We start from the raw sequence: 106,144 nt of genomic DNA on the forward strand, positions 1-106,144 counted from the left end.
TCCCCAGTCGGGGGTGTGCAGGAAGCAGCCGATCAGTGACAACTCTCTCATCATTGATGTCTCTCTCCCTCTCCTTTCCTCTCTCTGAAATCAATAAAGATATAATAAAATTTTTAAAAAATCAAGAAAAGATAGTTAAATTGTAAAGGAAGAAGTAACCGTCTATTCATGGATGAATCTCAGTTTCATTATGCTAAGTGAAAGAAATTATATAAAAGACTATATTCGGTATGATTCCACTTATATGACATTATGGAATAGGCCAAATTATAAACACAGAAAACAGAGCAGTATGTGCCTGGGGCTGAAGGTTGACTTCAAAAGGACGTGAGGGAGTTTGGGGGTGAAGGAACTGCTCTACCCCTTGATTGTGATGGTGGTAACATGATGGCGTGTTTGTCAAAACTCAAAGAACTGTGTAGTAAAATGGGTGAATTTTATGGCATATATGGCAAACCTCAATAAATCTGACTTTTATAAAAAGCAAAATAAGGAAAAGCACAATGTGAACTTGCAGAAAGAAGAAGTCAAGATGCAATTCAGCAGCAGAGAAGTTCAAGACAGCACAAAGCTAACCTGCCAAAAGTTGTCATCTCCCTCCAAAAAATTGTCATCCTTGTGGGTGAAGTTGTATCTTTGTAGACTATGGTGTTTCTTGGGAAGCTAGACTTAAGTTGGAGCTGGGGGAAGCAGGTTCCTCCTCTCACAGGGCCTTAGAGGAGTTGGAGAGCCTGAGTTATAGAAGATGATGTTTATGGTCACAGGCATTCCTGTTAGGGAGAGTAAGCTGCTCCTAAAACATAGAAAGTCAGGGGCTGAAATGGGTGGGTAAAGAAGGATAGCCTATGACATTCAGAAGTCACATTTAGTAGCCAGTTTAAAGTTTTTCTTTATTTCACTGTAGTTTTATTTTAATATCCCGAAGCCTTCAATAAAGTCTGGTTATATGTTGTGTCCTGGTCTTAATTATGCTTGGAAGAGTTGGAATAGGCCTGGGTCTACCCTTGCATTAAAGGAATGAAGCCCGACCGGGCATGGCTCAGCGGTTGAGCGTCAACCTAGGATCCAGGCAATCAGGGTTAGATTCCCGGTCAGGGCACATGCCCGGGTTTCGGGCTTGATCCCCAGTGGGGGGCGTGCCAGAGGCAGCTGATCAATGACTCTCTCATCATTGATGTTTCTATCTCTCTCTCTCCCTCTCCTTTCCTTTCTCTGAAATCAATAAAGATATATTTTTAAAAAAAAGGAGTGAAGAAAGAAGAGCAGCACTGAGGTAAAGGAAAATGTCTTTGATCTCAGTGTCCATTGTAGTCAGAACAGTGATTAACACATGAATGCCCAGTAAATGAATACTTAAATGAAAGCTTCTCTCCTCATTCTCAGTGTAACAACATAGTTTCAATGTATTTAAGGAAACTAGAAAACAATTTTTCCCCAAATTTTTATGCTGTATGTAAAATGTGGCATGATTCACATGAAATACTTAAATAAAACCATTTTCCTTTTTCTCCAGCATCTGTCTCACAAGCTTGGTTTTTGTAGCAGCAGGCAGCAGAACTTGGGTTCTAGTTACAGTTTTGGTGAGCCAGCCAGAAGCAAGTGGGAGCCCTTGGTAAGTCCCTGGACTTTGGAGGGGGTTCCCCAAGCTACCTGTGGCTGACCAACCCCGTGAGAGAATTTGGGAGTCCCGGGCAGCTGCTGAGCGATTTTATTCAGGGACTGTCCTTCACTCTCTGTCAGAGCTGGTCGCCTACTACATGCTGCTGGGGGAAAGGAAACTGGTTGTTGGTGGGCTGATGAGTGCAAACTGGGTAGAAGTCCCTGGTGTGTACGACCAGGAGCCCCTGCCCCAACATTTGGGATCCTTTTGATAAGGAATCTACAGTCATTTTAGATGAGCTCCCCTATTTTGAATTTTTGCTTGCCCAATTGGCTATGTCTTGCTTTAACTCCACCCACTATTTTCGTTCCACAGGAAAGTCCCATAAAGCTACGCTGAGCTCACAGTTCGGGGCCCAGAATTTGGAGACTGCCTCGTCTGGTGAAATAAAGGTATCACTTCACCTCCTCCGGTGTTTGATCTGAGTCTTTCCGTAACAAAGGAAGGGACACATTAGAAGAATCATTCCATATGCTGTGCTCAATGGACTGAATCAGCCCAACATGTTTGTCTTTCAAAACTGTCAAATGAGCCGTACAGGCTGGCTGTGACCTTGACTGAAACAGTGCTAACATCAGAGTCAGAGTTCAGTTAAGACAATGAGATGGAAAGGATGGTAGAGAAAGGATGATTACGGATTAGTTAAAGGTACAGAAGGAACGAGTATTCATTTAAGAGAAAACTGAGATTCCTGGCTCCCTAGATTGAAAGCTGCATGAAGTAAAGAGCTAGATGTCTCGCCCGGCCGGGAGTGGCTCAGCGGTTGAGCGTGGACCTGGGATCCAGGCGATCGGGGTTTGATTCCTGGTCAGGGCACATGCCCGGGTTGCGGGCTTGATCAATGACTCTCTCATCATTGATGTTTCTCTCTCTCTCCTTTCCTCTCTCTGAAGTCAATAAAGATATATTTAAAAAAAAAAAAGAACTAGATGTCTTGTTCACCATTGTATCCTTAGGGTCCAGCCCTATATCGCTAGAAGATCACAAGTTCTTGTGATACATTTGTTAAAAGTGGAAAAAAAAGAAAAAGGAAATAAAGAGAAAAAATATTCATTTATTTATGTATTTATTTGCACATCTTAATTGCAGTGTGAGTTAATTTTTTATTCTGCTGCAATACCAACATACCATAAGAAATAAAACCACAAGGCGGGTTCTTGAGTTTCATACGGCTCCAAATATCGAACACCAGGACAGGTCAAAAAGAAAAAGAAATTGAGTGAGTTCAAACCAAAAGCTTGAGTGTGAGGTAAGAACTAAGTACATCCAATGGGCACAAGGCTGCCAATGGCAGGGTGGGGCAAAAGAAGGAATCTGGCTATAGTAGCTCTTTTCCAAATCAGGCTCCTGAGAAGGAGTTATTGGTGAAGGAAAGAGAAATTGGACGGTATCTACATTAACTGTATCATTCCATCTTATAACCTAAGTTGCCGGGGTCCAGCCCCAGCGGTCCAGGGGTCCCCAAAAGTGTGGACAGCATCAGCAAAGAATGAAGGACATGCAGACAGCATTCAGAGCATCAGGACAATCAGCTTCTCCCTTTATTGCCTTGTTACAACTGTATTTATACTATTTGATTTTATTGCTGGTTAAACAACATAACATCATGCTTTGTTCCGGTTTCTGTCTTAGCCTTTCAGTTAATGAATATACCTTCTTATCTGACCTTTGCTAAAGAATTTATATCTGTTTAGCTATGTTAACTTTAGTCTTATCTATTGTTTATATTTCTATAGGCTATTCTACAGGTTAATCACTAGTTTGTTATTTATATTCTGAAGTTACTATTTTATTGCTCTACCATATAGCTAAAAGGAGAATAACTAAGCCAGCTTTTGTTATATAAAGGTTATGCAAGTCCTAAGTAAGAGTTATGTAGCTTGCGTGTGATTGTTTTTAGCTAAGATGATTGACTGCCTGTCTGGCAAGTAGCCTTAGTCTCTCCACTTACATTCCTTGCAGCAGTCAGTCCTCATAGTAATATTCTGTGTATGATAAGGGTCCAGGTATAGACTGAAATAATCTCTTTCCTAGACTGCTCTTCCTTGTGGGGATTCCCAGAGTTTTCCATTAATATAAACATCCCCCAGTAATACATTCCTTAGTGGGAACTCACTGGTGGACTCCCTGTGGATTGCCCTGTGCCAGCGAATCAGCAGGGGCCCCAACCCAGGCCTCTTCCCTGGTGGGAAGGTCCCCGGGGTAGTTGGCCTAACAAGTCCTAACTCTTCTTTTGACAGTCTGAGTCTAAGTTCCTTATAGGCACCACATGATATCTTTGTAATACTTGGGGCTTTTACTGAATCATTGTCTTTTCCAGTTCTATCCAACTCCCCTGCTAGGGAAAAGTTTCCAGGTAGGGCAAAACCCTTTCTGGTTAAGTGACTCGGGTAAGGACACAGAGCGTCAGGAAGGGAAACAAGCATAGAAAGAGGGATATGCCATACACCGAGTCCCATGGAGCATTTGCTGTGCAGATGTCTCCTCCTTGAAGGACTGTGTCAAGCAGCAAGGATGGAACTGCTTCCAGCACTAAGTGTATTAGAATTCTTTTTAGGAAAATAAAGGAAGGCCTGCTTCATAATTTATTTCTAGGAATATTCTTAGCTTTAGTGTAGTGAAGTAATATCAGATAACCTTAGGGGAAAAGCTGACTCAATAATAATAAATAAATAGAAGAGGTATGGAAAATAAATAGATAAGCTATCATTAAAATAAGGATATTTTGGAGCCAGACAAAATAGCCAGTTTGGGGAGAGTTAGCAGCCTCCAGGCTGAGTCTGCAAGATTTCTATGTAAATGGGAGGGAGGAGAATGTTGCTCTCCCAGTAAAGACCTGGCATTGGGTTGGGGAAGGACCCTGGTGCCTGAGTACCCTACCCTTCAGCTGGTCTGGGTAAACTAGGAGAAGTGGTAATACGAAACTCTGTCTGGATCTAATGCTGCAATAACTACTGGTATAACCTGTTCCACTAGTTGGGAACCCTGAAAAAGGGAAATTTGATATGTGGATTCTCTAATTAGAGTTTGTAACATCTAAGTGGGTTGATTTATACTTCTGTAGGATTCATAAACATCAACTTGGTGCCTTTTTCCCTTCATAAGTGTAACGGGAACCCAAGTTCTGCAGCCTGCCGCCACAAAAACCAAATTCGTGAGACAGATGCTGGTGGAAAAGAAAAAAGGTTTTATTCAAGTAGCAGTCACCTGAGGAGATGGGGGACTCTTGTCACAAAGCCTATCTCCACATCTCAGTGCAGGCAGAAGTTTTTATAAGGAGAGAGAGGTGAAGCATAACAAAGAAATCAAAGGGAGGGGGCTGAAAAGTTCTCTATGTGCAGCCAGCAGAGCCATTCCGATAAGGACCTGGAAACTGGTCAAGTCATGACCTGGTGTGCTTCACCCTGGTCTTCCTCATCCTGGTTCTACAAATAAGGGTCAGCAAATCTGGAACTGGGATGACTGAAGGTCGGAGTTTGCATCTTCTGAAGTTAGTTCCTAGGATTTGTATACAAACATGCTGTTTATCTACAATCTACATATTAGTCAGAGTCAGCGTTTACAGAAACAATGTCAAAAGAATGGTGGGATGGGTTACAATTCCCACTGTCAATTTTTCTTCCATTTCCATGGAAATTAAGGGACTGTAGACAAAATATTTGAGGAAACTAGAAAAATTTAGGATCCAGTCTAATTCATAGGTGAAAAATAAAACTTTACAATTAATTGAATCTACATCTGTTTAGGTATGTTAAAGTCTAATGTCTATAACTGCCTGTTACAGATTCTATTAAAACACAATCTTTGAACCATCTATTTAGAGCCTTTTAAGTAGAATTCTTCAGATGTAACTGCCGGAGCCAGCCGGCAGGCGAACGAGGACCTGATTGAGGGGGTGAGGATTAGAAAAGAAAGACTCAGAGAAAAGAATGGGATTGGGAGGGCTACAGCCAAGGCGGAGTTGAGCTGAGCTGAGCTGAGCCCCGAGTTTATTGTTTTACTCCTTTATATAGTACACCAAGCCACAATACCCAAAGCAGTGACCTTTACCTAGTTTCTGCTCTGCACGTACATTCTTGTTTATCGAGACAGGCTGTCTCCAAGGTAAGGTCCTAAATCTTTGTGTAAGGTTTCTACTTCCCTAAAGCAAAGGTTAATATGTAATCTTAACTAAGCTACAGGGGGTAGAGGTGCTAGCTCTGCCGACCCACCCTGCGGGTCAACGTGCCAGAGATTCCTCTCAAGGCAACGCTAGGGTCGGCGAGCCCCTGGTGTTTTTCCAGGGCAACACCCTACCAAGGAGGCAATTCATGAGGGGCAGCCAGCCGGCTCCCCACATCTCCCCCTTTCTTTTCTATACTAAAGAGTTAGGTTCTAAAGCTTTTGGGCGAGTGTGTAAATGGAGAGCATGCACTCCTACTTTTAGGATTTTAATATCTTTCATGAGTGTCCTTAATATGCAGGGTGTTATTAAAAAACCAAGGACAACTAGAGCAGCCAATCCGGCTACTCCGAGAATCCCGTGTTTCCAGTCTGTTGCTGAGAGGAACTGTCCCCTCATCCCATCAATCCAAGATTGGGCCATTTCGGCAAGTGAGGTGTCTAATTTAGGTGCTTCTCTTAAGGCCAGGATTTCTTGATGAAGTTGTATTAAGTCTAGAGAGACATTACCATCATGCCAGACCCCTGCTAAATGTTTTTGAACTCTGTCCCAAGGGTAGGAAGAGCTGTTGTATTCCTTGCGGGTCACGCAAATATGTTTAAAATCAGCATGACAGTCTAAGTCTAACCGCAACTTCAAGCTTTGTACTTCTCGCCCTATAATGGTAAGGGTGTCATAGAGTGCATTAAGTCTTTCTTCTACCTTTAAATCTATCGCTTCCTGGGTTCCTAGTGCCTGAGTAACATTGGCACTAAGTTGATTCACCTGATGCGCTGTTTGTATGCTTTGAGACAGCGACACGGCCGCGGTGACACTGGTCGCAATGACGGCCACCAGGGCTGCAATGCCTGCGATTAGGAGGCCAATAAATCGCTTGCTCCGCAGGAGGAGCTCGGTGGCCTCCTTGATTACCTGGAGACCTCTGTCATTATACCATTTTCCTGAGACATTTACAGGAATCATTACAAAGGTGGGTTGGTACATTACCATAAGTTGATAATTCAGAGACACATTATACACACAATTACTGAGGGTACAATTATTACATTGGATCTGCCAATATGAGGCGTCCCGAGTAATGTTCAGGGCGCCCACGAGTAGGGCATAGGGTGGCGGGACACAGGCCTGTACTTTACGGTACTGCCGTGTCAACCCCATAAGGACTGCTGTATTTCCCCGCTCGTCATCAGTTTGGATGTCTTCCCCCATGGCAGCAATGAGTCGCCACAGTTGAGTCTGAAATGGCCCCTGGTTTACTGACTAAAAGGACTCAGCAATTGCCTTCCATCTTTGGCCCGCAGCGGACCAATCATGGATCGGGGAAACCCCCGTAGTATTGATCAGTCTGCCAGAGTTCCCTCTGCAGTTCATCCAGTATGGTTGCTTAGTACAATTAGTCAAATCTGCCTCGCAGATAGGCACTCCTTCTGGAGGGGCAGTGGCGCTACCTGCAGCGTTGTCACAAGGATACCAAAGGTCCACGTACCAACGTGTCCAATTTGAAACTGACAAAGCCCAAGGCTGTTGACGGCCGTTAAAGGTATAGGTTCCTCTGAGGACTGGCAGCAGGGATTCAGCCTTAGTGGTGCCGATTTTAAAGCAGCCCGATATATCATTACTTTTGGAAAAGCAGATAGGCTGGTCCTTGGCATGTCCTCGATAGGTGAAGTCTGAGGCCTTTACTGGTTGAATATGAACACTGGAATGTCCTCCCACCACCCAGGTGTCGTTGGTGTAAATCACCACCTCCTCATGCTGCCAGGTTACAGGTTGCAGCAATGGAGGACTGGGCAGGTAGGCCCAGTGAACCGCCGCAGAGGCTCCAGGGGCGGCCGCGACCAGGGCTAACATAGCCAGAAACAACCGTTCAGGAGTGACCTCCATCCTTTGGTTCTGCACCATCCTCTTTGCCTGGTCGGTCAGTCGCGCGAGGGTCTCCGTCACCGAGTTCGAGGACGCTGGGTTCCGTCGAGGCGGGGCTCAGTCGTGTATGGAGAGGTTTCTCATCCGGTCCACAAGTGTCCTGGGACGCGTGTCGTACCAGCCTCTCCGGGAGCCACCTTGGCGCTTCGGCATCCTGCGGGAAAACACACACATGCCCTCGGCCCCAGATTAATACCGGATCCGGCCCATGCCAAGCCCCATCAAGGGGATCCTTCCATCTCACCAGAGCTTGGTGTTTAGATAAAATCGGCTGCCAAAGCCGCTGGGCTGCAGAGTGACCTTCAGCATCCAAAATTAAAAAATTAAGAATAAAAAGAGCATGATTTAACTGATTCTGTGGGGTTAGGGGGTACAGCTCCCCCTTTTTTATTTTGATTAACTGATTTTTGAGGGTGCTGTGCGCACGCTCGACTATGCCTTGACCCTGTGGGTTGTAGGGAATTCCAGTCTTGCTCTGAATTCCTAACTGGGCACAAAAAGTCTGAAACCGCCGACTGGTGTAACCTGGGCCATTATCAGTTTTAATTACCTTAGGTTGTCCTATAATGGCCATACAGCGTAAGCAGTGAGCAATAACTTGAGTACTAGATTCACCCGGCAAGGCCGAGGCTACTATAAAGCCTGAATATGTGTCTACTGTAACATGAACAAATTTTTGCCTACCAAAGCTAGGGATGTGAGTGACATCCATTTGCCATAGATGGTTGGGGAGCAGCCCTCGGGGGTTGACTCCATAATGAGGAACAGTAGTAAGAGCAGGACATGTGGGGCAGTCTTTTACTATTTGACGAGCCGCCTCCCTGGTAATTTTGAATTGTAGTCGGAGAGTATGTGCATTTTGGTGGTGCAGGGCATGGGATGCCTGGGCGGCGGGCACTCCGACGAAGTAAAGTCGGGTGGCTTCGTCCGCCCGTCTATTGCCTTCAGTTAAGGGCCCTGGTAAATTAGTGTGGGCGCGAACGTGCCCAAAATAGCAAGGGTGACTGCGATTTAAAATGGTCGTTTGTATGGCCAGAAATAATTGCTGCACAGTGGAGTTAGTGGTGCCAATAAAGGGCACGGTTTCAATACATGAGAGCCCTCGGACTACATAGTGACTGTCAGATATAACGTTTATAGGCCTGTGTGCAAAGTCAACAAGCACTCGACACACAGCAGCCAATTCCACCTCTTGGGCTGAAGAATAGGGGGTGGTCCATCTGACAACTTGTTGCTTATGCACATAGGCGGCGGTGCCCGATGAAGAGCCATCAGTAAACACTGTTTCAGCATCAGGCAAAGGCTGGTCTGTCACTATCTTGGGGAAAATAACAGAATGTCTGAGAAAAAACTGCAAAAGTTTATCTGGAGGGTAGTGATTGTCTACCTGTCCTGGAAATTCAACGAGAGCAATGCCCCAAGGTGTGCATTTCTGGAATAACCAGTTTCGATTTGCAGTCCCGGGCTTAGTGAGTTCCCTTTTTGCATCTTGGGCAGAGGCCAGGACTAGCTCCTTGTGGTGGCCCTGCAGGCGCAAGGCGGCCTCCAGCGGCTCTCTGTGGACAATTACGAGTAAAGTGTCCTATCTGGCCGCAAGAGAAGCAGTTTCCTGGGGGACCAGGGACCCGTTTCCCTTTTCCTTGCCCCTTACCATGCTGTTGTAAATATTGTTGCATGGTTTGCCCTCGTAGAGCGGCCGCGAGGGTCACCCCCGTGGTATAAGAGGGTCCAATGTCCTGACAAAGTCGAATATAATTATTTAGAGTTCCCTTTTGGTGATAGGGTCGCAGGGCCGCCTGACAAGCTGAGTTTGCGTTCTCAAATGCCAGCTGCCGCACTATAATAACACCGGCCTCTCCGTCCCCCAACAATTTTCCTGCTGTATCCAGCAGCCGAGATACAAAATCCTGATATAATTCATCTGCACCTTGCCTAATTTTTGTTAAATCCATAGTAATATTTTTGGTGGTGGGCAATTTTTTCCATGCCTTTTTGGCTGCAGCTGAGACTTGCGCATATGTCCCTATCCCATACTGGAGTTGAGTCGGTGTATCAGCAAAGGGGCCTTCCCCTAAAAGTTTTTGCAGATCTGAGGGTATATTATTGCGCAGGTTAAGGCGATGTACTTTCTCACACTGCTCTGTGTACTCAGATTTCCACAGTAAATAATTCCCTCCTGACAGACATGCTCTGGCCAATTGTTTCCAATCATTGGGGCACATAGTATATTCCGTGTCCAGAGCCTCTAGGATGGCCTCCGTGTAAGGTGCCGTGGGCCCGTATTGGGCACAGGCAAGCTTGAGTTCCTTCAATTTTTTAAAATCCATGGGCCCATAAACTCTGTTCGGGGGATTATTTCCCTGAGCGGGCTGTTCAAAAATTGGGTAGCATATGGATGCTTCTTCCTCAAACCCTTCTAAAGACTCGCCTTGCTGTCGTGCCTGAGCTAAGGTTAATTGGAGCGACGATTTGGGTGGAAGCTCCGTTTTTACCTTACCCCACCCGGGGTCGTTGATTTGACCCGGCCCTTTCTGTGCTAGGGCAAGCAGGGCACGCTCTCGGGGGTCTAGTATTTTAACCCCTGCCTGTCCAGCGTGCGGCAAGGCAGTCCTCGCTGCAGCAGCACCAAAACCCGTCCCAGGGTAACTAGGGGGGTCATCTGTACCCCCTCTCATCCCGCCAGAGCCTGGACCCTGCAAGAGATCTCTCATCTGTTGTAACAGATCCTGCATCTTGCTCTGTACCTCCTCCGCGGTGGCTGCGGAGGGGGTAGGGCCAGACCTTTTTGTGCACTCTTCAGAAAGAAAAGCAAACTCCCCATATCTCTCTCTCTCATACTCTGCAGCGGCTTCTTCAAGATCCCCCTCTTCCTTAGGGGTGAGTCTATCAGGCCGGCTATTGCCAACAAGAGGCCCCGGCTCAAGCGGGGGAACGGTGGCCACATCCTCAGAGTGCGGACCTTTCATAGAGTCAGCACGGGTTTCTGGGGGAGGATCCATACGGGTGTCTTCATGCCGAGGGTCAAGGCTATCCCTAACCAAGGTCCAAAGAGAAAACATTTCTACTGGCATCTTTTGGGGTCCATGGGCCTGAAAATATCCCTGCAAGCGTTCTCCTACCTTGTTCCAAGTTTCTAAACTCACTGTGCCCTCCTCAGGGAACCAGGGGTACACTTCCTCCACAAACTGCAAAAATGTACGCAGTTGCGAGGTACTAACCTTGGCGCCCCTAGAACGGAGCATTGTTTTTAAGACTTGTGCGAACAGCATTCTACTATTCTCCTGTCCCATGATTTCTTACTCCCGATATACTAACCGCCCTCCCTGCTACCCCTTCACTTACCCAGTAGCGTTGCGCGCGTTCCCCGAGCGGTGTCCTCTACCGTCGTCCCAGGTTTTCAGGTCCCTGTTCGGGCGCCACTTGCCGGAGCCAGCCGGCAGGCGAACGAGGACCTGATTGAGGGGGTGAGGATTAGAAAAGAAAGACTCAGAGAAAAGAATGGGATCGGGAGGGCTACAGCCAAGGCGGAGTTGAGCTGAGCTGAGCTGAGCCCCGAGTTTATTGTTTTACTCCTTTATATAGTACACCAAGCCACAATACCCAAAGCAGTGACCTTTACCTAGTTTCTGCTCTGCACGTACATTCTTGTTTATCGAGACAGGCTGTCTCCAAGGTAAGGTCCTAAATCTTTGTGTAAGGTTTCTACTTCCCTAAAGCAAAGGTTAATATGTAATCTTAACTAAGCTACAGGGGGTAGAGGTGCTAGCTCTGCCGACCCACCCTGCGGGTCAACGTGCCAGAGATTCCTCTCAAGGCAACGCTAGGGTCGGCGAGCCCCTGGTGTTTTTCCAGGGCAGCACCCTACCAAGGAGGCAATTCATGAGGGGCAGCCAGCCGGCTCCCCACATGTAACAACATGAACGGTTGCACATACCAGTCAGCTGAAGTGCAAACTAATAGAACTCTTTGATGGAACTGAGAACAAGCCACCCATTTCAAAACAGAAACAACAACATGTAAAGCAAAGACAAAGTTTAAACAAATGAGTACTCCCAAACTAAATCCTAGCAATAATATCCAAAATTAAAAACACAACAATTAAGACACCTCACAAGATGTAGGCAACAAAGAAAGCAAACAATACTCTAAAATCCAAATACCAGAACCAAAAGAGCACTCCAACCAAATCCCACACCAGGAAAGTGGGACTTTTCTTAGTTACTGAGCTGTGCCTACCACCATGTGGCACCTATTGATTCCTACAGAATCCCAAATGATTCAAAGTGTTACGGAAAGACTCAGATGGAACACTGGAGGAGGCGAAGTGATACCTTTATTTCACGCATGCGGACCCAGAGGAGGCAGTCTCCAACTTCTGGGCCCCGAACTGCGAGCTCAGCATAGCTTTATGGGACTTTCCCTTGGCGTGAAAATAGTGGGCGGAGTTACAGAAGCAGGACGTGTTGGGCTGGGCAAGCAAAAATTCAAAATGGGGGAGCTCATCTAAAGTGGCGGTAGATTCCTTATCACCTTAATGCTCTTGTACCGACTTAACCTCAGGAACCAACATTAGTTTGTGTCCACCTTGCTTATCACTTCTTCCAGTTAATTACTCCCTCACGCTTGCAAAAATTCTCCATTATTAAGGGTCATGCCTTTTGACCAGCTTTGTTCTCCCTCTCTAAACTCCTGTCATATACCCACCTTGTGGTTACACTTCATCATTCAATAAAGACATAGATGCTTAGCTCACAGCCCTCTCTACCAAGCGTGCCATCACCCTCAATGGATGACCTTCCAAAACTCTCTGACTTCCTCATCTCCGATGGCTTTCTTTTCACTGCTGCTACCCACTCACACGGCTACATCCTTGATCTTGTCATCATTTAAAACTGCCCATCTCCAAAATAGCAAATTTAAGTATTTTGTTCTAAAATCGTGTCCCCCTTTTCTGGAAGTGGGTAGGGTGTGGGTTGAGGTTTGGGGCTTATGCTAATGGTTGATGGAGAAGCAAAGATGATGCTAAAAAGGTGCAACACTTTACTACTTTATATGTATTGACTCTCACTCCCTTGCTTTCATGCTCTTTCACCTTTTCATCATACTTGAAAAAACTTTTTTGCCCTGGGCCATGTGGCTCAGTTGGTTGGGCATCATCCCATCCCATGTCTGTACCATGCACCAGAAGGTCACTGGTTCAATTTCAGGTTAGGACACATGCCCAGGTTGCAGGTTTGATCCCCAGTGGAGATATGCAGGAGGCAGCCAACTGATATTTCTCTTCCATATCAATGTTTCTCCCTCTCCCATCCTTGCTCTCTAAAATAAAAAACATATACATTTAAATTATTTTTAATTTAAAGATTTTTTTACTTACAGTTAACATTCAATAGTATATTTGTTTTGGGTGTACAGTATAGTGGTTAGACATTTATATAACTTATGCAGTGATTCCACCAATAAGTCTAGCACCCCCAAACACATGACATAGTTTTTACAATATTATTGACTATATTGCCTATGCTGTACTTTAAATCCCATGACTATTTTATTACTGCCAATTTATAAATCTTAATCCCTTCATCTTTTTCACCCAACCCCCAAACCCCTCTGCTGTCTGGCAACCATCACTATGTTCTCTGTATTTATGGGCTGTTTCTGTTTTGTTTCTTCATTTATGCCATTTTTTACATTTCATATATAAGTGAAATGATATGGTATTTGTCTTTCTCTGTCTGATTTATTTTATTTAGCATAATATCCTCTAGGTCCATCCATGTTGTTGCAAATGGTGAGATTCACTCTTTTTTATGGTTGAGTAATATTCTATTGTATATATATACCACTTTTTTTTTTTTTTTTAATCCTCACCAGAGGACATGCTTAGAGAGACAAAGGGAGAGAGGGAGAGGAAGATAAAGAAACATGTAAGAGAGAAACATTGATTGTTGCCTTTTATATGTGTCCAGACTAGGGATCAAATCCACAACCAGGCATGTGCCCTGACCAGGAGTAGAATTGGCAACCTTTTTGTGTATGGTACGATGCTCCAATCAACTGAGCCACTCCGGCCAGGCTGTGGACCACTTATTCTTTATCCAATTACTAATGATGGACCTTTTGAATACTTCCATATCTTGGCTATTGTAAATAATGCTCAATGAACATAGGGTTGCATATATCCTTTAGAATTAGTGTTTTGGACTTCCTTGGGTAATGCCCAGAAGTGGGATTGCTGGGTCATTTGGTAATTCTATTTTTAATTTTTGGAAAAACCTCTATAATGGATTCACCACTTTGCAAGCCTAACAATAGTGCACGAGGGCTCTCTTTTTCACATCCTCACCAACACTTTTCGTTTGTTGATTTTTTTAATGATAGCCATTCTGACAGGTGTAAGATGATATCTCATTGTGGTTTTAACTTGCATTTCTCTGATGATTAGTGAGGCTGAGCATCTTTTCACATGTTTGTTGCCCATCTATCTATATGTCCTCTTTGGAGAAATGTCTATTTAGGACCTCTGCCCCTTGTTTAATCAGATTGTCTTTTTGTTGTTAAGTTGTATAAGTTCCTTATAAATTTTGATATAGCCCCTTATCAGATGTATCATTGACAAATATCTTCCTCCATTTAATAGGTTGTCTTTTCAATTTGTTGATAGTTTCCTTTGCTGTACAAAAACTTTTTAGTTTGATACAGTCCCATTTGTTTATTTATTTTTTTCTTTTGTTTGCCTTGCCTGAGAAGATATATTCAAAAAGATGTTACTAAAAGCAATGTAGGAGAATTTACTACCTATGTTTTCTTCTAGGAGTTTTATAGTTTCATGTTTCACACTTTGGTTTCTAACCTATTGTGAGTTTATTCTTGTATATGGTATAAGAAAGTGGTCTAGTTTCACTTTTTTGTCCAGTTTACCCAACACCATTTATTAAAGAGACTGTCCTTACCCCATTGTATATTCTTGCCTTTTTTGTCATAGATTAATTGATCATATAGGTATGGGTTTATTTCTGGGATCTCCATTCTATTCCATTGACATCTGTGTCAGTTTTTATGTCAGTGCTATGCTTTTTTTGATTACTGAAGCACTGAAGTATAGTTTGATATTGGGTAGCATAAAACTTCAAACTTTGTTACTCTATGTCAAGATTGCCATGCTATTCTGGGTCTTTTATGATTTCATATACATTTTAGGATCATTTGTTTTAGTTCTGTGAAAAATGCTATTGGTTTTCATAGGGGTTGTATTGAATCTTTAGATTTTTTTTTTTGAGTAGTATAGACATTTTAACAATGTTAATTATTCTTATTCATGAACTTAGTTTATTCTTTCATTTATTTGCATCTCCTTCAATTTCTTTCTTTAATGTCATAATTTTTCAAGTACAGGTCTTTTACCTACTTAGTTAAAATTGTTACTGGGTATTTTATTTTTTTGATGCAATTGTAAATGGGATTGTTTTCTTAAAATTCACTTTCTGATAGTTCCTTATTGGTGTATCAAATGCAACCAATTTCCAAACATTTATTTTGTATCCAGCTAGTTTACTGAATTAATTAATCAGTTCTAGTAGTTTTTTGGTGGAGTCTTTAGTATTCTGTCTATATAGTATCATGTTAACTGCAAATACTACTTCATTTACAATTTGAATCTCTTATTTCTTTTTCTTGTCTGATTGCTGAAGCTAAGACTTCTAATACTATGTTGAATAGAGGTGGTGAAAGTGGACATCTTTGTCTTGTTCCTGATTATTTTTTTTAATCCTCACCTGAGGATACATATTTTTGAGGGGAGTGGGGCTTGTTTGTTTTTAGAGAGTGGGGAAGGGGGGAGAGAGAGAAAGAGAGAGAGAAAGAAAGAGGGAGAGAAGCATTGATGTGAGAGAGAAATGTTGATCTGTTGCCTCCCATATGTGCCCTGACTGGGGATCAAACCAGCAACTTGGGTATGTGCCCTGACTGGGAGTCAAATCTGCCACCTTTTGGTGTATAGCATGACACTTCAAGTAACTAAACCACACTGGCCAGGGCTTTTGTTCTTGGTTTTAAGGAAAACTATTTTAGCTATTCATTCTTGAGTATTATGTTAGCTGTGGATTTCTTGTATAGGGCCTTTATTATGTTGAGACATGTTTCCTCTATTTCCACTTTGCTAATAGTTTTTATCATAAATGGATGCTGGATTTTTTCAAGTGCTTTTGCTGAATCTATTGATAAGATCATTTTATTCATTTGTTGTATCATGTTCATTGATTTGCAGATATTGAACCAATCTTGCATCCCTGATAAACCCCACTTGATTATAATGGGTTATTACAAACCCCACTTTGTAATATATTGGTAAATTCAATTTGCTAATATTTTGTTGAGAATTTTTGCCTGTATGTTCATCAGGGATATTGGCCTATTACTTTCTATTTTTGTAATACTTTTGACTGGTTTTGTAATCACAGTAATGCTGGCCTTGTAAGATGAGCTTGGGAGGCTTCCTTCCTCTTCAGTTATTTTGGAATAGTTTGAGGATAGTAGGTGTTAGGGAAATTTTCTACCATGATTTCTTCAAACAAATTTTCTATCCCTTGCTCACTTTCTTCCCCTTCTAGTACCCTATGACACAAATACTGTTACGTCCACAGCTCCCTTAAACTGTCCTGTTTTTTGTTTTTGTTTTTTTTTTTAATTCTCACCTGAGGATATTTTTTCCATTTCTTTTCAGAGATAGTGGAAGGGAGAGAAAGAGGGAGAGGAGCATTGATATGAGAGACACATCGATTGGTTGGTTCCTGCATCCACCCCTACCAGAGCCAAGGATCTCACCTACAACCAAGGTATGTACCTTTGGCCAGAATCAAACTGAGGGACCTTCAGTCTGTGGGTTGACTTTTTAATCACTGAGCCAAACCAGCTAAGGCTAAACTGTCCTGTTTTTTAATTGGGTTTTTTTTTTGGATCTTTGATTGAGTGATTTTTTTTCTACCCTGTCTACTAATTCATTGATCTGATCCTCAACTTCCACTAATCTGCTGTTTATTTCTTCCAATGTATTGTTTATTTCTGCTATGTCATTCTTAATTTCCTGCATAGATACCATATCTTCCATTCTGTTGGGCATACTTATAATCATTAGTCTGAACTCTATATCTGATAGATTGCTTATCTCCATTGCATTTAGCTCTTCTTCTGGAGAATTCTCTTGTTCTTTCATTTGGGACTTGTTTTTTGCTCTGTTTTGTTTTGTTTTCTCCCCATTTTGGCTGCCTGTTTGGGTTTGTTTCTATGTATTAGGTAGATCTGCTAGGACTCTCAGTCTTTTTGGAGGGTCTCTGATGCAGGCCAATGTCAGAAGCTGTTTGTGACTGGCATTGAGTATCCTGTTTAGAACCATCAGCTATAGGCAGCTTGTGTCTCCCCTTGCTGTGGCTGGGTGCATTTGGAAAGGACCAAGATGCACACCAAGTCCTGCCTTTCCAAGCCCTGGTCCAGAAGCAGATCAGGCAGACTCAAAGCACCCAGAGAACCGCCTCTGCCTGCAGGCTGATTGATATTCTCAATCTCTTAATGAGCCTCAGACTGAAGACCACAGCAAGATATAAACTCCTGAGTGGGGTGAGAGGTTTTCCAATGGGTGGGTCAATTGCTCCCCCCCCCCCCCCAGCAAAAGCTGGATGGTAAAGGTCTGCCTGAGAAATATATCCTCTGTGGTATGGGGGAATGACTCAGCACAGGAATCCAGTTTACTACCCTCCAAGCTCTATCCCCAGAGCCTGAACCTCTCCATTTTCCTCACATAGCTCTAGTCCACTCTGCCCTCCCTCCGCCAGAGCCCAAGGTGAGTGTCTACACATGAAATTTTGTGAGTTGGCCCTTTGAGAGGGTGCCTGAATTTCAGCCATCTCTCCCTGGGGATAGAAACTCTGCTGCTTTGCACAACTTGATGTTATGTGGGCACCTTTCGCGGTTCTGATGCTCTGGGCTGGGGAGCCCAGCTTGGGGTTTAGGTCCCAGAATTCTCAGTGGGAATGCCCCACAGCTGAGATATTCTTCTGGATCTTTAGCTGCTGCCCATGGGATCCCAGCTAGCCCACTTACGCCCCCACACTTCCTACTAGTTTCTATGCTATCTCCACTTTACATCCTTAGTTATGAGGGTTCTCTCCAGCTAGTCTTCAGTTGATTATTCAGGATAGTTTTTCTATATTTTAGTTGTAATTCCAGTTTGGTCCCAGGAGAGTGTCAGTGTAGCTTCCAGTTAATCCACTGCCATCTTGGAATCCCCAGTGAGGTTGTTTATTTCTGATTTTTCTCATTTCTTGAGATAGTCCTGTATTGCTCTAAATTTTCCTTTTAGAACTGCTTTCACTGTGTCCCATAGATTTTGAGTTGTTGTGCTTTCATTATCATTTGTATCAAAATATCTATTAATTTTTTCCCTGATCTCACTGTTAACCCATTTATTGTTTAGTGGCATATTATTTAGCCTCCCTGTGTTTGTGTGATTTCAATTTTTTTCTTCTGATTGTTTTCTAGTTTCATACCATTGTGATCAGAGAAGAATCTTGGCATGATTTCAATCTCCTTAAGTTTATTGAGACTTCTTTTGTGGCCTAACATGTGGTCTGTTCTAGAAAATGTTCCATGTATAATTGAATAGAATGTATATACTGCTCTTTTGGGGTAAAATGTTCTAAAACTGTGAAGTACTTTAGCTTTTTCTTGTCTGGGGAGCTCTTTATCTGTCCTTTGATTCTAAATGATAGCTTTGCTGGGTAGAATAATCTTGGTTGTAGTTCCTTGCTTTTCATCACTTTGAGTATTTTGTGCCAATCCCTTCTGACCTGCAAAGTTTCTGTTGAGAAATTAGCTGACAGTCTTATAAAATCTCCAATGTAGGTAACTAACTGCTTTTTTCTTGCCTCTTTTAAGATTCTCTCTTTGTCTTTAAACTTTGATATTTTAATTATGTTGTGTCTTGGTATAGGCCTCTTTAAATTCATCTTATTTGGGACTCTTTGTTTCTTGGACTTGTATGTCTTTTTACTTCACAAGGTTAAGGAAGATTTCAGTCTGCCGCGGTCCAGCCACAGCGGGAGTCAGGGGTGCCGAAGGTGGGCAAGGCGTCGGTGCTGGGAGACAGCAGACTACACGACTCGGAGGTGGTGTGACACTGTTCCACTTTATTGAGAATCAACATAATATTTTATACTTTATTTTGGCTACGATTACATTTTTTCAGTTAGCAAGCAAGAAATATTATTCACAGGTTAAACAATACAAGTTTTGATTTCATCAGAACGAAATAATTTTGACTTTTATTTTTTAGAATAGAGGAGAAAGGAAAAATCAGTGACCTATAGAGTGATAGATGTGGCTTTGTTTGCAGCAGTAATATATTAGTTTGTGAGACAGATTTTTTATATAATATTTGCCTGTGGTTACTACTTCTTGTGGTTATATTTTAACTAGGGACCTATTCATAAGCTATTATATTCTTCTTGCCATTTTCTTAAAAGAAAAGAGTGCCTTTTGCCATAGCTATTGATTAACTGCTTAAGAATGCTTTTCTTTTGTTTCTTTGGGAGCGAGCGCCAGCGTGGCCGCTGCCTTGCCAAGCGTTTCATGAAGGGCAAGTTTTCATACTGAACATGCCTTCCGTTTACATTAATTATTCTGATACCGTTCTCATTGTAAGCACCTGTCTAAGGCTGAGGAGGGTCTGGTAGCCTTTCCATACTGTTAGCCCTTTTTAGGGGGATGCCACAATCTGCTGTTTATTCTATATGCTACCCAGGGTGGTCCTTGTGCAGTAGGCAAGAAGCGATGGCCTTTTTCCTGTCCTCGACTAATCCTGCAATCATAGGCGGGGGCACTTGAGTACAGGCGGCTGCGTGAGCTCAGCTTTCTCTAGTTCCTCCATAAATTCCTCACTGGGGGCGCCAGGGGGAGTTTCCCTAGCTTCTTCTAATAACTATTTGTTAAAGCATCCGGCACATGCGATAGTGACTGGACTGGGGGAAATCAGGATTTCTTCAGAAGTGAGAACATTGTTTACCATTCCCAGGTTAGTTATTGATTTATGGCCCAAAATCCCCCTCCAAGGAGGAGAAGGGATATTCCCATTAAGCCAGTTACTCCCACCCACATGCCACGTCCTCTCCTCAGAAGACGCCTTCCTTGAAGCTTCCTCTCCACGTCCGGATTTTGTCAGACGACATGGTTGGAAGAGGACACGGCATCAGTCATTTCTTCAAATTAGTTTTCTATTCTTTTCTGTCTTTTCTCTTCTGATAACCCTATGATGGGAATGTAGTTGCACTTGATGTCCCTGAGGGCCCTTAACCTATCCTCATTTTTTTCAGATTCTTTTTTTTTTTCTGATTGGGTGTTTTCTGCTACCTTATCTTCCAAATCACTGATTCAGTTCTCTGCTTCATCTAACCTACTGTTGATTACCTCTAATGTATTCTTCATCACAGTTCCTGTACTCTTAATTCCTGACTGATTTTGTTTTTTGTTTTCTATCTCCATTTTTATGTTTCCTATCTCTTTGTTGAAGTTCTCACTGAGATCATCTGTTCTTTCTCTAAGTTCATTGAGCAGCCTTATAACCAGTGTTTGAATTTTGTAGATTGCTTGTCTTGATTTTGTTTAGTTCTTTTTCTGGAATTTTGTTCTCTTCTTTTATTTGAGACTGTTTCTTTTTCTCCTCATTTGGCTGCCTCCCTGTGTTTGTTTCTATGTATTAGGTAGAACTGCTTCATCTCCTGGTCTTGGTAGTGTATCCTGGTTCAGTATCACAATCTCAGTTCACCTGAGCTGGATGCTCTGCCGGAGCCCGCCGGCAGAGTCGAATGGTCCTGAGGAAGGGGTGAGGATAAAGAAAAGACAGACACAAAAAAGATGGGATCGGGAGGGCTGCAGCTCGTGACAGCTGCCAGCCCCGAGTTTATTTTTCCAGCTCAATATATACAGGCACTGTTGATTTTGCTGAAGAGCATCCCGCCCCACATTCCTTCAAGACCATATGAATGCTCTTTCAGAGTAAAGACTCTGCCACCTGCATGAGCTCAGACCTTGGTAACTATCTTTATCTCAGCTTGTAATGGGAACTTTTGGGGAGGATTGAGTCCTTGGCTCCAGAGCCTCAGGCTATGTGGACCATGTCCAGACACGTCACAGGCTCCCAACATCGCTCCAAGTGTGGCTCTTATATGAGTTGTAGGTACCCTTCTGTTGTAGTTGAGCTTTGATTGTTATTGTCTGTGTTCAGTGGGTGGGACTGACTGTCAGACTAACTAGCAGTTAGGACTGGCTGCGATTATAGGGGATGAGCTGTTGGGTTGGGGATGATCTCACAGAGTGCTATAACAAGCCTCTGGTGCCTGCTTTGTCCGCACTTTGGGTGTGTTGTTTTTAGACCTAATTTGGTGGTTATCTCGTATGTTCTAAAGCTGGTCACTAGGTCCCTTGGTTCTGGGGCCTCTTGGGAGGGACTCCAATGCACACCCAGGTCAGCCACTGCCTATATTGGCTTGGGGCCACCACGTAGGAGCTACAAATCATCTGCTATTGGTAACTACCTGTGCTGGGCTTGGATGTGCTTGGGAGAAGATATTCTACAAACCAAGGCTGGCTGTCACTAGTGTCAGACTGTGGGTTGCTTAGCAAGAGGTACAGGGCACACCAAGGTCAGCTTCTGGGTTGTTTGGAGTTTGTGAGCCTTTCAGAGATTTTAGGGAAGTCCATAGCATGGGATGAGGCCATTGGCCTGTGAGTAACAGTCACTGAAAGAGGTTCTGGCCTATGCATGAGGTGTATTGGGCGTGTTTGATAGAAACTCAGATTTGGTATCTGCCGGAGCCTATAGGTTGGTTTGGGGTAGAGCTTAGCAAAGGACCTATGGTGCTTGTCTGTTAGCTCTGTGGGGGTAGAGCTCAACAAAGAAACAATGGTGCCTGCCAGCACTTTAGAGCTGCCCCTCCAGCCCTCACCCTGAAGCCAGACATTTCAGTTTCTATCTGTATGTCCCTGGTGCTTTTCATGTTGCTGTCCCAGCACTGGAGCTCAGAGAGAGTGAGCCCATCAGTTAGTAAGTCTCTATGTGGGACTTTTAAAAGGAATGCCTGGGATACCAGCAGCCTTTTGTCTCACCCAGATGGAAATCCTGCTGATTTTCATGCACAGATGTTGTGGAGACTCCTCTTCCAGGTGCTGGTGCTCCAGGCTGGGGAAACTAGTGTGGATCTAGGACTCCTTGCTCCTCAGGGGTGACCCCAATAGCCAAGATATTCATCTTGATTCTAACTGCCACATGTGGGTATGGGACCAGCCTGTTTCACATCTCAACCCTTCCTACCCATCTGGATGTGGCTTCTTTATATCTTTAATCATAGAAGTTGACTCTCAAGAGTAGTTGTTCTATAACTTAGTTGTAATTTTAATGTAGTTGTAGGAAGAGCCAAGCACAATGTTTACCTACACCATTTTTCTCATCATACTTTTAATATCTTAAATATTGTTGAAAGTTTCTATGTTTGGAGAATGTGTTCAGTAGTAGCTTTATTATCCCACTATCCTCCAGCTATGCCCCTATCTTTTCTTCAAGCTTTCTGATCAACCACTGTCACTACGGTTATTCAACTTCCTTGGGAGCTCCAGTCCACTGACATCCCTCCCCTTTTTCCAATCCATCAAATTTCTCCTTTTGGATTCCATGTTCTTTTATTTCAATAACATCCTTACCAATTATCCTAAACTTCCCTTGACACACTGGCACTTCCTCATCACAATTTGGCTAAACCCTAACCCTGAATGAAACCAACTGTATGCTTTTTCCATGAGCCCCCAAGCCTGCTAGAGAAAACTCAAACAATAGGTAAATTGTTGTCAGTATAGAGTCACCATCACCAGCCAGGATGGCTTTTTAACACAACTCAACAATCCTGCTACATTTCTCAGTTGATTTGCTTTTTTGCACTCTGTAGTGAAAACTTCAAACCCTCTCAGTCTCTTCAAATCTCTGATCCTCTTACCTTTGACCTTATTTGTAATAGACAACTTTGACCCGTCTCCCTCAGAGTAAATCCAAGCTTTTGTACACTACCTCATTCAGATGTTTGGTACAAAATCTACCACTTACCTACTTCTGCATCTACTCTTTCAGCTTTCCCTCTTACAGTTTCAGAGGAGGTACTCTTTCTGTCAGTCACAGCCAGCTTCTCTGTTTGTCCTCTCCAGAGCTTGGATCTCTTATTTCACCCTTTTTCTCTCTTGTATATTACTTAACTTCTCCCACTCATTTTAATTCTTCCCATCAAGCATAAATCATGTTCAGTTCTCTTCCATATAAAACCACAAAAATAAACAAACAAAAACAAAAAACAAAAGGGATATACAGTCTAGATCACGGTCCTTTTAAACTGCTCTCATTGAACTGTGCTACTCATCTGTAGAACACACATTTTAGTTTCAGTATTTATTCATTAGCACAGGTATTTGACTTATTTATGTTCTCCCAATAGTGTGTAAGCCACATGAGGGGAGATGCTGTGTGTATTTTTCTTGCCATGGTATCCCCAGGTGCCTAGATCCACAGCTCCTAGAACAGAGTTAACATTAAGTCAACAGTTATTTTTGTTGAATTCTTTCATTCATTCAACTCTTAATTTTCTACTAACCACAGGCACTGAATTAATCACCAGTGATCAAGAGTATATAGCCCTTGCCTTCAAAGAGCTCAAGTTCAGCGAGGAAAAGAGATTAAACACCCCAGTGGTTTCAATATAATGTGATATGTGCTATGAAAAGGCATACACATCACAGCAGCTTCTGCCTTAGCCATGGTGGGAGTAGGGAATGATGAAAGACAGGAAGAGGCAGTGGGAAAGGGTCCTGAGAAGAGTTGCCCATTGTACTGAGCCTTAAAAGCCAACTAGGAAACTGTTGCCCAGTGAGTGATGGGTAAGAGAGGAAATAGCTTGTACACTGGCCTGGTGCCAGAGCCTTTAATTGCAACATACCCTTAACTGCAAGTAGTTCAGCGAGTCTCCAGAGCATGTAAGGATGTGGACGGAGCTGAAAGATGAAGAGGTTTTGTATGCTCAGGAACCACTGAAGGTCTTTATACTTGGAAACACAACTGTACCTCTGAAGCTACTGTAATGCTGTATTTACATTGAGAAACTGTTTATACTGTGAGGATGGACTGAATGGTGGCTTAGAGAGTCTGGAGACAACCTTTGGGTTCTTTTTTCACTCGAATGTTTCCTTTGAAACTTTGGAGCAATACCAAATAAGTGAGGGAGGAAGGGTCAGACCAAGGCTTATCTAAGATGACTGCACTTCTTGTTACTGCCCTGTACAGTCTTAGAAACATTAACAGCCTTTGTGCAATTTTTACCCCAGCTTGTCTGTTTAAGACATGATGTTCCCTGTTTTTCTATTTTATAGAGAAACAATGTTCCAAGGAAAAACTAGGCATGTCCAGAACAGGAATGAAATGGCCTATTTAGGCACAGAGTCTACTTGATCCTTAACAAATCTAGTTCATCCTAACTAGAAACATTAGAATTGCTTCTCTCCAGGCCAGACAGTTAGATGTGTTCAGTTTGCAGTATTTAAAATTTTATTAAAATTTCATATGAGAGATAATGATGTTTCAGGTTAACAGATTAAAGGACCTAATTCAGTTCACCTGCTAATTCAGACTCCAAAATATATCCTTGCCTTGGCCTGGATTATTGGATTATTTATATATTATACTCCCCATCTTTATTTTTTGTTTTTGATTTGTAAACTGAATTGATCTTTGAATTGAAGGCTATAAGAAACTGTTCTATGTTTTGGTTGGGAAATGTAGAGAAACCAATAAAGGAGCTACCAGAGAAATGGGAGAAAAAATAGGGGAGCGTATTATTTCAGAAACCAAGTGCAGAAGGTGTTTCAAAGAGACTGATCAAATATTGCTGATAGATCCAGTAGACAGAGTACTGAGAAGTAACCCCTTGATTTAGAAATGTATAGGTCAAGGTGATCTTGATAAGTGCACTCTCAATGAAATGTAGAGGAGTTGGAAGGATCACCTTTGTGAGCATTAAAATCCTAAAGAATTATCATTGGATTAGGATTGGGGAGAGGAACAGTGAACCAGGAGCCAAAATCTTGAAGAAATGGGGGCATATAAAATTAGGACAAAACTTAGCTGTTGTAACAATGAAGTGGCTTAAAGAACAAACAAGTTTGTTTCTTTCTCAAATAACAGTCCCAATGTAAAATGTCTATGTTGGTGGGGTAGCTCCAATGCCTGGGGTCATTTAGGTACACAGGTTGTTTACAGGATTTGCTCTGTCAGCTCCCAAAGCATCATGATGGCCTCTGTAGAACAGCATCAATCAAGAAGTCTGCTGAGATGTCCTCTGCTTACCATTTACCATTTTCACTCCAACAGGTGTTATGTACTCCATTCCCTTTGGAGAATATCTCTCAAATTTTCAACTCCTTTCATGGGCCAGTTTCCGCAGTTCCTTATCCTGTCTACTATGTGAACTTTCCTGTTAAATTCAGCATGGTGAGGGGTGGGGGTGGGGATCGACAGAGGATAGGCTACAGACATATTAAAGGAAAAAATGAGAGAAGCAGATCTCTATCTCAAGGTAGGGCAGAGATGAAATGGGGCATTATGGGGCAAATTCTGCACTTGAGTCAGCAGTTTGGTTTTGAATGTTACTCCATCACTTCCTAGCTAGGATAATGAGCGAGTCGTTTCAGTTCAAAGGGTGTTACCTTAAGTGTGTGAAAATACCTACCACTTCAAGAGGGCATTATGAAGGTCAAGCATGAGAAATTACGTCGTAGGTTACTACATAAAAACAAATTCTCAATTTTTAGTCATTATCACTTATGTCTTGACTAGTTTATTTCTTTCTGCAGAGTTTAGTCTAGCAGTTCTCAAATTTGGTCAACAGACCCCTGGGGGTCACAGGATCCTTTCAGAGGGTCTGTGATGCCAAGACTATTTTCATAATAATACAAAGACTTTTTTAAAAAAATCTTGTATTGATGTCAGCACTTAGGATCAAAAGCAGTGGCAGGTAAAACTGCTAGAACTTAGCAAGAATCAAGGCTGTGCGCCCAGCCGGGCGTGGCTCAGTGGTTGAGCGTCGACCTAGGATCCAGGCGATCCGGGTTCAATTCCTGGTCAGGGCACATGCCCAGTTGCGGGCTCGATCAATGACTCTCTCATCATTGATGTTTCTATCTCTCTCTCTCCCTCTCCTTTCCTCTCTCTGAAATCAATAAAGATTTAAAAAAAAAAAAAAGAATCAAGGCTGTGGCACCAACTATAGTGATGATCACTGAATTATTCACCACTGTGTGTGCACACACACACACAGGTGCTCAGGCCAACTTTATTTTAATATGTTCTTGATGAATCAGTATAAATGATTAATTTCAATAAAATTCAAGCCACGAGTACATGTCTCTTCAATGGTTTGTGTGATGAAATGGGATGTGTTCATAAAGTATTTTGTGCTGCAGTGGAAGGAGGTTGGTTGTCTTGAGGAAAACAATCATGTGATTGAGCTGTGAGCTGAACTAGCTGCTTTTTTTCCCCATGGGTCACCATTTCTTTACTTCAAATGACTGATAGACAAATTATGGTTTTCTGACTTGGGTATTTGGTAGACATTGTCTCAAAAATGAACAAAGTGAGACTGTCTTTTCAAGGTAAACAATTGACACTCTTTGTTGCTAAAAATGATACAAGACAAGCTTTCATTTTTTTAATACATCTTTATTGATTTCAGAGAGAGGAAGGGAGAAGGAGAGAGAGAGATAGAAACATCTATGATAAGAGGGAGTCACTGACCTGCTGCCTCCTGCATGCCCCCTGCCAGGGATCAAACCTGCAACCTGAGCATGTGCCCTTACCAGAAATCAAACCACAATCTCCTGGATCATAGGTCAATGCTCAACCACTGAGGCATGCCGGTTGGGCACAAGTCGTGCTTTTAAGTGGAAGTGAGAATTATGGAAAATTTATCTACCACCCTGAGCTGGACAGCTTTCCCAGTATTGAAAGGTTTTTCTGATGAAATAAGTAGTGATATTAACAAATGTCATTGTAAAAGCATTTTATAATAAATATGTCAACATTTAGAATTGCTACAGTGAACCAGTACTTTTTTCAAATGATCAACACATGCCAGTACAAAATCATGTTTGGGTAAAGACTCATTCAACATTCACAGTAGACCAATGGATTGCAAAGTAACAGGATGAAAAGTTCATTGATATGGTTTCAGATTCAACATTGCAGTAAATCTAAGAAACTACCACTGGTTGAGTTTTGGTAAAGTCTCAAAGACAAATATGCATAATTATCTGAAAAGGCTAATAAAACATTCCCCTCTTTCCTAACTCCATATCCGCACATATTTTCCTCACATACTTCAACCAAAACATATATTGGAATAGACACATTGCAGAAACAAATATGACAATCTTGCTGTCTTCTATTAAAACCAGACATTAAACAGATTTGCAAAAATGTAAAACAATGCCATTGTCTCACTAATGTTTTTGTTTTAAAAATACTTTTTTTTTCATAAAAAGTATATTTATGTTAACATGTAATATATTATTGTGTTATTTTTAAAGTAAGTAAATAAATCTAAATTTTCTCAGGCTAAATTAAAATTAAGATGGTAAATATTGATAGAGATAGCCATATGAACCAAAGCTTTTTGGGGTCCTTGACAAATTTAAGGCTATAAAAACATCCTGAGACCAAAAAGTTTGAGAATTGCTTGTGTAGCCTGCTTTGCATAAGTAGCCTAGATTCTTTTAAGGATTGTAACCTTATCTCATTTGGAATTCTTAGTGCTTAACCGAACCTGAGCAAAAGAGTTACAGCTCACACCAGCTGGCAGTTACTATTCATAGAAGACAGAGTGGACATTAGGGTTTTTCCTTCACTTTTATATCCTTTGCTTAGCGTGCTATGGGCCAAAAGTACAACAGTCAGTGACGGTGGCCTGTAGCCTAAGGGAAGCCATCCTCCACATTAACAAGATGGATTTCAAATCATAAAACCAGTTGGAACTATCTTATGGAACTATTTTAGAAAAGCTTTTCTAAACAAAGGAAGAATTTAAAGGCTTGTTCAGAATTAGGATTTAGCATAGTTTTGATATTCATATTCTAGTGAGAGTTAACTAAACTTCATTTTGTCCTTTTGTTGTTGAATTGTTTGCATTTTTCTTTTCTTTTAGTGAACCTATAATATTTATAATTACAACAAAGATCACATTTATATTGTTTATTATTGAAGTGAGTTAGATTTCTGCAGGTCACTCTATAGCAATGAAATTAAATCTAAAGTTTGAATGGATTTACTTTCAAATGCCTACACACACTAACTGTTCAGGAAACATATTAATTCATTTATCAAGTAACATACACCTCAAAAGAAAAACAAATACAGAAGATGCCCAATTAATTCAGGACTATGTTATCCTATATAGATCTGTTATAGGAATGATACTTCTGTTTCATTTGATGTATACATTCTATACACAATTCCTGAGCAATATTTAAGATGGCTGCAAACCATTTCTTGAAGATTTTCACAATACTTGGATCAAACAAACTTTGGTTATAATGCATACACCAAAGATTTTGTAACACCATGATGAAATGTTCTGATATTTATCAAAATAAGCTTTATATAAAATTCTTGCTCAGTTAATAAAAAGACAAGAAATAAAAACAAAAAGTTTTCTTTACCAATTAGTTTCCAGGTAAAAATTTTAAACCCAAAATTGATACTTACATTCAAATCAACAATCTAGAAATTATCTATGTGCCAGGCTAACTTGCTGACTAGTTTTAGATTAATTTCATTAATTAATTCATTGAATTCCTTAGTGAACATTTACCGATTGTCCAAAATATATAATTGACTGTTAAAGGTCTTGGGTAATGACAAAGGCAAAAATCCTTATATTTTTTGTTCTATATTCTAAGCAAAATCATGTCATTCTTAAGTGGCTTATTTATTTGGAAACTTAGTACCTAGAAAATAAGAATAATGACAATAATAAAGAATAAATTTTGAGAGTTATGTTCCAAGCACTGTTCTAAATGCTACATATTTATGAACTCATTTGATCCTTACAACACTCTGAAGTAGGTTATTTATCACACCCACAGTTTGCCAATAAAGACTATGAAGCATAGAGAAATTAAGTAATTTGCCCAGTGTCACATGGTTTTCAAGTGGTAGAGTTTAAATTGGAGCCCGAGTTGTCTGGCTTTATAGCCCATGTCTTTACTACTATATCCCACTGCTTGCTTTGGTGAGCATTGAATAGAATGAATGAGTGAATGAATGAATGAATGAATGAATATCTAGTTTAGCTCTGGTGAATAGGTACAGATTGTATACTTAGGTATATTGGCCAGCAATCTTTCAAATGCATACTTCAAGTAATAAGGGCCTCAGGGTGTCATAGAGACTAACATCTGTTGGCCGAGGACTGAAGGGTCCCGGGTTTGATTTCTGCCGAGGGCATGTACCTCGGTTGCAGGCTCCATCCCAGGCCCGAGGCAGGTGGGGGCGTGTGGGAGGCAACCAATCGATGTGTATGTTTCTCTCTCTCTCTCTCTCTCTCTCTCTCTCTCTCTCTCTCTCTCTCTCCCTCCCTTCCACTCTTTCTGAAAAGCAATGGAAAAAAATATCCTCAGGTTAGGATTAAAAAAAAAAGAGAGAGAGACACTAGCATCACTGCCAGAGGATGGACAGTTTGCTCTATTTTCATTTGGCACGGTCATGTTTGCATAAGAAAGAGAACTCGTTCTGCATATGCAACTAGTTCACTTAGATATGCCATTCTCCCCGGACATTGTCTCCTAGGAATGGGACATTTTTTCTCTGCCAGATCACAGGTCAGGAAAAAAATGATTAGTTGCAACATGTAATATTTTGCTGTAGCTTTTCTGAATTTGTTACAGAAACAAATGAAGGGTTTGGAAAATCTTGGATTTGGGGAAACAATTTTAGTTCATTCTGTGTTGATTATTGAGGGAATAGGAAATAATTTATGGAGCTTTACAGATTGATGGCACTTCAGCATGGGAAGAGACCCCAGAGGTCTCTCAGATTACAGATAAGAATTTGAACAGAAATTGACCCATGCTATTATGGTCAATTAATATTTGACAAAGGAGGCAAGAGCATGCTATAGAGAAAAGACAGTCTCTTCAACAAAAGGTGTTGGGAAACTTGGACAGGCACATGCAAAAAGATGAAACTAGACCACCAACTAACACCATACACAAGAATAAACTCAAAGTGTATAAAAGGCTTAAATGTAAGTCCTGAAACCATAAAAATCCTAGAAGAAAACATAGGCAGCAAAATCTCAGACATCTCTCATAGCAATATGTATGACAATACATCTCCTAGGGCAAGGGAAACAAAGGAAAAAATAAACAAATGGGACTGCATCAAACTGAAAACCTTCTGCACGACAAAGAAACCATCAAAATGAAAAGGGAGCCCACTGTGTGGGAGAACATATTTGTCAATGATGCCTCTGATAAGGGGTTAATTTCCAAAATATATAAGGAACTCATACAACTTAACAAAAGGAAGACAAACAATTCCATTAAAAAATGGACAAAAGACTTGAATAGACACTTCTCCAAAGGGGACATACTTCTGGCCAATAGACATATGAAAAGATGCTCAATGTCACTAATCATTATTAGAGAGATGCAAATTAAATCTATAATGAGATATCACTTCACACCTGACAGAATGGCTACCATAAATAAGTCAACAAACAAGTGCTGGCGAAGAATTGGAGAAAAGGAAGCACTAGTACACTGCTGGTGGGAATGCAGACTGGTGCAGCCACTGTGGAAAACAATATGGAGTTTCCTCAAAAAATTAAAAATGGAACTTTTGTTTGACCTAGTGATCCCATTTCTAGGAATATATCCTAAGAGTCCAGAAACACCAATCAGAAAGAATATATGCACCTCTATGATCATAGCAACGTTATTTACAATAGCTAAGATTTGGAAATAGCCCAAGTGCCCATCAGTAGATGAGTAGATAAAAAAGCTGTGGGACATTTACACCATGGAATACTATGCACCTATAAAAAAGAAGGCTTTTTTACCCTTTGAGGCAGCATGGATGGACCTGGAGAGTAGTATGCTAAATGAAATAAGTTAGAGAATGACAAATATCACATGATCTCACTTATATGTGGAATCTAATGAACAAAATAAACTGACCAACAAAAAAGGTCCAGAGGCATGGAGACACGAAACAGACTGACAAATCTCAGGGGAGGGGGAGGTGAGCAGAGATTAACCAAGAAGCTATATACTTATATGCATAGCCAGTGGACACAGACAATAGTGTGGTGAAGGTCTGGGGTGGGGTAGGGGCTGGGTGGTGGGAGGTGGGGGAGGAATGGAGGACATCTGTAATACTGTCAACAATAAGAAGTATATAATTAAGATAAAGAATCTGAAACATAAAGTGGTTATTTGACTGCCCGAAGGTTACATTGCTAAGTAATAGAAAAAAATGTATTATTGTTGCCAGCCCTCCCATCCTCTACAACTTAAAAAAAAAAAAAAAAAAAAAAGATTTCTTTTTCTTGTTCAGACTCCTGGTATAATTTAACAGAAGATGGAAGGAGGTCTCCCGGAAGATTTCATTTTCCTATAGTCAAAGAACATGAAAAACAGCTATTCTGGAGAGCTGAGCTTGTTTCAAATGTGTGCATTTGTGACAAACACATTCAGCTCACAGGCAACCCTTCTCCCAACACATCACTGTATACTGTTCTAGTTTCAGCCTCCTCCTAATGCCATGCCCTCATTATATCAGGGTGGGGGTGGAGGAAAGACCTTTACCTTTCTTGCTGTGACTTCTACCCTTTACTCTCTCTGTGTATGTGTGTGTGTGTGAATTTTTTACATCATATTCTTTTCACTACTAACACACATTTCTGGTTTTACTAGTCATTTTGCTACTTGGGTTACTCTACTATGTTCCATATAAATCCCCAAATTAAATTGCTCTTAATATTGTCTGGGACAGCGATTTCAACCGTTGTGCAACAAGAATTTTTTAAACATGCAATACTTATTTATTCAGGGGCACTGACCTCTTTTCCCTTAGATTGTCAAATAAAAAAATGACAAGAGCAAACACAACAATTGCAGTTCAGTGTGAATGAGTCAAAATTTTACCTATTTTTTTTTGTCAGATCGGCAAAAAATTTATTTTTTGGTGTGCTGCAGAATTTTAGTAATTAGTTTATGTGTACTATGAGATGGTAAAGGTTGAAAATTGGTGGCCTAAGAGAAGAACAAAGAGTAGTGAAGACAATGATAGTGGAGTTATTTATTACAGGCAGCTCTGTATAATAACTAAACATGATTTTGTGACTACTAATTTGTACTTTTTAATTCCTTCACCTTTTTCAACAAGCCCCCAAGCCCTCTCCCTTCTCACAACCATCAGTCTGATCTCTGTATCTATGAAACTGTTTCTATTTTGTTTGTTCATTTATTTTACTCTTTAGATTCCATATGTAAGTGAAATCATATGGTATTTGTCTTTCTCTGTTTGACTTATTTCACTTAGCATAATACTCTCTAGCTGCATCTAGCTGTTGCAAATGGTAAGATTTAATTTTTTATGGCCAAATAATATTCCACTGTATATTTGTACCACTGCTTTTTTATCCACTGGTCTATTAATGGGCATGTGGGTTGCTTCCATATCTTGGCTATTGTAAATAATGCTGCAATAAACATAGAGGTGCTATATCCTTTTGAATCAGTTTTTGGTTTTCTTCTACTATTTTGAAATAGTTTTATTTAATTTTACAGAAGTCTGATTGGAGTTTAGTATGTAATTATGAGTCCAGTAACAATTCTACAAATTTGGACATATAATGCCAGAATTCCGTCAAAGCAACTAATATATTCTTTCACATAAAACATGCATTAAATGCCACATGTTTGCTGAAATCAGTCTCTACAAGAAGAGATGGTCCAATACAGTCAATAAAGGAACTAGTTGTGAACGATAGGTTAAGAAAAAGAGGCTTTCTGGTTAATATAAAAGAAGGAACAGTACCTTTCATAAAACAAGCCCTTTAGCACTGGGTGATTTGTATTACTGTGTTGCTCAGTATTGCATCACCTCTGAGACCTGGGCCTGACCTGTCATAAGAAGTAAGGAACTTTCTGGTAGTTAAATAACACATTTCAGAAGATACAAACTTTCAGGCCACAATGGTCTGCTATTTGTGTAACCTTACAAAGGGGGTGCAGAAACCTTGGCTTGGAAGAGTTCCCAAGCTGGGGATTGTAAACAATTTCAAAGATGCCCTGAGCTTTCCAACCAAGCCTTTTTATACAAGGCCAGCCCAGGACACATAAGCATCTCCTGTGGCCATAAGACCTTCCAGCTCCACACGCCACTCTTCACAAGGATCTGTAATTAGGCGTGATGCAGAAAAACATGGGATGGACCATTTCTTTGAGGCCTTGACTTCCTGTAGTTCTCCTTCATCTCATCCAGGGATCAGTGGGCACTCGTCTAAGCCGTGGCCTGGATGAGAAAGCTCCATCCTCCACTCTAGCTGCAATAATACTGCATCCCATCTACTCTTCTTCTTCTTCTTCTTTTTTTTTTTTTTTTTTTTGACTGAAATTCTTCAAAGAACTGCTGGATATACTCTCTCTTTACAACCATGCCTTCATCAGCAAATCTCTTGAGGTAGTCTTTAAGTTCAGTCTTCAAGTCATTATATTCACAAAGAAGTTCCACTTGTTGGACTCTGTTCATGCTGTTAAGGGTGCCCATTAAAGGATTTGTCTTGTCAGCTGCCTGGTCAACCTTGCTTTTGTTTTGATAAGCCAGGAGTGTGTCATATTCATCTGTCAGGAACAGGACATCTAGATCTCCAAACATTTTCATGCATGCTTTCCAGGTACATAACTTGCTATGACAATTCAGGGGCCAATAGGTGGCAGTGTCCTTCTTTATAAAACCCTTAGGGTTTTGCCCAGCTGGGCATGGCTCAGCAGTTGAGCATCCACTTAGGAGATTGAGCTTTGATTCCCGGTCAGGGCACATGCCCAGGTTGTGGGCTCGAACCCCAGTTGTGGGCTCTATCTCCAGTTGGGGGCCTGCAGGAGGCAGCCGATCAATGATGACTCATTGATGTTTCTATTTTCTCTCATCATTGATATTTCTATCTCTCCCTTCCTCTCTCTGAAATCAATAGATATATTTTAAAAAACCACTTAGGGTTTTGTTGTTGTTGCGTTTTTTTCCAGATTTAACTTAATTTTATTCATGCTTGCTTTGGGATGGAGAATAGATCATTCAGTAAAAACATACAGTAAAAACAAAATATGTCTTATCATGTACAACTTTTAAACTACAATAATGATGTGCCTTACTTACTTCCATGCATATTTGTCTAAAGTTACCATTGTTGTTTTTTAAATTTATTTTTACCATTGAGGATATTACAGATATCCCCTATTTTCCTCTTTGCCCCCCTCCACCTGGTTCCCACCCCACTCCAGGCCTTCACCACATTATTGTCTGTGTCCATGGGCTATGCATATATACATATATGTTCCTTGGTTAATTAAAACACTTAGTTTTAAGCTCCTGAAGCTTGCAGCCAGACTGTGATTCTGTGTTGAGACACTGATTTCTTAAACACTGCCTGGAGATCAGCTTCAGAACTAGAGCTGGTACATGGTTCATTAGTCTGCTCTGCTTTAACTTCCTTGACAGCATCCTTTGCATGTTCTGGAATATCCTCTTTGAAGGTAATATCTGGATGACCTCCATTTTCAGGTGTGATAACTTCCTGATCACCTGTTCCATTGACATCCAGCACTAACCCACCATCCTTGGCAGATACTTTGGTTATTGCCAATTGTGCAGCATAAGCCCACAAGACAGAGCAGCGTTTCATACAGGCCTGGCATACCATCTTTTGGAAATCCCCACACTCGAGGGGAATGGCACCAAGATGCCTTCAACGGAACCAGTCTTCACAGACTACACACTGGATCATGTCATCTTCAGAATCAGGATAAGGTCTCTTCACAAATGCAGTACAATCCAAAAAAAATTGTCATTATACTCATTGCCAGAATTTATATTTGCTTTCTCAGGAAATAATTTGCATTCCAAATTTTTAAACTTGCTGTTTCCACAGTCACAATGAACATTTCTTTTTGTGTATAGCTCAAATAGTTTATGACTTCCAGGACATTCATGACTGCAAGTTAGGCAAATTCCTGCTGGTTCTTTTCCCTCAGGCGGTGCAGGTACTACGCGCATACGGTGCTTGTCTCTACTGAGCCTTGCAAGTAGGAGCACTTCTTGGAGTCATTGCTACCCAGTACACATCCTCATTCTCCAACTCCTCCTCTTTTTCAAGTACATTGACCAGCTCTAGCTCCCACTGTCTTCCAGCAAGACCCTCAGCTCCAGCCATCCTCAACTGTCACTGGTCTACAGCCTGGGAGAGGCAGGAAAAGCAGCCAAGACAGATGTGGCCTTGGGTTTCTTTTGGTATATACCCAGAAATGGAATCACTGGGTCATAAAGCAATTCTATTTTTAATTTTTTGAGGAATCTCCATACTGTAGTGGCTGCACCAATCTGCATTCCCACCAACAGTACACAAAGGTACATATCGTATTTACACATATTTTTTATTGCCGTGGTCTTTTTTTCTTCCTGATGTCCCAAGGTTTCTTCTTTGATCTTTCCCCTGTTTGAAGACCTTCCTTTAGACCTTCTTTTAGTATTAAGTTCTCTGATGACCAATTCTCCTAGTTTTCATTCATTTGAAAATGTCTTGATTTCTCCTTATAGATTCTGGGTTGCCAGTCCTTTTCTTTCAGGACTTTAAAATTATTGTGCTATTTCTTTCTGGCCTCAAAGATCACTGCTGAGGCCCTGACTGGTTTGGCTCAGTGGTCAGAGCATTGGCTGGAGGACTGAAGGGTCCTGGGTTCGATTCAGGCCAGGGGCATGTACCGTGGTTGCAGGCTTGATCTCCGATTCCCGGCCCTGCTCAGGGCATGTGCAGAAGGCAACCAATCAATATGTCTCTCTCATATCAATGTCTCTCTCACCCCCTTCCACTCTCTCTCTGAAAAGCAGTGGGGGGGGGGGGGGAAATCCTTGGGTGAGGATTAAAAAACAAAACAAAACCAAAAAACACTGATGAGAAATTTTCTGTCATTTGAATGTTTTATCCCCTATAAGTAAAGGTCATTTTTCTCTGATTGCTGTCAAGATTTTTTCTTTGTCTTGATTTTCACAAGTTTAGTTATGACGTGTCTTGTGTGAATTTCATTGGGTTTGACCTGCTTGCAGCTTGCTCAAGTTCTTGATATGTAAGTTTATGTCTTTTGCCAAATTTGGAAAGTTTTCAGCCATTATTTATTTGAGTACTCTTTCAGCCCTATCATCTTTCTTCTCTCCTTCTGGGATTCTGATGACATGAATATTCAATCTTTTGTTATAGTTCCATAGGTATCTGAGGCTCTGTTTATTTTACTTTTTCAGTTTATTTCCTCCCCATTGTTCAGATTGGGTAATTTCTATTCTTCTGTCTTCCAGTTCATTTGATTCTTTTCTCTGTTTCCTTTCTTTTTAGCCCAGTACTGTGTTTTCTTATTTCAGCTACTGTATATTTTTCAGTTCTAAAATTTCTATTTGGTCCTTTTTTTTGCTGAGGCTTTCAACTTCTCTGTTTCAAGCATGGTCATAATTGTTCATTGAAACATTTTTATCATATTTTAGCATTAAAGTCTTTGGCTGATAATCTAACATCTCTATCATCTCTGTGTTGGTGTGTGCTGATTTTTTAAATTCAGTTTGAGATTCTTGTTCTTGGTATGATGAATGTATTTAACTGAAACCTGGAAATTTTTGTATTATGTTGTGAGAGTCTGTTTTAGCTTGTTTTTTGTTTTGTTTTGTTTTTGACACTGCTATAACAGGAAAAAGGGAGAAGTGCTGCTGCTTTGATACTGTCAGGTGAGGTAGAAGTCCAGGCCCTCCTCTTGGCCTTCATCAACCCCCAAGGTGGAGGAGCTCCTCATTAATGCTGGTTAGGGGTGGGAGCTCTGGTTCTCACTGACACCACAGTGGGGTGGTTTTGTTACCACTCTACAGTAGTGAAAGTATTGACTCTCCATTAGGCCTCTTCTGACACCACCCCAGTGGGGAAGGGGAGAAGTGCCTCTTTACTTCTGGGTTGGGGCAGAAGTCCAGGTTCCCCATGTGGTCTTCACTAACACTGTGGGAGGAGGGGAAACTCATTGACAGTCATTGGGAATAAGATTCTCAGTGTCCTTCTCTGACACCACCCTTCCTTAAACTCTCTCCCTCCCCTCCCCTCCCCTCCCCCCCTTCTCTCTATAAAATCTCCTATTTGTTCTGCTTCACTGGGGAAACCTAATGTGTAATATGTATATTTATTTCTATATCTACCTCTATATGTTGAAAACCTTGAGTTTATTCCAATACTTAATTTTAATTAAGACAAAATTTTAACATTCTTTTTCATATTTTAACTCCCTCCTTTGATATAGAGAAATCTAGTTCCCACTATTCTTAATATACTTAATTATTTGCTCAATTCTCCTTACAAAGTTTTGAGAGATGGTAGAATATTAGAATATATTTTGTTAATTTTCCACAGAAAGAAGTAAAGTGTCCTGAGGATAGAGTCACTTCCCTTTCTAATTCTCACAAGGGCCTTTATAAACTTAGGGTAGCTCTGGCTCTGGCTTTGCCTCAGGGGAGATGTTATGGGAGAGCATATGGGAAGCTGCTAGGGGTACAGCACATGTCATTGGGGGTTTTATTATTTTTATTAATATTTTTTTAATCATCACCCGAGGATATTTTTTCCATTGCTTTTAAGTGAGAGTGGAAGGGAAGGAGGGGGAAAGAGAGAGAGAGAGAGAGAGAAACATTGATGTGAGAGAGACACACATCAATTGGTTGCCTCCTGCATGCTCCCCCCCCCCCCCCAACAGGGGCTGGGGATCAAGCCTGCAACTGAGGTATGTGCCCTCAGCCGGAATCAAACCCTGGACCCTTCAGTCCGTGAGCCAAACCACTGAGCAAAACCGGCCAGGGCATCATTGGGGGTTTTAATAGCTGAGTCATGTAAAGGGACAATGATGATTATAACTTGCATTTATATAATTTTTTAATGTGCTTTCACTTACCTTACTTGTTCCTAACTATAACTCTTTTAGATGGTCAGGGGATTCATTATTAGCTGTAGATTCAATAATGGCCCTCTGAAAGGTATTCAGTTCCTTATCTCTGGAACCTGTGAATATTACCTTAGATAGGCAAAAAGAACTTTGTAGATGTGATTAGACTTATGATCTTGAGATAGGGAGGTTATCCTGGATTATGGTGGGCCCTAAATGTACACATATCCCTATAAGAGAAATGATTTGACACAGAAGAGGAGGCAGAAATTAGAGTGAAGTGGCCCCAGGCTAAGGAGTACCAGTAGCCACCAGAAGCTGGAAAAGGAAAAGAATAGATTTTCCCATAAAGCTTCCAGAGAGAGTGTGGCTCTGCTTACACCTTGAATTTGGCCAGGTGATAATGATCTAAATTTTGGGCTCCAGAACAGAGATTTTTAAATATGTGTATTTTTAATATATCTTTATTGATTTTAGAGAGAGGAAGGGAGAGGGAGAGATAGAAACATCAATGATGATAGAGTCATTGATGGGCTGCCTCCTGCACACCGACTGGGGATCCAGCCCGCAACAAGGCATGTACCCTGACTAGGAGTTGAACCTCGATCTCCTGGATCCAAGGTCAATGCTCAACTGCTGAGCTATGCCCCGCCGGGCCAAAACAGAGACTTTTAAAGCCACCAAGTTTGTGGCAATTTGTTATACCAGCTACTAGAAACTAATACGTCCATTTTTGCAAATGTGGATCCTGAAACTTCAGACCATACAGCTAGCAGGTTGCCGAGCTAGAATTCAAATCCAGGTTCATTGACCTTACTGAACCACCACTCCCCCTGACCTTAACCACCTCCTCTCCCACCCTCCCATGAGACAGAGAGGATAGTAGAAAGAGTAAGATAAGAATAGTCGTCATCTTTGGGCGCTCATTAAAAACACTAGGGGAATTTTACAAAATACCACTCTTTGGTAGTGGGGCCCATGCAAAAGTATTTTTAAAAGCTCTCCCAGTGGTTCTAGGGTACAGCCAAGGTTGACAACCAGTGGTGCAGTGATGCCAAGTTCACTCACATGTTCGTGTGTATGAGAACCAAAACTATTTTTCTACATCTGAATTTAAATTCTATTTTAATCCTTATTATATCAAGTGCCAGAAATGTAACTTCTGTTAAATCAGTATCTGTTCTAATTCCCTTGCTTCTCCTTCCATCCAGGGGATATACACAGTGATAGACCACCAGGGAACATCTAGTCCTTGGTGTTGTCATCTAACTAAGCATCTATTGACACATTCCCCTTCCCAAACACTCTGGATCATTTCTCCTTACAGGTTCATTCCTCCTTGCTACTACCTGCTGGCTCTTCATGCTTGTATATATAATTCTCAAGGATTTTGAAAGCCCTTGTACACTTCCCCAGCTCTGCTGGGGTTAGTACAAATCCTGGGAACGTGATTCAGCTCTATCTGCAGGAGTGCACCAGCCTACCAGGGTTTTCTACCCCTGTACCACTGCTGTGCTAAAGGGATTTGGCGTCTAACTCCAACAGTCCTTGTTTTAGATCCCCAAATCTCTTTGGGGGTAGAAATACCCTTCATCCTGGACACAGTGGTCTTGCTAGTACACAGCACAGGGACCCTCCTCAGTGAACCACCAGAGAGTGTCTAGTTTCCACTCTTCTCTCTCCATTTTCTCTAGGGGCCTCAGAATATGGAGGGTATAAAAACTTTAATGATTTTAAAGGATTGTGAAAAAATTAGTTGTCTTCTCAGGAAATTTCTTTTCCCATTTTTCCTGCATACCACGTCTCCTAGTAGAAGGCAGAGATAAACAAAGTGGGAAACTAAAGGTCAAGGACAGGAATGCCATTGTACTGGAGGAACAATTGCTCAGTTCTTCAATGAGATATCAAGAAGTACAGTGCCCGGGACATAGTCTAGAAGGGCTGGGGGAGAAGTGCCCCTCCCCGCTTGCTTAGGCCACAGAAGGAGCTCCTCTTTCTCACTCTTGCTCCTATCCATATTTCTGCTATTTTTAAGCCAGTATCACAGAGGACACAGCAGTGGAGATGTGACTCAAACCTGAAGCAAAGTCAACCCAGTTAGGCTTCTAACAGGGCTATGGTCCTGCACCTTATTTTAGTACATGGACTTATTCTGGGTTTATCCATGTGCCTTTAAATAACTACCTTAGATTCAGATGGTTGGCTGTACTGGTAACTCAATTACTGTGTTTACTATCAATTTAAATGAGTTGGCTCGAAAATAAGTACACAGTATTCATATCTGATAAGATATGTGTTCCTAATAGAAACTGGCAGGGCCCAGACCCAGCTTTTTGGATACATTATTCAGATTTATTTGGCTATGATGGGCCGTAGAAGGGTGGAACAAGAGATATCGGAACTACCAATATTTGTTTCCCCTCTCCTTGTTTCTAACTATGTGGAATATATATTAGGGATAAATGGGGCCTTGAGGTTAGTCCCCCATGAGTGCCAATGGAACAAAAAAGTTCTGCCTTTAAGAACTGAGATTTTGCCCAGCTAGTGTTGCTCAGTGGTTGAGCATCAACCCATGAACCAGGAGGTCACAGTTTGATTCCTGAGCAGGGCACAAGCTGTGGTTGCAGGCTCAATCAACCAGTAGGGGGCATGCAGGAGGCAGCTGATCCATGATTCTCTCATTACTGATGTTTCTATCTCTCCCTCTCCTATCCTCTCATTGAAATAAAATTTTAAAAAAATTAAAAAAAAGACAGTTAAAAAAAAAAAAAAGAACTGAGACTTGGTCCTAGCTGGGTAGCTCAGTTGGTTAGAGGGTCATCCCGATACACCAAGGTTGCAGGTTCGATCCCCGGTCAGGGCACATGTAAAAATCCACCAATGAATGCATAAATAAGTAGAACAACAAATTGATGTTTCTCTCTCTCTCTCTCTCTCTCTCTCTCTCTCTCATCAATAAATAGGGGAAAGAATTTAAAAAGAATAAGATGGGGGAAAAGAGTTATAACTTTTTTTAGAAAACAACCAACAGAGATTTTGGGGACTGCAAAAAGACCCTTTCCATTCCCTAAATCGATCAGCTGATTGCATCAGATTCACTTTGTCTTTATACAGTGGTGTTCTGTGAATCCCCTCACTGCATCACAAGTAGGTCCCAGAGCCTGCCTTAATGCTTGTCAGCAACACCCACCTCTTCCTAAGTTAAAATCTTGCCCCACTCACATTGCTTGGACACATTTTGAAGCCCCCTGTCCAGGGCAGAAGAGGCGCCCTGTCATTTGTGGGTGGTCAGTTCCTTGGTGAGGCACACACCATGTCAGGGTTTTCAATGCACAGTGTGTGTATCTGATTAATCTACAAAAGTCTAAGAAATACATATGTCCTGACTCCTCTCCTCAGATGGCATCTGGTTCACGTAGTTTTCCGAGAAACTTCCCAAGTAACTCCAGTGTGTGCTCTGGATTGGTAACTAGTGGCAGACCCTCTTTCCTTTCACAGCAGAAATCGCTCTGTTTTTTTCCTCACTGGAGGATATGTTTTTATTGATTTGAGAGAGAGAGAGAGGAAAGGGGAGGGGGTTAGAAACATCCCTCCGTTGCCTCCTGTTCCCGCAGAAGAGTTGAACTCCTAACCTAGGTATGTGCCCCACCGGAATCTAACGCCCGAACATTTTGGCGTTTGGAGAACGCTCCCACCAGCTGAGCCACCCAGCAGGGCCAGAATCGCTATTTTATTCACTGTGGTATCCTAAGGACTCAACTCAGTGTTTGGCTCAAAGCAGAAACTCAGTACCCATCTTATTTATATATGAAGCAACTGAGGCTCGGAGAAGTTAGTATCACACAGGTGGAGGCGCTGGTTGCCCGTCCGTTACATTTCACTAGGAAATGTACGGGTGCTTTCTGGCCACAGGTCGGATATTGAGGCTGCGGTGCCCAGTTCCAAAGGTCAAAGTTTGCTCTACACCGCCTAGCCCTGCTGCGCCTTAGCCAAGGCAGTTTCTGCATTTGCCCTCTGCAAGGCGTCTGGCAGCGGGCGGGTTAACTCCAGGCCCCGCCCCGACGGGTGGCTCCGCGGGCGGAGCGCGCCCGGGCGTAGCTGCGTCACTGGCCGCCTCGCATCGCTGCGCCTGCGCAGGGCGCCTAGGGGTCGGGGTCGGACTGAGAAATGGCGGCCTCCATATTCTACAGCCGGCTCCTAGCCGCCGCTACCCTTAGGAGCCACCTGCCCCGGACGGCGCTGCGGGCCGCCGCCCAGGTATTGAGCCCCAGCCTGCTCTGGCTTTGAGGGGTCGGGAGGAGAAAGGGCGAGGCGCGAGACTTGGGTCCTGTGGGCAGGGTGTGAAGGGAGTCGAGGCCCGGGTCGGGGTCACTTCTCAGTCGGTGACATTGGTTGACATGGGGTGCCCCGCCGGCCTGCGGGCAGCTCGCCCGGGAGTGCTGCCTGCCGGAACTGAGAGCTGGCTGCTGTTTGCGTCGCTTTGCTCCGGCCCTCCGTCTGTGAGGAGCCCCGGCGACCCGGCTGCAACTGCTCACCCAGGTCCCGAGGTGCCAGGGTGGGTTCTGAGCCAGGGAGGTGAAGGGCCGAGGCAGATTTTTCTGCTATCGTGGACCCTGCGCGGTGGGCCGAGACACTCGCGGCCCTCTATGGCGAGGGGCAAATGCCCTTCAGATGTACTTTTGGGTTCCTCGGGAGCTGTTGTAGGTAGGATGACTTTGCAAGGCCAGTAGTGCTTGCTGACTGGGCTTTTCTGGGACGAGGCAGCAAAGTTTCTTCCCTTCCCCAAGTAGTCCTGTACTGTGCTGTTTGTTAATACTCTAGTGGTAATAAGATGATGTTTACTAGGTTACTAATTGGGGAAGTAAGACAATCTTTTGGATCACTTCATTTTTGGCCACAGCTTTTGTTTTGTTTTGTTTTTTGAGTGTTTACTGTGTGCCAGGTATGTGCTAAGCCTTTTGCAGGTAGTCTCTTACTAGGCTTTTCAGCAACACTTAAAAGGGAGTCAATTACCACTGCATCATTGATGAAGAAACTTGCTAAGAGAACAAGTAATTTGGGTTAGGTTAGGACGTAGGTAAGGTCAAAGTTTAGGATTAAATCCAGAACTGTCTGGCTCCATAGCTTTTGTGCTTAAATCTGCTCCACAGTTTTTTCCAGAACATGAGAATTGGCCGATTCTTTTCAACGAAGAAACTTGTGAAAGGGCATAATTGACTTCCTAAGTCAGTTCCAGAGTTTTATGTTATGTTCTGAAGTAACTCCTCAGATGTGCCATAATTGAATTGATTTTGACTATTATTTTTTCTTTTAAAAACTATTCATACTTTCAACCTAGAGGTAGTGAATTCCATGAGTTTGCTTTCTAATAGAAGTGGTGTTTTTGAATTTCTTACGACTCATAATAAGGGTGCTGTCTCATTTTTGGAATATGTTTTCATCCTAATCATAATCTTTATCCTTTCTGGAAATTCCTTTGTAAGCCTTTGTGTGTCTATATGGCAATGCCTCATGTGTTGTCTTAACATCTTCTCTTCCATCCTCACATTAAGTAATGTAGCTTTAGAATTTGAAAGGACCTTAGTAGTCTGTCCCCTTGCTCTTGTAGATGAGGACTGTGCAGGGTCTTAGGAAACGTTTTCAAGGTCATACATTGAATTTAGCAGGAAAGGATTATCAAAATACTTCAGGTACTTTAAAAAAATATTTAAAGTGGTATAAAAGCTATCAGCAATACCCTATGTGTACTACTAATTCTTTGTAAATATAAGTGTTTGAAAGAAACCATACAAATCTACCGAAGTCTCCTCTTATCCTTGGGGGATACGTTGCAAGACCCTCAGTAGATACCTGAAACCACCAATAGTACCAAACCCTGATATATATATACCCTTATATATATAAACCCTGATATATATAAATAGGCACAGTAAGATTGACAACAATAACTAGTAATACAATAGAACAATTATAACAATATACTTAATAGCAGTTAGGCGAGAGGCTTTGGAGCCATTAGTAAGTAAAGTAGGGGTTACATGAACACGTGCTGTGATGCTATGATAGATTTGATAACCAAGATGGCTACTAAGTAACTAATGTGGGGGCAATGTATACAGCATGGATATGCTGCACAAAGGGATGATTCACATCCCAGGCTGGATGGAGCTGGACAGCATGAGATTTCATCATGCTACTCAGAATGGCGAGCAATTTATTTTTTATCTTATTTTAATTTTTTACTTGAGAGAGAGGAAGAGAGAAACATCAGTTTGTAGTTCCATCAACTTACGCTTTCATTGGTTGATTCTTTTATGTGCCCTGATGGGATTGAACTCAAAACCTTGGGTATTGGGACAATGCTTTAACCAACTGAGCTACCTGGCCGGGGCTGAATGCCAAGCAGTTTAAAACTTAACGAATTGTTTATTTCTGGAATTTATCATTTAATAATTTCAGACTGAGCTTGAGCACTTAACTCATTTCTGACAAACTACAGAAAGTGAAAACACCCTGGATAAGGGGTGACTGCTTTGCCAGTTAAGGGAAGTATTTAGAAGACATGCGTTAATGATGATACTGCAGATCAGTTCTCTGAGATGATATTTGTAGGCTATTAAATGGAGAGATTCATGGAGAAAGTCTACTAGAAAGTGATCTCTGAATCAACACCCCTTTGGGAGAATAAAGGAAAAAGGATTGAGTGGAGGGAGAAATAGAATTGCGCAGTTGCAGTAGGGGCCTCTGCTGTTCCTATGGGAGATCTGCAACTAGGATTATCTTTCTGAATTGTCACAAATTGGGGTGAGGTACCAGATCTTTATATCCCTCCCTTAATCCCCATTGATGAGTGATTGGATTCAGGCTGAAAATATGAAGGAGGTGTGACTTTGTGCTAGGGTGCTCCAATGACAGAATTCATTTGAGAGCTGCCTCAGCCAACACTCAAAGCAGCTGGGGCAGTGAATGCCTTGGTCCTGAAAGAGGATCTGGACAACACACCACAATGTCCAATACAAGGCTTTGACTCTTGAGTGTATGAAAGAGTAATGGTATCCAATCATTCAATTAATCACATATCTAGTGTCGGGCAATTTGTTAGGTGCTGGAGGAATGGTGGAGAGAAGAAAGTTGGAAGAATTTTTGGTTTGTTGGGAAGTTAAGATTGGTTTTAGATATGCAGAATTTGACCTTGAGGTTGAAATGCTTTGTAGATCATTGTATTGTAGGCGGTGGAACAGCACTGGGTATTAGTCTGTTGGGGTCAGACTGGACCTGGGTTCAGCAACTGCTAGGAAAAAATCCAGAGCCAAGACCTAGACTATAAGAGAACATTTATTTCGTTAATCACAGAGGTAGAAAAAGTAGTTCCTAGAAGAAATGGGCTTAGGAAACAATTTATAGAGGCAAAGGAAGGGCCCTTGGTGCTTGGGAGTGAGGAAGCTAATGCTAATATTAATGCTAACCTGCCTGGGGAGGGGAAAGGAAGGGGAAGGCACAGGCTGGGGTGTGCTTCTTGGAGGGAGAGCGCTCTGGGTCCTCTGTCCTAAGGGTCTTAAAGGAGAAGATTTTAGGGGAGCTCCCAGGGAAAGATCTTAATAGAATATTTAGCAGTTTTCCAGGTGTGTCCTTTCAGGGTTGTGGTCAGGGTCATTATTCAATGCATTTGGTCAGCTGTGGCTGGTTTTGTTGCTTTTCTGGGCCTGGAGCTGAAATACAGCTGAGGCCTAGATGTTATCCCTAGGATGGAAAGGTCAGGGCGTCCAAACCACATGACCAGTGATATGCCAGAAGAGGAGAGGACACTCTAGGGGCGAGGTCCCACCATACAATTGTCCTTTGCTAGGCATCCACGGGTCTCCACCCTGATGACCTTCTTTACCTGGCCCATCTTCCTTCCTCTGCTCCTGTCTGTCTCTATCACTATTAGAGATATGGTAGTAAAACTCAAATGAAAGATAAGGACTAGAGATGATGAGGAAATAGTTAAAACTACAAGGGTAACATTTAATATTTCGCTGGTAGATTAGCTTTTAGTTTTAAGTTTTAATTTATGTACTTTGAATGTGTGAATGTTTTATTTAATGTATCAGGTTTATTACAGTTATGAAGAACCAAGTACTCTATAGAAACAGTATTTTGAGAAGGTGTTTTTAATGAGAATAACTGCTAAATTAGTGTCATATGTAAATATATCCCAATTTCTTTAGGTTCTGGGAAGTTCTGGATTGTTTAACAACCATGGACTCCAAGTACAGCAGCAACAACAAAGGAATCTCTCACTACATGAATACATGAGTATGGAATTGTTGCAAGAAGCTGGAGTCGCCATTCCCAAAGGACACGTGGCTAAGTCACCAGATGAAGCTTATGCAATTGCCAAAAAATTAGGTACTAAATTTTAAAAACTCATGCTACCTGGACATGGCAACTCTGATAAGATGTGAACTTTACTTTTGGTTTAATAACAACTTTTAGTTTTTATTTTATTAAAATAAAATATAAATTTTACATACTTAAAAGAGAAGACAGAACTTTATGGTTGTTGACATTCTAAAAGTATGAGCTCCCGTAGTGCTAGTAACTTAAGGATCACTGATGTTGGCATTAGGAGGCTGAAGTCCTATTTTTAGTTGGAATATAATGTATTGAGAAGGAATTTATATTTACTACTCCATAATTTAAAAGTGTGGTGGGTGTGACGATTCTTCAGGGAATTGGTGAAGAACAATCTTAGCTGTTTATGTGATTGTAAAGAGAGGTCCAGTATTTCCCACTCATTCTCCTTTTTAACATAAAAAAATATGGAGCCAAAGGGGAAAAAAGAAAGCGGAGCCCTAGCACATAAACTCTGTGAGAGCAGGGCTTCTTTGTCTAATTTTGTTCACTGATATCTCCCAAGCTCATAGAGTAAGAGTGCCTGACACTTAGGTAATCAGTAAATATTAATATTTGTTAAATGAATTTAACAGTTACCTATGTTTATTAGTAGGTTCTTTTATTGATAACAGAAATCTTAATAGCTTTTGTTAATTTGAATTCAGTCTCTTAATTAAAAAATAAATTTTGACTTGAGAAAATTTGCTTCCGTTTACATTTTTTATGATTTAATATGAGAACTTAATAATGAGTAATATAGTAGCTATATAATGCATTTTCTTTTTAGCAGTGTTTAAAATTCCACCAATACCTTTGTGGGCTAGCACAATTGATGCTCTTGTGTGTACCTATAATTAATAAGGCTTTAAGTGTGCTTTGGTGAAGACCTTGTTTTTATTAATTTTTTTAAGAAAGATATGGAACATTAAATTTTTTTTTTTAAAAGCTGAAGTATTATCTAGGTTTGTACTTGTTTCTAGAATGGATTTTTTCTTTCAAAAGTGAGGGCATGTACAAGTTTATAAAATTGTTGTATATTATAAACTATGTTTTTGAATGTGACGGTCATGATTTCCTTGACTTGGAAGCATGATTTTCATTTACAAGTGTTTTTTTGTTGTTAATCTGAAAAAAATTCTTTATATTCAGATTACAAGCAAACTTCTTTTTATTTAGCGAAAGCCTTGTAAAAGTTTGTACTAATTTTGGTGAAATTTTTGTTAATGTGATCTGTAGTTTGAACTTGTACATGGTAAAAGATGTACCTCATTTTTACCTTTGAAGAAACATATATATATATATATATATATATAAAAGATCAAGACTTTAAGAAAATTAATGATTGTACTTTGTATGTCTATAGTATTTCTTGCAAAGGCCACTTTTTAATAACTACTTTGAGATTCAGTCTTATATGTATGACCTAAATGTTAATTTCTAAAAAAGACTCAGCTAAGAAAGAAGGAGAACTTGGAAATGTAATTGAGAAAGTATAAGCTTTTTAAATTCTATCCTTGTGTCCTTAAGGATGAATTTCCAATCATTTAGCTTTCTTTTTCTATTTTTGTTAGACTAAACTCTTGAGGTTTTTTGTTTTGTTTTTTATAAATTTTTTCCTATGTAGTTATGCTGACTGTTTTCCATACTAACATTAATAGGGCCTGATATATATATATGATGAAGTCAGTAAAAGTTATTTCTTTTTCAATTTCCAAATTATTATAATTGATTTTCTGTAATTTTCCATATATTTTCTCATTTAGTCTAATTTCACTGTTTTGTTAGAAAAAATAATTTGTAGAAACTTTCATAAAATTGAGTAGGATTTATTCAAATGCCAGTCTTCTGATTTCTTTACTTTAGAGAAATCCTTAATGATTCTTAGTTATGGACGAAAGAATAGTTATGTTTGAGATATAATAAAACTATGATTATTTTTGGCAAGTTCTCTGGGACTAGGACTTACAAGTAGTAAGGAGTAGGTAGGCTGGCTGATTTTGAGCCCTCCTTGGGACAGAAAGCATCTTGTTCATCTAGAAAGTGTGTTCTATTTTTGTTGTTGTTAATCCTCACCTGAGAATATTTTTTCCATTGATTTTTAGAGAGAGTGGGAGGGAGGAAGGGATGGAGGCGGAGAGAGAGAAAGAGAAAGAAACATCAATGTGAGAGAGACACATCAATTGGTTGCCTCCTGCATGTGCCCCGACTAGGGCCAGGAATTGAACTTGGAACCCAGGCATGTGCCCTTGACCGGTAATCAAACCTGAGATCCTTCGGTGTATGGGTCGACACTCTAACCACTGAGCAACACTGACCAGGGCTAGAAAGTGTGCTCTTATTAAAGAACACTACAAATGATGATTGTAGTGGGATCAGTGACTAAGGATCTCTAAACCTAGAGGAACAGAAGCTACTTTTTTTTAAAATCCTCACCTGAGGATATGTTTCCATAGATTGAGAGAGAGGAAGGGAGAAAGAGAGAGAAAATGTATGTAAGAGAGAAACAACCATCATTTGCCTCCCGTACGCGCCTAGGCTGGAGATGGGACCCACAACCTAGATATGTGCCCTGACCAAAATTGAATCTACAACCTTTTGGTGCACGGGACAATGCTCCAGCCAACTGAGCCACCCAGCCAAGGCAGAAATGCTACTTTTTAAAAGATATATTTAGCAACTACTATGAAGATGTGGATAATTTTGTCTTTTGCAGCAAGTCATTAATATCATCAGATACTGATTATAGGATTTAATTGTACAAGATGTGGTATGAGGTGCCTTAGATAAACACCTGGGTCTATCCATCTAGCTAGCAAGTCCTAATGCTGATTTTGGCTGTTCAGGGTGAGTTTTGCTTCTTGAATTACTGCAAAATTCATAAAAATCCTAATTCATATTTCTTAAAAATTCTTTATCTGCTGATGTACTAGGGTAAGTGCATTACAGGTGTCACAAACTATTGCTTCCCCTTAGTCCTGTGGCTGGCAGAACCTGAGTTAGCATGGGGACTAGGGCCACTGAGCCCTACAGCTGGTGACTTCTGAAATAGCCCTGATTACTTTCCCCAGTATTCCCTACAAATTCTTTCATTTTCTATGTGTGATTATGTGTAAAAAGTTGGGAAGCACTGTTCTGGAGGCAAGTTTTACCTGTTGTGAGTAATTGAAATTAGGAATGGAAGAAAGGTTACAAAGAAATTCTAATGAGATTAAAGATTGTGTGTTCATAAAATGAAGGTTGGTGAGTTTGAAGATCACACAGGAGTTTCTGGAATGCATTATCAAAGGGGATGATTGTTAAGCACAGAGAAATGAAGTAGTTATGATTTGGGGTCAGTTCTAAGAGCAGATTGCCAACTCTTTCTTATAGTTACTAGTTCTGGGAGATATGCAGAGTTCTTAAAATTTTCTTATTGATTATAGAAATATGGTTTGCATTCTAATTTAATTAAGGAATTTCTACCTGGTTGAATAAGCTTGCAAAGAGTGCTGATTAATGAATGTCTGCCTGGAGGGAGATTATTTTTTAAATTAAAAAAAATTGGTTTTAGAGAGAGGAAAAGGGAGGCGGAGAGAGAGAGAGGAAAAAAAGAGAAAGAGAGATATGAGAGGGAAACATCGATAGGTTGCCTCTCCTGACTGGGATCAAACCCGAAACCTGGGTATGTGCCCTGACCGGGAATCCACCCTGCCACCTTTCCGTGTATGGGGTGACACTCCAGCCAACTGAGCCACACTGGCCAGGGCTAGTGGGGAGACTTCTGATGGCATACAATAGGACTTTGCCTTCTTTTTTGTTCTTTTTAAAATAATTTATAATTTATTATAAGTCCGGCACCCATCTGACGCCATATGTAGTTATTGCAATATTATTGACTATATTCCCTATGCCATTTTTTACATTCCATGACTTGTTTTTATAACTGGCACTTTGCACATCTTAATTCCCGTTTTTCACTCATCCCGCAACCCCCTCCCATATGGCAACCATCAAAATGTTCTCTCTCTATGAGTTTGTTTCTATTTTGTTTCTTCATTTATTTTGTTTTGTTTTTAGATTCCATACATAAGTGAAGTCATATGGCATTTGTCTTTCTCTGTCTGACTTATTTCACTTAGTATAATACCTTCTAGGTCTGTCCATGCTGAAAATGGCAAAATGTCATTAGTTTTTTATGGCTGAGTAATATTCCATTTTGCATATATACCACGTCTTCTTTATTCATCTATTGATGCACACTGAGGTTGATTCCATACTTTGCCTATTGTAAATATTGCTGCAGTGAACATAGGGGTGTAATTTCTTTTTTAATCAGAGTTTTTTGTTTCTTCAGATAAATATCCAGAAGTGAAATAGCTGGGTCCTTCTATAGCCTGTTTTATAGTCTATTTTTTCTGATATAAGTATTGCTACTCTAGCTTTTTTTCCCCCCATTTTCACTTGCATGAATATCTTTTTCCATCTTTTCACTTTCAGTCAATGTGTTTTTTTATCTGAAGTGGGTCTCTTGGAGGCAGAATATGTATGTGTCTTGTTTTCATATTTAATAAGTCTTTTGATTAGAGAATTTAACCCACTTACACTTAAAGTAATAGTTGATAGACATATAGTAATTGCCATTTTAATATTCATATTTTTAATCTCTTTTTTCTTCTTAAAGAAGTCCCTTTAACATTGCTTGTACTACTGGTTTGGTTGTGGTGAACTCATTTAGCTTTTTCTTTTCTGGGAAGCAATCTGTCCTTCTATTCTAAATGATAGCTTTGCTGCATAGAATAATCTTGGTGTAGGTCCTTACTTTTCATCACTTTGAATATTTCATGCCAACCCCTTCTGGCTTGCAAAGTTTCTGATGAGAAATCAGGTAACAGTCTTATGGGTGCTCCCTTGTAGATAACTGCTTTTTCTTGCTGCTTTTAAGATTCACTCTTTATCTTTAGCCTTTCACATTATATCTTATTTTATTATTTTTTATTTATTGATTGATTTTAAAGAGAGAGGAAGGGGAGCGGGGAGAGAGAGAGATACAAATATTTGTTGTTCCACTTATTTATGCATTTATTGGTTGATTATTGTATGTGCCCTGACCTGGGATTGAACCCACAACCTTGGTGTATTGAGACAATGCTCTAACCAACTGTGCTACCCAGGGAAATCTGTGGCATTTTAATTATGATGTGTCTTGGTGTGGGCCTCTTTGGGTTCACCTTGTTCAGAAAACTCTGTGTTCCTTGGGCTTGTATATTGACTTTGCCAGGTTAGGGAAGTTTTCTGTCATTATTTCTTTAAATAAATTTTCAATACTTTGCTTTCTCTCTCCCCCTTCTGATACGCCTATGACATGCATGTTGTTACACTTGATGTTGTCCCAGAAGTGCCTTAAACTATCCTAATTTTTTTGGATCCTTTTTTTTTCTGTTCTGATTGGGTATTTTTTGCTACCTTGTCTTCGAAATCACTGATTTGATCCTTTGCTTCATGTGATCTACTGTTGATTCCCTCTAATGTATTCTTCATTTCTCTTATTGTATTCTTCCGAGTGGTTCTTATTTATGTTTTGTATCTCCATTTTTATGTTTCCTATCTCTTTGTTAAAATTCTCATTGAGTTCATCTATTCTTCTAATTTCATTGAGCATCCTTATGACCACTGTTTTGACCATCCTTATAACCACTGTTACAATTTACCATCTAGTAAGTTGCTTGTTTTGGTTTTGTTTAGTTCTTTTTCCGGAGTTTTATTCTGTACTTTCATTTGTCTCCTCCCTGTGTTTGTTTCTATATATATGAGGTCGATCTGCTTTATCTCCTAGTTTTGACAGGTTTGCCTTATGTAGTAGGTGTCCTGTGTCGCCCAGTGGCGCCTTAGCCCTGGTCACCTGGACTGGGTGCTCTGGGGTGTTCCTTGTGTGGGTTGTGTGTGCCCTCTTGTTGTTGAGCCTTGATTGCTGTTGGCATGTCAGTGGGTTGGATTGACCCTCAGGCTGACTGGCTGTAAGGATTGGCCATGAGTATAATGGACAAGCTGTTGTTTGGGGCTCTGGTGTCTGCGGAGTCCACCCTTTGGGAGTGTTGTTTGCAGAGACAATTGGGTGGTGCTCTGGACACTTGAGTTTGTTCTGGGGCCTCTTGGGAGGGTCTCTGATGCTGTCTAAGGTCAGCCACTGCCTGTGCCTGGCTCAGGGCCACCTGGTATGAGCTAGAAAGTGATCTGCAGATGATTGCCACTTGTACTTGGAGGTACCTAGGAGAGGCTAAGCTGCCAACTGAGGCCAGCTGCCTTTAGTGCCAGCCGTTGGGCCACTTAGCAAGAGGTATGGGACATGCTAAGGTCAATCACTGCTTGTTTAGAGTTGGGAACCTTTCAGGTTTTAGGAAAGTTTGCAGCAAAGTGGAGACAGGCTGTTAGTGTGGAAAAGTTGAGGAAGTCATTTGAGTGGGCCAGCAAGTTGGGTTTGATGGAGACTCTGGGAATCACCAGGGGGTAGTGCAAGTGGTATTAGCCAATTCAGTGCAGACTCAGATTTGGTGCCTTACCCTGCCTGAAGGCTGGATTGGGGAAGGGTTTAACAAAGGAACAGTGGTGTCTGTCAGTACTTCTGTCTGGTCAAAGCTGTTAATTCAGCCCTCACCTTGAAGCCGGCAATTCAGTTCTTACCTGGTTGTCCCTGGCCCTTTTTGAGCTGCTGCCCCATTGCTAGAGATCAGAGTGAATGAGTCCATCAGCAAATAATCCTTGTGCCTAAGACTTCAGCAGCCCTCTGTAGAGCCCTGGGCTTGGGAGCCTTGTGTGGGGCTGGGACCCCTCGCTCCTCAGCGAGGTTGTGGGGGGGGGGTGAGAGGGCTCCGCAGCCAAGATATCCCTCCAGATTTTTAACCACCACACCATGGACATGGGGCCTTCTTGACCCACCTCTTTGCTCCTCTTTCCAGCCTCTGTGGCTTCTTCTGCATGTCCTTATTTATTTATTTTATTGATTTTAGAAAGAGAGAGAGAAACATCTATCTTGTTGTTCCACTTATGCATTCATTGGTTGCTTCTTGTATGTGTCCTGACTAGAGATCGAACCTTGGCGTATAGGGACGACTCTCTAACCAACTGAGCTACTAGGCAGGGTCTCATATCCTTAGTTATAGGACTTCTGTTCAGCTAGGATTTTGGCGGTTCTCAGTGATGGTTGTTCCTCAGTTTAGTTGTAATTTTGATGTGATCATGGGAGGAGTCGAGCGCAGTGTTTACCTTCTCTACCATATTGATTGGATGTCCTTTTTTTCTTCTTTTTAGTGTTTTATTAGATGACTGTATATAAGGAATGCTTAAAACATCTGTGAGTGACTAAAACCAAGAGGGATGGTTACTGTATTTTAAAGATAATTTTGCAGTCCCTAGATCTTGTTTGACTAGAATAAAGGGCCAAAAGTAATAAGACTAACCTAAGATGACAGAAAAGTTCTCTTTCTTTTTTTGGCTTTTTTTGTTGTTGTGAAGGGCTTTCTTAGAAGCAACTTTTGAAACATCATCTCTGTCTGTAAGAAGTTCATATTTCTAAAGAAAGGAAACTGATACTTTGGTGGAAGAGCTTTCTGTCTTGTAAAATGTTTTTGAAAAAGTAGAGCTTCATTACTCTTATTTAATAGGTCATTTGTTAACTTACTAGTTTAATGAATAGGAATGTTTTAATTTAGCCCAGCAAAGCACCTGTTTAACTATTGACCATTTATACATTACACTTACACTATTTGGATTATAGCTATCCTCTTTGGATATAAATGAATATTTCTAAAGTATTGGAAAACTGTAACTTGGCAAGTAACCAGAAACAGGTAAAATGACTAGTTGCTGCTGCATTAGTTTGGGCATAAACTCTCTGATTTGCCATAGTCCCTTAGGCTACCTGTTGTCTTTTCAATAAGAAAATTTTTGTTAGTTTTAAAGAAACTTCGAAGTTTTCTCTAATCTTCATCTAATATTAGTTGCTACACTTGGGAATGGTAGGGACTGTGGCAAATTGACAAAGGTGTGTCTGAGCTTTTTCAAGAGCAGTGGAAAATCAATAAGAATTCTCCCCATTTTTAAATGTTCTTTTATTCAACATCAACAAGCACAACAAAGATTCTATCCTAGGACCTATATTCTAATGGGAGATAAAAGCAATAAACATGAGAAATTATATATTACGTTTGAAAGTATTGACTTCTGTGGAAAACATAGTAGAGCAGGATAAAGGGAATTGGTCACAGTTGTATTAGGTGGGATGATCAGGTTAAGCCTCTTGGACAATGTGAGATTTGAAGAAAAACTTCAGGGGAATGAGGACCTTTTCCATTTTCCAAATGGATACGTGGAGAAAGAGTGTTCCAGCTAGAAAGGAGCATTAGAGCCATGTTCTGAAGGCAGGAGCACTCCTGGGAACAGTGGAGACTAGTGTGGCTGGAGTGGAGTGAGCAATGAGGAGGGCATAGATAAAAGGGGAAGGGTGCTGGGGGATTGTATAGGGCCTTGTAGTAGGCCACAGTTAGGACTGGGGCTCTTACTCTGAGTGAAATGGGCATTCAGTGCAAGGTTTTAAGTAGAGGAGTGAGGTATTCACTTTGGCTGCTGCTTTGAATATGTTCTGTCAGAGAGAAGGTAATCTAGGTGAGATACAATAATGGCTGGGAACAGCCTCCAAACGAGATGATGAGTGGTCAAGATTCTGGATACATTTTGAAGATAGAACCAGGATGATTTCCTGACTGACTGTGGGGTGTGAGAAAGAGAATTTTTTTAAAAAAACACGACCTTTTGGACTCAGGGCCATCTTCTGACTTAAGGTCTACATTTTCAATGTAGACTCGATTTATTAGGCATGATTGATTTTCTAAACATTCTTTTGTAATAATTGTTTTTTGTTTGTATTTAAATATATTTTTATTGATTTCAGAGAGAGGAAAGGAGAGGGAGAGGGAGATAGAAACATCAGTGATAAGAGAGAGTCACCGATTGGCTGCCTCCTGCACGCCCCCAGCTGGGGATCTAGCCCGCAACCTAGGCATGAGCGCTGACCCGGAATTGAACTGTAACCTCCTGAATCATAGGTTGGTGCTCAACTGCTGAGCCACGCTGGCCGGGCTTTAAAAATTTTTTAAGTGTAAACTTTAGGTCATTTTTTATTTGTTTGATCACAAGCTGCATTTGCTACTTCCTTGATTAGGTGGGAGTCTAATCATTTTACTTGGTATGTGTATTATGGCATGACTTCTCCCCAGTAGTAGAGTTCCCATCTTCCGTGTGTTCAAATACACATTTGTGGAGTGGTTGTTATATCCCAGGGCCTGTTTTTTGCTAGGAATACAGTGAATAAGACAGTGCCCTTAAGTCTGACCTCAAAGGTTAATTTTTATGCCACAATGTAATATTGGTGTTATACTGCTAATGTGGTAAAATGCTATGAGAAGCAAAATGAGTAGGATCCGAAATTCTGACTGGTGGAGATAGAGAATGAACCTTTAAGAGGTATTACCCGGGATAATGAATGGCAGGTGTACCTAGGCCAAACAGCTAGTTTGCTGATTTTTCTCCAGCAAGTTAGAAAGGAGAGGAAGAGAGATCAGTCTTTCTGTTAAAGAAAAATTCAGAGTATTTATTTTGAAATATTTTAAAGATTTATAAGCATAACATTCTGGAATCCTTTGATAAACATACCTTAACTCCTGCTAGTACTCACAACAGTACAGCTCAAGAATGTATATTAATGGGGCTTTCTGTTAGTGGGACAATGTAAATTGGTATCAGTACTGGCATTTCCCCCTGAGGTATATTTCTGTTCAAAATAGCATTTATAACTCAAATTTTCACAGGGTAGCAAGTTTACATGTGCCTAGAAAAGGAGGGAACTGTTAGGAAGACATTTGAGTCTTGATTTTGTACTTTTAATACCTTCCAAAGTACTAGATATTTAAAATTTTTAAGGAAAGGTAAAATTACTTTCTGTATGCTTTAAAAATGGTTTAATATGAGTGGCTAATTTCTTTATGTTGTGGGTTTTTAGATGGTGAATGTTTTAAGTGTTCTGATCTTGAAAATCTGCATACATGGAATGACTTATTTTTTTGACATTGTGGATAAATGAAACTTTACTACATTTAATACCACCACTTAATATGTATGCTTGAATAACAAAATATTGTGTCTTGCATGCTTCCCCATGCTTTATATCTAATACAAGTGTTTTTCTTCTAGGTTCAAAAGATGTTGTGATAAAGGCACAGGTTTTAGCTGGTGGTAGAGGAAAAGGAACATTTGAAAGTGGCCTCAAAGGAGGAGTGAAGATAGTTTTCTCGTAAGTTGTGTTTTTGAAGAAAAATCATTATTAAAAAAAAAATCATTGTAAAAGATTCCCCTCTTCATTGAATTGATGAAAATACCGAGATTTAAATATTAGATGAGATAAGATTTTGCCTATTATGTGCTTTTGTTTTTCTCATTTGGAGGAAAAAAGAATTTGAGTTCTTTTTCTTATTTCAGTCCAGAAGAAGCAAAAGCTGTTTCCTCACAAATGATTGGGAAAAAGTTGTTTACCAAGCAAACAGGAGAAAAGGGCAGAATTTGCAATCAAGTGTTGGTTTGTGAGCGAAGATATCCCAGGAGAGAATACTACTTTGCAATAACAATGGAAAGGTCATTTCAAGTGAGTAATTGTAGTCATGATATATTTAGGATGACTTTAATACATTGAGTTTCAAAAGTTGATTATTCTGTTTATATATATATCATAGGCACACTATTTATTTTTAATATGTCTTTATTGATTTCAGAGAGAGGAAGGGAAAGCGAGAGAGAGAGATAGAAACATCAATGATGAGTCATTGATCAGCTGCCTCCTGCACGCCGCCTACTGGGGATTGAGCCATCAACCCAGGCATATGCCATGACCGGGAATCGAACCGTGATTGTCTGTATCATAGGTTGATGCTCAACTTCTGAGCCACACCCGCTGGACTTGTGGCATTTTTTAACAATAGCATGGTTGATTTTTTAACAATAGCATGGTTGATGCTAAAAATTTAATATGTAATATTGTGGTTAAAAAAAACTATAAGCAAAACCCTGCTGAAATAAAATCCACAAGATTTTTAAATGATTAATTTGCTAATTGCAATTTAGGTCATCTCTAGATTTTATAGACTGAGAAAATAATTTCTAGCAGAGTAAAATATTCTAACCAAAGAGAAAGTCTTTGAGCCCAGTAGGAGAATGTTTATCACTGGCTTAATCTTTTTCTTTTTCAACCTGTTGGTATTTTTTATAGTTTGGGGTTTGATTCACTAGATGATTTGGTACTTGGTAAGTTGAAAGGTAACATTCAGTAACAAATAATATGATTCTAAAGAGCATAACCCTAGTTGTACTTTCCTCTCTTAATGGAACCTAAAATGTTAGCAGTGAACTTAAGAGAAAAACTCATAGACCTGATGTTTAGAGAGAGCATTGGTAATCATTTTGTACTGTTAACTATTTGGCTTTTTATCTGTATTGGTTAAGTTTTATGAGCTGTGTCTGTGTAACTAGCTTGTCTTCTGAAGTAAGCTGAGTATATATTTGGAAGCCCTGGTAAGGATTTGCTGTAATAAAAATTTTAATACTCATGAAAATAGTTCTGTTATATAAAACAGTTTTTTAAGAAATAGTTATTTTCTATATTGTGATTTTTGTCCCTATAGTTAATTAAATCTTCTAGTAATGTTTGAATGATATTTTCAGGTGTCTTTGTAACTTTTAATTTTATAAGAAAGTATTTCTTAAGGTAACACTAGATAGTAGTAAAAACCACTCAGGATATAAGCTAAAAAGCACTGATGTCTTTACCTCCATAGGTGTCTGTATATGGTAGAATTTAGTTTTGTAAGTTATTTTAGAAATCCCATGACAACAACCTTATATATTACACACATTTGCAAAAAAAAAAAAAAAAATATATATATATATATATATATATATATATATATATATATTCCTCACCTGAGGATATTTTTTCCATTGCTTTTCAGATCGAGTGGAAGGGGGGGAGAGAGAGAAAAAAATGTTGATGTGAGAGAGATACATCGATTAGTTGCCTCCCGCATGCACCCCAACTGGGGCTGGGGATCGAGCCTGCAACTGAAGTATGTGTCCTTGGTTGGATTTGAACCTAGGACCCCTTAGTCTATGTGGCTGACACTCTAACCACTGAGCCAAACCTGCTGGGGCCCAAAATTATATTTTTGCAAATTTACTTATTTTCATTACATTTTCTTTTCTTTTATTGATGTTATATATTAACATCTATTATTTTGTTACTATGTTTTCACTTTTTGTTATAGCTAGAAACAAGGTATATATGCATGAACAATTTATGAGTCCTGTAATGTTGTACATTCAGAGTAGCTCATACTGATTGGAGTAACTGTAGCAAACCGAATATGCATTATTAAAGATACTATAATACTCTAAGTATATTTTGTCAAAGATATATTAGTATTAGGGGAAAGGATCAAATTTGAACTCATTTTAAGAACTTGAATAATCAGAGAACTATTTGAATCTCATTAAGGAAAAGTGTTTTTATTTCATTTGCAAAAGTATTACATAGTTGTAATAATTCAGACTAAAACTTTGATAGTACTAGTAAAACCATTTGGCCATATTTTAATGTTCTTTGATGCTATTACATTAGACCAGTGTGGAGTTGGCGGACGTTACTTTGTTACTTTTTGGGATACAATGAAATTTTCTTTGAATCCCTGTGTAGGTCTCCATTAAACAAACAAAAAAATCAGTCAGCTATTTATAAAAAGAAAAGAGCATTTTTTTTATTGAATTAAATTCCTGTGTATCATAGGAGTTAACTAATTATTAAAAGTTGCTTTTGTTGTTTATCTGTTTTTAGGTGATGAGTCATAGACTTCTTTAGTATATATTCTTTCAGGAAGCCTAGGCAGATACTTACCATGGAGTTGGTGTGCTAAGAAAAATCACTTTAACTATCTACTCTCTATTTTGGCAGTTTTTAAAAATCAGATTTCTTAACATTTGCTCAGTGCCTTTTGGGTACTTTTGGACTGAGACAAATCTAATTTAACAGGTCACATTTACTACTTTAATTTATTTTTCTAGTAAAACATTACAATCTGCTGTAAATGGGTGATACTATGTCAGTTTCTTACTTTGCCTGGAATACATACAAAGTGTGATACAAGAATTACATATTTTATTTTTCATATTTTTTTAAAAGATCTTTATTAAGTGTCCTCTTTGTCATACAATTTTATATTCAGATCTGTTTTAAGGCAAACCTTTTTGTAAGACCAGTAAGAGAAAGGGAATGTAGGTTAAGGGGAAAATAGCATTATTTATTTGAAATTATAACTATTTGCTAGAACTTAAATTGTTCTAAAAGTTTATTGCTGAAATTTAAAAACCAAATCATTTAAACAGAAAGAGCTACTCATTCAGCAGTCGTGACAAAATTCAAAACTGTAGTCATTATTTTAACTGATCTCTATTTAACCCACGTAAGCTTTCTTCTGACCAGCTGGCTAACAGTTATTGGGGTTTCCTTCTAATTTGTCAGGGAATTAGTACAAAAAAGGCTGCTTATTCACTTCCTTTTATATATTATAATTTCATATGTAATTTTTTTAAAGCTTTTTCTTTAACTTACAGCCAACTCTTGGAGATCTAATCATTACTTTAGTGAGAATTTATATTATCTTTTTTCCCCCAGAAGTGTTGTCTTCTATATGGCTTTTCATTTCTCCTAACAGTAGATATAAAAGGAAAAGGAAAATAAAACAAAAGAATGTTCAAACGTGTTAAAATATTGTTGGTTTCTGCCTCTTTGTTGAATCAAATTATATTTTGAGGTTATCTCTAGATTACTTTATCTATGTATTACTTCAGTAGCATGACAGCAGTTGAACAGGTTCTTCTTAAACACGAGATTTTTCTCCTTTCCTTAGATCTTTGTTAAAGCTCATAATTATGAGCTGCCTTGCTAGAGAAGAAATGAAGAATACTTTTTCATTTTAAGTTTAGAGGAACTGAAAATTAGACTATAATGTTAAACATTTCTCTTAAGTTTGCTACTGTTCTCTTCTTTAGTCTTAAGGAGACAAAATGAATTCTTTTATTTAAAAAACTCTTATGTCTTCTGTAGTGAGTACTAGGAACTCCCAAATTTTTATCCAGTTGGTCAGAAGTGAGGGTGACCTGGGAACCCCCAAATTTGAGAGGCTGGTATCTGAAATAACCTGTGAAGTTTGGCCCAAGTCTGGGTACTTGGTGTCAGTCACAGATTAAGAGCAAGTCTTCCACATGATTGCCCTTACCTCAGACACCAGCCTCAAGTTTGGGGGTTCCCAGGTCACCCTCACTTTTGACCAACTGGCTAAAAATTGGGGGATTCCTGGTACCCACTCAGGTTCTGTAATTTGCTAGAAGGACTAACAAAACTTAGGAAAGTATATACTTATGATTACAATTTTCTTATAGCTAAAGGATACAAATCAGAACCAGCCAAATGGAGAGACGCATAGAGCAAGGTCTGGGAGAGTCCCAAAGTGAAAGTTTTCATTGTCCTCAGGAATGTGTTACCTTCCTGGCATACTGATATGTGACAATATGCAGAATATTGCCAACCATGGAAGTTCTTGAAGAACATGTTATTGGATGATGGAAAAAAGGTGATCCTTGTTGTAAAATGGCAAAGAACTTGACTGAATTGTGTTTTGTGGAAGGTAGAAAACTTGGGAGTGATAATATTAATATTTAGTTGAAAAGATTTCTAAACAAAGTATTGAAGGAGCAACTTAGTTCCTCCTGACTGCTTTTAGTAAAATTTGAGAAGAAAGAAATTAATTGAAAAAGGAATTGTTAAAGAAAAAGGAGTCAGAACTTTAAGATTTGGAAAATTCTCAGCCTGCCTATGCAATAGCCGCCTCCCCTACAGTTTTAGTTACCCTTGCTCATCCACATTCTGAGAATAGTAAATGGAAAGTTCCACAATTAAACAATTCATAAGTTTAAATTATGCTTTTCTGAGTAAGGGGATGAAATCTCCTGCTTTCCTGCCCTGTCCTGCTGGGGACATGAATCATCCCTTTGTTGCTACCCTCCCATTAGTCACTTAATAGCCATCTTGGTTATCAGATTGACTGTTGAGGGTATCACAGTACTTGTGTTCAAGTAACCCTTATTTTACTTACTAATGGCTCTAAAGTGCAAGGGTACTGATGTTAGCAATTTAGATATGACAGAGAGAAGCCATCAAATGCTTCCTGTAAATGAAAAGTATGTATGTATAAGGAAAAAACATAGTATATTTAGGTTTTGATACAGTCTGCAGTTTCAGGCATCTAGTTGGGACTTGGAATGTATTCCTGTGAATAAGAGGGAACAACTCTATTGCAAAAAATTAGAAAGCTATTTGGGACAGAATATGAAGGACATGGCCAAACAACCATTTGTTAAGGAGATTAGTATGAGTGTGAAGCATGGACTGAGATGTCTGTTAAGCCACATGGTCTGTGGTATTTTATTATAGCATCCTAAGCTGTCTAAGACATATCTCCTTTGGAGAAATGTCTATTCAGGTTTTTTGCCCATTTTTAAATAGGATTGTTTGTTTTTTGTTGTTGAGTTGTAGTTCTTTATATATTGTGAATATTAATCTCATTGGATATATGGTTTGCAGATGTTTTCTTCTACTCTGTAGGTTGCCTTTTCACTCTTGATTTTTCTTTCTTCTGTTGCCTAGAAGTTTGTTTTGTTTTTTAATCCTTACCCGAGGATTTTTTTCCCCCATTGCTTTACAGAGAGAAAAACATCGATGTGAAAGAGACACATTGACTGGTTGCCTCCCGCATGTGCCCTGCCTGGGGCCAGGGATCGAGCCTGCAACCGAGATACATGCCCTTGGCTGGAATAGAACCCAGGACACTTCAGGCTGCAGGCCAATGCTCTAACCACTGAGCAAAACTGCCTAGAAGTTTTTGTTTGATATGGTCCTGTTTGTCAATTTTTGCTTTTGTCGCCTGTGCTTTGTTTTCTTATCCAAGAAATTTGTTAAATCTGATGTCATGAAGCTCTTCCCCTATGTTTTATTTTAGGAATGTTATAGTTTCAGATTTATATTTAGGTATTTAATCTATTAGGAGTTAATTTTTGAATATGATATAAGGTAAAGGTCCAACTTCATTATTTTACATGTGAATATCCAGTTTTTTCAGCACCATTTGTTGAAGAGACTTTTACCCTTTGTGTAGCCTTTGGCACCTTTGTTCAAGACCAGTTGATCATGTACATGAGGGTTTATTTCTGGGTTCTGTATTCTGTTTCATTGGTCTATATATCTGTTTTTATCACAGAACCATACTGTTTTGATTACTGTAGTTTTGTAATGTGTTTTGAAATGAGAAAGGATGAGACCTCCAGCTTTATTTTCTTTCTCAAGATTATTTTGGCTATTCAGGGTCATCTGAGAGTCCAATGTGAGTTTTTTAGGATTTTTTTCCTCTATTTTTGCAAAAAAAAGGAAAATGGGGAAAAGATTGTATTGGGAAAAAATACCATTGGGATTATATTGGGGATTGCATTGAATCTCTAGATTGCTTTGGATAGTATTGGACATTTTAACAAAATTAGATTTCTGAATCCATGAACACAGGATGTCTTTCTATTTGTATCTTCATTTTCATTCAGCAATGATTTTTAGTTTTCAGTGTGTGGGTCTTTCATTACCTTCGTTAAGTTTATTCTTAATATTTTATTTTTTTATGCTATTGTAAATGGATCATTTTCTTAATTTCCTTTTTGGATTGTTTATTGTTAGTGTATAGAAAGCAAAACATCTGTGTGTTGCTTTTATATACTGTAACTTTGCTGAACTCACTTATTAGTTCTTTTTTTTTTTTTTTTGGAACCAGTGTTTCTAGTAAACAACTGAAACTATGGGTAAATTATCTGTGTCAATTTGAACAGAACTATTAGTTCTTAAATGGATTTTTTTGGTTCTTTACGGTTTTCTATATGTAGATCATGTCATCTGTAAACAGTAATTTTTCTTTTTCCTTTCCTGTTTGGATGCCTTTTCTTTCTAGCCTTGTTGCTCTGGCTAAACTTCCAGTACTGTGTTGAATGAAGTGGCAAGAGTGTATATCCTTGCCTTTTTACTGATCTGGCAAGGCAAGCTTTCAGTTCACCACTGAGTATGGTGTATATTGTGAGGTTTTCATATATGGCCTTTATTATATTGAGATAATTCCTTCTCTTCCTAGTTTAAATGTTTTTATAAAGGGGTGTTGAATTTTTTCAAATTATTTTCTGTGTCAGTGAGATGATATTGTGGTCATGGACCTTGATTCTGTTATGTGTTTTACATCAATTTTTGTATGTTGAATCATCCTTGCATTCCAGGAATAAATCCTATTTGATCATAATGTATAATCCTTTTAATGTGTTCTTGAATTTGGTTGGATAGTATTTTGTAGAGAGTTTTTGCATCAATATTTATCAGGGATATTGGTCAGTAGTTTTCATATTTGTCTCATTTTGGTATCAGAGTAATGCTGGTCTCATAGAATAAGTTTGGAAGTGTTCCCTCCTTTTCAGTTTTTTGGAAAAGTTTGAAAAAGATTGGTGTTAATTCTTTAAATATTGATGGAATTCTTCAATGAAGCCATCTCGTCCTATGCTTTTCTTTGTTAGGAGGTTTTTTGATTACTGATTTAACCTCTTTACTTTGTTATAGGTCTGTTCAGATTTTTTTAAATTTTTTTCATGACTCAGTCTTAGTAGGGTGAATGTTTCCAGTAATTTATTTATTCTAGTTTATCCAGTTTGTTGGTGTGTAATTGTTCGTAGTAGTCTCTTATGATCCTTTTTATTTTTGTGGCATTAGTTGTAATGTTTCCTCTTTCATTTCTAATTTTTGTTGAGTCATTTTTTCTTTGTCTAGGGGTTTGTCAATTTTGTTGATCTTTTCAACAGATCAGTTCTTAGTTTTGTGAATTTTTTGTATTGTTTTCTGTTTCATTTATTTCTGTTGTAATCTTTATTACTTCTTTCTGCTAACTTTGGGTTTAGTTTGTCCTTCTATTTCCTATAGTCGTTGGGGGGAAAAGCCATGAGCTGGGTGCTTTTTCCCAACTGGTGAGCTGTGTCATTCTATCTGCAGTACTACGAGTACTCTGTTGCTATCACAAGCTCCTGAGCTCTCTTTTGTTCTCAGTGGCCCCCCAGGCATTCAGAGTATGCAGGTTCCCAGTTAACTCTCTAAGACTGGTGAGACTGAAACCAGTTCTTTGAACAGCCCCCTGAAAAGCAGGAATTATGGATGACATTCTGCTTTTCTCTTTCCCTCTCCAGAGAGAAGCCCAGCATGGGGCTATTTCTCCTGATCTTGAGCTATTTCTACTTGTTGGGGTTGGGGGAGGGAGCGTTATGCTGACTTGGATGAAAGAAAACAATTTTCTTAACCTGTTTTGTTGCAGTTGAACTTGCCTAGGGTACTACTACTTCCTTACTGGTTTGTGGTAGTCTCATAAAAGTTTTTATTTTATTATTATTATTATTTTATTTTTTTATTTTAAATATATCTTTATTGATTTCAGAGAGAGGAAGGGAGAGGGAGAGAGAGAGATAGAAACATCAATGATGAGAGCGTCATTGATCAGCTGCAGCCCGCAACCCGGGCATGTGCCCTGACTGGGAATCGAACCCTGATTGCCTGGATCCTAGGTCAATGCTTAACCACTGAGCCACGCCCGGCCGGGCTCATAAAAGTTTTTTAGATCATATGTTGTAAAATTGGTGTTTCTATGGGAGAAGAAGGTCTGGGGCTTCTTCTTCTGCCATTTTGCTGACCCTGATGTCCAGAGTTTTCCTGGGCAACTTTATAAAGTAGGCATGATTGATTAAATCATTGGCCTCTCAGTTGAACTTAATCTCTAGGCCTCCTTCCTTCCCAGAAGGGTGAGCTAATATGTGACTCAAAGCTCCAACACTCTCATTACATTGTTGGTCTTTCTGGCCTGACCAGCGCCCACCTGAGTCATTTTTGTGTTAACTATCTAGGGGCCCACCTTGAATCACCTCATTAGCATAAACTCTCCAATGTAATGGAGGGTTTTTCTTTGTTTTGTTTTTTTGTTTTTTAAATATGTCTTTATTGATTTCAGAGGAAAGGAGAGGGAGAGAGAGACACAGAAACATCAATGATGAGAGTCATTGATCGAGCCTGCAACCTGGGCATGTGCCCTGACCAGGAATGGAACCCCAATTGCCTGGATCCCAGATTGATGCTCAACTGTTGAGCCATGCCCGGCCGGGCAGTAATGGAGGGTTTAGAGGTTGCTTCCCAGACCCTGGGGACAAAGACAAGCCAATTTTTATTTTGCACATGTGTATTGAAATCTAATCTCATAATATAAAATTTTAAAGGCACAAAAATGTACAGGAAATATAAATTTCCCACCTACCCCTCTTCCTCAGCCACTCAGTTTTTCTTCTTGGAGGCTGGTACTTTTTTTCTAAATCATCTCGCCCGCATCCCCCAAATAACAGTTAAATCTCTTAAAATGTAATGGATATTTTTTTTCCTTTGGCTGTTGACTTATTTGGAGAATTTGAAGGACTGTTTTGCCCTCTAAACAGTAATAATTAAAATGCTTTTTCTTTACATTATACCTTGAAATGAGTTTGTTACTGAAATAATGGATACTGGGATAAAAAAGTGAAATTGCTCTTTTTTTTTTTTTTTTTTTAATGAAAGTAATCCTTTTTTTCTGGGTTAAGAATAATATGTTCATGTCCTGGCCAGTGTGTTTCAGTGATTAGAGCATCGTCCCCACACCTAAGGGTCACGGGATTGATTCCTGATCAAGGGGACGTACCTGGGTTACAGGGTACCCAGCTGCAGTTGCACATGTGGGAGGCAACCAATTGATGTGTCTCTCTCACGCTGATATCTCTCTCTCTCCCCCTCCTCCCTTCCTCCCTTCCACTCTCTCTGAAAAAATATCAATGGATAAAATATCCTTGGGTGAGGATTAGCCAAAAAAAAAAAAAAAAAGAATAATATGTTCATCAGCACAATTCCTGTCAAGATATCAATGGGACATTTTATAGAACTAAAAAAAATATTCCGAAAATGTATTTGGAACCACAGACAACCCCAAATAGCCACAGCAATCTTGAGAAAGAGGAACAAAGTTGGAGGAATCATGCTACCTGATAATAAACTATACTCTAAGGCCATAGTAATCAAAACAGCATGGTACTGGCATAAAAACATACATATAGGTCAATGGAACAGAATAGAGAGCCCAGAAATAAACCCACGCCTTTATCGTCAATTAATATTTGACAAAGGAGGCAAAAAAAATACAACGAAATAACAAGTCTATTCAATACATGGTGTTGGGAAAACTGGACAGGTATATGCAAAAAAATGAAACTAGACCACCTTCTTACACCATACACAAGAATTAACTTAAATGTTAGACTCGAAACCAGAAAAATCCTAGAAGAAAACATAGGCAGTAAAATCTCGGACATTTCTCTTAGCAATATTTTTTCTGATATATCTCCTCGGGTAAGGGAAACAAAAGAAAAAATAAACAAAGGGACGATGTCAAACTAAAAAGGTTTTGCACAGCAAAGGAAACCATCAACAAAATGAAAAGACAACCCACTGAATGATAGAACATATTTGCCAATGACACATCTGGTAAGGGGTTAATATCTAAAATGTATAATGAACTTATAAAACTCAACACCAAAAAAAAAAAATCCAATTTAAAAATGGGCAAAGGTCCTGAATAAACACTTCTCCAAAGAGGACATACAGAAGTCCAATAGACATATGAAAAGAATCATCAAAGAAATGCAAATTAAAACCACAATGAGATAATCACCTCACACCTGTCAGAATGGCTACCATCAATAACTCCACAAAGAACAAGTGCTGGCAAGGATGTAGATAAAAGGGAACTCGTGTGTATTGTTGATGAGAATGCAGATTGATGCAGCCACTGTGGAAAGCATTATGGCATTTCCTCAAAAAATTAAAAATGGGCCCAGCCTGTGTGGCTAAGTGGTTGAGCATTGACTCATGAACCTGGAGGTCACAGTTTGATTCCAGGTTACAGCGCATGCCCAGGTTGCAGGCTCGTTCTCCACTGGAGGGTGTGCGGGAGGCAGCTGATCGATGTTTCTCTTTCATTGATGTTTCTATCTCTCTATCTCTCTGTCTTCCTCTCCCTAAAAATAAATAAAAACTTTTTTTAAAAAATTTAAAAATGGAACTGCCTTATGACCCAGCGATTTTACTTCTGGGAATATATCCCATGAAACATATGTACCCCTATGTTCATTGCAGTGTTATTTACAATAGCCGCCAAGATTTGGAAGCAGCTCCAGTGTCCAGCAGTAGATGAGTGTATAAAAAAGCTGTGCCACATTTACACAATGGAATACTACTGAGCCATAAAAAAGGAAGGAAATCTTACCCTTTGCCACACCATGGATGGACCTTGAGAGCATTATGCTAAGTGAAATAAGCCAGTGAGAGAAAGACAAGTACCAGATGATTTTACTCATATGTGGAATCTAATGAACAAAATAAGCAAACAAAATAAAAATAGACTCAGATACAGAACAGACTGACATCTGTCAGAGGGGCAGGGAGTTGCCGGGCTTTGTGAAAAAGGTAAAGTAATTAAGAAAAAAAATTTAACAAGAAAACCCCCTGACTCATAGACTACAGTATGGTGATTACCAGGGGGAAAAGGGGTGGGGTGGGAGGAGGTATAAGAGGGCATAGAGAGTTAAACGGTGATGGAAGGAGACTTGACTTGGGGTGGTGAACACACAATATAATGTACAGATGATGTATTATAGAACTGTACACCCAAAACCTATATAATTTTATTAACTAATAAATTCTATTTAAAAAATTAAGTTCCGGTACTGGGAGCCATTACCCTCTGTATGGATGGATGATGTTAGACTCGAAATGTTGAAGGTGGGGGTGGGTAGGGAGAGATTAACCAAAGAACTTATATGCATATATGCATAACCTGTGGACACAGACAATAGCGTGGGGAAGGTAGGGGGTGCAGGGTAGAGGGGATCAGTGGAGGAAAAAAGGGAGACATCTGTAACACGACAATAAAGATAAATTTTTTTAAAATAATAAGATAATGTAGATTTAAAAAAGAAAAATCCCCACTGTATACTCATAAGTAAATGGAACTGAAGGGACCACATAGTTCATTTTATTTATCTTTATGATTCAAATCACCTCCTCCTCCTCAGACTACAGCTGGTTGAGACTAATATGTGACCAAAAAGATATTAGATGATTAGCACTGATAGAGGCCATAGGAAGATATTAACTGTCTCAGCCAGGATTTCCCAGTATGCACAACCAGGCCAATTTTGTGTAGCTTTGTTTCTGTCCAAAAGCATATCCCCTCTCTCCCTGTTCATTCCCATTCTGGTCAGAAACACAGAACAAACATTGGTCATCACCAAAAAAAAAAAGAACAATATGTTCATTGTAAAAAAAATTTCAGGGTGGGATGGGTTGGGGTTGCCAGTATGGCTCAGTTGGTTGGGAGTCCTTCCAAGCACCAGGAGGTCTGGGTTCCATTCTCAGATGAGGACACCTGCCCAGGTTTCTGTCTTGATCCCCAGTAGGGGGCATGCAGGAGGCAGCTGACTGATGTTTCTCTCTCACTGATACTTCTCTTTTCTCCCTCCTTTCCTCTCTTTGAAGTCAATAGAAAACATTTTTTTTTTTTAAATTGGGGGTGGGTAGAAATAGTGACATACAAAGTAACAAAAGTATTATCATTTACTGTTTTATTTGCCATATTTTTTCTCTTTATATGAATAGTGGGTGGGTGCACATTTAAATACACTTAATGTTAAAAAATACACTTGAGAATGATCTGTAGTAATGTCCTTTAACCATTTCCTTAGTTTTGCATAATAAGATTATTTTTAGTTTTATACATAAACGAGCAAATCTATTAGATAATTTTGCCTTAAGGTTTTTTTTTCCTGGATTGGTTTTAGAGGACTTAAAGGTCGATTTATTAATTAGTATTTATACCTCACTTTCTTATATTGTTGATGATAATAGCCTGAGATATTCTTTAAGGTAGGTAGCTTTCTGTTTTACTGACTTGTAGTTGCCTGGAGCTTATAAAACCTGAAAATTTTGTTCATTAGACGTCCTTTTAAATATCAGTAGTCTGTTTTTATGATTTTTAAAAGTTCTTTAAACAGTACTTTAATAATCTTTTCAGTCTTTTCAAAAAATGAATAGGTTCTAGTTCACATATACATGTGTATATTAACTTACTTGTTATAAATTTTGTATATATTTTTAATCTTTTTCCCACACAGTGAGCTATTGTCTTTCTCTTCCTTTTCACTTCTTTTCCATTATTTTAATTGAAAATTTATTATAATGGGGCCTTGTGCAGGAGATACTGGGATAAATTCTCACGGAAATTTAAAAATAGGAATGGGGAGTGATAGATGCATAAGTCTCATAGTGTGCACAAATAGGTTTTAAAATTTTATTGACAAGTCCAAAATAAAATCTAGATGTTTTGGCTGTTTCTTTTCCTGCTAGGGTCCTGTATTAATAGGAAGTTCTCAAGGTGGTGTCAACATTGAAGATGTTGCTGCAGAGACTCCTGAAGCCATAGTTAAAGAACCTATTGATATTGTAGAAGGCATCAAAAAGGAACAAGCTGTCCGGGTATGTTGTATTCCAAAAAATTTCTAGCTTTTGGTTAGGTAATTATAATACTTGAAGAAAGAGAGTTAACTTTGTACAAGTGAAATGATTGACAAAAAACTTTTTAAAAATGTTTTGAGTGTCAAGGCATGTTAATATCTTGTTTGAAATGGAAACTTTTAGAAGTATCTACAATATTTTTCTTTATATCCTCCATAAATATTTCAGTATGTATCTTTAAAAGATAATAGCCATAACTGGTACAATTAACAGTAATTCCTTAATATCATTACTTGTCGTTCAGATTCCCTAATGATCCCAAGTTTTTTTTTTCCCCCACTTTGTTTGAGTGGGGATCCATATAAGGTCCTTCATTGCTTATAAAATCTGAAGCTTTTGTTCATTAGACTTCCAGTATTCATTAACATTGGTTAACGTTTCATAGGTCTTTTTCTAATTTATAGGTTTCCTTTTCCTTACTCCATGTTTTTTCTTTTGTTGAAGAAACTAGTCTGGATATTACATCCCCATCGTGGCCTTTAATATGTTCCTATCTCCCCCTTTCCCCCTGAAAATTGTATGGAATGGTAGGGATACTGTCATATATATCCCAAGTAGATCAGTGATTTTACTTTTATGGATGCTTTTAAGAATCTGATGAAAGCTATGGACTTTATGTATGCACATACATGATCAATTCTGTTTTCTGTACTGTTCTTGTGTGCCTCTTCCTCCCCTTCTATTTTCTTCCACCTCCACCCCAAGAAAACAAACCCAAGCATGAAGTTTAATACTATGTATGACCTGTTTGTAATACTGCTATTGAGTAAATTGTTTAGTTTGGATATAAAACATAAGTGAACCATCTTTAAAAAAAACTTGAATACTAAAGTTTGCATGACATTTACATCTATTAGTTGGAAACTGTCAAAATAAGCTTAGGGTATTAAAGTACAGTAGAGCAACATTTTTGACTCACACAAAAGTTTAAAGGAGATAGAGAAATTTTTCTGATTAAGCTTGAAGCAAGTCATTTAGGGAAATGAATGGCATAAATGTTTAAAGGGGACAGAGATTTGATTCATTAGGTAGTTACATGAGAGTGATGACTGTATAGTTAAATTTAGAAGAGAAAAAAATACTTCATTTACAAGAATACTTGAAGGAATAATATAAGATTATAACTTTTTGAGTAATGAACAGAAATTGTAAGTAAACTTTTATAATGTAAATAAGTGTTCCTAGTTGGAACTTTCTATATCCAGTTCATATCTTCCCTGAAATTGGGATATTTATATTTATTAGACAACAATCTCTTTATCTCTTTGAAAACTCAAGTAATTCTTGAGAGTAATATTTCCTTATTGATCTAAGTAGAATGGAGAGAGGAAGGCTGAAAAAGAAAGAAATCACTTTAATTGATCAAAACAGAAGGTAACTGAAAGATAACATGTTTAATAGAGTAGGGAGAAAATTTTAAATTATATATGCTATTTTTTTTTTTTAAATATATTTTTATTGATTTCAGAGAGAGGAAAGGAGAGGGATAGAGAGATAGAAACATCAATGATGAGAGAGTTATTGATTGGCTGCCTCCTGCACGCCCCTGACTGGGGATCGAGCCTGCAACCTGGGCATGTGCCCTGACCGGGAAACCGAAGCACTATCTCCTGGATCCTAGGTCGATGCTCAACCGCTGAGACATGCCTGGCCGGGCTAAATTATATATGTTATTGAAAATATTGATAGTCAGAGAAATAGTTTTGGATCCACTGCCCAATTAATTAAAATCAGAAGTGTTTTGGTTTTATTGTAGGAAGATACATCAATTCTTTGAAGTCAGAATAAAGGGTACACAATTTAATTTCTATATAAATGATTGAATATATGAACTATCAAATATAAACAGTGTAGCAAGAAAATGAATTGGCAGAAATAGTTACTCCACTAGTAGTAATAACAAAGACCACCATTTGAAAGATCTATACGCAGAGAATGAAAAAATATCATTATAAGATTTTACAGCACACAATTCACTCCTATTTCATTACTATTATACTTATTTCTTCTTCAGTATTAGTGGGCCCACATTATCTCCTGTCAGTTCATTGTGTTTATTATGTGAACCATCACAGGCAGGAAACGTCTTAGAACGCCAACACCTACAATAAGCTGCTTTAGTAAGACACAAGTCTTCAATGTTTATTTCATTCACCACTTTGGGATTTTCCTTTTGTATTTTAAGATTAATCAAGCTATCCTTCTGTTGGAATTCTTGGGTGTTTTTAAACCCGTAACAGTAGGTTGCGACCTAGTGAAAAATCTTTGTTAATGAAATAGTACTTTATTTCTTCTTATTTTTTATTTGAAGTAAGTCTTAACCAAAAATCACTTTTCTTAGCTTTGTTATTTACTTTATTTATTGGCACTTGACTTTTTGCAAAAATGACATTCAGCCTCAGAGAATTTAAGATTTTCTATTATTGAAAGTCATATGTATTGCAGCCTATGATAGCAGTTGGAAGAGGAAAAATCTCCTGTAGTATACCTGAGCGGTGGCAGCAGTTAGGATAAACATACAGACATGTAGCTTCTGTACCAGTGGTTCAGAATTGCTTATGGAACTTTGAAATTTATGGATGCTTGGTCCACCATCGATCTTGTGAACCAGAACTTCTAGGTTGGGACGTTGGTATATGTATTTTTTAAAAAGCTCTTCAGGTATATCTAGATAGGAATCTCTGCTCAAGCCTGTAAACTCCTCTACTATATTAGAAGCTTAAAACCTGTATCTTTTGGGCCTACCATATAGGGTGGAGCAAAAGTAGGTTTACAGTTGTATGAAGAACACAGAGTTTATTCTTGTATTATTATTAATTATTGTATTATTTTCCATACAAACAACTGTAAACCAACTTTTGACCCACCCTGTATATTATGTGCTCAGTAGATTTTTGAATGAGTGGGATAGTACTTGTTTGACTGGATATGTCCTCAGTGCTTAAATAAAATAGGGTGATTTTATGTTTTTGCTATTGTTTGGGCCATTGGGATTGCCAGTGCACCTTTTATATGTAGTTTTAATAAAACATAAGCCTCTTAGTTTAGGTTGGCCATAAGGCTTAGAGGTAATATGGAGGCCATGGAATAAACACTGGAACTGGAAACTAGGTGAATGGCAAGTCACTTGACTGCTTTGAATCTCTCAGTTTAAAATGAGCACAACACCTGCCTTGTGAAGATTTTGGATAAAACGTTTTGTTTAACCATTTAGTAATAGATGCTACTTCAGTGATTAATGTTTGACTACATGTGATTCATGCTTATTTAAATAATAAACTAACAAGGTTTTTTATTTACAATAACTTAATGTTGATTGGATATATGTGACATACCTATAATAAGGAGACAAATTGCTTTCAGCTTGCACAGAAGATGGGATTTCCATCTAATGTTGTGGATTCTGCGGCAGAAAACATGGTCAAGCTTTACAACCTTTTTCTGAAATATGATGCAACCATGGTAGAAATAAATCCAATGGTAGAGGATTCAGATGGAGCTGGTAAAGTATCTTCTTTTATCAAGAATTGATTATATTATATATTTATCTACCTATTGTATGCTTTACTAAGGAAGTTGAACTCATAAGGAAGTGAATTCATTACTATTTAGAAGCTTATTTTATAATAAATAGAATGAATGTAAATAAATATTAAAGGGACCAATTAAAGCAAACACCTTAAATATCTTAAAAATATATTTAGGTATACACAGAGAGCTTAAAGCTGCACTGTCCAGTATGGTGGCCACCAGCTATAAAATTAATTAAAATGATGTAAGATTAAAATATTCCTCAGTTACACTATTCATATTTCAAGTGCTCAGTAGCCACATTGGTTACCATAATAGCACACATATAGAACATTTCTATCATTGCAGAAAGCTCTTTGGGCAGTGCTGGTTTAGAGTATCCAGTGTGTAGTAAGTAAATAGCTGTAGCTTTGGGGAATTAACCATCTTAATCTCCACAAATTTTAGACTTTAGAGACATCATAGGCCTTTATTTTTAGCCACTAGAGAAATAAGATTAGCTTGCCACTTTGACAGCTTTTCTTTTATGTGTTTAAAAGGTAAATCAGATTCTGAATTATTATGCCTTCCATGTATAATTTTATTTTCAATTATCTTTCCATCTTTAATATCAAGCACAACAATTTGTTGGTAACATTTGACATCTAATAAAATCATACATGGTGGTGGTGTTTTTTAAATGTATGTAGCTTTATTCTAGTCTAAATTTTTGTGGGTATTTTATAGTGACTGCTTCTATTGCTGTAATTTGATTTTGGTTTAGGTCTCTGGACATTTCTAATCTTTGTAAACATTTGTAGGTCATCTTTCACTTTTATACTTCTAATTCTTTATGACAAATCAAGTTTTTCGTTAGTCATTTATTTGATTGTATAAAGAAGAATGAGTATATTCTCTTATGGTAATAGAGGTAGTTTGTAAAACTAAAAGTAATTAAATTTTTTTAAGGTGAAGGCTAAAGCACATTTTCAAATGAAATGTTCAGTGAAGGAGAATTATCTGTATAAAACAGATATTTCTTGTATTATTTTCTTCATTATAATACTTAACATTGAAAGCAAGACTCCTGAATTCTTTCTAGTTGTGAAAATCTACAGCCATATTCTATTGCTAAGGGAATCTCTTTGTTCTCTTAATTTAGTAACTGGGTTTTTGTGTGTGTTTGTATTCAGTTTTTCTTTTAATTTTACATAGATTATTTAAATCTTTTTTGTAATTGGAATCATAGTGTATTCAAATTGTATCTTTCCCTTTTTTTTTTTTTAATATATCTTTATTGATTTCAGAGAGAGGAAAAGAGAGGGAGAGAGAGAGAGATAGAAACATCGATGATGAGAGTCATTGATCGAGCCCTCAACCCCGGCATGTACCCTGACCGGGAATCGAACCCCGATCGCCTGGATCCTAGGTCGATGCTCAACCGCTGAGCCACACCCGGCCAGGCTATCTTTCCCTTTTTAAACGCAAAAGTTTATAATAGATTTTTTCATGTAAAATATTTTTCAAAGATACAGTTTTTAAAAGCTTGTATTTGTATATATCTTTAATAGAAATGATGATTTTTCATACAGATTCTTAGAATTAGATTCTTTGGGTCAAAGAATAATAATATTTTTAACATGTTTTGATTATTGGATCAGAATAATAACATTTTGAGATGTATTTTGCCAGATTGTTGTCTGGAAAAGTTCTAATATATAGTGTCCATTTCATTGCCTACATGTGCCATACCTGTTGCATTAGGTTTAATCTCTGTCAGACCGATAATCAGGAAATAGTATTTTATTTTATTTTTCAGGGTTTTTTTTATTGCTAGCGATGTTAAGGACTTTTCATGTTTATTAGGCATGTTTTTCTCAGTAGACAGAATTTCCTGTTGATATCCTTTGGTACCTGTGTTTCCTATGGCTACTATAACAAACTGCTACAAACTTGGTGGCATAAAATAACAGACAGTCTCATAGTTTTGGAAGGCAGAAGTCCAAAATCAGTATCACATGAATTCAAGGTGTCAGCAGCTCTGCTCCTTCTAGAGGTTCTAGGGAGGAGTCCAGCACTTGCCTTTTCATGCTTCTTGTACCATTTCTTGATTTGTGGCCACCTCATTCCAGTCTTTGCCTTTGTGGTCACATTGGCTCCTCCTCTTTATGCATCTAGTCTCCCTCTGCCTCTCTCTTATAAAGACACTTAGGGCCCACCAGGATAATCTTCTTTCAAGATCCTTATTTTAATCACATCTGTAAACATTTTACCATATAAGGCAATGATTTTTGACCTTTTTCATCTCATGGCACACATAAACTAATTACTAAAATTCTGCAGCACACCAAAAAATATATTTTTTGCTGATCTGACAAAAAAATAGGTATAATTTTGATTCATTCACACTGGACAGCTGTTGTGTTGGCTGTTGTCATTTTTTAAATTTGATAATCTAAGGGAAAAGAGGCCAGTCCCCCTGACTAAATAGTCAGGTATTGCATGCTTTAAAAATTCTTGCTGCACACTAGTTGAAAATTGCTGATATAGGATAACATTCACAGGTTCTGTGCATTGGGACATGTTATCTTGGGGTGGCCAATATTCAGCCTACTAAAGTACTCAAAGGAAACATGAATAGTTTTTCTTATGATGAGGTTTTTGTTTATTTTTTGAAAATTTATTGACATGGGTCAAAAATCAGAACAATATAACAGTATATTTCCATCAGTCTCACTCATTTATCCTGAAATTTTGTTTTCTCTCCATCCTTACCTTCTACTATTCCTCTCTCCTCATTTTTAGTTTCTTGTGTTTTCCCCATTATTATTTTTTGCAAATAAAAACAAATATGAAAATAGGTCTTTACCCCTTTACAGAAAAGGTTGCATACTATATATATATTTCGCATTTTTCTTACCTAATAATACATACTGATGGTCTCTCCATGTGTATGTATATTAAAGATGCTAAACTTAACTGACGTTTGATATGAATATTTCCCTAAGTTTGTCTTTTGTTTAATTTGGTTTGCGTTTTTGGACATAATGAAGCTTTTTGTTTTTATCTAGTCAGGTCTTATTTTGACTTCCATTGTTTCTATGCTGAGACATTTTTTTCCTCTAAGAAAAAGTAAGATTATTTTCTTCATGTGGGTATTATATTTTTTCATAGATTTGTTTGTAGAAATATATTTTTGGTTGCTATTTGAATGGGAACTTTCCTGCAGTTACATAAAATCAGTAAACATTTATCTGCAGCATGTTTTATTGTTTATTATTTTGCTTTTTGATTTTCAGTCTTTGCTTAATCAAGATTTTACTTTAGCTTTAATTCTTTTTTCCAAATTGTTAGTTTTCCTAAAATCATTAAAACATCCTTCCTGATTTTTGAAAGCCCTTCTTACCATATTCAAGCGTCTGATTTCATAGATATGTTTGTTTTTATATCAATAATTGTAAGTTTTATTACTTTTTTTTTGGTAAGTTTTAATAATGGATAAGTCTTCCCTCATATGTTTATTTTAAAATAATTTTTTTAACCCTGGCTGGTTTGGATCAGTGGTTAGCGCTTCGGCCCTCTGACTGAAGCGTCCCAGATTCAATTTTGGACAAGGGCAGGTTTGATCCCTGGTGCTGGTCAGGACGCTTGCGCGCGGCAACCAATTGATGTATATCTCTCACATCAATGTTTCTCTCTCTTTTTCTCCCCCTTTCACTCTCTCTGAAAAGGAATGGAAAAAATATCCTCAGGTGAAGATTAAAAAAATAAATGAAATAAAAATATTTTTTTAGAGAGGCAGTTCTTATTTGTGTTTTTAAATTTGTATTACTGAACTCTTTGTGGGTCCAAGATCTTTTAAGAAAGCAGTGAAGGATTGCAAAGCCTTCCTGGTGGTACCTGAAGAGTCTGAGAGTTGCTTTGGGGCTCCTGCATCTTATTTGGCTAGCTAAAGTTTTGGCCAGTTTTGTTATACTTTCCAAAGGATCAACTTTCCAGTCAAGATGACAGAATAGGAAAACTGTGCTTATCACCTCCCACAACCACATAAAAATTATAAACTACAGAACAACCGTCATTGAGAACTGCTTCAAGTTTAGCTGGACAGAACTCCTATAACTAAGGACATACAGAAGAAGCCACATCAACTGGTGGGAGGGGAAGAAATGGAATGGGCTGGTCCAATACACACTAGTGGCAGATACAGATTGGGAGGGATATCTCGGTTGTTGAGGTCTCCCCTGAGGCACAAGGGGTTCCTTGTTTTGGGAAGAGAAGTCCCCATAACTTGTCTCTGAAAACCAGTGGAGATTGTGGCTACTGGAATCCCAGGCATTCCTCTTAAAGGAACCATGCTTGGACTCAATTCCTCTGGGCTCCAGTGCTGGGGAGGCAGTTGGAAAGGCACCAGGGACCCTCAGGAGGAACTGAATTGATTGGCTTCAGGACAAGGGCTAGAGGAATAGTTTTCTCCCAGATAGAAATGCTGTCAGAAGCCATTTTTTCTTTGTTGAGCCCTCCCCGAGCCCAGCCTGAATGCTCAGACAGGTTCCATATCTCAGTATCCATCGACCTAGCTAACACCATTTGCCCCACCCTAGTAGTTCTCTGAGACCCTGCCCCACTTAGCTTGCTGGCCCACCCAAACCACTTCAAGTAGTTATTCCATACAAAACAGCCTGTCTAGTCTCATGTTGTGGACTTTCCTAAAAATCTCTCAAAGGATTGCAGACCCCAAACCAGCATCTGACTTCAGTATGCCCCATACCTCTTGCTAAGCAGCCCCAAACCCTAGTGGCAGCCAGCCTCAGTTCACAGCCTAGCCCTTACCAGACACCTCTAAGCCCAGCACATGTGGCAACCATCTGCAAATCACTTTGTAGCTCATACCAAGTGGCTCAGGGCAGGGCACAGGCAACACTTGATCTTGGCCTGCATCAGAGCTATGAGGCCCCAGAACCAGCATATATGGTGGCCACCTTCAGATGACACCAGAGCACTACCCAACCCCCTCTACAAATGACACAACCAAAGGGCAGACTCGGCAGGTACCAGAGCCTAACTAAAGCAAATTCTGCTCCATAGGGTCAGCCCCTGGACAACAGCACCTTCACCATAGTCACTGCCAATCCTCACAGCCAATCAGCTTGAGAGTCAATCCTTTCATTGACATGCAAATAGCAATCAAGGCTCAACTACAATAGGAGGACACGTACAACCCATACAAGGTACATACCTAGAGCACCTGGCTCAGGTGACCAGGGAATCTGTACCACTAGGCCCCACTGGGCACTACTATATAAGGCCATTGTACCACGACTGGAAGACATAGCAGCTCTTCCTAATAAAAACAAACACAGGGAGGTAACCAAAATGAGGAGACAGAAATATCCCAAATGAAAGAACAGAACCAAACTCCAGAAAAAGAACTAAACAAAATGGAGACAAAAAACTACCAGATGCAGAGTTCAGAGCACTGTTTATAAGGATGCTCAGTGATCTCAGTGAGAGCTTCAACAAAGAGATAGGAAACATAACAATGGAAATAGAAAACATGAAAAAGAACTAGCCAGAAATGAAGAATGCAATAACTAAAATGAAGAATACATTAGAGGAAATCAACAGTAGATTACATGAAGCTGTGGATTGAATCAGCATTTTGGAAAACACCCAATCAGAACAGCAAAAAGAAAAAAAGAATTTTTAAAAATGAGGCTAGTTTAAGGGGCCTCTGGAACAACATCAAGCATAACAACATCCATATCACAGGGGTACAGAAGGAGGAGCAAGTACAAGGGATTGAAAACCTATTTGAAGAAATAATGACTGAAAATTTTCTTAACCTGCTAAAGTCAGTAAGTATATAAGCCCAGGAAGTACAGAGAGTCCCACACAAGGTAAACCCAACAGACATAACTAGACACACTAAGGCCCACACTAAGACACATAATTAAAATGTGAAAGGTTGAAGATAAAAGAGCAAGTCTTAAAAGCAGCAAGAGAAAAGCAGTTATCTACTAGGGAGTTCCCAATAAGACTGTCAGCTGATTTCTTATCAGAAACTATGCATGCCAGAAGGGATTGGCATGAAATATTCAAAGTGATGAAAAGTAAGGACCTACAACCAAGATTACCCAGCAAAGCTATCATTAAGAATTAAAGGACAGATAAAGAGTTCACAGACAAGAAAAAGCTAAAGTTCATCACTAGCAAACTAGTAATAAAAGAAATGTTAATGGGACTTCTTTAAGCAAAAGAAGAAGAAAAAATTAAAAATGTGAATATTAAAATGACAATAACTACCTGACTGTGAGCAGTTACTTTAAAAATAAATGGATTAAATGCTCCAATCAAAACACATGGGATAGCCAAATGGATAAGGAAACAAGACCTTTACATACACTGCCTATAAATACTTTCAGTCAAAAGACAGTCACAGACTGAAAATAAAGGGATAGAAAGAGAGATTTTGTGAAAATGGAAACAAAAAATCTGGGGTAACAATACTTATACCAGACAAAAAGAGACTTTAAAACAAAGGCTATAAGAGACAAAGATGGACCTAGCAATTCCACTTCTGGGTCTTTATCTGAAGAAACCTAAAACACTAATTCAGAAAGATATATGCATCTGTATGATCATTGCAGCATTATTTACAGTAGCCATGATATGTTAGCAACCAAAGTGTTCATCAGTGTACGAATGGATGAAGAAGTAGTACGTATATATAATGCAGTATGACTCAGCCTATCTGCAACAACATGGATAAACTTAGAGGGTGTTCTCCTGAGTGAAGTCAGACATTTTAAAAGACAAAAGCCATATGATTTCACTTATATGTACAATCTAAAAAACAAAACAGAGACAAACGTACAGAGGACATTTTGATGGTTGCCAGATGGGAAGGAGCTGAAGGTATGGGTGAAAAGAGAAAGGGATTAAGAAGTACAAATTGATACTTACAAAATAGTCATGGGGATATAAAGTATAGCATGGGTGATATACTCAATATTTTAATAACTGTATGGTATCAAATGGGTACTAGATTTATTAGGATGATCACTTTGTAAGTTATATAAATGTCTAATCACTGTGTTATACTCCTGAAACTAATACAATATTGTATGTCACCTGTAATTGAAAAAAAAAGTTATTAAAAATATTAAAAGTTATTAAAAATACAAGAATGCAGTGAAAACTGCATGAAAACAAGTTCTTTCATCCCAGGTAATTGCTCTAGTGTTCCAATGGGAGCATGTGCATAGGTACTATTTTTCATTCAGTCTAGAGGTGCAAACTCCTTGAAACCTTGGGTTCTGATTTTGGTACTTGGATATCATGTTATTAACTCCTATTGCTAGTCAATCTTTAGAATCCTTTTATCAGATTTTTTAAAAATCATGCTGAAATGTTTTGAGATTGCAAAATTGTTGGGGGAAATGAACATCTTGGTAACAGTCAGTTTTTCCAACTAGAAATACATTATTTTTCTATTTATACAAGTCTTTATTTACAAGACAACAAATTTTGTGGGATTTAAAATTTTTATTTGTTTATTTATTTAATCTTTATTGTTGAAAGTACTACAGAGGTCCCCCGTTCACCCCCGCAATGATTCCTTCCACCCCATGTCTGCCCTATCCTCAGGCCTTCCCCATTCTATTGTTTGGGTCCATAGGTTATGCATTTATGCATATAAGTTCTTTGATTAACACCCCCACTTCCCCCCCCTTCCCCCCCCCGCTTCCCTCTGAGATTCCTAAGTCTGTTCCATGCTTCTGTGTCTCTGGATCTACTTTGTTCATCAGTTTATTTTGCTCATTATATTCTACATATGAGTAAGATCGTGTTGTACTTGTCTTTCTCTGACTGGCTTATTTTCACTTAGCATAATGCTCTCTAGGTCCCTCCATGCTGTCTCAAGGGGTAAGAGATCCTTTTGTCTTACAGCTGCATAGTATTCCATGGTGTAACTGTACCACAGCTTTTTTATCCATCTACTGATGGGCAGTTGGGCTGTTTCCAGATCTTACCTATTATAAATTGTACTGCTGTGAACATAGGGGTGCATAAATTATTTCTGATTGGTGTTTCAGGTTTCTTAGTATATATTCCCAAAGTGGGATCACTTGGTCCAATGGAAGTTCCATATTTAAGTTTTTGAGGAAACTCCATACTGTTTTCTATAGTGGCTGACCAGGCTGTGCAGTCCCGTACTAAGTTCCTTTTTTTCCACATCCTTGCCAGCACGTGTCATTTGTTGATTTGTTGATGGTAGCCATTCTGACAGGTGTAAGGCGATAGCTCATTGTGTTTTTAATTTGAATCTCTCTGATGATGAGTGACTTTGAGGATTTTTTCATATGTCTCTTGGCCATCTGTATGTCCTTTTTGGAGAAATGTCTATTCAGGTCCTTTGCCCATTTTTTAATTGGATTTTTTGTCTTCCTCTTGAAATCTGAGTTTCTTATATATTTTGGATGTTAAACCCCTTATCAGATTGGCAAGTATGTTCTCCCATACAGCGGGCTTCCTTTTGATTCTGTTGATGGTTTCTTTTGCTGTGTAGAAGCTTTTTATTTTGATGTAGTCCCATTTGTTTATTTTCTCGTTTGTTTCCCTTGCCCTAGGAGATGCATTGGCAAACATATTGCTATGAGAGATGTTTCAGATTTTGCTGCCTGTTTTCTTCTAGGTTTTTTATGGCTTTACGTCTTACATTTAAGTCTTATCCATTTTGAGTTTATTTTTGTCTATGGTGTAAGTTTATTTTCTAGTTTCATTGTTTTTTGCATGTACCTGTCTAATTTTCCCAACACCATTTATCGAAGAGACTGTCTTTATTCCATTGTATGCTCTTGCCTCTTCTGTCAAATATTAATTAAGCATTAATCATGGCTTGGGTTGATTTCTGGGTTCTCTGTTCTGTTCCACTGACCTATATGACTGTTCTTGTGCCAGTACCAGGATGTTTTGATTGCAGTGGTTCTGTAGTATAACTTGATATCTGGTATTGTGATCCCTCCAACTTTGTTCTTTCTCAAGATTCCTGTGGCTATTCGGGGTCTTTTTTGGTTCAATGTATATTTTTGAAGTGTTTGTTCTAGATCTGTGAAATATGCCGTTGTTATTTTAATGGGGATTGCATTGAATTTATAGATCACTTTGTGTAGTGTGGGCATTTTAATGATGTTAATTCTTCCAATCCATGAACATGGTGTATTCTTCCACTTGTTTATATCTTCCTCTATCTCTTGGTTCAACGTCCTGTAGTTTTCCGGCTACAGGCCTTTTACTTCCTTGGTTAAGTGTATTCCTAAGTATCTTACTTTTTTTGTTGCAGTGGTAAATGGGATGGTTTTTTCAGTTTCTCTTTCTGAGAGTTCATTATTGGTGTATAAAAATGCCATCGATTTCTGGGTGTAAATTTTGTATCCTGCTACATTGCCAAATTCATTTATGAAATCTGGTAGTTTTTTGCTGGAGTCTTTAGGGTTTTCTATGTACAATATCATGTCGTCTGCAAATAATGACAGTTTTACTTCCTTCTCAATTTGCCTTTTATGTTTTCTTGTCTGATCTCTGTGGCTAGCACTTCCAATAGTATGTTGAGGAAGAGTGGTGAAAGTGGACATCCCTGTCTTGTCCCTGTTCTTAGGGGAAATGCTTTTAGTTTTTGCCCATTGAGAATGATGTTGGCTGTAGGTTTGTCATATATGGCTTTATTTTCTTGAGGTATGATCCCTCTCTTCCCGCTTTGCTGAGAATTTTTATCAAAAATGGGTGTTGTATTTTGTCTAATGCTTTTTCTGCATCTCTTGATATGATCGTGTGATTTTTGTCTTTCAATTTGTTTATGTGATGTATCACATATATTGATTTGCGAATATTTTACCAGCCTTGCATCCCTGGAATAAATTCCACTTGGTCTTGGTGTGTGATCTTTTTAGTATATTGCTGGGTCCAATTTGCTAATATTTTGTTGAGGATTTTAGCATCTATGTTCCTCAGGGATATTTACCTGTAATTCTCTTTGTTTGCAGTGTCCTTATCTGGTTTTGAAATTAGGCTAATTCTGGCCTCATAAAAAGAGCTTGGCAGTGTTCCTTTCTCTTGGGTTTTTTGGAATAGTTTGAGGAGGGTAGGTGTTAGTTCTGTGCATGTTTGGTAAAAACTCCCCTGTGAAGCTGTTTTGACCAGGGCTTCTGTTTGCTTGGAGTATTTTGATTACTGCTTCAACTTCATCAGTAGTTATTGGCCTATTCACGTCTTCTGACTCTTTCTGATTGAGTTTGGGAAAGTTGTATTTTTCTAGGCATTTGTTCATTTTGTCCAGGTTGTCCAGCTTCTTGATGTATAAGTTGTTCATAGTATTTTCTTACAATCCTTTGTATTCCTGTTGGGTCAGTTTTTACTTCAACTCTTCTGTTTCTGATTTTGTTTATTTGGGCCCTGTCTCTTTGTTTCTTGATGAATCTGGCTAAAGGTTCATCAGTCTTGTTTATCTTTTTAAAGAACCAGCTCTTCGTTTCATTGACCTTTTTGGATTAATCTTTTTAGTCTCTATGTCATTTATTTCTGCTCTGATCTTTATTATTTCCTTCCTTCTGCTTACTCTGGACCTTTCTTGTTGTTCTCTTTCTAAGTTTTTAAGTTGTAGGGTTAGATAGTTTATTAGAACTTTTTGTTGTTTTTTGAGGTAGGCCTATAGTGCTATGAACTCCCCTCTCAGGAGTGCTTTCATTGTGTCCCATAGATTTGAGGTTATTGTGTGTTCATTTTCATTTGTTTCCAGGAGATTTTTTATTTCTTACTTGATCTCTTTGGTAACGCATTCATTGTTTAATATCATGCTATTTAGCCTCCATGTGTTTGCATGTTTTTTTTGTTTTTATTGTAGTTGATTTCTAATTTCATGCCATTTTGATCTGAGAAGATGCTTGATATGATTTGAATCTTCTTAAACATGTAGAGATTTGTTTTGTATCCTAACATGTGGTCTTTTCTTCAGAATGTCCGGTGTGCACTTGAGAAAAATTTACATTCTGCAGCTTTATGTTGGAATAATGTTCTGTAAATGTCAATTAAATTCATCTGATCTAGTGTGCCATTTAGGATCACTGTTTCCTTGTTGATTTTTTTGTCTGTAAGACCTATCCAGTGAAGTCAGTTGGGTGTTAAAGTCCCCTGCTATGACTATATTACTGTCAATATCTCCCTTCAAGTCCTCCAAAAGTTTTTTTAAATAAATTTAGGTACTCCTATATTGGGTGCATATGTGTTTAACAGGGTTATATCCTCTTGTTGAATCAATCCCTTTAGTATTATATAGTGACCTTTCTTGTCTCAATATGGTCTTCATTTTGAAGTCCATTTTGTTAGATATAAGTATTGCTACCTAGCTTTTTTCTTATTTCTTTTTGCATGGAAAATTTGTTTCTATCCCCTTCACTCTTGTCCTGTGTGAGTCTTTTGTTCTGAGGTGGGTCTCTTTTAGACATCATATATTTAGGTCATGTTTTCTTATCCACTCAGCTACCCCATGTCTTTTGATTGGAACATTTAATCCATTTACATTTAAGGTTATTGATAGGTACTTGTCTATTGCCTTTTTAATTTCTTTATGCCTAAGTTTCTCGTTCTCTCTATTTCAACTTCTTATTACAGCATTTCCTTTAATATTTCTTGCAATGCTGGGTTGGTGGTGATAAGCCCCTTTAGCCTTTTTTTGGTCTGGGAAGCTATTTATTTTACCATCTAGTTTGAATGATAGCCTTGCTGGATAGAGTAGTTTTGGTTTCAGATCCTTGCTTTTCATTACCTTGAATACTTCATGCCATTCCCTTCTGGCCTGTAGAGTTGTTGATGAGAAGTCAGCTGACAGCCTTATGGGACCTCCTTTGTAGGTCACAGATTGCTTTTTTCTTGCTGCCTTTAATATTCTCTCTTTGTCTTGAATTTTTGGCATTTTAATTATGATGTGTCTGGGCATGGATCTCTTTGAATGCTTCTTGCTTGGGACTCTCTGTGCCTCCTGAACATGTGTGACTTACTTTGACCAGGTTAGGGAAATTTTCTGCCATTATTTCTTCAAGCAGATTCTCTTTCTTGCTTATTCTCTTCCCCTTTTGGCATTCATATGATGCAAATATTGTTACATTTTCTGTTGTCTCATATCTCCCTTAAACTGTCCTGGGTTTTTTTTGTTTATTTGTTTGCTTTTCATTTTCCATTTCAGAGAGTGGAAGGGAGAGAGAAAGAGAAACATCAATGATGAGAGAGAATCATGGATCAGTTGCCTTCTGCACGCCCCCTGCTGGGGATCCAGCCCCCAACCAGGACATGCACCCTGACTGGGAATCGAACCAAGATCTCCTGGATCATAGGTCGATGCTAACTGCTGAGCCGTGCTGGCTGGGCCGCCCTCCTGTTTTTTCATTGTTCTTCCTTTCTGATTGAGTGAATTTTTCTATCCTGTCTTCTAATTCACTGATCCGATCCTCAGCTTCCTCTAATCTGCTGTTTATTCCTTCCAGTGAATTCTTTATTTTTGTTGTCATTTCTTAATTTCCTTCATAGTTTCCCTATCTTTTCTCATTATCCTTACAATCAATATTCTGAACTCTATATCTGATAGATTGCTTATCTCTATTTCATTTAGCTCTTCTTCTGGAGAATTCTTTTGTTCTTTCATTTGGGGCTTATTTTTTTGTCTCCTCATTTTGCTTTCCTATTTGGGTTTGTTTCTATGTATTAGGTAGATCTGTTAGACTCTTGGTCTTTTTGGTCAGTCTCTGGTGCAGGCCATTGTCAGATGCTGTTTGTGACTGCCTCTGAGTACCTTGTTTGGAGATATCAACATTCCACGGCTTGTGGTTCCCTGTCTTGGGGCTAGGTGCATTTGGAGTGGACCAGGATGCACACCACAGTCTGCTTTTTCAAGTCCAGTGTCCAGAAGTAAATCAGGCAAAGACTCAAAGCACCCAGAGGTCTCCCTCTGCCTGCAGGCTGATTAATGTCCGTGTTTATTTTAGATTCCTCATATAAGTGAATACATATGATATTCATCTTTCTCTGCTTGACTTATTTCACTTAGCATAGTACCCTTTAGTTCAATCCATGTTGTCGCATATGGCAAGGTTTCATTCTTTTTATTGCTGCATAATATTCCATTGTGTGTATATTTATATTTATATTATTTATATTTATATTCACATCTTTTTTATCCATTCACCTATTGATGGACACCTGTGTTGCTTCCATATCTTGGATGTTGTGAATAATGCTGCAATAAACATAGGAGTGCCTATTTGTTTTTTAATTAGTATTCTTATTTTCTGTGCATAAATACCCAGAAGTGGAATTGCTAAGATGTATGCTCTATCTGTTTTTATTGTTTTGAGGAACCTCCATACTGTTTTTCGTAGGGGCTGCAATTTCTGGTCCCACCAGTTGTACTCAAGGGTTTCCTTTTCTACACATTCTCACCGATACAGGTCATTGTGGACTTTTTTGTAATAGCCTTTCTGACTGGTGTGAGGTAATATCTCACTGTGGTTTAGATTTGTATTTCCCTGATGATTATTGATGTTGAACATCTTATATGTCTGTTAGCTATCTATATGTCTTCTTTGGAGAAATGTTGTCTTTTCATATCTTCTTTTCATTTTTCAATTGGATTGTTCATTTTTTTGTTATTCAGTTGTATGACTTTTTAAAATCCAACCCCTTATTGCATATATCATTTGCAAATAGATTCTCCCAGTCAGTAGGTTACCTTTTTGTTTTATTAAAGGTTTCTTCACTGCGCAGAAGCTTTTTAATTTGATGTAGTCTCATTTGTTTACTTGCGCTTTTGTTTCCATTGTTCAAGGGGACATGTCTGGAAAGATATTGCTCAGACTTATGTCAGATTGTTTACTTTCTGTTTTCTTTAGGAGTTTTGCGGTTTCAGGCCTTACTTTTAAGTTTTTAACTCACTTTGAGGTGTGTGTTTTTTGGTATGTGGTGTAGAAGAGTGGTCCAGTTTTATTTTTTTGTATTTATCTGTCCCCCAACACCACTTGTTGAAGAGACTGTCGTTACTCCAGTATATGTTTTTGCCTCCTTTGTCATAGATTAGCATATAAGTGAGAGTCTGTTTCTGCGGTCTCTGTCCTGTTCCATTGATCTATGTGTCTGATTTTGTTCCAGTACCATAAACTTTAGACTAAAACAGCTATGTAGTATAGCTTGAGATCAGTGAGCGTGATATGTTCAACTTTGTTCTTATTTCTTAAGATTGCCTTGGCTATTCTGGGTCTTTTGTGGTTCTTTATGAATTTTAGGATTATTCTAGTTTTAAGAAGAATGATATTGGTATTTTTATTGGAATTACATTGAATCTGTAAATTGCTTTGTGTTTTATCGTCCTTTCAGCAATATTAATCCTTTCTATCTATGAGCACAATATATCCTTTCATTTATTTGTGTCGTCTTCAATTTCTTTCTTCAGTATCTTATAGATTTCAGAGAAGGGGTTTTCCACTTCTTGGTTAAGTTTATTCCTAGGTATTTTATTCTTTTTGATGTATTTTTTAATGGAATTGTTTTCTTTTCTACTTCTGATTGTTCATTATTAGTATATAGGAACCTGACAGTTTCTGTGTATTAATTTTGTTTCCTGTTACTTTCGGTGGATTCTTTAGGGTTTTCTCTATATACAGCATTTCACATGCAAATAGTGGTAGTTTTATTTCTTCCTGTTTTAATTGGATGCATTTTTTTTTCTTCTTGTCTGACTGCTGTGGGTAGGACTTCCAGTACTATGTTGAATAAGAGTGGTGAAAGTGGGCATCCTTGTCTTGTTCCTAATATTAGAGGACAAATTTTCAGCTTTTCACCATTGAGTATGATGTTAGCTGTGGCCTTGTCATGTATAGCCTTTATCAAGTTGAGGTAAGATCCTTCTGTACCTACTTTGTTGAGAGTTTTGGTGGCTATGTTGAATGGGATTTTTTCTGCCATTATATTTTCTTACTTTTTACTTGTGGTATACAGAGATTGTTTACTGATTTTATTTTTCATTTGTATGTTTTAATTTATTGTTGTATTTGTTTTCCTTAGTCTTTTAAAAATGTCTCTATTGCATTTCAGCTTCTCTCATGTTTCAGTTAATTTCAGTTTCTTATTTCATAATTCATAGTTTTGAATTTTGACCACTCAGAAGAGACCTGTAGTCATTTTTTTTTTCTCAAAAGTATATATTTTTCCTCTAACACAAACATAGCAAATAATGTTTGCTAGGCACTGTTACAAGCACTTTATAGGTATGAACCCTTTTACTTCATTTAATGTTTATAACAGTTCAGTGAGGTAGGTACTACTACTATGCTTATTTTATAAGTTAGGAAAATGTGTTATCAAGAGATTAAGTGGTTGCCTAGGGACTCATGGCTAGTGGTGAAGATTTGATCTCTCCAACATTCCTTAGTGTTTTCTTGACCCATTGAGCTTAACCATCAAGCCTATCATCTATAAAGGGTAGACAGACATGGAGCTTTTGAGGGATGAGAGCTTAGCTTTCTGGGTAATCCTGCTCTGACTTTGAGGCTGCCATTCTGATCCCAACTAATGTTCTTTCGGGTATTCTGGGAACACTTGTAGGTAGGTTGGATTTTTGTCCTCAGAAGTTTCTGAAATGGGTCAAAATAATACACTAATATCAGCTCTAAGAAAGTGTTTTGCTTAATCCCATAAATTCTTTCTTTTCTGTTTTTGACACCCAATTATTCCCAGTCATGTTGTCTACTATAATATCATAGGTTCTTCAGGGAAATTAAACTATGGCATTAAGATACTATAAAACTTCTAATAGTAAATTCTGCATGAAGACACACCTGAAATTTAAAGTCCAAATGTGATAAAGTTCAAATGACCTAGAGAACTGAAGTACCAAGTCTGATTTTTCTTCTCTGTGTTAGGAGTCCAAAGAAATTAATGTTTTTCCTTATTTATTGAATATTTTGACTATTAGCTAGACAGTTTATGAATTCTAGATTAGAGTTTAGATTCCTTCAGCCATGGCAGTTTGGACTGTTTCTCATAGTAATGGGTAGAGTTTCTTCATGGTTTCAGAAGTTACATTGTTTGAATTTCAGATCTTTTATGGACCTCACTTTTAAACGAGTACACAGAGGTAATAATACATACAAATTTATCATATCATTAACACCTCAGTTATCCAATTTGTAAAAATCAAACAGCAACAAAAAAATCCCAAGTCATTCCCATCATCAGAAACAATGAAACCAGCACAGTCATGTTCCCAGAACTTTGTACTTAGTTTTATCAAAGGTCATGGAAGAAACTGAGTGGAAACTGAGTGAAGGAGTGTAGACTGGTACTAGTCTCACCAGGATCCCATTTTGTCCTGCTTGTATTAGCTGTGGACTTAAAATCAGTGCATTTATGATTGCGGGGTTGGGGGTTGGGACATGACTAATTTACCCATGTGTAGTCTCTTAAAATTTTTTCTCCTTTTGAACACCATGATTTTGGCACTCTAGTATGAATTGAGTATGGGTTCTGTTTACTGATATTGCACTCACCCTTGCAGGTGTTGTCAGTGGTTGTTTCTACTGACTATTGTGGAGCTCAGGCCTAAGAAATCTGTTTCCTAGGGATTTCATCCAAGTATGTTTGCATTGGAGAATCACCCTCAACTAGCTCCTGAGTGAATCTTCTGGAATTATACCCCAAATTCCTAGTCAAGACTAATGCCTTTTTTATATGTTCCTTATTTATTTTTTGAACAACACATTAAAGTTTTTAACATAATGGATGTGTGTGTATGTGTGTGTGTGTGCATGTGTGTGTGTGTGTGCATGTGTGTGTGTGTGTGCATGTGTGTGTGTATATTCCTGCACCCGACATTTAGAAAAACATTATGTCAAATACTGATTAAAAAATAAAATACTGAGCCATAAATTAAAAAGTCTCAACAAATATTTAAGAATTAATAACATAGTTAATAGTCTTTAAGCACAAAGCGGTAAAACTAGAAATTAATATAATACATCATGTCATGTTTTTTAAAATTTAAAGAAAATACTTTAATTCATAAGTAAATGAAGAAATCTTAATGGAAATGAGAAAATATTTAGAACTGAACAAACTGGAAGGTATATAGTGCTTTTTGGGAGGAAGAATTATCAAAAGTGGTCTGTTTCTTAGTTAATATGTAACTTAAATGTAACTGTCCAAGAATTTTGAACATGAAAAATGGATCATTACACATTTCATATGGAAAATAAAAGAATAAAAATTACAGATAGATTTTCTTCTATTCAACAGCATTAATTTAATATGATAGCTGATGTTTTGCTAAGTCACTGTTTACTGTGAATATGGTATTGTAGGGGCTTCCCTCCCTCCATCTTTTTGATACTGAAATAAAATAGTACAAGGAACTTCCCTATATCTTTTACTCAGAATCACCAGTGACTTACATTTTGCCTTATTTACTTTATCATCCTCCTTTCTCTACACTGTGTGTATGTGTAGAAATATGTTTTTAGAATCATTTGTTCTTTTTTACCCCTAAATATTTTGGTGTCTAAAAACACTCTTTCATATAACCTCAATACATTTATCAAAACCAGGAAATTTAACATTGATAAGATATTATCTAATCCACAATACGTAATGCAAAATGTGGACAGGTGTCCTAGTAACGTCTTTTATATTCCCCTTCCCCCTCTTTCTGGTTCAGGATCCTTGCTCAGTGTCACACCTTGAATTTAGTTATCATTTCTATTTTACCTCAAACAGTGCCTCACTTTTGCTTTGTTTCTTGACCTTAACGCATACACAATACATATATTTGTTTTTGTAGAGAAGGGATCATTTATTTTGTAAAATGTTCTTCGGTTTGGATTTCTCTGTCTGATGTTTCTTCATGTGTTTTTTCCTTCATGGTGCGTTATATCAGGAGGCACATTATGTTGGTTTGTTCCAATATTGATCATATTGATCATATTGGAACAAACCAACCAATATTATACTCAGATCACTTGATTTAGGTCAGGGGAAGGGAGTGTCCGGCCCGTGGGCTGTATACGGCTGTTGAAATCATTTGGTCTGGCTCTGCCAAGGCAACTGTAGGTGGGACTCCAAATTCAATAAATCTAGGAGCTTTTTTCATAGCTAATTTTTAAGTTTTTAATTTTGTATGGCCTGTGAATGATGTTATAAATATCCAAATGGCCCTTGGCAGAAAAAAGGTTCCCCACCCCTAATTTAGGTAGTGCCCATCAGATTTACTGATTATAATAGAATCACTATTTTTTACTGTGTAATTATTAGGAATTTTGTGGGGAAATGTTTTTAGACTATGTTCCTCATCAAACTTTTACCCATTAGTTTTGTCATCTACTGATGATTTTCTAACCCCATCATTCCTTCGGTATTTATTAGTTGACATGATATTGTAAAGGAGAGTTTTTCCTTCTTCCCCATTTGTTTGTTTATTTATTTGTTAGTATCAGAATGGGTTTATGGATTCTTTTTTCACTTAATGAGTATAGTCCAATTTTTATCTTAGATTATCCCAGATTTTAAGCTGGCCCCTGTGGCCTCATTTTTTTTTTTTTTTTTTTTACCTTTAATTTTGAAATAAAAAGTTGTAAAAGTGGTATAAAGAGCCCAGCCAGTTTTACACAGTGGTTGAGTGTCGGCCTATGAACCTGGAGGTCATGGTTTGATTCCTGGTCAGGGCATTTGCCTGGGTTGTGAGCTCGATCCCCAGTAGGGAGCATGCAGGAGGCTGCTGATCCATGATTCTCTCTCATCATTGATGTTTCTATCTGTCTCTCCCTCTTCTTTCGTCTCTGAAATCAATAAAAACATTTTTTTTTTAAATAGTATAAATCTCATTTTTCCCTTCACCTACCCTCACCTAATTGTGACATCTTATATAGCTGTGTATATTCAAGCGGTTTATTGATATTGGTAGAAGTCCACCGATGTTGTTACGTGTACAAATAGTCATTCATTTTTATTGCTGAATTGTATTCCATTGTTTGAATATACCAGAATTTGTTCAACCATTCACCCTTTGAAGGGCTTTGGGTTGTTTCCAGTATTTTGCTATTATTAATAAAGCTACTATGAACATTTACATATCAGTTTTGCTTGACCATAAGTTTTCCCTTTGTCCTTTTGATGTGTTTCTTTTAATATATCAAATGTTCTTTGAGCACTTACTTTTAGTGCAACAGGTTGTTCCAGGATTATCTTTTACTTTCTTATGATTCTGGAGTCAGCTTTTGCACCAAGGGACCCTGGTTCCTTTAATGGAAAATGGTATTTAGAAACCAAGATATGCATGCTACCTGTGTTTGTTACTGCTGGTGTGTTATTTTTTCCAAGCCTTTTCAGTGCACAGAGCCTAAAAGAAAAGTGAGATAGAGAATGTGTGTGTGTGTGTGTGTGTGTGTGTACACACGCGCACCCACGTGCACATATATAAAAATGTATATTTATAATCTATGCCTATCTCTCTTTTAATGTCTCTGAATTTATACTGGTACCTCTAATTTCACTCCAGTACTGCATTTTCATTCTAGTTCTTTGCCTTTCCTTATTTGAGTTTCTCTTAAACAACATTTAGAGACCTGGCTCATTATTTGCTCATATAGTCATATATTTCTGGTGTTCTTTTTCCTTCTGTTAGATGATGGTTTCTTAACCTTGTCACTATTGAATTTTGGGGCCCGATCATTGGGCAAGGGGACAGGGCGGGGGGGGGGGCACTGTCCTATGCATTGTAGAACATTTAACAGTTTACCTAATAGCGCTCAGATGCCAGTAGCAACCATCAGTTGTGACAACCAAAAATGTCCCTAGATATTGCCAAATGTTCCCTGTGGGACAAACTGCCTTGGTTGAGACAACTACTGTAGATTCAGGTTCCACATGTTATGTCCCTTGAGCCTGAAGAATTTCCTTTAGCATTTTCTCTTGATGTGGGTCGGCTGGTGATGAATTTTGCTTCCATTTGTCTGGAAGCAAAATTTATTTTGTCTTTTTGAATATATTTTCACTGGATATAGAAATCTGGCATGATATATATATTTTTATTACTTTAAATATTTTTTTCTGCCCCATTCTCCTCCCCGTTTCACATAGTTAGATGACTTGATATTGTCCAATAGGTCACTGAAGTGTTTTTTTTGTTTTGTTTTTAATCACTTTCAGATTGGATAACTTCTATTTATCTATCTTCAGGTTCTGACCTATCTCCAATTTGTTTTTAAGCCCACCCAATAAATTTTTTATTTCAGATATTGTGCTTTTCAGTTCTATTTTCTATTTGGTTCCTTTTCATAGTTTTATTTTCTGCAGAGATTACTTATCTGATGCTTTATTATCATCATATTTTCCTTTAAATCCTTAAACATTTTAAAAATAGCTGTTTTACAGCCCTCTGATAATTCCAAATCTGGGTCCCCTTGGGTTGGTTACTCGATTGCTTTTTTTCTTTTAGTCACATTTTCCTGTTTCTTCACAAATGTAATAATTTTTCATTGCATACTAGACATTTTTGGAGTTATGGTGTAGAGATTTTGAATTCTGTTGTCTTCCTCTGAAAGAATGTAGATTTTTTTTTATTAGTAGTTAACTTAGCTAGACTCCAAACCATCTCTTGTGTTGGGCAGCAGCTGAAACTGCTCAGTTTTTTCAGCCTTCTGTCTCTTCAGGAACTGCAAGGAGAATGTTAAGAGTTAGATTGGAACAGAGAAGGGGTAGAGTACTGAAAGATGAAGTTTGAGAGGTGACCTTCATATGAGCCGTTTTGTAGAGCACTAGAGGTAAAAGCCTGATTGGGGTGGATTTAAGAGAGGCAGGCGGGAGAAAAATTTGACACAAGGAATTTAATCACAGAGGTTGGCAGATGATAAGATTTGGGGCTTTGTGGGTCACATGGTCTCAGTTGCTATTGCTTTTCTTCTTTTTCTTCTTCTTTTGTCCTTTTCCCTTCTTTATTATTCCCAACCTATTAAACATATAAAACCCATTCTTAGCTCACAGGCCATAAAAAAATAGGCACAGGCTGTATCTGGCCCTTGGTCATAGTTTCCTAATCCCTGGTTTAAACAGACAACTCTTTCCATGAGTTTTGCTGTATAGAAAGAGAAGAGTAAGGGGGATGTAAGGGCTAAAATACTTTTTATTGAGTTGGAGGAAAGAACAGCACTTTTTGCAACTCAGTTTGATTTAGCCAATAGAAAGGGAGAGGATTTATAATGCAGGAAAAACAGAATTGCTGGAACACTGTCTTTAAGTAGGTGAAAGGGAGTGGAATCTAGGGTCCAAGTGAAGGGTTTAGCCAGGAATGATAGTTAATTGGTAATTTAAAAAATATTTAAATGTCTTTGAGGTTTTTCTTTTTTCTCTTCTTTATCTGTTGCCTAGGAGAGATGTAGAACGAGTAACTTTGATGGGGCAATTTCAATTCCAAAATTCTCTTTTTCAAGAAACAGTTTGAATTAATTGTAAACATAAATTTAAATAGTTTCAATAAAGTAACAAAGTGTATTTTTCCCCTAAACTGAAGAATGTTTGGTTATTGGATAGTTCATTGCATGTCTTGAAATTAAGACTATTTTCTTTTTCTTTTTTCTTCAAAGTGCTGTGTATGGATGCAAAGATCAATTTTGATTCTAATTCAGCTTATCGCCAGAAGAAAATCTTTGATCTCCAGGACTGGACCCAGGAAGATGAAAGGGACAAAGATGCAGCTAAGGCAGATATCAACTACATTGGCCTAGATGGGAATATAGGCTGTCTAGGTACCAGTGTCTTTATGTTTGAGTTGGATTGGCTAAGCTTAATATATTTTCTCTGTGTTTGTTGCTTATATAAATCATTTTCCCCTCTTGATAGTAAACGGTGCTGGTTTGGCTATGGCCACAATGGATATAATAAAACTTCATGGAGGGACTCCAGCTAACTTTCTTGATGTTGGTGGTGGTGCCACAGTCCATCAAGTAACAGAAGCATTTAAGCTTATCACTTCAGATAAAAAGGTAAGGGCAGGGCTTATGTTTTAGAATTTGAGTGGTGAGAAGTAACTTGATTAATTAGTAGGTGTGATTGTTATAATGGGTGAATATTAAAATTTAAAAGTCCTCCACTGTTTGAAAACATTTGCTGAAGTCAATACAATAAAAGTTAACTACAGAAAAAGATAGTTTCCCATTGTGATTTAGAAAACAAGGTGAAAGAATATTAGATTGTGTTAGATAATATTTTAAATGGTAGTGATTTGTCATGTGAGGCATTCCTGTGGAAAATATTCCTGAAGATATTTGACCACAGAAGCCCAGAAATCTGAAAAGTCTATAAAGCTAAAAAGCTAAAAATAAAAATAATCTTTAATTTTATCCAGAGATAACTTTTGTGAGGCGAACGTGATAACCACTACACTACGGAAACCGGCAGAGATGACTTTTGTTACTGCTGATTTGATCTGTTTTCTTCAAGACTTGTTAATGACGGTGTATCTGACAAGCAAACACACATACTGCTTAAGTTATAATATACACACCATGTAGTTCAACCATTCATATATATATATATCTTTTCATGTACATATTTTAAGTCTTTTATTTTTGTTGACATGAGTACTTTTTGCATTTACTAAGGTATTCTTCTAAAACACCCATTTTAATATTTGCATAATCTATCATACGTAGATATGCCATAATGTATGTAGAATTATGAATTTATAAGTGATTATCAGAATACAAGGGATGTGAAGCATCATTATCCAAAAGATATGCATATTATCAATCACTGGATACTCTTTAAGGCGTGTATCTACTATGTCACCAATGTGGGTTTTGTAAGGCTTATGGAAAAATAAGATAATAGCCTCCCTGGAACTAGTCCTACTGAATTAAAACTCAGAATTCCTCATTGGTGGTGTTCATATGTTACTTGTTATTGTCTCTGTTAGTGTCTGGCATAATGCTACTCAGTACATGTATAGGTCATTAATAAATATTTATTATTGATGATGCTGACAGTGTACATTTTTATTTGTGTTGGACTGTAGAATTGTTTGAAAAATTATTTTACAGCTCTTTCACTTTGAGCTTATAGACTTATTTGCCATATTCAATTTTATAAAGAGAAACTAAAATGAGACACAAAATGTGCTTTATTCCCCTTGCTGAATAATATTTTTTTTAAGTAAACTAATTTATTGGAACTATATTTCTGTAGCTTCTTTTGGCATAAACTTTAAAAGCAGAGTATGATGTAATTATCTAACTGTTGAGTCCTTACTAAGGTGAACTGTGATTCTGGTTATATTTTCTTAAGTATGGCTTTTAGGAGCTAGGTACAAAAATGGATAAATGCATATGAAGAATTCCAGTGTTGGGGACTGACATTTAAGGGCATTGGATTTGGAAACAGGCCAGGAGCCCAGGGAGAGCATTGAAGTAGCTGTGTACATATGATATCTCTTTGGACACTGCTTGGATTTTGGAGTACATGGTCCCTTCCCTCAAGGCATTCATAGTCTGACTTCGGTGATAAACTCAATGCAGTGCTGTAGAACAACAGAAGACAACCAATAACTGGGAGAATCACAGTGTCCTTCACTGATTGGATAATACCTTGAGCTGTCTTGAGAATTAAATAAGTTATTCAGAGGCATGGAGTTCAGAGAGGGCCACTATGTTCATGGAATGATAAGATGCTTATGTATAAGAATAGCATTCTTAGGATGAATGATCAGAGATAATTGCAAATTGAGTCCAAATTGTGAAAATCCCTGTACCTATAGTTAAAGAGTTTGGAATTTAACTTCCCTACTCTAGCACATACACAGATCTTTCCCTTATCTTCTTATTTTCTAAAAGAAGGTAACTTTGCTAGTAGAGGGTGAAATAGAGAGTAGCAAGGCACTGGTAGGAGAGAGCAATTTGGTTGTTATGCCTGACTGTTCAAAAAGATGGAAGAGGTCCCTGACAAAGGTAGTGCCGGTAAGAATGAAGTGAAGATATTTAGAGGCATTTCTGAGATAGAATGATTAAATTCATTTTTCTTGTTTTTGGTGGGGGTTGGGGGTGGCATGGAGAGAGGTTAATTAGATTAACCAACCAGGGGTTTGTTAGGACTTTTGGCTGGGGGGAATCATTGGGTGGTGATGACGCCCTTTATACCATCAGAAGCAAAATAGAGAAATATGTACTTCTGAATGAAGGTGTTAATTTTGTGTTGTGGGGAGTATATCTAGTTGATGGTTGTAAAGATATTAGATTTCCTATACTGGCTGGATATATATTTGGCTCAGCAGTTGAGCATTAACCTAGGATCCAGGAGATTATGGTTTGATTTCCAGTCAGGGCACATGCCCGGGTTGCAGGCTTGATCCCCAGTCGGGGTCATGCAGGAGGTAGCCAATCAATGATGACTCTCTCATCATTGATGTTTCAACTCCCTACCTCTCTCCCTTTCTCTCTCTGAAATCAATAAAGATATATTTTTTAAAAAGTTAAAGAGGAGACTGAGCAGAGAATGGGATTTACACATTGGCTATTCTAGAGATTCTCTTTCTGGTCAAGGATTTATCTTTGGTAGTAATTAGTTGAAATGGACTAGAGGTTACAGTAACTTTAAGGCTAGGGTGTTAGATGATGCCTTTTGGTGCATATTGTAGCTGTCTAGAATGAGGTGGGAGGGAGATAAGAAGGTTCCAGAGTGCACTATGAATTCTAGTCCATTATAATTTCTAGACCTTCATTTCTAGACAAAATCGTGGTAAATATGAGGAATGTATAGTATAGCTCAGTGTCTCAACCTTTTTTCATGTCATGGCATTCACAGAAAATATTTCAGTGGGGCCTAGAAGGTAGATGGAGAAGGTTGCTTGTGGTCAGAGGCCACTGGTCTAGAGGCGACAGCTGTCTGAACCAGGTGTCAGAACCTCCCTAGCTGCCTTAAGGGTTGAGGGGAACAATATCTTGGTATCTATAAGTTATTTGTATCACACTGACTGAGAAGCTCTGGTGTAGCTGAGTGAACTACACCAGAGTATAGTTTGTTAAAAAATGAAAAGTAAAGGATAGAAGAATAATGGTTCAGATTATTGGTGTGATGATGAAGAAATACCCAAACGGGCCCTGAGGTTTGGATGTGATGTGTAGCTAGTAGTGGGCATACAGAAATTGAGTGATTTTGAGGACCTGGTTTGTGTGAAGAATATGTTGAGTTGGTGGGGATAAATGAAGAAAAGACGATAATTAATCAACATAAGTTGGAGATCTTGTATGTCCAACATGATCTTACAGCATGATCTGGGATATCATGTTGGTGAATGGCTATGTTTAATAATAGGAAGCAAGTAAAGGAATCAGGTCTTATTCATTTGAGACTGAAGAGAAGAGAACATGAGCCACGTGTTAGAATAAGTCCTTGTGTGTGGTGAACTGCACAGACTTCAGTGATGAGAGCTACAGGTATGACTGTTCTGTCTGAAAATAGTTCTATGGAATTAATTTTTATCAAAAGTTACAAATACTAGTATTTTCTTGGGAAGGAAGGACACATACTCATTTCTTTAAAATTTTAATCTACCAAAAACATTTTATTCACAGGTACTGGCTATTCTGGTCAACATTTTTGGAGGAATCATGCGGTGTGATGTTATTGCACAAGGTATAGTCATGGCAGTAAAGGATTTGGAAATTAAAATACCTATTGTGGTACGGTTACAAGGTGAGTATAACGGATATCTTGCAATTGTTTTGTGAACCCTAATTGCTTAAAAGTTTATGATTCTGTTGGTGGGAATGGCACCTGGTATTAGACTGGTTGGGTTGGACTGTACCTGGGTTCAGCGACCTTGGTACTTGAGTTCTGGCTAGGAAAGAATTCAGAGCCAAGACTCCAACTATAAGAGAACACTTATTATAAAATCACAGAGGTGGAAGTAATTTGTAGAAGAAATGGGCTTAGGAAACAAGTTATAGAGCAAAGGAAAGGCCCTTGAAGCTTCAGAGTGAGGAAGCTAATGGTAACACGTCTGTGAGGAGGGGGATGGAAAGGAAAAGGCTGGCGTCGTTCTCCTTGGAGGGAGGGTGCTCTGGGTTCTCCATCCTATGGGGTTTAAGACTAGAGATTTTAGGGGAGGTCCCATGGGAGGATCTCAATAGGATATTCAGCTTTCCAGGTGTGTCCTTTCAGGATTGTGGTCTCCACTGATTGATTGGTCGTAGCCAGGGCTAGGGGGAGGGGAGGGCATTATCCAGTGCAGCTGGTCCTAAGGTCAGTTTGTCTGGTTTTGCTGCTTTTCTGGGCTTTGGGCGGAAATACAACTGAGGCCTGGATGTTATCTCTAAGGAGGAAAGGTTAGGGGATCCAAACTGCATGACCATTGATATGCTAGGGGAGGAAAGGTCACCCTGGGGGCAAAGTCCCATCCTACAATTATCCTTTGCTAGGCACCTGGGGCTTCCCACCCTGATGACTTTCTGTACCTGGCCCATTGTCCTTGCTCTACTTGTGTCTGTCTAACTGCCTACCACAATTCCAAGGAGTTCATTTCTTTTAAAATGTAGTTTTCAAATAGCTGTATCTTTTAAATGAAAGTATTGTGTAATAGGAAATTTTAAAAACATGTCATTAAAAATTTCTAACGTTGGATCAGAATTGCTCATAATTTTGCTTGGTATGATCTGATACTTTATTTATTTGTTGTGCTTTGTCTTGAATTCTGACTTGCCTGAATTGCCATTGATACGGTAAGGCAAAGTATTTCACGAAGTAACTAGGTTTGTACAATATTTTCTTTGATTTAGAGCATTTATTATATTAAATGATGAAATACTCTTATGTTGAAATTTTATACTTGTGTATGGTGACAAACATTTTTAATGCTTTTGTGTAGATAATTTAAAACATCTTTATATTTGCATAACTCATTTTTAGGTACACGAGTGGATGATGCTAAGGCACTGATAGCTGACAGTGGACTTAAAATTCTTGCTTGTGATGACTTGGATGAAGCTGCTAAAATGGTAAACATCTATGTTAATCTAAGGACAAATTTGCAGATTGTATAAAGGACTTATAAACATTTAGATTCTAAAATAAACCAGCTAATATTGCTAATAATGTGTTTCCGCTACATACTTGTATTTCCTTTCTATCACTTGCTGATAGAAAGTAAAATACTATCTCCTGGACCCAAATTCCTATCCAAATATTGTAAGTTAAGATTGTGTATTTTTTTAAAAAAACAAACTTATTTAGATTTGGTTTTCATTGTGATTATAAACAGTTATCAACTCATGCCCAGTCTTGTTTCATTTGTATTGTTACCTACTTCCTTTCTTGCCCATGATTATTTGGAAGCAAACCCCAGACATTATATCATTTCATACACGTCATCATGTATCTATAAAAGCTAAAGATTTTGATAATATTGATAATGATATGAAGGAATTGTTATTTGTTTCAGGTGGGATAGTGGTGTTGTTTATATTTTATAAAAAAAGAATGTAGTTAGTGTTGCAAGTTTCGGGATTCTCTGAAATATATTTTCTAGGTTCTTCATTAGAATTAGGATCAAAATAATTCTGTGCATTGTAGTTGGTTAATGTGTTACTAAGTTTTTGTTAATCTATAGATTCACCTTTGTTTTCTTTTTCTTTTCTGGAGTTTATTTGTTGAAGAGACAAGTTGATTTCTTGGTTTCCCATAGTCATAATATTAATGATTGTATCCCTGGGGTGTCCTTTACCCCTGTATTTCCTATAAACTGGTAGTTTTCGTCTATAGGCTTGATCATATAGTGTATTTGATTTTGGGGAGCAGGGAACAAGAATATTTTATAGTTGGTGTGTGTAATTCCATAAAGAAGTATATAGTTAATGTCAGATTATTTCTCATTTTGTGACACTGGCAGTCATTGACAATCATAGCTTAGGTCTAAAATTGCATAAATGCAAAGTGGTGATATTCTAATTCTGTCATTATTCATTACATGGAATACTTATATAAAAAGTGAAACTCCCTTATATCAGCTTTGTTATTATGAAGTAAATTTTTACATAGGAAAAGCAGAACGATTACTTGATTCTCTGCTTTTATTGATGAGTTTTCAAAATAATGGGTTTGTTCTATTATGTCCTAAAAAAGTGACCCAGGCTTTTTTGTTTCTTTTTTGTTTTTAGGGGTATGTGGTTTTGTGTGTGTGTATGTGTGTGTGTGTGTGTGTGTGTGTGTGCGTGCGCGCGCACGCCCGCACATATGCACATATTATTTAGAACTCTGGATTTAAGCCTATTTGATGTAATTCAGTCCATTTCAGTAATTTTTATTTTTATATTTTTTCCAAGATTTTTTTTTTAAATTCAGTAATTTCTTTTTTTTCTTTTTTCTTTTTTTAATATATCTTTATTGATTTCAGAGAGAGGAAAGGAGAGGGGGAGAGAGAGAAACATCAATGACGAGAGAGTCATTGATCGAGCCCGCAACCCGGGCATGGGCCCTGACCGGGAATCGAACCCCGATCACCTGGATCCCAGGTCGATGCTCAACCGCTGAGCCACGTATGGCCGAGCCATTTCAGTAATTTTTATTGACGCTCAAATTATCCCATCATTAGTCAATGGGAACCTCTTCAAGTTGACTCCTGAATCCTTCTCACATGCCCTGTGATAAGCTTTCTGGTTTGATAAGATGTTCTAGGCTCATCTTTACTTTTGCTTCAGACCAGGAATCAGCCAAATGGTATTTAGAGATCACAGTTTGAGCTCTAAGGGTGCTTACAGCTACTGGATTGTTTGTTTCCGGGCTTTTAAAATGGTAAATCTAGGAAAATATGTATTTTTTTAAAGAGATAAATACATGAGTACATGCTGATATTTCCAGTGCAAATCCAGTAGTACAGGTCTTGTCTTATCTCATACCTCCCCAGTGTCATATTGACATACATATAAATATTTATTTACTTTGTCCCTCAAAATAGACATGACAGTTGTATAGTAATAATACCAACAATATGATTACTGGAAGCAGTTTAAGATTTATATGTGCAGTTCTTTCTTTCCTTTGAAGTATTTTTCATAACTTACTGGATTTAAAAAAATAAGTGAAATAGCTCTGTTTTATCCCAGCTTGGTGTACAGTTAGTATCATTTAATTTTTTTAAGGAATTGAAAAAACACCAATTTTTGTTTTATATTATAAAAATATTTACATGGCTCCAAAGTGTCATAACTATAAAACGAAGTATATTCAGAGAATCTAACTTTTATACCTTTATCTGTTTCTTCCTTCTCCATAGATAACCAGCTTTTAAAAAAAAATGTTTTGGTTCATTCTTCAAGGAAATTTGTGTGTGTGTAACGTGTATGTGTGTATCTGTCCAGTTTCCCTTATTATATGATGATTACATACATTTTACCTCATTTATTTTACTTAACATTACATCTTAGTGCACGGTCCATAGTAGATATAAAGATGTTTCTAAATGAGAACTTTTGATTCTTTCCCACCAGTGTTTATAGACAATTCATGGAATACTCTTTTGGAGGATGTGTGGTTTAATCAGTAATAGGCTTTTGAGATTTACTGAGTTACTGTAATATCATTTTATAAGAATAATAAAAGTATTATGTTTGTCTTTGGGACATACTCTGGGAAAGCACCTAGTAAATGAAATTCAACTGCAACTTAGAGACAGAGGGTCTTATACTAAATCCTGAGTTTAAGATTTTGAGCAAGGGAATGGAATGGCAGGGAGAAAATGTTTCAGAAAGCCTGTTTTGACTTTGAGGTGTGGTATAAATAAATTGTTGAAGGGAAAAGCAAGTATAGTAGGAGTCTGACTAGGGCAACAATTAGATGTGAGGTGAAGGTTATGGATAGGTTTTAACTTGTCACTGAAAATATGCTTGTTTTCAGTGAGAACCTCAATTAAGGAAAGCTTTGTGGACATGGAAAGAAAGAAGACTCAATAGGACCTTGATCAAATAGAGCATGAAAGATAAAAGTGAACAGTTAGTTTAAGTTGTGACTGCTATGTTTTTCTACTGACTAGGAGATTATGGAAGTCATAACAATATTATTAATAAAGTAATGGAACATTAATAACATAATACTACTGTTTATCAAGTGCTTACTGTGATTGCAATGCTGTTTTTTTCTTCAGGTATTATCTTATTTAATATGAGTTTGGTGATATGATCTCATTTTTATAGATAAAGGGAAAGCATTAGAGTGGGATTTGAAACCAAGGTGCCTAACTAAAACCTTCTAATAACTATGGGAGAGGAGAGAAGCTGAATTCATTGTTTGACATTAATTGTGTTATATTTTGTATGGTACCAACTGGGTATTCTCAGATTATAGAGAGAACATTGGAATTCAGGTTGAAGTGACTGATGTCAGAATAGCCCACATTTCAAATGGAAAAGATTGAATGTGCATTAATTAATTTCACATTGACCAATAGTTCTTATTTTATGTTTTTGTGAAAATAGAGACAAAGATTTTTTTCTTTTTTCTTTCAGGTTGTAAAGCTCTCTGAAATAGTGAACTTAGCCAAACAAGCCCAGGTGGATGTGAAATTTCAGTTGCCAATCTGATTTGAGAATCCAGTGGATGGCTGAAGGTTTTAAATGTGCTATAATCATTAAAAATACTGTGTTCTGTACTGTTGTTCCTTTTCTCATTAATGTGTGAAGATTATAATTGCCATCTAGGCATAAAAATTTTTAAAAGCATTTGGTCTGCATTTAATTCTGCTGTTGAGAATGGGCTGTTTGTATAAAGAATGTAATGCAGTTATCTAGTTTCTTTTGTTGCAGCCTCTTTTTCACTTATACAGAATGCCGTTTGCAATATGCCAGTTTATTATTGGATACAACATTCTTCATTAATATGAGACCTATGAATAAAATAAATCTGAAGATAAAGCTTTATTCTTTAGTGTTACAAATATTATATCTAATATCCTCACTAGTAGAGCAATATATTAAAACAATGTTTTATACAAGAAGTGTTTATCTTCAATACCAAATACCTAACTAAATAGATCAATCACTATTTATAAGCAAAGCTTTTAAACACTCCTCAGAATATTCTTTTAAATATTTCAGTGAATTAACTTAATTATTTGAACATTATCTTAATCGTTACAAAACACCGATAACTGCAAGTCTTTGTGACCCTGTGGTATTGAGAAACACCTGTAGGTTTTTATCAAATAAAGACATATATACTAAGGACTTGTCATACTAAATTAACAATGTCAATTTAAGTTAATAAAAATCTCCCAATGTGAGTTGGACTGTTTTCTTTTTTGAGTAAAGACGGTAGAGGTGATATGTTTATTATTGCACTAAACACCTCTAGGAACTGATTTGTAGATCATGTACTTGGGCATGACATTACCCTACATATTATTAAGCTGCCTATGGATATTTCACTTGAATTTTGCTTATATGTGCCATCTTGTACCTTTTCCAAAGATAACACATTGTTCTTTGTGTCCGTGTGTGTGTGTGTAATTTTTCACTGCATAGAACAGTGATATTTAACTATTAATGAGTTAATACCATATGATATAAACAGTGTGAATACCATGAAAGGAAATATCAGCCAAGCAGTAGACTATGTAACCATAGTGATGAATTTGAGAACTTCTGCTTATTTTGATGTTGTTAAAGTGGGATCAAATATACATACCATGAGAAGCAGCATACATAGCCTCAGTGATTATGAGCACAGAATTTGAAAGTAGACTGTCTGGCTTGAATCTTGGCTCCACTGCTTACTAACTATATGAATTTGAGCAAGTTTCTACATTTCAGTGTACCTCAGTTTTCTTAGCTCTTTTCTCATTTACACTGGAATTATTTAGTGGGGAGAGGGAGAGGAATTATTAGAGAGAACATATAAAATATATATCCAAACCACCTATACGTATATCATTATCTGTCCAAATTGATCATGTACTTTCCTACCTACTTACCTACCTACCTATCTTCTCTGCCATATTAGAGACTAAATCAGAGCCACTGAACTGTTTGAAATTGTAATAAGTTATAATTGGAAGCCCAAGCCTTTAGTTTTTAAGTTTAAAAAAAGAAAAAATCATTCCAAGGAATGCCAGATAGTGAACGATTAGCTCAGAAAAGATTGGCATTTGTATTAGTTGGAATCTAATCAGGCAATAAAAACAATGCTTGTTATTTTGGAGAGGGTATAATACATGCTCTTGGTAATATTAGTGTTTTAGTTATTCTTGCATAATACAGTCATGGGTTGCTTAATGATGGGTACATTCTGAGAAATG

General features: G+C 38.3%; 2 protein-coding genes and 1 pseudogene across 4 annotated transcripts; 1 reads left to right on the plus strand and 2 right to left on the minus strand.

The window, feature by feature from the left end:
• Positions 1-2,701: 2,701 nt before the first annotated feature.
• LOC308553703 (endogenous retrovirus group K member 13-1 Env polyprotein-like) lies at positions 2,702-11,178 on the minus strand (the record flags this gene model as incomplete). Of its 2 annotated transcripts, XM_081129824.1 has the most annotated exons (3): positions 11,088-11,178; positions 6,588-7,899; positions 2,702-5,158 (listed from the first exon to the last, which is right to left on the minus strand). In XM_081129824.1, the coding sequence occupies exons 2-3, from the start codon at positions 7,029-7,031 to the stop codon at positions 5,099-5,101; spliced, it is 504 nt and encodes a 167-aa protein (XP_080985950.1). In that variant the 5' UTR covers positions 7,032-7,899; positions 11,088-11,178. The 2 variants fall into 2 exon arrangements, with proteins under 2 accessions (XP_080985950.1, XP_080985949.1); XM_081129823.1 differs by lacking the exons at positions 2,702-5,158; positions 11,088-11,178 and having other exon boundaries at positions 6,015-7,070; positions 7,701-7,784.
• A 22,245-nt stretch (positions 11,179-33,423) lies between these two features.
• LOC308553337 (putative E3 ubiquitin-protein ligase UBR7) lies at positions 33,424-35,311 on the minus strand (annotated as a pseudogene). The gene is made up of 2 exons: positions 34,455-35,311; positions 33,424-33,857 (listed from the first exon to the last, which is right to left on the minus strand). The product of its transcript is annotated as a putative E3 ubiquitin-protein ligase UBR7 (transcript).
• A 6,833-nt stretch (positions 35,312-42,144) lies between these two features.
• Positions 42,145-105,130, plus strand: SUCLA2 (succinate-CoA ligase ADP-forming subunit beta). The gene is made up of 11 exons (XM_081130016.1): positions 42,145-42,317; positions 46,271-46,451; positions 56,661-56,760; positions 56,946-57,108; positions 70,105-70,233; positions 73,636-73,774; positions 95,454-95,615; positions 95,710-95,852; positions 99,435-99,555; positions 100,768-100,856; positions 104,358-105,130. The coding sequence occupies exons 1-11, from the start codon at positions 42,228-42,230 to the stop codon at positions 104,430-104,432; spliced, it is 1,392 nt and encodes a 463-aa protein (XP_080986142.1). The 5' UTR covers positions 42,145-42,227; the 3' UTR covers positions 104,433-105,130.
• The last annotated feature ends 1,014 nt before the right edge of the window (positions 105,131-106,144 follow it).

The sequence above is a fragment of the Miniopterus schreibersii genome, assembly GCF_964146895.1.
Source record: "Miniopterus schreibersii genome assembly, chromosome: 2".
Lineage (NCBI taxonomy): Eukaryota > Metazoa > Chordata > Mammalia > Chiroptera > Miniopteridae > Miniopterus > Miniopterus schreibersii.

Bases quoted from the DNA above. Each gene is read 5' to 3' on its own strand.
- SUCLA2 (XM_081130016.1), top strand. From the start codon at position 42,228: ATGGCGGCCTCCATATTCTACAGCCGGCTCCTAGCCGCCGCTACCCTT. The intron at 42,318-46,270 runs GTATTGAGCCCC...CAATTTCTTTAG, and splicing joins CGCTGCGGGCCGCCGCCCAG to GTTCTGGGAAGTTCTGGATT. The intron at 73,775-95,453 runs GTAAAGTATCTT...TTTTCTTCAAAG, and splicing joins AGAGGATTCAGATGGAGCTG to TGCTGTGTATGGATGCAAAG.